This window comes from Barbatula barbatula (assembly GCF_947034865.1).
Source record: "Barbatula barbatula genome assembly, chromosome: 15".
Taxonomy (NCBI): Eukaryota; Metazoa; Chordata; class Actinopteri; order Cypriniformes; family Nemacheilidae; genus Barbatula; species Barbatula barbatula.
The window spans coordinates 4,056,096-4,170,351 of NC_136778.1; the positions used below are offsets into that span (position 1 = coordinate 4,056,096).

A 114,256-nucleotide genomic window follows, 5' to 3' on the forward strand; every position below is an offset into this window, starting at 1 on the left:
AAAATCAAGAGTACTACATTTAAAGATTAACTAAATATGCAAAGCATATTTAGCAAAGGAATGCCCTGAAGCAGCGGCCAACGTAGAATAGGAGTGTTTTAATACTACATCTCAGATGTGGCAATACATTTGTGCATTCTGCTTTTATCTACACTGCATTCATTTCAATCTATACTTTTTGTATAAATATATACTTTTTATCTGTGGGGAGCAGTGCGGGACGAGAGCCGTGAGGGAAAGGCGCGAGGCCGGTCAGGCATCTCTTACGGAGGCGCTCTGGAAGCATAAGAGAGGAGCGACAACAGGGAAGTGCGAGAGAGGACCAGGCCTGGACATTATGTCGCGTTTTATTATGTTTGTATGGCCGGGAGCTGCCGGCATTTTAAGTTAGTTTTATTGTTTGTTTATTTAATGAAAGATTGTTTTACGTTCGCCGGTTCCCGCCTCCTTCCTTCCTTTTATTGAACTCGTTACACTATACTTCAAACCCATTACCGTGCCCACGATGCAATGCCCCACCAATTGAGGTACAGGAACATCATGTCATGAGTTATAAGATTTATGTCATAACACATTGTTTTTCATTAGTTTGTTTCTCATGACAGTGTGATTGGCATTGTTTACTAAATCAGCTGTGTCCTAATGGTTAGAGCGTTGGGCTTGTGATCAGAAGGTTGCCGGTTCTAATCTCAGTGCCAGCAGGTCATGACTGAAGGGCCCTTGAGCAAGACACCTTACCCCTGATTGCTCTGCAGTAATGTGAAACTGTATAAAAAAAACTACTTGTAAGTCGCTTTGGATAAAAGCGTCTGCCAAATGAATAAATGTAAATGTAAATGTAAATCTTTATAACTTGTGACTTTATAACTAAATGTATTTGTATACTTCTTTTTACACTACAAATCCATCCAAACAATACAGCGCCTTATAAACCAAGTGACCAAATTATCCGGCACTGTTTCAATTGCTTGCAGAGAATTTTGTGAAATGCTTTTCAGCAACCTCAGGTGAATCAGCACAGACTCCAAAACCATATGAACTCCCATCTTTGGAGAAATTACACTAGCTATTGAACTAATATGTGCTTCTCAGTTCCTATTAAAAAAGGTACAGAGAGTAGCAAAGATTCTCCCCTACCTCATGTTGAGCCGCTTACCCATGATGCATTTCTCACACATTAACTCATTTCTCAGAACTCATTGTGCCACTAGTGACATGTGCTCGCTATTTTTGCTCCCCCTCGCTGAACGTGTTTGACGCTTTTGTGCAAGCATGAGCTGGTCTTTTATGTGATTAGTGCTGGTTGCAAAGGTAAGTTTCATTGTTAGTGTTGTGAGTTCGAGTTCTTCTTACTTCGAGTTTGGGATTTAAACAACCATACACTTATGATCATTAAAATCATAAAAATTATTTAGAACACAACTGCATAGCAACACTCTGGAAACACCCATGACCTTACAACCACATTAATAACCATTTAGCAACTTCATAACAAGAAACGCCTATGACAACCTTACAACAACACAGCCATACATTAATGGCAATTTAAAACGGCTTAGCAACTGCATAGCAACACTCTGGAAATACCTAAGACAACCTCACAACCACACAGCCATGCATTATTGACAATTTAAAACACCTTAGTAACTGCATAGCAACACTCTGGAAATACCTAAGACAACCTCATAACCACAATGCCATACATTGATGACAAATTAAATCACCTTAACAACTGCATAGCAACACTCTGGAAACACCTTTGACAACCTCACAACCACACAGCCATGCATTAATGACAATTTAAAACGCCTTAGCAACTGCATAGCAACACTTTGGAAACACCTATGACAACCTAACAACCACACAGCCATACATTAATGACAATTTAAAACACCTTAGCAACTGCATAGCAACACTATCTGCATAGCGACACCCTGGAAACGCCTATGACAACCTTACAACCACACAGCCATACATTAATGACAATTTAAAACACCTTAGCAACTGCATACCAACACTATCTGCATAGCGACACCCTGGAAACGCCTATGACAACCTTACAACCACACAGCCATACATTAATGACAATTTAAAACACCTTAGCAACTGCATACCAACACTATCTGCATAGCGACACCCTGGAAACACCTATGACAACCTTACAACCAAACAGCCATACATTAATGACAATTTATAACACTTTAGCAACTGCATAGCAACACTCTGGAAATGCTAATGACAACCTTACAACCACACAGCCATACATTAATGACAATTTAAAACACCTTAGCAACTGCATAGCAACACTATCTGCATAGCGACACCCTGGAAACGCCTATGACAACCTTACAACCACACAGCCATACAGTAATGACAATTTAAAACGCCTTAGCAACTGCATAGCAACACAATCTACATAGCAACACTTTGGAAACGCCTATGACAACCTTACAACCACACAGCCATACATTAATGACAATTTAAAACACCTTAGCAACTGCATAACAACACTATCTGCATAGCGACACCCTGGAAACGCCTATGACAACCTTACAACCACACAGCCATACATTAATGACAATTTAAACGCCTTAGCAACTGCATAACAACACTCTGGAAATACCTAAGACAACCTTACAACCACACAGCCATACATTAATGACAATTTAAACGCCTTAGCAACTGCATAGCAAACCTTTGTAAATACCTATGACAACCTCGCAACCACACAGCCATACATTAATGACAATTAAAAACACCTTAGCAACTGCATAGCAACACTCTTGAAATACCTATGACAACCTCACAACCACACAGCCATACATTAATGACAAATTAAATCACCTTAGCAACTGCATAGCAACACTCTTGAAATACCTATGACAACCTCACAACCACACAGCCATACATTAATGACAATTAAAAAACACCTTAGCAACTGCATAGCAACACTCTTGAAATACCTATGACAACCTCACAACCACACAGCCATACATTAATGACAATTAAAAAACACCTTAGCAACTGCATAGCAACACTCTTGAAATACCTATGACAACCTCACAACCACACAGCCATACATTAATGACAATTAAAAAACACTTTAGCAACTGCATAGCAACACTCTGGAAATACCTATGACAACCTCACAACCACACAGCCAGAAAATATGACATGTAATTAATTGTATTGTTGTATCACCACCACAAAACACCAGATCTGATCACAGCTGAGTTTAAAGCCTTAAGGAATATTTACAGATGTCTCTGATTAGTATTTAATTAAAGAAGGTTCACCACCAAATATAGAAATCCGTAGATTATACAGTGCTGTATTATTTTTGCTGTTCCATTGCCTTTTAAGACAATCCAGAGCTGAAGATTTACTTCAAAGAAAGTAAATCAAACCATATCTGATATTATCGCATCGATAAAACCCATCAGCCTGTAGTCTGATTCATTTCTTGTGACGTAGATTTAGAAATCACAAAAATAAACTTCTAAATCTAGGAACTTTAATATTTTCAGCTTTGAAACTTAGTCGGGAAGTAACTGTAAAAAAATATTATGTGCCTTAGTAGATTTTATGAAAATAAATAATTAAAATATACTTAATCGAAATATGTACTTGTTTTAAAAAAAGAATTTTAGTTTTTAAGATTTCAAACATTTTGCTTGAGTAATTTTAATAGAAAAGTTATTAAGCAAATCAAATGCAATATTATTATGTTAAACCCATTGAAAATGGTCAAATTAAGTTTACTTATTTATTTTGTGTTGGGACTACATAAATCATTTTTGTAGACATAACCTTGGCAATGAATCTGTAGTTCCCAGCATGCTTTGCATCTGACTGCATTATGAGTCATATTAATTGTTTTTCAGTAAAAAGAAAGACTTGTTCGTGTTTTGTGTTGATTCATCTTTGAGGGAGGGTTATTGGAGAGTTTTGTTATTATTTTTAAGTTCAGGTTTTTTAAGTGGTTACCATTGTTCAGAAGAGCGATGCTTGTGCCTAAAGAGTGAGGGAGGCACAAAATTAGTCATGAAGGCCCGTATTGAGCAGTAACTGTGCTAATACCGGTACAGAGACCACCAGTAACTTCTCACTCCACTATGAACTATATTGCAAACATTTTTATATTTTAATATGAAAGTAAGATGCCCGTGAAGTTTGAGTAACTTAATTGAGCAAGTTTTTATTCAACATAATGTTTTTTTATTTGTATACTTTAAGCAATATTTACTTAATATTTTAGCAAATATCAAATGTATATAATGCGTAGAATTTGACTCAAAGAATATTCGTGCAAATTGTTACGCAAATTGTCTCTTCTAAAAACGAACAAATCAGTCGAAATATCAAACAAAGTGACATCTGCACAAATCTCTATTTCAGCTATTTTTACAATGACTTTTAACCCACCTGTGCTCGAAGTTCAGTCGATGTATGAACTCTGTTCCCCTCAAGTTGACACAGGTGTAACAATGAGTGTTTATTTATTCTAAAATTCAGCAAGTGTCCCGCTGGACACACACGTTATCATTTAAAACACATGTCTTTCTGTGAAATCGTTCTCCCAAAGCACTAGTCTTTGAAATAAATGGCTCTCGGTTTGATATTCTGTTACCGAATGCAATAACATTCAGATATTTTTAAATGTGGTTTACAGTAAGTGCCCACATAATATTTGAGGCCACCGTGTTATGAGGTCTTCACTGTGCGTCTCTCTGAATCATCATATCTTAATTTAGACATCGAATCAAACCACGAAGTTCCAGAGCTGTGCCATTATTCTGTTGTGGATAACTGCAATAACCACTGAAATACATTTCTTCTCCTAAACACATCTATATATTACAATGGGATTGTGTTTTAAGTTTTGGGATATTTATTTGGAGCTTGTATTTGAACTTGTATTTGTTTCTGAGACTGAAAAACGTATAATGTGAGTCATGAATGGGTTGTGTATGTTACAATGTTTCCCAGCAGTCAGACCTTATATTCTAACTATAGCTGCTATGTAATATGTGGTCAGACAGTGCTGAATTCAGTGGCCTGTGTTAATACCATGAGTAAATGTTTACAGAGCTGGCAGTCGGTGAAACACAGACCAAATGTAGAGCATAATGTCTCGTCACAGATGCCATCATTCAGTTTCAGTAGTATTACCCAGAATGCAGCAGTGCATTACACGAAACCACATTTTCTGTATAACAGAAACTTTTAGTTATTGCATAAACTGTAGTACAGAAAATATCAACAGCCTATAATAAAACCAGAGTAAAACTACTACGTTTTACAAAACTGTTTTGCGAAATACAAACGCAATGTATCCAGAAATATTTTACTAATATCTCCATTGGCCCGGTTTCTCTATTCGCCATCATAGTCATGTGTTTTATGTCATTCAGTGACACTAGACGATCTGGGTGAGAAAAGGTGACGCAGAGGAAGGAACATTAATAAATATTTTCATCTAATGGAAGACTTTATAGACAGAGAGAAGCAGAGATGTTTACACACTTTCTTTAGGAACTAAAAGTGACACAATAAAAGAGAGAAGTTAATGCATAATCTAGTATTACATTTTCATAGTTCATTCTAGTTTTTTCAGAACGTTTTGGCAAATGCAATGGGTCTTGGATATTCCACACGCATACATGCATATCACATCTACAGTACATATGCAAGCATAGTAAGAATGGTATGTTAGACTACTACACTATTTTAAACTCTCTTTTTAAACAAACAATGTGGAGATTTTAGCGACATGTAGTGGTGACGTTGAGAATTGCAACCAACGGCTCACTCCACCCCTCTCTTCAAAGCACTATGGCAGCTGACACATTTTTGCTTCCTTGCCGAAGGAGATAACATATTTAAGAAACACGCTCTGTTTGTCCGCTTTGGGCTCCTGTAGAAACAACATGTCGAATTCCATCCAAACAGCTCATTCTAAGGTAATAAAAACGTAATGCATTATTATGCAAGGTCTTCATACACCTCTGAAGACATAGGTTTGTATATTATATTGCATTTCTGTCAATAGATCCTCAAAATTCAAATTCTATACTGACAATAATTCATTAATGTGACTCTAAATCTTGTAAACATGTACAAGATTAGTTTGTTTATTTGTTATCCAGAAATTTATTTGACACTAAGAATGGCCAATTTTTAAAGATCGTTCTCATCTTATATAGCAAAGGTTAAGCTGACACCTGCAATTTCTGTCTCACTACTATCACCAATCAGAGCTGGAATATTGCTGTTACACGAATATATTCTTTTGTGTAGTCAAGTCACTTCTTTTTATGAATCTTGCTTTGTACACAGGGGCATTGTCATGGTGGAATAGAAAAGGTTGGCCTGTCCAAACCGTTGCTATAAAATTAGAAGAAAAACGTTGTCATCATGTGCTAAAACATTAAGATTTGTGCTCACAAAAATGACTAAGGTAGCCAAACCTGCACATTAGAAGGGAGCATCCCGATATTGTTGTCCATATAGCGTGAGTATAGTGCATTTCAACTGACTATACAGTATAAAGAGGTGCTTGTAGATGTATAACTCATGTTGGGATGATAATTGGTTGTAAGACCCTGAAGAAATTGCTCTCATTTATAAACACTTCACCACCACGAGTCTCTGCTGTACATCTGGTCGTGCTCTCTTGACTTTGTTTTACAGCACATATGTTTGGCTTTTTATATTCCTTTTTAAAAGTCTATATCGCAAATCCATCTGGCAATTACTTCAAACATACCTCCAAACACAGTTTACAATGCAAACTCAAAACATGCAATACATGCACAGTAGTCCATAAAACCCAACAACATTCCCCATATCATTAATTATGCCGTGTAACTTCAGTGGTGACAGTGTTAGTCATTCTTTAGCTATCAATCATTTTATGAAAATATAGGATCAGTGCGAGTTTTCATTTGCACACAGAGGAACATGAATCTAGACCACCCCGGCCTTGTTTCATGTCAGGGCAGTCACCCAGAACTCCACAAGAGGTTCTACATTGTGGTTTCGACATACCATATTAAACAATTACCCATGATTCATAGTTGTTAACTTTCTATACATTTTAATTAAAGTAGCTCTCCGCTGTAGCGCGGCATGGTTTTGATTTACTTGAATTGTACACAAGATCCTGTTCTGGGGGATTGTCTCACATTTTCCTTATGTTGACAAACCATATTTTGATCTTTGATAACAGATAGACAGAGTTTTTTAATAAGAACATTTGGGTAGTTGACAAATATACCGCACCTTGTGTCCTGTGATGGGACGTAACAATCATTTAGAAAGAACTAACAATTAAGAAAAATCTCTTTTATGCTATTTTATATAAAAAACATTATATTAATAATACAAAATAGCATATTATTAAAAGCGTGTTTTTGTATGTCACACCAAGGACACATTGTATGGTTTATTTTTCACATACCCATATCGACGCTGTCCTTCCGAAATCTTGGATGTCCAAATTCGCTGTTCTTCAGGAAATGGAAAAACTACTGTACTCTTTTAATGAAGTTGACAAGCACGCTTTTATATTGTTTAGATATGTGAAAAACCCAGTGACAAACATAAAGGGTGACTAATAAACATGATTTATGTATTTGGAGGTTTCTGAAGGACGCTGTCACGGTATAAGACAGGAAGAACCCAAGCGCAGGCAGCAATACCGGGTAACGTAGACTTTAATAATAAATAACAAAACAAATGCCCATGATGGGGAAAACACTAAATAAACTAGAATACAAAACTGAAAACAAACACTTCCCACAAGGGGGGCAAAATAACCAAAAACACTAGGTAACTGAGAAATATACAAACAGGGTACCAGAACATGAACTTTGACTACTACGTGCAGGGCAGGGCAGGGCAGGGCAGGGCAGGGCAGGGCAGGGCAGGGCAGGGCAGGGCAGGGCAGGGCAGGGCAGGGCAGGGCAGGGCAGGGCAGGAAACATGTACAGCATACAGGTACAACGAACGAGCACAAGACAATAGACAAGAGGGCATTTTATAGGGAGACTAACAAAGGAGATAACGATGGGCAGGTGTGGGTACTGAAACACTCAGGGAAGGTTAACGAGACAAAAGGGCGGGAAACACTGACGAGACACGAGAAAGCACATGACAAGTTCAAAACAAACCCATGCCTTTCTCACACAAAACCTAAGGCTATGCCATGACTCCGCTGCAAGACCAAGAATAAACATGACATGATAGCGGAATCATGACAGACGCAATGAGTTATATGTGATTTGTAATGATAGTAAGTTTAAACACCACATTAAAATCAAAGTTTTTTGCACATATTTCTAGTTTTGTTATCAACAATTAATCTCTGCAAGTAATTTTTTTCCCATAATCTTAATAAAAATCTGAAAAATATACTTCCGCTCTGGAATGGCAGTTCTTTTCCAATGATGAAGTCACACCCACAATTTCTTTAATATTCCATTTCCCTCAGTAATGACAATAATGAGATCTAAACTTCTGGATCACAACAAAATATTATATCAAAATAGAGAGACAAACAAACCAGAACTGGTAACTTGTATTCTTGTTCTTCATCTGTTACCAATATACAAGCAAGAATGCATCAGTCGAATGTGGTTTTGAGGTGAAACCAAACTTTCCTTCATGTCATGCAATCACACAGGAGTCCTTTTTAATAGGGACCATCCAAGTACTGACCGATATTGCACAATGCTTCCATTTCTGCCCACAACTTTTCCACTGACATGCACAATATCACTATTCCTTTTCGCTGGCCTGATAACTGAATTGTTTGTTGGTCGGAAATTTAAATTGTAGACCCAACCAAAAATATGATCAAATGCTAGGTTGAGTTTGCAGCACCCCACCAAGAATCAACACAAGTTTTTGCATTCTTTTGATGCTTTGTCATGTGATCTAAAAGTCAGCTCTGGTCATGACCGTACGCTGCATCCTATGATACGCTTAAATGTGATGATATCATGACACAATAATCATCTCGGTAAACAAATTGTGCAAAAAATGTAGGCAACTTAGAAGGAAGTAACTGTTATGGTAAACTCCATCCTGCAAGACTCCCAAGAGGAGGCCGCTGTCTAATTGAGGCGGTTTTGCTTACAGGGTCGCTCTGACCACACGGGTTAGGGGAAGAGTTCTCCCCCGAGTCCCAGTTTCAGGTCATTAGTCTGGCACTCTAATCCTTGCTGATGTTGGGAATCTCTATACCGGGAGCAAAACCCAGCTCCATAGCATGAGACACTGACAGCTTAATCCCCAAGCCTTTTGTTTTGTGCGCCATGCTACCCTTTCATAGATGACTGAGTCACCCCTGCCTGGAGATTAAGTAATTTCTTTAACAACTTGAACATGTGTCAGATTTACTGCTGTCCTCGGCTGGACATGATCAAGCAGAACATGAAAGGCCCAAACAAACGCTAAAGACTTTTAAGTTGACCCGTCGGGTGACCTGATGGTCACGTCAGGGGGAATGAGTTCCAGCACGTGCACTGTATTCAACTATAAACTTTTGCCGAAATATGATTAACGAGAAACGGAAATAAAATGAAGGTGATTCCGCGTCACCCGACATTGATTCGTTTTGTGACAGGAGTGACAAAGAACAGCTAGATGTCTGTTTTAACAACATTTATGGGATTTCGGGAAGAGCTACTTAGTATTCTTACTGTACTTTCAAAGGTCCATGGGCTGAAAATGTTGTTTAATTATTTCTTGTATTATGTCTTGTTGTGAATACTTTAAAATATTGCAATTTTTCAAAAAATTATTGTCGTAAATTTATTTTATAGCCTTAATTACATTTTGGTTTTCTATTTGGGTTTTAGCAATACTTGAACTTAATTTCTATACTTTACCCTTATGTTCTCGATTTTAGTTTTCATCTTTAAAGTGAAAATGAAAATTCTGTCATCATTTACTTACTCTCTTGTGATTTCAAACCTTTATGAATTTCTTTCTTATGTAGACCACAAAAGAAAGTTGGTAAGCAAACATCCGGCACCCATTCACTTATATTGTATGGACACAAAACCAATGCAAGTGAATGGGTGCAGGTTGACAAACATTCTTCAAAATATCTTCTTTTGTGTTCTGCAGAAAAAAATTACTCATACAGGTTTGAAATGAAAAGAGTCAAAGAGTGGCAAAATGTTCATTTTCATCTCTTTAATATCTTGCACAGTTTACAAAGCTGGCTACATTTGCATTTCACAACAAGTTGTACTCCTATAACTGTGTGAATGACACATACAATCTTGAATCCTGAGATATAAGATTATGGAATATTGAGAATATTGAATTGTTCAATAGACATCCGGTAATCGGAGGGTGATTTGGTTTTTCAGAAAATAAATACTAACATAAATACTGTCACTTGCTCAGTCGGTAACGCATTGCGCCAAAAATGCAAAAGTCGAGGGTTCAATCCCAGGGAACACACAAGCTAAAAAAATGCATAGACTAAATATACTGTATGTCACTTTGGATAAAAGCATCTGCGTCATGAATGCATTAATGTAAATGTATTTCACCCTGGCCTACTAAGATGGACTCAATTCCACAATGAATCACATACTGCATACACAGTACAACTAATAAAATACATATAACACCATGCTTCAACACGCAGTGTAAATTCAAAAAAGCAGTTTAAGTTTAAGAAAAACAACACTCGACAATTAACATCCAACATCGGCCAACTAACCAGCGGGGTTAGAGTTTAGCGAAAATACATTCTTGTCCCTGGCTGTTTGTTTAAAACAAAATAAACCCGAACAAACCAGTTCCTTGGTCTTTGTGCCCATTAGCACAATGAAAACAACTAACTAACTTGTTGCCAGGATTCTTGACCTGGAAACAAGGCCATGAAAGAAGCAGTTTTGATCAACCCATTTGGCCGCATTTCAGTTGCTTCAATAATCTGGATCATTACAGTCAATAATGTGCGTTCTGGTATTACACAGTTTCCAGACAGAAGCGTGGTCATCCTAACAGGTTGTGCAAATGACTAAAACAAAAGTAGGACAGGACTTTTCGGCTGGGAAAATGTGAAGAGCACACTGAGGACTTGGGCTTCTAAATGGACTCGCCTCTATTTCTGGCATGACTGCCAAAAAAACCTGAATAAAGACTCGTTCTGCCTCTCACAAACAACAACGGAGGGCCCCTTCTGTCCTCAGAGCCCCTTTAAAGCCTGGCAAATCAAAGTATTTCGCTTTATGAAAAGGCTTTATGCTTCAATGTGAGTTTGGCTCCTGGGATGATGGTTAAAGTTATTAACCAGGCTAATGTGCTGGTAGGTAAATTCCCAAAGGGGTGCTTTGGGCGTGAATAAATGCAAGGAATTTAACACATTTTTATTAGTTGGGTCTGTGACGCCTAAAGCCTTACCTTTATGCATCTTACCGCTTGCCATATCTCTAAACACCGACTAAAAGTTAATGGACAGTTTAAATGTCCATTGACAACATATTGCATCCAAAGTTCCTAAAGAACACCAAACTCATCAAACGTATACTTCAAATGCGCCGTAAGTTGTTTTGGACGAAAGCATCTTGTTATTCATCTCATTGTGCATCTTCCATTTTCCAGAGGTGGCAGGACACAGTGGGCGGAGCCTCACCGCTTTTGGCCCTGGGGCGGGCATCTCTCTTTCCCTCACAGAACGAGGGCAGGTTGCAGGGGCGCACGACTCTCATAGGTTTAGCCGCTTGTAAAGCCCTGTCAGCCGGACATACCATTAAGACTGGCATGCTAATTGAAAACAGCACCGCTCTCTGGTTCCTAGATTTCAGCCCCCTCCAAGAGTCCCACAGCACACGCTGTTATATGGTAACAGCTTGAGAATAGCATTGTTAGGTATGCAGTAAAATCGTTCTTTAGACCCAATTTACCATTTTAATAAATAGAACCTCAGCAAATTCCCCTACCTCTCTTTATGCCAATAAAGTCTATTGTATGTGACAGCGAGAAGGACTGAATGCAGATCGCATTTGCCAGAATTCATTTAACAGTCTGATTATTTGGTGCTCTTAAATGCCTCTGACCTCTGCCAGCGTGTTGCACCTTTTGCCTATCCAAACTAAAAAATGACACCAGTTCAGTTCAGTTTGATGTGAGTCGCCAAAAATAGTGATTACGCTTCGTTCCGGCAATGCACATTTATTACAAATGCTATTAAGACAATATCATCTGGTGCCTGTGGAATAATGATGCCATATAAAAATAATCTTTGTTATTGCCCTAAAGGGCCTTCTGTGAACTTTTAAGCACTGCACTGTCTGGCATCCCCCCATCTCAAATCCTCACTCACCTTTTTGCATGTTTTATAATGATGGAGTCTATGAGTTATACGTTGTAGTTTATGAATTGACAATCGTTTGTGAGGAAATTTCGCCAGTATTTTTTAGGGAAAAGATTTATCATTTTAAGTGTTCACAGCAGACGGTTTGAAACGGGGCTTGATTTACTAGAAGCATCTGACCACGAGCAGCTCCTATAAAAAAAGAAAGATTAAAAACGATATCTACGAAATTATAACATCTCAAATGCATAACTAAGACAGCAATGAGATTGAATAAAGAGCAGACTGAGACTTGGCTTCTGAGAAAAGAAGTACCAGAAGAGATTTCAACAATGTCATTGTATTCAGACCCATTCTACAATATAAATTTCTAAATGATCAATAACGATGTGTATAATCTGTTTAACCTGTATAATCTATTTCAGCAATTGTCTCCATAGTTTGTGTCTATATATAGTGCTTGCCTTACTTTAATCTGCTTTAATCTATTCAATGCTTAAAATCATTCCACCTCCAAAATATCGCTCGGTGCATCCAGGATGATGGTGCAGGGGAGCTGTAATAGTTATGTTTGCCTATTCCTTCTAGCATATATGACGCATGGGAACCTGTTTTATAGGTGTGGAATAAATGCATTTCCTGTTCAAGGTTGTTGGGTTCATAAATGCTAAAATCAGCGCTCCTGGTGCAGTTGGAGAAATTTTCTGTGAAAGCACTATGTTGGTGTTCCTAATGTGTTGATGACATAGTCATCCAAAAATGGTCTGTTGTTATTCCAATCATGTCACCCGTTCTGAATATGAACAGTCCATATAGGGTTGGAAATCTTTAACTGTTCATGCAAACTAAATTGTTGAGTCTGCACTACTGAAAAGACCAGTTTAGAAATGCTTTTCATTCTTGCATCATTAAAGGGACAGTTCATCCAAAAATGTAAAAGAGTCATAATTTATTCACACTCATCGATAAATTACTTTGTTCCGTTGAACACAAAGAAAGATATTTGGAAGAATGTTTGTAATTTGGATGAACTATCCCTTCCATTCCATGTCATTTCAAATCTGCATGACTTACTTTCGTCTGTAGAACGCAAAAGAAGATAATTTGCAGAGCATAGGGTACATGAGTCTGTATCAGCTGTATCAGATATGGGGTACCTAACCAGTGGTGGTCTTGTTGCCAAGAGCAGAGCTTTGAATTTGATGCTAGTGACTATAGGGAGCCAATGTAACTTTATGAAGAGAGGAGTGATGTGTGCTCACTCTTGCCGCTGCATTCTGGATCATCTGTAGAGGTTTGGTTGTGCAGGCTGGAAGTCCAGCCAGTAGCGCATTGCAATAGTCCAGTCTGGTCAGGACAAGAGCCTGGACTAGGAGTTGGGTAGCATGCTTTCCTCAGACAGGAAAGGTCTCATTTTCTTAAGGTTGAAGAGGATGGATCTTTAGGAAAAGCCATGTTTCCGAATGACAGAGATGTTGTGTATACATGAAAGACCAACGGTCCAAGCACTGAGCCCCGAGGCACCCCTGTATTGAGATGTTGAGACTCAGAGACCTCACCTCTCCAGGATACTCTAAATGAAATACCTGAGAGGCAAAACTTGAACCATTGTAGCACCATTCCAGAGACACTCATAGCCCTGAGGGTCAACAGGAGGATGTGGTAGTTAATGGTGTCAAAGGCAGCAGATAGATCCAGTAGGATGAGTATAGACAAGTTAGAGGCTGCTCTTGCTCTCATGGTTTTAATGAACGAGAGCAGGGCAGTCTCGGTGGAATGACCGCTCTTGCAACCAGACTGGTTGATGTCCAGGAGATTGTTCTGCATAACAAGGAAGGAGAGAGCTAGTAAAATACAACACACTCAAGAGTTTTGGCAATAAGGGGGATGAGAGATACCAGTCTGTATTCATCTAACCTTGAAGGATTAATAACGTGGGTCAGAGAAGGAACAACCAATCGAGAGATGGGTGGGGATGGGATCTAGCAGGCAGGTAGTCGGGTAGTTAGAAGATATGACCTTGGAAACGTCATCTTCAGATAGGAGAGAGAAAGAGGGGTGCAAGCATTTGTCAGGGGTTTAGGCGTGTTCAAGAGGCGGCGGCACAGAGAACTGACTGCTGATGGTGAATGTTTTCTTTGCGAAGAAAGATGCAAAGTCATCAGCTGTTAAGTCTGATGGAGGTGAGGGGGCCGGCAGGGTAAAGAAGAGCAGAGATGGTTTCAAAGAGATTACTTGAGTGAGGCGTATTGTTTTTTTAGCATGGTGGTACTGAGTTTTCGCAGAGGAGACATAATTTAGAGATCTATCCAAATTTCTAGCTGTATTGTGTCTATTTCAGCTGTTCTAGCTGTATTGTGTCGGTTGAATTTCAACAAACTCAAACCTCAGGAGTGACATAAAGTCATCCAATCGCAATGTAAAAGAATGACAGCATGACAAGTCAGTATCCCTTGAAAACTGTGAACTAGCTCAGTGGTTAGAGCATGTTGCTAGCAATGCCAAGGTCATGGGTTCAATCCCAGGGATTGCACATACTTGGAAAACAGATGTATAAAATGATTCTATGTAAGTTGCTTTGGAGAAAAGAGTCTGGCAAATGCACAGATAAAAAAAGTATTACTGTTGTATTCCTTATAAGTGAATATGAAGTTGTTTTCTTTGCAGCATTTTCATTAGGTCTTTTATGTGACCTGTTTCTCCAGTTATAATTTTTGCAAATGAATACAAATGCAATATTTTTATTCAAAATTTTGTAGTAGTAGTTCAAAGAATAAAACTAAAATGATCATTTTCCGAAACCCATACATATAGTTAATTCAGAAAACCTGAAATGGTGCTTTAAAGTGGTCTCTAAATTATTTCCGCGGCTGTATTTGTAGTTTGGTGGCTATACAAGCTCTTCGGTCTGGGGCATGTTAGCATTGTGCATGTAGGGAACGCTCAAGTGCAATCAAATGTCTGGCCTGTGTGCAAGTTCTATTGTCACTGCAAACCCCTTCGCAGCGCTCGGCGACTCCAGCATGCTGAAAAAACACTTATAGAAGAAAATAAAGACTCAGGTCAGGCAGCTGCGGCCACTCACAGAGGAAACACTTAACCTGGTTTGCTTTTCATTCGTCCCTGGAGACAACGTTCTCCAGGAGGCAAGAGCATGGCAGGAAATCCGTGCATACTGCCACTCTCCCATGCGGCCATTTCCAGCCGTCTGGTTCTGGAAGTCGGCGAGCAGAGCTGGGGCCGTCCCTCACGCTCATGTTAAATTAATCTGTCATCAGTTCGCTGAGCTGGGAGGCAACAGCAACGCTACAATCTCTAAAGAACATCTCCTAATTGCCTGCAGACCTTAGCAGGGCAGCGTACCAAGGCAACCCCGGGCTGTTCACGTTTAGCGTGCTTTCACTACCTGGTAGATTGGATCTTAACAGGTGATTTTCTTTTCATGTTACGGAGATGATGTGATATTGCAATGCCAGGGTTATGGAGAGTTACCAAGTCACATGCGGGGGGCAGTTGGCAGGGAATACGTTTTGCCCGACCAGTGAATCGTAAACTTATGAAAACAAGCGTGGTCTGTTTTTCTATGAAGAATGGGATGAGGTAGAACGAGTGGGCAGGAGCAGGAAGAGCTTCCACAAACAGTAATCAGAAGTGGGCGTTTATTTGAAGTCTTAAATACCTGTTTGTAATGGAGTGTAGCTTCTCAAATCGTGTGCTTTGAAGGACTACAGATGCTCTGCTACTTATTGATAGAAAAACCTTGATACAAAAAATTCAGCGTTAAAGGAAACATTGTATGCTCATGTCATTCTAAGCCTGTTTGACTTTCTTTCTTATGTAGAGCGCAAACGAAGATATTTTGAAGAACGTCGGTAACCATACACCGTTGACTCCATTCTCTGGACACAAAACCAGAACATTTCTCAAAATGCCAACTTTTGTGTTCCCCTGGAAAGTTGTCCGTCCAAATCATTTGAAAACCACTGATTAACATGAACAAACTTCAAACAAAAACAGCAATCTAAAGTTAACCAAACATCAGATAAAGTTGTATAACATCTCTCTGTTTTGGCTCCATATGGAGAGATAATTATGGATACCCTGTCAGCTTGTTTAGCTATTAGCTTGAAAATACCTAGTCAGCAATTTAAAGAAAGACTCCCTCAGGCTGTCGACTTTTGGTTAGAGCCATCATGTGACATCTTGATGCCGCTGGATACCATGATCCTTCTACATTTACCTCTTTGAAAACTTCGCTGGTCTCACACATTATATTTAGGTCAAAGGTCATATGAACTACAAGAGTGTGTCAGTTTTGTCAAAACCGCTTTTGGAGAGCAGCTGTAGAATCACATAGGTTTAAACCGTTCACCTTGGCTCAGTTATCACACAATATTTAGGGTTAAGGTCACCACATAAAAGTTTGTGTTCATTTTGTCCCACCCTCTCTCTCATCTTCTGAACAGGAAGAGCGACTGACCATCCCAGACAACATAAGGGGGGCGTCTTCCTCTGAGTAAAGACACGCAGCTACCCCTCCCTTCCCTTCCAGTCTTAATTCACCAGGAAGAGTCCACTCACCAGTGTGTGGTTGTGTACACTCGGCCTGCCGTCTAAATGCGGTTACAGAATCAGAGGAAATGATCCAGAGAGGAAGAAATTGTTCATTGCTGATGTTTGATAGCGGCTCGCCGGAATCACAGGGTTACTTCAATGCTCCTGTGTACCAAATGCAAATATTTCATAATCAAAATTCATAGATGTTACACAGCTAAGACTGAAATGAGCTTAAAAAATGAAAAGCTGCAATCTATAACTTTTGCCTCTCTATCGCCATCTCTGTTTGAAACATTGATGTTGTTTACCCTTTAACTCAAATGACGTTAAACCAGCCTAGACGACACTGTGATCCTTAACTGTCACACACATAAAAATTCAGGTCTTCTTTCCATTTAAATATTTATTCATTCATTTTTTCATATTTAATGTTAACAATATAGTTACAACTAGACTTCGCATACTCGTGGCCGTTGCATCCTTTTGTACTACTAATATCTAAGCGGTAGACCATCTTTGGAATTCTCTTTTCAACATACTACGATTTGGGACATACTAATTCTATTTTCAAATATCATTTAGGACAGACAGTATGAATTGGGACGAATCAATAATCTTTACAGTATGTTGAGTGGCTCAGGCTAAATTGTGGCTTTTTGCGGATGGTGATGCAAGATGCGGTTCGGAACAAACCACGCATTTAGACAAATATTAACATCATGATGCCTCCGAAGCGCTGGAATATAATGTGTTCTGCCATGAAAAACAATCTGCTGCGCTTCATAATGAACCGACAGACTTATCAAGACCTTATCAAATTTCAAAACACAAGATGCAGATACTTCTCAGTTCTGGGACTTTTTGCTCAGCTGTTTGGAATGCCAAACACATTAAACACGTTATGGCATAACTAAATTACTTGTGTGTGTGTATGTATCTGATGGACTAGAATAGAGTATGCTAAACAATGAACGTGTAAATGGCAAATTCTCAATTCCACCTGTTTTAATCAAGATTTTTGCATTAAATATATAGAGGGAATGGGTACTTAAGTTCCAACAGCCTAAATGCATTCAGTACTGTAGGGAAGGATTGTTCATATCCGCTGTTTTTCTTGCTATGCCATCGGGGAACTGCCAGAATGCCTGTACTGGTTTTCAAGAGCAGGTTAACAACACAGGTAACACCTTGTGTATCCAAAATAGCGAAAGAAATCTTACTTGTCGTCAACTTATTTAAATTAGATGTTCAATGCATATGTTTGTAGGTTTTTGAGGGTTGAATATGAATGACTGTCCCGCATCACACTGCCCTCTACTGGCCTTTAAAGGAAAGTGTAGTGAAGTCTTGAGACAAATCTGAGGCAGTTACTTTTAAAGTGTTTCAACATCAACATTTATTTGAAAGAAATGTAAGCAACTTATGGTCAAATTGTAAAGTTATAGATCACGCAAAAAACGATTCATAATAATATATAATCATTCAAATGTTCACCCTTATGCCATTCCAAACCTATATGACTTACTTTCGTCTGCAGGACACAAAAGAAGATATTTTGATGAATGTTTGGTAACCAAACAACACTGGCCGTCATTGACTTCTATTGTATGGAGGCACAAAACTACAGGGAGAGCTCTCGCAATATTTGGTGCACAGAATAAAGTCAAACGAACGACATGAGAGTAATAAATCATGACAGTATTTTTATTTTTGGGTAAACTATTCCTTTTAACCAAACAATGTCAAGTGGTTACTCATGCACTGCTAATTTGTATACAAACAAACAGGTAACCTTCAGGCGGGCATTCTTGTGCTTATTAAAATGAGTCTGAAATGAAACAGCCACTGCTTTAGATTTTGGCTAACGTGAGATAACCGCACGGGGTTAACTATAATGTTAAAACGCACGTGGGCTCAATAACATCTTTAATTTCTTCCATTTCGTTCTGCATCACTTGTTTCAGATCAGAGGGTGTCTGTGAGGACAAGCTGAGCCCATTACGATGATCACACAGCTCATAAATCTTGTACAGTTATTAGCACCCATGTGACATAACCAGATATACATAAATATTTATCAACCTTCATTTATCAAGATGTTGTATCGAATAGCAAACTCAGGGGTGGTTTTAATGTAATAATTTCATCATCTAATGACTTAACTGAATTTACGTGCACACGAGACTGGTGTTACACGTACGGCTAAACAAATTATGCAGCTGCCACTGACACTACAACGAGAGTAATGGCATCAAATCAGTGTCATGCTTTTGTTATTTGCTCGGAGAGGTTACACGCAGACGTCCCACCCTCATAACAAAAATTATAAACTGGGAAGGATCATTTACAGGAATTGAGTTTGAAGTCTCTCTTTCTAAATCTTAGTTGAGATCTAAAGTCTGTTGGTGGTTACAGTGATTGTGTACCATGATAGCATTTTTTTGTGTGTGGGGCGGCCTAAGCAACCCAAACATTTACATCACAATCAAAATACTTTTTTATGTCAAAATAAACAACAACACTTCTTAATAGTGATGAAATCATACGGAAGACTTTGACGTCATGTTGTGGTGCCACGAACAACAAATATCTGACATGTTTTTTTCCTTTCTTTCAAAAGTGTGTACGGTTAACAGCATTTAGCATTTCCCTTCCTGTCCTATCGCAACAGACACGCATCCCATTTTTTAACGAATGAGATTCACTAGCTTAAAGAAAATGAACTGTAAATTTCTCGACTTTATTTTGAAGCTAAAAATTATACCCGTACCGTCTGAAACTTGAGTAAACTGAATGGAAAAGTACGCAGGTGTGCACAACATCTTTTGCATTTAAACAGTCTGCCAGTCTAACGAATTTGTTGATCATACATTTAAAGAACATACGCCTGAGACCAACCGACACCGACATGCTTGGGAATGTAGGCATCTAGAAAACATTTCTCAAAGACAAACATTGCGGTTGACCACAATAAATTGAATTATTAAAGGGCCATTTCTTTGTTATGGAATCTTGTCCAGTTTAGTTTCATAACATTGAATAGTTTCAGTAACCAATGCTGAATTTGCAGTTAAAAGGCAGCAATAAGACTGATTTATACTATACTTCTGCGTCAAAACAACGGCGCAGACTCTAAAAGGCTATGGCTAAAATGCCACAATCTATTCTCTAACCATCCCAAAAATGTACTGTAGCTACACAAACAGCTGTGATTGGTCCACTTTGTAAACTGAGATTGTCCTGAAAATCAGAGCATGTGCTTGGTGCAGTTTAAAATGCAATCCAATTGACATCTAAATGCAGCGATATGTGTGGAATCATGACATGTGAGACTGGACCGCAAAACCAATCATAAGCACGGGTAAATTGGTACCAACAGCCATCAACACATTGTATGGGTCAAAATTATCAATTTTTTATGCCAAAATCATTAGTTTATTAAGTAAAGATCATGTACCATGAAGATATTTAGTAAATTTTCTACTGTAATTATATAAAAACTTTATTTTTGTGAGTGGATGCGGCAAAATGTCGAGCAAAAATGGCCGACATCCCACCTACGATCTCTCGCTGATGCCCGCTCTTTGGGAATTTTACTAAAGTTTGGTATCTATGTAAAGCTTAGAGAGCTGTCAGCCAATAGAGAGCGATAAAACAAACTTGTGTCTTCTTAGCACCGGCCTGTTACATCGCCTCGGATGCTCAATCTCAAAGACAATTTTCTCAATATGTTGATTTTTGAGTTGAACACTCAGATTCCAGATTTTAAAATAGTTGTATCTCGGCCAAATATTGTCCTATCCTAAGAAACCACACATCGATGGAATATGATAAAGTGCATCATATTGTTAGAAAGTTGACAACACAACCCCACCTGTTATGATTCCCTAACATTGAGTTTGGTCTACGTTTAATGCAGAAATCTACAGTTAAAGCCATGAAATAATACTAGGGCTGTGCAATTAATCGAAAATTAATCATAATCGTCAATTTTGGCCTTTAAACAAAATAATCGAGGCAACAATTATTGTGCAGCATTCCATTTTGCAAGGATCCTCTCTTTTCTTGTAGTGTAAATCCACAGCGCACCCTTTTCTTTACAGTGGTTCAGCAGTGCTATTTCTTTACAATTATTTCAGAGTTTAAAAGCCAAGTTTTTCTATTTTCTATGTTGTTTTAAAGGTCAATGAGTAATCGTGTTAAATAATCGTGATTTCAATATTGGCCAAAATAATCGCGATTATGATTTTGTCATAATCGAGCAGCCCTAAATAATACTACATCTATACTACCTGGAAAACTGGAAAAACATTCAGATATGTGCATTTAATATATAAACTGAAGAAAAATAAAGAAACATCGATAACACTTTCCAATAATGTTGTATTTGTGACATTAGGCAATGTATACATTAAAGGGATATTTCACCCAAAAATCTTCATTTACTAACCCTCAGACTGTTCCAAACCTGCAATAAAGGAAGATATACAGAATAAGATATACGGAATAAAGATCTCATCTAACATTGACTCCCATAGTATTAATTTCCCATACTGCGGCAGTAAATGGGAGATGAGATTTCATACTTGTTATTGGTTTGATATGGATATTGTTGGTACACAAAATATGGAGCTAAAAGGTTTCAGAAGGACAGCAGCGATAAGTTGGTTGTAAAAAGAGTAATTTACATGCAATTTACGTACTGTGAAAAATGTTTTGTCAGGGTAAATGTCTCCATTTGAATGGTTGTCAATGGAGACAGATGTCATCTGGCAGCAAACGTATGTTGTTCCAGCATTTACCAGCAGCGGATAAATGGGCCCAAACCATGACCCCCTGACTACCAGTGCTTGACATCAGCTGCAAAACATTAGATTCCAAATCAGATGTACTATTGACTAAACTAACTACAATTGTACAAACAAATGTATTTTAACAAAGCAGTCGAGACATGCACTTATTTTACATGCTACTATCAATCAAATTACACCAATGGAAACAACGGTCACGCTTGATTTACCCAAGACAAATCTGTTCATCAACATAATAATCCTTTTTATGAGGATCTGTTATATCCGCGTCTAGGTCAGCCTGGACCAATTTACAGTCAAGTCACATTGCATGACAATTCAACGGCACATTAGCCTCCGTTTCATGTCGGGGTACACAGCGAGATGCAAATCAAACAAACAGCGCACATTCCTGACCCCCAATAACCACGCTGTGAAAGCGCACAGACGTCAGAGAGGCGAAACGTGTTCTATCTCGGCCCGGCAGACCTCTGATAGACCAGGCGAAAACATGGACGTTTTGTTTGTTTTCACTCGACATGAGATGAGGACAGCGAGTTCGTTCACTGCCACGCCATAAGCCAGCTGCCCAGATGTTAACACTTCCTGTTCCACACTCATTGACTTTGCTGGGACCCACTGCTAATAGACCTTTATTAGCTAAATTGTTTGGGGGAACTTGCTGCCGACATGGCTCGTTCGGTTTGCATGCAGTGCTAAAGCTGCATGCTTGAACATGATCACAAAGAGAGGAAAATACGCAACACAATGCATTACACGGCTCTTTGGAACACTTCATTCTGAATGGTTATTTTTTATTATTAAAAGCAACATTACCATGGTAACCACCAATTTACCATGGCTTCGCTACATTAACCATAGTTTAACCATAATATTTGTTATAATATGTAGAATAGATTGTACATATTGTAAGACAGCAACAATCTACACTTGTTTGGCAACACTACTAATAAAACCATGGTTAATTGTTGCAAAGGTTGCAGTATTTTGTAGTCAAAATCTTAGCTATCTTATCTGGCAGGGCATTGGGATAGCAGCCATGGGTCATGGGTTCGTTCCCAAGAGGACATACATAAAATGTATTCCTCCAAATTGTGTAAGCAGTAAACAAGTACTTTGGCTTAAAGAATTAGCCAAATGAATAAATATATATGTAAACATGTATGTATAATGAGAAAGATATCGGACAATGATACAGATATCGGACTTAACTAAATACAATATGTTTGTTAAGGTTGTCACATTTACTATAGAATACATGCAAAAATGTTAACTATAAAACTCATGCATGGTCATGTGTGACCTTGTTGAACTCAAAGCAGGTGAAAAAATATTGACAGAGGACTTTGAAGGCTGACTTTGATATTGCCCGTTTTTAAATGTTTTCATAATTATATGACAACAAAAAGTACGGATGCAGCTGCGTACCCTTACAAACACCTCTTCCTACTGTCAGGGCGTAGAGGTAATGTTTCTTTATTTATTATTTAGTCAATTCTGTTTGAAATAAAAGCTGTTCATGTCATGTTAATACATGTGATCCATTACAATCTAAAAGGGACAGTTCACCCAAAAATAACAATTCCGTTATCATTTACTTACCCTCAAAGCTGTATTCAAACCTGACTTTCTTCTGTAGAACACAAAAGATAAAGAACGTTGGTAACCAAACAACACTTGACCTGACCCCTATATTGACCTCCATTGTACGGACAAAACACCACTGGGACCTTTCTCAAAATATATTTTGCGTAGATGAGAACTTTATTTTGAACATATCACATGAAATATGAAAACAAGAGTTTATTCAGAACATCTTCCAGTGCTAAAATAACGAAAAGGATCAAATGAAAGGCACATTTGTGTAAAGAAACAGTGTTGGATGGAACTGATTCCGTTCACACATGATCTGAATTGCCCTGCCGTGAGATGAAGTCCATAAAAATATGAGTGCTTACTCATCTGGACAATGGCGTTATTAAAAAACACATGTTGCGAACGGGACGGTCCTCCAACAATCTGTCATTCCCAGCCCTGCTTGTGTCACGCAGCTCCGACCTGTGCTTTTTCCCCTTTAAACAAACAATACATCAATCAATCAATCTTTCAGTGGACTCATTTTCGCCTGAGAAGGACGACAGGGCATTTGCGGTTAGTGTTTACATCCACCCGCGTGAGATTCCGCTTCCCTCCCCGTTCGAGCTACAGTATCGTAGTCTCCCAGACGTGTGTTTCATACGGACAGATGTGAAAAGCGTGAGCCAGGGGCAGTTCTCATTGAATGGCCCCGAACATAAACGCTAGATCCTTGCTGCACAACATCGCGATTCAAATAGTTTGTCATCGCTCAGTCGAAACCCATTATTTGCCCCAACAATAAAGAGTGTTTGGGACCTCAAGTCTGAAGCAAAAAGACACGTCAACACGTTAGAGATCAAGACTGTTTGTGTGTTTTCCATGGTGATGTGTGACCCTTCTCCGGGGACGGAATCTAAGGGAGTAACAATGATTAAGAAAATGACAAATGAACCGATCTTTTCCTCTCATGCAACAGGAACATCTGTTCTCGGAGCCAGTCGGCGAGGGCCTTGAGTTCACGGAACGCCATCCGAGCAGAGGGCACCCACCCGGGTTAAGAAGCAAGTGGAGGAGCTCCAAAGCTCCAAGGAGGCGTCTGACCCGCCCCTACAGCCAAAACTGCGAGTGTAAACATTTACATATCTGTCTGTTAAAAAAACATGGCTTAGGAAATAAACAAGTCGATTGGCCTCTACAGAACATTTCACCTCGACTCTGGTGTTGATTTGTACGGGTTGCCTTCATGGTGAACTCCATTTTGTACAGGCTGTACCCGGTCAACCATAGCGAAGCGTTCTATTTTGAATCTTTTCTGAAAATTCTTGTCAGCGCCGCGTTCCTCCGGCAAGCATCTTATCCCTTTTGTTTTGAACAATTTCTAATTTCATGGCTGGAAGCCTACGCACATCATTGGAAACACAAAGGGAAGAACCGGAACAAAGCAAAGGTGCGTGTGAGAATATGTAAACTGTGCAATTTGCTAACGCAAACTGATTCGGTCCACACCATCAATAAAAGCAATGTGTTGTGTGAAGTGATTAAATATGGACATCAACCCGGGGAAAAAAAGCCATACGGATATCAGCTGTATTATTTGAGCTGAAAAAAAGTCTCGGCCCTGCAGATGAGATGAATACTGGTCGGCTGCGAGTTCTGTCTGCTTTCCTCCAACATCTGTAGCCCACATGACAATGCGAGGTATTTCAACACCTCTGACAAGGCCGCTTCTTTTAAAAGGCGAGAGAAAACACACCTCTGAAAATTTGTTCTGAAGGAGAAAAAAGAGCAAGGTGCTCCGCGTCAAGCAATTCCCAGAATATTTCGCAGTCTGGAGGGGTTGCAAAGTGCATTCCCTGCCCTTTTTGTTAACTTTAACCAGGACTCTCCGCTTACAAATAGCCAAAGACAGCTTTTGAAGGCGAGAATTTTAGTCAGATCTGATTGACAAAGACAGAATCTAAACGTAGCCCAGCTAAGTTTGCGTGAAAGATGCTTGGTGCGAAACGTGGTTGTGTGCAACGAAGAAGGTGAGACTGAAGGAACGTGCTTCGCACTATTACTATTGTGTTAATGCAGCGGGGAACTTAAAAGAACTATAAATCACTTGTTTAACCAAAACAAAACAAAAATTGTACTCATATTTTAGGCATTTAAGCCATTGCAACTTTAAATAGCACCACACAAAATATATGCATGAGTGTTGTTGCAAGTATTTTGTGGTTTAATGAAAATTGTATCCGTTTCAAATGCAAAGGGATCGTTCACCCTAAAATAACATTCAACGTTCAAAACCTGTATGAGTCTTTCTTCTCTGGAACACAAAAGAAGATATTTTGAGAAATGTCTCAGTGGTTTTGTGTCCATACAATGGAAGTCAATAGAGGCCGATGCTGTTTGGTTTCCAACATTCTTCTAAATATTTTCTTTTGTGTTCTGGAGAGAAAATGGTAATTCAGGTCTTAAATGACATGAGGCTGAATAAATTGAGAAGAAAAAATGCATTGCTTTGTGAAATACCCCTTTCACGTAATTGTTCCCCAGTTCATAAAGGATTTGTGTTAGCAGTGCAAAGGTTGTAGATTGGATTCCCACTTAGCACACATACTTATAAAACATACGATGCCAGGTGCATATTTATACATTTTCTATATCTTTTTTATCTTACAGTAACCTTTAACAGAAACAATTTGTGAGGGTTGACAGAGCATGTCTTCACTTACAGCCCTTATATCGAAAAGCAGACCCAATGTTAGTCAAAAAAGCCTAAAAATGCAAAAACAGAGAGCTCTGGTGAAAGACAGAGCATTACAGATTCCTTCACCATCCAATTATCCACTAAAGCAAACCTCGGTGTAACAGGCGAAGGGGTGTGCTTTGAAATTAATAACTGGCGTCTGGGGTTGCGTCCCTCTACTAAGCTTAAACCATAATATGAGGATGCTGAACAAAAGCGAGACACAGCACGCGGTGAGGCCTGCGTTTGTGCACACAGGCTCCATATTAAAAAGCAAGGACCAAATTATCTGATTAAAAGAGAAATGGAGCAAGGACACATGGTCCACAGGCTCAGCCGTCTGGGAGGAATTAGAGTCAGTCGGAACCACAGAGAGCTTGAAAACAGCACTGTCCTCAAATACTTGTGTGGGGACAAATATTAGCCTTGATGTTAGAACATTGAGGAGCTCACAAGCTGTTCCTCAGCTCATCAGAAAGAAGGTCATTTGTATGCACGGAGCCTGTGTTTGCAGCTAGCTATCCTGCTGTTGCTAGGGTTCTATTGGCTGGAAAGAGAGGTTTATTGAATCGGACGTGTGAAGAAAACAAAACATGTCTGGACTGACAATGTCGACTTCTTCTCTTCCTCTGCAGCATTGTAAAATAGAGACTGAAGATGCTAGAAGCAAGACTCTCTGACATGTTTTATCTGAAGTGGCACCTTAGATCTTATCAGAATCATATTATGACCTTTATATCATTTAAATGGTATGTGTGAGTAAAACTAACATTTATGAGCAGGTGCATGCCGAATATTTAAAATTGAAAGATAATGAAAATTAAAATTCCAGTTCAATGTGATGAAATTAGCTAGACAGATAAATAAGCCATTTATAGACTTGACTTTATAGTTAACATTTATAAACGTGTGTACAAAAGATAATATTGACAAAAATACCATTTACTTTACTTTTGCTAATACTTTAGCAACTAGCTAATAACACTCAATGGGCCAACCAGAACACCCTTGTAAAAACTTAGAAATCAGTCAAAACACATTAGCGAATCCTGGGAAAGTTATCATAGCAACTCCAATACCATGAGCAAATTAACGTGATGAATGTTTTTAATCTTTCATTGGTAACCCAACAACATTGAACCCTATTGACTTCCCAGAAGGTACAGAAGACAAGAAACACTCATTAAGCAAGAGCGCTGCCATGCCATCTACTATAACTGTTACTTTAGACCAAATACTATTTTACTCTAGTTCACGTTCTCCGGAGACCTTGAGACACGCCCACATTTATCTTCTGACCCATATGACACTGCATAAAAATGTTAACCCATAGACTTGCACCCCTGACAATCCATGTGATAAAGAAACTGAAGTTACAGAGGGCATGAGAAATAAGTGACAGATGTATTTTCCCCATTCATGCATATGCAGCGTCCCAAACCAATTCACTCAGACATACTGACTATATGACACATATATTTCAAAGCACCATTTGATTTTCTGAATTTACTATTTATAGGTATGTGTTTAGGCAAAATGATCAATTTGTTTCATTCTGTGAACTACTAACACAATTGTTCCCAAATGTCGAATAAAATTATTGTTTGCATTTATTTGCAGAAAGATTTGCAGGTCACAATAATGTGAAAACCTCGATTTGATATCACAGTTTTTGCACGTGTTCGTGTATATATATACTGATATATACTGTATATTATATATACAGGTGTATGAGAGAAAGAATTTGACACAGCTTCAGACAAAAGATTTGTGTGACATTTCATATGCACCATGTTCCAAACAACTTCATAGTGTAAACATTGGTTTCATGTGGTTTTACTGTTCAGACTACAAAAAAATAAACAGATTAAATTAAAAGATTATTAAATTGGCCCCCCAAAAAAACAAAGTCTAAACAAAACTATTTTGTCCATGTGATCCTTAGCCCAGTTTTATTTTTATCCCTGCCATTTCAAACCAACCAATTGTCACACAGGTGTGAAAAGAATCCAAAGCCGATTTCCCTAAAGTCGGTAAACGCTATTGAATTGTCCGTCCAGACACATCATGTGCAACAAAGCTTAAAGATAACCAAAACCACATCTCTCTCTTTTCAAATCCAGATTAACTGTGTGCATGTGTGGCAGAAAGTTTCTATCCTCTGTCATGGAAAATGTTTTAGTATTTTTTTTCTCCTTGTGTTTCAAGGTTTTCGAGTTCCTTGAATGATTTTCATATGGCCAAAATGGAGGATTTTTTTATTGCGTTCTTATAGTTACTTCTGGTTAGGGGTCAGATTCACAAGTTCCTTATAAAATGGAAAAGGGCCACCAGCACAGTTCCCATTTTGGTCTTTACTGGATGAGGGTCAGTGATGTGATGGCCATTTTTCTCATTTGGCCTATGACATTTTTGGAAATAAACTTCAGTAATGCAGTTCATAACAGATTGACTTTTTGTGGGGCATAAAGTGCAAAATGGTATAAATGTCCAGAGAAAAAACTTATTTTAAGATTGAATTTATGGGAAAGGAAGTAGTTTGGCATAATCCTTATTTATTATTTAGTGAAAAGCAGCTGTTTTACAACATTACTAACATTAGAAAAACTACAAGAAGAAGTGTATTAGAAAGTCTAGTCATTTTTCACCATTTGCCATTTTTCTCTTTTAGGAAAATACACAAAGACTTATATACCTTAAAATATACCTTTTAAAGCTGCAATCCGTAACTTTTGCCTCTAACCATCCCTGAATCACAGATTATGTATTATATATTTTACAATCTTTACACAGGTTAAAAATTCCACCCGCTTACTGTTGTGAATCAGGGTAAGAAAAAGCTTGACCCTCCTTATTTGACTCTAACGGGCCCTTTGATATATAAATGGACCGGGTGTTAGAGACCACCCGCCAAACAGCTGCATGCTGCGAAGGTCGGATGCGAGCTGCATATGCAGTGGAGTTTTACAGAGGTCGCAGAGTTGACGCTTTCATTTGGACACCAAGCCACACCGAATCACTGAGTGTTTTTTTACGCCGCCTCTAAGCAAAGCGCCAAACCTTCAGCACTCCAGCACAACTTCACCGGTGACCGCATCGATTTTATAGTATTTCTTGGCTGACTCCAGAACACCAGTCATTTGGTGATGCAGTGTACTCAAGCTTTTTCAGGCCCTATCATTGTAAAGCATCTCCACTACCCTGCACAAACAGCAGCGGGCGGCCAAACCACAGAGGGCCTCTCAAATTAAACGCTTATTTAAATCAAAGCGAAAAGTGAGTTTGGGGCTTTGTTGCTTGAGAAATGAAAAAGGGAAACTTTAGAAATATGTGATGCTGCAAAAAAGGAAAAACTGTAAAAGATTTAACAAATGCTTTGTGTGCACTTCCACACTAGCTTCCAACACTAGCTCCACGCAAATGGCAGATTTTGCATACAAACGTTCACTTAATAAATCTCAAATAGCAAAAGATCCTGTAAGATCCATAAATACTACTATGAGTGGGGTTTTCACCATTTTAATTTAGCAAAACCTTATCTGAATAGACAGACACAACAAACGTTTAATGTTACTCAAGCTACTCATAGTAAAAAATGCCGTGTTGTTTTCACCCCACCATTGGGTCAAAAAGGGGAGAACCCAACCTAGGTTTTTCCACCCAAAATGTTAAGTTGTTTTAACACATTGTTGAGTCCAATACAAACCATTTACTGGGTTGATTAAACCCAGCATTTCATAGTAGTTTTTCAGAAAATATAAAAAGCAATGTACTGTATCACATGATTCTCAGTCTTCTTAAACCAAAACACAGCATAACTTTAGTAAATCGTATTCCTCACTCTAAATGGTCTTACCAAGTATAACTTTCTTTAGAGAAGTTTACAACAACAAAGCTGTTGTTCTCTGTAAGATATTCTATGGCTATTCTTAAAAAATAGAAAAAGGGGGCCTGTAAAAGTCTTCCTATTGCTCTTAATCTGTTATTGCATATGCCTAAAAGGTCCTATTTATTTGAAGGAACCGGAACAGTATGTTGGCTCCGCAGTAAAATTTTGATTCCAGTAAGCCCAAATACAACCAGACCCTTGAGCTGTAAAATGCAGAGGGTATAATAAAGTTGATTCAATGATTAATTATTGAGCCATTCACAATTTTACAAGAGAACACCGGGTTCTTTTATTAAGCCCTTGCTTACTTCATGTAAGGCCAAAAAACGCGTTTGCACTCTGAGCGATACATAATTTCATATAAGAATTTCGTGCGGCCAATGGGAACCAGTAAAACCGTGCTATTCTTAGACCTCCATGCTTTACAACATTACCAGAAGATGTAATGTACTTCAAATGTAAATAACTTAACATTAAAGCAATAACGCAATAACGTTATTTGACTTAAAACTGTAGAGAAATGAACATATGAAAAACAGTTGAACATTTGTGCTCGGGTACTGAAAACAGAAATAAAACAGTGTGGGGAGTTATTACCCACGAGGCCTTTCATTCCAGTGTCACCTGACGTACACAATGTCATGAGGTTCAGTCAAGGATGGAATTGTGTCGGAAACTTTGCTTAGTGTTCCCAGGATGAATTTTCCATTTCATACAGAATTTGTGTTATTATTATCATTCAATTATATGCTGTATAAAACGCGAACCACCTGTTGCGATGCCTTCGGGGCGGAGAAGGCAAATGGCCGCTCTCAGGGGGCGGATTGATGCCTGTTACCAACTAAACCCAGACCATCTCCTCAGTACTGCCATGTTAATCGTTTGGAATCCACAGTAATACATGCCTGATGTTCGCTAGGGCCTGTATAAGGGTTCTGTTTGTGTGGCCTGATACAATTCCAATGATACCCTCAATAAATAGAGATAAACCTTCCCATGAGTCAATGCGTCAGTTAGAGGGAGAGATTCTGCTGCAGTTTCCTGCCTCCTCGCTGCATTAGCGGATAACATGTGGCCGAGAGTCCCAGATGAAACTCAAACAGGTTGCTCTTTCGTAGTTCGGGAGATTTTATTGAGTTGCGAGTTATGTTTTGTTTGGGAACCCATTTTGTCACAGATGTTTCTTTTAAAATTCCTAAGAAGAAACATAAATGAGACAAAGACGATACATGTATACAAACTTCGCTGCGAGAATAAGTAGTTACACGACTTAAGTGGCTAGCCAGGAGTTATTCTAGGATTGAGTCAAAGCTTGAGCCGAGTTACGTGGCATATTTACAGAAATAAGGCTATACATTTCGCGATTTCACAGAAAAACACACTTCTTCAAAAGGTATAGCAATGTCTACTGTACATGGCTAGAATATCATGAGAAATGTTTGAGTTCCAATTTTTTCTTCCACTGTTTGAGACACGGGACACTACGCTCTAGAAGCCTAAAACTCATGAAACTCTAGAATTAGATACAATAGTTGATAGTTATGGCTGGCACGATAACAATACTTCATCATATCTAATGAAACTTTATTTACAAGAAATATTCCTGATGGTACATTCAAGTTCAATTTTGTGCATCTTGTGTTTTCTCTTTTTTGGCCAAAGGTTCATACTCAACATATGAGTGTTGATAGTTCGTTACTTGAATTGAGAGAAAGTTCGTAACCTTTGTAGCTCTTAAGGCATAATTTTTAAACGGCTACCAAGTTATTTGCAATATATGTGTGGTAGGGATACTCGGTTATGAAGGTTAGGGTGCACACCTGTCGATCCTTGCAAAATAGAATGCCTCACAACATTTGTTTCACATCGATTACTTTGTTTTTGTAATCGCTGGAATAGGCAATAACATGTAATTACACAACCCTATAGTATTAACACTATCCATTGAACGAATCATAGTTTTTAATATGACGGTTATTGACCATATGTGCATATTTCTGCTGCTTAGGAGATAACTAAAGAAATCTGTAATAATTTTTCTTCCTTATGGAATTGATCAACACCGAGTACATATCAAATTCACACAGATTGTCTGGAAAAAATGAGGCCATTTAAACCGCAATTATCCTAGGTCATATCCTACATCTACTGTTTACTGTTCTGGTTTCTTGTTTCGCTGTAGTAAAGTTTAGCGTGAGACTTCTGTCTGCATTGGATATCAAAATCCCTGGAAGCCATTTGTTTTACTCGAACATGTCTAAGGCTATTACACATCATCGCTGTCTATCATCTCAAAAGGCTTAAAAAACAATTCGAGAACACAGATCAAGGGAATGAGTTATATGCCCTTACACGCTACATTTTGCAGATTATGAAACAAGGCCACGATATCTGATCAGTGAGGTTTAGCTCATTAAAGTGGGAAAACGCAGATTCCTGCGATACCTTGCCACAATTCACCTTACGTGCACCACTTCAGAATAACATTTATATTCTAGTCAGTATAGACTGGGAATCTTAACATATTGTCACAAGTCTGTTTCTTATCTAATTTTGTTTCAAAACAAGGATTCATACGTATACATATTTCTATCAAATAATCATTTATCCGTAAGGCAATGCATTCAGTCCAGAACTGCCAAAGCTTTTTGCCAACTGTTGGGAAATGCAGAGACCCTTGGACTGACTTCATAAGGATTGTTGTTGTCAGATTTTCACCACAGTAACTTGATATCTTCCTTCACAAATTCACAAGACAAAATTAAATAACTCACAAAAAAGCTTCTTTAAGACGTTGTCCCGACTCCCACAGTCCCTGTACACCCACCAGTCCAACATGAGATTCACTTAATTCTGTTGTTGACTAACTTTGCAAGCACAAATCTCTGTACGCTGTAGAAAAAGAGGTAATGGTTTAAAATAATTAAAAACATAAAACATTCCATCATTGGTGAATTAAAGGTTCGGTAAACAATGTTACCAGTTCTCGAAGCCACTGGTCAGACAAGGCCCTTTTTACAAAACTCCATCTCAAAACACTTGCACACAATGATCAGAAAGGCAGCAGAAACTCATCGTGTTAATGGTTCATGTAAGAACTATAAATAAATAAGCCTTTTTAAATACAAACAATGTTATTTCAGACCTGTATGTATATCTTTCTACTCCAAAACACAAAAGAAGATATTTTGAGAAACTTTGGTAACCAAACAACATTGATTTCCACCATATGGACACAAAACAACTGAGACTACTTCTTTTGTGTTCCACGGAAACCAAGAAAGGGATATATGTTTTGAACGAACGACATTGTAGTGTAAAATCGCTCTCACTGGATCAGTCCCACATGTTCCACATCGGTAGCCCGCTGCTTCAAGATCAACAGATTCTGGAGCAATCTTTAAGAATCGGCTGAAACCACATCTCTTCCGTCAACACCTGATCGATCAGCTTCTGACTTCTCTTTTCGACTCTTTCTATCAAAAAATTATAACAATCCTTAGCTTTCTATACTGTGGTAGGCTACATGAGACCAGTTCTATTGTGCTTTTTTGTTGTCCTTATGTTGTTCCAATTGCTTCCATTGTTTATGTTATTTATAAGTCCCTTTGGATAAAAGCGTCTGCTAAATGACTAAATGTAAATGTAATGAGGGATTTGTTTTTTTTGAGTGAACTATTCTTTAAAATGCAACAACATTTGTCCAAAAGTGATCATTAGTTTCACACTACAAAATCATTTGAACTACACAACGTGGCTCAATGTTTCCCTTGAACACTTTTTAAAAATCCTAATGCTTTCATGTGCACTTATCTCATAATATGATCATACTGATACAATTCAAGACACCTCTGCTCACATCACATGTTGGCATCACTTTTACCCAAGGACGCTCACATTGAAGATCACATGCACAGCTCACAATAAATGTGCAAGTCCACAAGGTTTGCGTGAATGCTCTCTTTGTCCCTATGACACACTGGACCATCTGTGCCAACTCAGACCACCTTGACTGAAGAGAGGGTCAAAACATTAGGGCTTGTGCCTTAAGTTTGGACCCAGCTCCCCTTTTCTGCTTCTTTATCTATGGTCAACAGAGGCTTTAGTCATCAAAACACGCAATGATGGCTTTCTAGCAACAGGCAAAATAGTCTTGGGCAGACCAGAAATACTCTCTTGCATGTTGAGAGACTCCAGAGGAGGGCCGAAAAACAGCTAGCGCATTTCTGTGCCGATGAAGGCCTGAGCTTAGCAACAGCTTTGTCCTCGGAAAAATTCTACCAGTAAGAATCTTTTCATGAATTAAACATGTGGAACACAAGGTGCTAGAGATGTCCAAACATTATTTACTGATTTTGCGTTATATAACCTGAGACAAAAAGCCACACTAATGAAGTTGAAATCCTGCCAGGGAATGTAGAAAAACAATTTTATGTACCCATGCAGACCCGAAAGATCGGACGGATCTGTTTTTCACTATATAACATGAAATCAAATAGATAAAAACAGTCAACACGACACCAAGTGAGTAATATATGAGATTACACTCGGTAGTATGGTCCATGTTCCAAAGTAATCTGTGGAGGAGGGAAAATATTGTGGCTCATCAATTGTTACCGTTTGTTTCGCGAACAGTTATGGTTTACTGCAGGGATCTGGAATATAAAAACCCTACTGTGACCACGATTTAGTCCCACAAGCACGCGCTCGGTTCATCTGCACAAAAATTTAAGACAATCAAATGCACATAAATGCATATAAAATAACTTTCCATGACGCCATATGGGCCGCGCAACCTTAGCCAACAGTGGAAGTCAATAATACATTTACTTAAAAACATCTATTACATGAAATGCCATGCGAACCTGCCCTCTGGTTTCATCATGTGTTTTTTCCTTCTTAAATGTGGCAGCTTAGATGTTTATCATCCAAGGTTACTTTGCTCTTATTGAATTTATAAGGAATCCATGCAAGGTCATGACAGGAAATTAAAAAACAGGTACCCACAGGAATCTATCGGTCAAGAATTCTGTGGAACGTCACAATTTCATGGAAGAATATCAGAATGGATCATCCACTGATGAGTTTACCTTCCAGGGTAAAGGACAACAAGATTGTTTTCCTGACAGTCCGCCAATGCTAAGCATCGAATATTGAAAAAAGAGTGGGATATATTATGAGACAAAAAAGGTAACAATATACTGGTGGGGATTCTTTTACTATGGGCAGTTTTATGTCCCAGGGGTGGATTGTTATTAAAATAAACAGTTGGTTAAGACAACATGAGACGCTTGATAAAGAAATATCAAGATAAATATCACCTGAAGAAAATATTTTGAAAGGGAGTTTAAAAACACAGAGGGTCAAAAGTGAACATCTTGTTTTGAAATGATATCGTTCGATGTAATATTGTCCAGTATTAGCAAGTAATTAATAGCTGTGCAAATACTTGTATTTATTGCATTAAATTGCAATAGCAATCGACATTCGCATCAACAAGAATATAAAAAAATTGACCTAAATTTTGATACATGATCCAGTGGATGTTGATGAAACAGGGCTGTAAACATCCTCAAGCATATGCCACTGTTGCATGATGGGAATTCTGCGTTTGTGTCTTCCATTAGCAGTGCATCTGAAACAAACACATACAAACTCAAACGCACAAAGATCTTATAAATGGCAGATGAGTAAAACATGTGTTGTGCCCTCTAACGTGGTCCACATTTGAGCGTTTTGTCCCAACACACGGTGAGCTGTCACTATTAAACTGATAATAGAAGGACCTCTACTGGAAGTTTCACAATTTTGTACTCTCCATGTCAGTCTTCAGAACAAGGAAAGAAAAAAACTGGCTTTCTTCAGAACACAAAGCTCGACTCATGGATCATTTCTAATAAAGAAACCTGTATTATATGACATAAATGGAAAACAGGTGAAAGTTTCTATCGTGATGTTTTTGCGATCTCGCGTCTTTGCAGAATAACTGCTCTCATATGCGATCAAAAAGTTAGCCGTCACAGCAAGTTTTGGAAACAAAATGGGCGAAGTGACATTCCAGTAACAGCTTAGTCCAATTTTCGAGCAGATGATATGATAGAATTATGTTCACGTTGCTGTTTTTTAGCACCGTAATATTAACACAACCTGCTTGTTCCCTCGAACGTGCTATTTTAGGCCCCATCTGTCCCTCTGGCTATCAAAGGGTGATGTTTTACTGCTGAAATCGTTCAAGATCTCGGAACGCTCCAAATGCCAGATGTCTGTGTCTCTGAGTGACATTCGAAGCAATCTTATATCAGCATTGTTTGATGTTTCATTAATCTGGAGAGTTGTTTTCTCTTTGGTTCCGTATACAAGCTATTTCGCTTTTGTCAGCATTGTGGATAATTTAAGCGACGTGTGAGAGCCCACAGTTTCCTCAAAGGCCAGCTTTGGAGATTTAACTGAGATCTCAGTTATGATTTAGCTATTTGTCCTCAGGTGTTCTCACTAAAGTCAAACAGGCAACACAAAAAGTCAAGGATTACAGGACTATAGAAATTATTTAGGATATTATAAAAACTCTGAAAATAAATTATTGAGTTCATACTGAAATGTCTAATGTGATTACGGGTTTTAGATCCCTTTAGGAAACACAAGATATTAAAGCGATACTTCAACAAAAAATACAAACTCTGTCATCATTTATTCACCCTCATGTCATTTAAAACCTTATCTGATATTATATATCACTCTTTATATCTATGTATTATGAACATTTGTGGTTTCCATACAATGGAAGTCAATGGGGTCCAATGTTCTTCAAAATATCTCGGTGTTCTGCAGAAAAAAGTAATACGGGTCTGAAATGAAATACTGTATGAGGGTACATAGAATTTTCCTTTTTCTGTGAACTATTCCTTTAAAGAAATCTCATTCTTCTTACATGAGGGTTAGAAACATGGGCCATTTTTAAAACAAATACTCTCTAAATTGTGACTGTATTTACACAAAACATCTCTGATAACCATCCGTGATCTTAATTGCACAAACAGACAATGGTCTCTCTCTGACATCGCACTAAATTACACGCTTCTCAACAGGCACTACAGTCTGGAGGTCAGAATGTCACTGGGATGCAATGCAAACGTGGAATTAAGCGTGATCCCACACAACCATGTGTGGGGTTTCTCCGCCACTCGAAATGACTAGTTAAATCCTCTCTGTCCTCTAAAGATGCAGCCAAATGCATAATTAACATTCCCAGGCTGTTTACAGTTGATTATTTAACTCAGTGGTTTTCCCTGGAAGCCGGTGATTATGTCGCTGCTGGACTACTAATAAAAAAATCCCTTTGAAAGTCAAGGCTCATATCAGGGAGATCCGGCGAAGAGGAACTGGCTCTTTAGACGAAGACAAAACTCAGCAGCAGTCTCACATTCAACATAGTGAAGAGGCATTAAATCGATGATGACCGAAGAAGACTTCATTCAAATAAATAAATAAAAAGTTGCACCAGATTAATGGAAAACTCTAACAAATCCATCTATTCTCACTGAAATCTAAAAGAATATAATAGATGTGTTTTTCAAACAGCAATGTTTACTAATACAATCAAAGCTGTGACTGTCGAAGACAGAGAAGAAAAAGTCTGCATCAAACTGTTCTCCAAAACGTTGTAAGCATCTAAACAACCTAACACCTTGTGACCCCACAAAAACACAATTTGGTTAAAGTGTCTATATGGCAAAACATTATCGCTTCCCGATACAGAAATCTCGAGTCGTACAGCTTGTATTCCCATGTCAGCGCTCCCCACAGTCCGGCCACAAGAAAATACAGGCCTGCCTGCCAGTGTTTACAATTTGATAAGTGCGCACAAGTTAAAAGCTTGTGTGCATATCTGCTGGTCGGTATAAAACAAGCAAACCACTTTCCTACCACACACAAAACTAAACAGGCACGTGGTGGTACATTTTGCCAGGAACGTACAATTACTTGTAGTTTGCAGATCCAGGCACTTCCTCTTTTTACACATTTTGTGTTCCTCTTTGAGAATCCCGTTCGGAGGCATAACTACATGTTGCATTGGATGTGTCTTAAATGTGGTGACGGGAACACAGTGGATGAAGCATTAAAATTCCACTGGGATCACGTGGTAGATATACACGATACTGCGACACTCAACTTTCTTTAACACATATACGTGTTTTGATATCTGTGAAGCTTGTATTACTGCATATACTTTCAACGTGACAAAAGCATAAAGCATTTTTTGCATGGCAGGGAATAGAGTAGATTTACGATGAAAAAGGGATTTTGTTTCTCAACCAGGGCCAACCATCTTACTATAGACCATATCTATACATCACCAACAACACTTTACAGGTATTGCGAGTCACCTTGACCTCCAAAGGATGTCTAGACTTCACCATTACTTTAAGCGCATCATTGATATTTCCAAGCTTAAACAAGCACATAGAAACAGGTTGTTATTCACAAGCTTGAGTTCAGATCCCACAATATCAAACTCATTTATGTGAAATCACAACTGGAGAACAGACCCAGGTTTCTGTGCCATCTGGCAAACCCTGTGCTTTTGATTCAACCAAGCTGAAATGCAATAGGGCTGATGAAAGCCATTGCTTAGAAGGAGTTCATCACGAACTATAGCACTTCCCACTTGCATTGGATTAAAGAATGGAGAGTGAATAACATCCTCTGAGTCTTACAGACGTTCGTTCCATGACGATTTCAAATCTCTACATCTCTACATCATTATAAATCATCATTATAAGAGGGACACTGATTCAAAGTTTGGAGGGAATAAAGTTTCAGCTAAACAGACCAATGCAGGTGTACGTGCGTCGCTTCCTTAACCAAACCTTTTTCCATGAAAGGTCATGGTTAACCAGATTTACCAGCTAAACCTTGTGGGTGAAAGACATGTTCCACCAGTTAAACCCTTTCATCATTTGCTCATAACCATGCCTTTCTTCCTTTAGCAGAACCCAAAGAAAACATCACTCTTTTGAGTCATATCCATGTTTTTGACAACATGAGAATTCATAAACTTTGATCTTTTTTGGGGGGTTAACTATAAGCTTTAGCTCAAGCTTAAGCTTTTAACTCCAGCATGAATGATAATCATAAGTAGCAGTGAGAGAGCGGCAGGGAGAAACAGCGTATTCAATTTACTATACCGCTGCGGACTTGTCAGTAAGTGCAAAATAGCGTTTCCCAAAACCTGTCACTGTTTAGACTTAAGGCATACTTCTGTAAAATGAGCCGTGTCGAGCAGTTCTTTGATCAATGGATGCACATTTTGGAGCTTCAAAAAGTCGACGCCCATTCACTGCCATTATACCGCTTGGAAGTAAAATGATATGTGGTATTATAACTTCGACTGCATTATTCTTCAAGAAGAAAGTCATATTCAGTCAGGATGCCTAGAAGGTAAATAAAACACGAAGAAATTTTGTTTTGCCTGTGAAATATCCCTTTAAGCTGCAAAAACAAACCTTACTTTTTTGTGCCTTTCTGTCAAATTTGGAGTTTGACAGCCCCTGGTTACCATTTGGTTTTAAATGGTGACCCTTTTATTTTCCTTCTCTGCTGTTCACAGAAACAGCTGTGATATCTCACCACTGCTCATATGGTTAAATTCGTCAGATAACAGTGGCATCTCATGTGCTGCATTGCAGAAACAAATCTGTTTACAGCACCTTCACCCCACACATACGCCGGTGCTAAAAACTGGCTGGTTTAATACCTTCATGTTCAGCAGTGGCTGTATTTCTTTTAAACCTAGAGGACACCCAAGTTGTTGAGAGACTCTAAAATGGTCACACTCCGTATCATATGCCAAAACAAGTCGTGGACCACGGGGGATAAAGCTGGATGTCAAATAGTCTGTATTAAAAACAGCTTTGCTTAGAAAATAAATCCAGACTGTGGGTGGAGGCCCAGACTTGCCCAGAGCAAGCGACTGCAGCTCAACTTTTCATTCCTAAACGAAAGGCATTAAACTTTCAAAGCTTGAAAAACACATGTAGTTCTTCATGCTGGAAATGATCAGGTAAACTCCAAAGGACAGAAGAGCTGCCTAGAGATCCGTTGTACGCGTTTCTACAACAGTGTTTCAGCCTCTGTGAATGGAATTTTCATCTAGCATCCAATAAGTCTGTGTTGTTTTCAATGTGAAGTTCAAACATGCAACTATTTAGTTGTTTATTTCCATATTAGGCCACCGGTTGTTGAATTCCATTTGTGTTGAACTGACGTTGGATGTTCATTCAAGTGAAACTGAATTTCATACTATGCAATTGTAAGTTTAACAAGAACCTAGCCATCCATTTTGTCTCTAAGGCAATGAAAACCAAGGCAACAAGGATGTGCTGTATGAACATTATATAACTATTAAAGCACTGACAATCATTTGAAACAGCAGGAAAATTCTAGCACTGTAATGACACATAAAAGCGATGAGTGTCTTTATTTGTTGCAGGCTGTTGTTATCGCAACGTATTATATTTTTATTCAATATTTTATTTTTGCTTTTTTTTGCTTTTTATTCCGGCCTACATTTGGCTCTGTACATATTATTTATGCCTTCTGCTATAACGCCTCTATTTCCCACTGGGCAGTGTGACCCACATTTTTGCAATGAAGTACACCTCCAAACAATAAACATTTATCTGTGTACATCCTCTCTCTCTCTCTCTCTCTCTCTCTCTCTTTTGTTTGGTTTTCCACTATTATTCATGCTAGTAAGTGCAAAATATGCATAAATTCGTTCGGCACACAAATAATTTTTTGAAGAACCGCTTACATAAATGAGACCATAGGTGCGGCAAATGTGGCAGATAATGCAAAGCGAATACAGCTCATGACACACATTGACCTTGACCGTTTTTTATTTAAACACTTTCGTAGCACCTTTTGAAAACCATTGCCCCAGGCGACAAATAAAGTGCAATCTTATTAGCTGCGGTAATACACACGTACAGTTAAATATATTTTCAGAAAGCTCAGAAATCACAACGCCCGGGGTGGAGATACTTTAAAATCGTAGTTCTCATGTAATGTAATTCTCAGCACACACATCCCTTAAACCTCATACTTTGCGGTCTGCCAGAGATATTTTAGTGGTTGCAACCCGTACGCAGTTGGCCGTTTCTCTGTATTTACAGCCTCTGTGTTTATGTGGAAGTGCTGAATATGCATATGAGACACAACAGGAGCCTTAAACCTGGCATCATCGCATCTGAATTTACTCTTTGTACCAGGTCTTTCAATGAAGAGGGATTCACGTTACTTCATAACCACAATAAGAAACACCTGGCGAGGTAAAGCCTTATAAATTGCTCTCTTGAGGGTCGTTTGCACTCCATCTATCCAACATTTACTTTATCTGGACGAAAAGCATTTAAATTGAATGCTGACTGGGAGCATTACATGCGACAATACCCTCTGCTCGCAATGGATGTCCACCAGGGTCACGTGAAACTGCATAAGCTGACCCATGTCCCATGTGGCCTAATGACATAGAGCTTAGTGTTTTCAGGGCAATAAAGCCCAAAATATGTTAATACTGAAGCATATAAATGCACATGCCAGGTGGTTCTGAGAGCTTGGCTGTATTATTTATCTCTTTACTTTTATGACAGTTGGCAAATGCTAGGATGCAAACCCCCGATGGAGTGAAAACAGGGTACACGCTGACTAAATTGTTTTATTGCTTCATTATCATGGAGGTGAATCAGGGAAGAAATTGGAAGAAAAATTAAGCTATTTAAATGGAAACAGAACTGTCAGGCATACAAAGGTAAAATTGGGGATGTCAAAGGAAGGCCTGAAATTTAGGCTTCAGCAAAGGCCAGATGTGCACAACCCTTGAACAAAGTAAGTGCATTAATGAAGCGGCAGAAAAGAAGGGAAGATGTCATTGTTGACTGTGAAGTGCATTATGACTGACGTGGGCCTGCATTGCTTTTGTCAGTGACGTACAGAACCTGTCCACCTCATTGTTTTAAACATGACATACAACTGCGAATATAAAATCACTTAAATATTCACCTTCTCACTAATAGAATTTCTTGCTTCAGAAAAAAAACAGGTGCGACAGAATAACCAGTGTTTTCAAAATGTGAACTCGCTGTGGATGACGCCAGAGATGAGAGATGAAATACAGTTAAGACACTCGACCATGCGGCCCTGTGGTCCCGTGGTTCATGGACCCCTCAATAGTTCCAAACAAATCCGTGCTGTCAACCTACTTGAATGGATTTTAGCGGGACAGATAACAGCAACTATATTTGCATTGTGTGCACATTGTTGTCAACACAATCTTAACAGGCGCAACATTCGCTCGTGTGATACACTGCTTGCCCTGTCCTTCCTCTATTATAAACCTGAAGCATGAAATGGAAAATACATAGAAATGCCCCCCACCTGTCATGGTGTAAACCACAGCATGAAGCTACGTAGAACGTCAAATGTCCAACGCAGTAACGCCACCAACATAAAAGCATTCACTATGGAGGAAGATGTTGAGTACTTCACTATTTCTTTCCACATATATATAACGTAATTCGTTATTATATGAGTAATGTTCTGGTAAACTGTTAATAGATAATGCAAACCGCAGAGATTGATTGTTTTATTTGATATGCACATAATCATTCTAACTTAAATATTCATTCATTTCTCTCTTGTTTGTATAATGGAGAAAAAAGAACTTCTTCGCCCAATTTAACCTTTCATCCTTAGACTCTGTGAGTTCATACGTGGCGACGTCTCCTTTCAAACCTAAAGACTCTTGATGCTGAAGTTAATGTGAAAACATATATTTTATTGCCTCTGGCTTGCGTGTCGTCTATAACCATTTCCAAGTCTCACCAGGCTGAAAGAAAAGAAATGGATTTTATGTTCTCTTTAAAAAGAACTTCCTCAGAGTGAAAAAAAGGTGTAGCTGACATCCAACTGGTAAGGTGTGTTTTATTGTTGCAGTTTAAAACGTTGGCTCTAAAACGCAAACTAGTTGTATGATGAGATCATTTGATTTCAATTTGTGTGGTGGAATATGGGAATATTACACCAATTAATACAGAGAAGCAAAACCATTCAGTTTCACTTGTTCAAAGATGTTTCGAACAGCAATAAAAATGGTCTCCTTGGCAGCACTGCGTGGCATAATCCAAACTTATCTATTCATTAGGTAAAAAATGAATTCGCTGAGGTTTGCACTAATATATTTTTCTCTGTTTCATTTTAGGTCTCTTAGACTTTAGGATTAATCAAATAATGAGAGCGAACAACAACTATAAAACAGGGGTCCAAGTTCTACATCCAATGGAAAATATCAATTCCTTCCAGGCGTTTTGGTCCAACTCTGTAGGGGAAAAAAACAAACGAAAATGAAAAGACAAAAAGAGAGGGCGAGAGAAAGTGAACTGCTCCACAACCGGCACCCACCTGAAGACATCAGAGTCAGGCAATGGGTTCAACGATATCATCTTTGTTGAACTGCTTTTATGTTTATGATTGATTGTGTGCACAATTACGTTTTAGATTGCTATGTATAAGACCTCTATCCCAGCTTGATATACAACTATAAGGCATCTATAATAGATTTTTAGGTTGAGTTTTCTGAACACTAATCCACAGAAGATCTCCTGTAATCCACTCAAACAGTTATTATCTATAATTGTACCTCAATTTAAGAAAATGTATAATCAGTTGACTCGCATGTTTACCTTGCCTTTTATCTGATAACCATGTGTTTCTTAGAAAAAAGATCATTACAATATAATCTGTTCGTCATCATTCATATGCTGGAAAAAACTTGCATATTACGTATATTTCCATATACCTGGCAATAGATGGTTCTTTTTTGTGCCTGTCTAATATAATTTGAAATATCTCTTAAGCTTTTTTACCGAGAATCGAAGAATGTCCTAATTACAGCTATTTGAAAGGCGCGTTTGATATGATCTTTTGATGTAATATTACTGTCTGCTCCCATTAGTCAGACTTGTCGGATTAGTTTTCTGTTTTGTCGAATATTAAGGTGTCGGTAGGCCTCTTACAGTTACTTTTGTTCAACATCAGGTCTGGTTAATTAAACACAGCCTTTTATTTCTCTCAGAAGGCAATTTGTTTTGCAGCTGGCTTAACAAATTAAATCAAGTGCTTAGCACAATAATCAGTTATTTATAACATCAGCTAAAACTGAAATTACTATCACATGTGCGTATGTGTGGGTGAGAGTTAACGGTTGGAAGACAGCAGTTTAAGACTCTTTTTGCAGCATCGTGTAGAATACTCTTCGCAACATAGGCCTACTTAAAGGCGTTGGAGAGGACAAATGTTGAAACTTTCTTCGCAAGTGATTGGATTTATTGAAGCACGCTGCCCCTTTAAACCCTCGCCTCACACGACTAAGACCAACTTACTTACATTTTTAGCAAGCACTTGTATGTTATGAAATCACCTTGCCATTGTTCGTTTTTTGTGTTTTTAGATGATGGCTATAGCATAGTATTAATGCGGTGTAACACTGATCTCTAGTGTTTGAATAAAGTAGTGACAAGATGTGTGTGTTTGAGGGGTGAAAAACCAATGTTTAGGGGCAATTTCTGTATGAGCAGTAAGCACAGCTATGGAGGCAACTTTAAAATACATTTCAAACGTATTTACCTTTTGTTTTTCTCAATGGAAACTGAAACTTGCCATTTAACTGTTTTAGTAATATAGCTCATAATGCAGTTAAAGGCAAGTTTCAAGATTTTGACAATAAAAAGATAAAAAATCATGAGAAAGATTAAAACAACACGGAACAGCAAATAGTATAAAAATGCAATGAAAATGTTTTGGTCAACAGAAGGTGTAGTCTAGAGGCGTCATGCCCATTCAAACAAAGGGGGCACGTGCCCCCTGAGATTTTTGAATAGTCAGTATTGCACGCAACCCCCAAATGACGAGTTAGACATCTACTTATCAGTTGCACGGTTCAATAGGAAGAAACGGTATCAGTTGTACCATGAACTGGGTTTTTGATTTAGAAGTTGCCCAGACCGATCCCAGTATGTCACAAACTACTGTGAGAACAGACTGCTCCAGATGCTTTCAAATGGGTCATGGTTTAGTCTGCGCAGTCAAACACACCTCTTTGCAATTGGCATACAGGCAGCATCGTTTAAAGTGAATAACTTTTATGTTACAGTTCAATTTCAGGGTGCAACGACTGACAATACTCTTAGAGAACATATATTTTCCACTAAATAATGCATCAGTATTATATTAAATAATTTAATATAGATTTGGAAATAAATAGAGTGTAGGCCTAATATTAGTTAAAATAATATATACAATATTTTAAATAATACATTAAGAATTGACACTTTTCACACATTAAGATGCACTTAAATTAATGTGTTATGTGATATATTTCATTGTATATTTTCGTTTCATAATGGAAGGAATGTATAATAAATCTGTATTATACGCAGTTTAACAAAGGGTGACCATTTTGCTTCAGTTTTATTTGCTTTTTATTCCTCATTTGTATGCAAACGATGACACTTTAACTACTTTAGCGCAAAATTGTATACAAGATATATAAACCACACCAGACTGATGCATTTACCTTAAAAATGTCAACATTTTTACTGGGAAGAAGATTCACGCATCAATCAGATGTGTTTTAAATTAAAGTCTCGCAAGGATTTGTGCGATGTTTTGAATGCTTAAGATATATTCTCTATAATATTGCTTTAAATGTATGTATTTGAACGTATATGACATGTTTCTGTGTGTTGTGCACACTGTGCCCCTTAAAATAAATGAGTGCATGACGCCCCTATGATGTAGTGAATTAATTATAATGATATATTTTCGTTTCATAATGGAAGGAATGTATAATAAATCTGTATTATACGCAGTTTAACAAAGGGTAACCATTTTGCTTTAGTTTTATTTGATTTATTCTTCATTTGTATGCTAAATGTAAATAAATGGGTGCATGGCCTCTGGCCCCTGACGTAGTGAATTAATTATAATTACATCAACAACAACAAACGTTAAAATCTATATTCATTACAGCATACTGGTTTAATTAACCCAAAAAGCTATTTTAAGAGTTATAATATTTTCTATTTAATCTTTGGAGTATGGGTTCGAAGACTAGCCAATCAGAGCCCTCGCTTCTCCGTTTTCACTGGCCGCCACCCACACAGATGAGCATACACGTGAGCAAGCTTACGCAACACAACAACGGACCAATCGGAGCTCTGAGATACGACCGGAAGTTGTGTAGTTGCGTCGTTATTTTCGCTGTGCTCTTGTGTTGCCACAGGAACCTTTTAACGGACTGCCATTATTATTCTTTACAACGTTTCATTTTTAACTTCAGCAAAATGAAACACAATTCCAATGTCCCCGCCTTTCTCACGAAGCTTTGGACCCTCGTCGAGGACACGGATAGCAATGAATTCATTTGCTGGAGTCAGGTAAAAATAACGAAATGACGTTAGCCCACCCACAGGCTAAGAAAAACGGACCTTTTAGCATTTAGCCTAGCTCAAAATGACACACTTGTTTGTGATCCGGGTCCTGTGTGGTGTCTCTGGTCTATTGTTTATTGTCAATAACTGGCTTGAGATGTACAACGGCTTTTATGGCAGTACATGCTTCCATTGTATTGTATTGTTAATCACACCAGGTTGTAATTCGATAGAAATGTGTACCTGTGCAAGTACATTCATATTTATTGAGTCTGCATTATAAGGATTTACATTACAAGTCAAATAAAGTGTTGCACATATGTTGAAGGGAGATTCGGTTCTTCTGTTATGTGTCTTTTTTAGCTGAAGACCTACTGCATTCCAAAATAAAAGTATTTTGCTATTTCTTTAAAGATGTGCACACAGCATACAGATATGAGAACAAAATCGGGGTTTATTGGAGTACATAATACGTAAACAAATCCTCTATTTCTTATAGGAAGGAAACAGTTTCCTTGTATTGGATGAACAAAGGTTTGCTAAAGAGATCCTCCCAAAGTTTTTCAAACACAACAACATGGCCAGCTTTGTTCGACAACTCAACATGTGTAAGTAGTCCCACTAAACAAAAATGTACCTCCATCCTCACTGATCTCAGAATACAGTCAAACAATGTCTCTTTCCCTTTTGTTCTGTTTCTATGTTAACAGATGGGTTTCGCAAGGTGATGCACATTGACACCGGAATAGTGAAGCAGGAGCGAGATGGACCGGTTGAATTCCAGCATCCGCACTTCAAACACGGGCAGGATGACCTGCTAGAAAATATAAAGAGAAAGGCAAGACGTTGTTTAACCGACAGTCACAAGTTTTACGTTTTGGAGAGTTGTATTCTTGTAAACAATGTCATCAAGTTTATTTTTGACAGACTTTTTATTTGAGGTTGACGATACTGATGTTATTCTTCATGTAGGTGTCAAATTCACGACCTGAAGAGAGCCAAATAAGACAGGAGGACCTTTCCAAAATTTTGACCAGTGTTCAGAGTGTCCACGAGCAGCAAGAGAATATGGATGCTAGGCTTGGCACCCTGAAAAGGTAATAAAACAGTGCTTGCTTTGGCATTCTGTTCTCTTATACATACAATTCCCTCGTCGATGTGCTTTTATCCACTATTGTGGAAAAGCAAAGCGACATTGAGATGAATTATTAGTGATGCTTGCGAAGGCAAATATCTACTTAGCAGATAACATATAGACTTGAGCCTATAAGCAACCACAGAGAACATCCTAACAACTGGCAATTTACTTAAAACACTTGGAACACCTTGGCAACAGCTTAGCAACACTTTAAAAAAAAAAGACACCCTAGCATTGTAACAGCGATTTTGTCAAACACAATCACAACCTCTATCAAGAAAATGTCAAAATCTTGTTGTCTCCCTAGAGAGAATGAAGCTCTTTGGACTGAGCTCTCAGACCTCAGACAGAAACATGTGCAACAACAGCAAGTCATAAAGCAGGTATGTTGCACTTCCATGCACCAGTTTTGCAACACATGCACAGAGAAATCCAAACATGAAACCTAATGACGCTTTTTGCATCGTTCCCTTTAGCTGGTGCAGTTCATCTTCACGTTTGTTCAGAACAATCGCTTGTTTAATTTGAAACGCAAAAGGTGAGTCTAGTTGTGTGTCTAAAAATCCTGCCACTGAATTCTGCAAGCTTTCACTGTTATTCTTCTCAATGTTCTCTTCTGATTGATTGCAGACCGCTTGCACTGAACAGTAATGGCAAGAAGGCAAAATTGATCCACCAGATTTTCGATGAAACCAAAGACCACAGCAAGGTACGTGTAGAAACATGCGATTGTGAAAACGTTCTCTACTCCGTATACTGTCCCACCTTTCCTGAAGGAAACCTGTTATTTGGTTATCATCTTGCATTTTTCTGTCTTGATGAGATCTTACGCAGGGTTCACTTTGAGTGAAAGTTTCCTGCCCCTGGAAATGCATCTTAAATTGTGCAAGTGACCGTTAGTTGGTGGGGGGCTGATTTATTTATATAATAGAATTACTATATTGCTAATTCATATAGAAGCTTGATGTTTGTTTTGTTAGAGATTCATCTTATATCGTTTCCGTTAGTCCGCAGTGAATGGTCTCAACGGAATGACGAACAGTTCCGACATTTGCGACGATGTCATCATTTGCGATGTCACAGACGAAGATTCAGAATTTATTGATGACACTTCGGGGGTGGTTGATCAGAGGTAGGAGTTAAGTATTTAATACTATTTGCAGATTGTGTTTCGTCTCTTGGGGATCTAAAATGGTTACTCTTGGTGTCTTGCAGGGACGCAGAAATTGTGGAGGTCGATTACGAAAGCAGCCCAGTCACAAGAAGCGGCAGCATAAACAGCACCGTAACAAATTCAATCGCACAAGAAACACCAGACAAGAGCTTCTCTGACATTCCACTGAACAGCAGTGCCCTGCAATTAAACAAACTCTCAGGTCTAAGTTCAGAGGATCCAGTTAAGCTAATGGACTCTATTCTCAGTGAGAATGGAGCTATTTCACAAAACATCAACCTTCTTGGCAAGTAAGTAGCTGTTACCTACGGACAGCATGAGGGAGTGGAAATATCTGTGTTTATCATAAACTTATTAGCCAAAATATGGCAAAAAAAATGCTTTTAATATGAAGGAGGTTATTTACATTTAGTCATTTAGCAGACGCTTTTATCCAAAGCGACTTACAAAATATATGGATAACCTTTTGTCTGTTAAAGCCCTGTAACTTTTTTTAAATCATTGTGAACTACATATTACAGGGTAGAGCTCATGGACTATCTGGACAGCATTGACTGCAGTCTAGAGGACTTTCAAGCCATGCTGTATGGAAAACACTTCAGCATTGACCCAGATATCGAAGAGGTATGTTGGGAAGTTGATAAACTCTTTTAACCTATCTGTCCATCCCTCTGTTCTGCGAATCCCAAACTTATATAAAATTAAACCCAGCTACCAATGTTATTGTAAGAAAGAAATGATCAACTATTTTTAAAGGGGAAATGTAAGTTTAACTTTAAACACAATGTAATTTCTTAAAGTAAAATGCCTTATTAATAACCTTTAACACGTTAAAGGGATACTTAACCCAGAAATGAAAATTCTGGCATGAATTACTCAACCCTCAAGTTGTTTCAAATGGTGTTTGTTTGAACACGTAGAAAGATATTTGGAAGAATGTTAGCAACCGACAGTTCTGGGGCATCATTGACTACCATAGTAGGAAAGATTATTGTATGTTTATCTTTCTTTGTTCTGTTTAAGTTCAACACAAAATAAGTTATTTTGAGGAATCAAGTAAAGAAACCAGTCCTGGGGCACCTTTAACAACCATTTAAATGTTCTCTACTATGGTAGTCAACGATGTTTCAGTGGCTAACATTCTTCTGAATATATTTCTTAGTGTTCAACTGAACAAAGACATTTATACAGGTTTGGAACAACTAGAGGGTAATTCATGACAGAATCTGTATTTTTTTAAAGAAAGTTTAACAAAGTAAACCCATATATAATATTTCAGACGAAACTGTAAAACTATGATCTGAAATGAGAAGGATTGTAAAAACGTTCTACTTAGCAATTTTACCATGCATGTTTCTCCCCCTGAAAATACCCAGGAAAAAAAACAATGTTGGGAAAATACTTCATGTGAATTGAGCATTAATTTCTCAAGTTTATCTGAAAATCATCCACGTCTTCATTCTTTTGAAATAAAGCCTTGTTTGGTTGTCCTGTTTACAGGAAACCATCTTGGAACCAAGAGATGGTATCAGCAAAGACATAAAAGGAAAGTTTGATCTGGATAATTCAGGTGACTTTCACGTTCCTCTACCAATCAATAATTACATTGATTATTTATTCCTGCGTTGCATTTACTAACATGCTTGTTTCCTAGATTCAGATAAGCAGTTGATTCATTACACCACCTGCCCTCTGCTGGCATTTCTGGATGGATGCACCCCTCTGGCCCCACCTACGGAACCTCAGACCGAAACCCTGAGCCAGTCTCTACTGGATCCAAGCGATGAGGAACCCGTAGACCTGCTGGAGGAATCCCTCGAGAGACAGCCCCCCCGCAGCTCGCTGATCCGTCTCGAGCCCCTTACAGAAGCAGAGGCAAATGAGGCCACGCTGTTCTACCTTTGCGAGCTGAACTCTGACCTGCCCAGTTCCGACACAGCACAGCTGGATTTCTGAATCAGCCTGCGAAATACAGACTCAATTTGTAAATATTCTAAATATTTTTTGCCGAAATGTCTTTGGAATCTTCTGTCCATGAGTTTGTCATTCCTTCACTTCAGATACGTATAATATCGTTCACTAGTAGTTAGTGTACTTCTTACTAGTAGCATCTCCATCCGGATCACGCTGCATTTATGTTGCTGGTTTACATTGCAGCTTGTTTTGTGAAGCACACGTATTCCTGTACTTATTGACCGGTTCAGTAAAGAAGTCACAGCTATTCTTTACGTGTATGGTATAAAAGGTGCCTGCCTGATGTGCTAATCTCACAAATATTTGGGCTGTGAAGAATCTGGTTTGTGGTTAGTTCCATTACATTAAGCAATATACATTGATTTGTTTTTACTCTGAGCTTGTCATTATTATACTGTACTTGGCAGTAGCAAATAAAGTATTATTAAATGTCACTCCAATGTCTTTTGATGGTTTTCGCACACCACTCAGAAAATCATCTTGGTTTTAAACCTTTAATAAGATGATGGATCATAACAATGCACTTGTCAAAAGGTAAGAAACAACAACTCAGTACATGAGCATATTTAAGAGATATCAGCATGCAAACACTAAAAGAGTAACGATAGCAGAACAAGAAATTATGGGTTTTCAGAGATTCAGTGCAAAATGTTTAACACGCACACTCATTGGCTACGAGCTTAAAAATGAAATACTCAACTGACATGTGCAGGCTGCAAAAGGGTTAGCATTGTTACAGTCATGATCTTTTTTGTGTGGAAATAATTAAGCAGCATGACAAGCTAAAATCGATCACATACTATATACTATGTTTATATTGAGCCTTTTATAGGAAACTTAGTTTGACTTAGAGAAGACCTTAAACTGCAGTGTCACTACACAAATAACTTAAGATAGGTCAAGTTTACGTTAAACAGATCATTAATCATTTTTAGAATATACCATCATGTTGAAGAATACACTCAAAAGTCTTTAGGAATATATGAACATCACAAGAACTCAAGCGGCGCCCTTCATTTCGGTCTCTACCTGTAGAAATAAACACCTACCAACATGCACGACGAAAGAAAAAGTGATGTTAGTAGAATGAATGAAGCTCTGGCAATATTTACATTTAGAACTGCTATCCTATACAGGTGGATATTCACAAAGATAATGCAGGGAAGCTTTTGCTTTCAATGGCCTTCCTAGTCGAAGTCGCGGTTGGTGAGGACCAGCGGGGCCACCAGGGTCCACACGTACAGAGAGATGCAGATCCAGCTGGAGGTGATCTTGACCCACACCGAGGGCCATTTGCTGGTCATGGTCTCATAGTTGGAGTCGGGGCTTTAAAAATAGACACAGAATTTGAGATTGAGGTCACTTTTATTAATACTATATACAGTATATGAAGTATGGAAAACTTGAGGATACACACCTGTACCAGTTGGTAAGTGTCATCATGATGTACAATGAGGCCAGGAACAGCATGAAGTGGAAGAAAGAGTAGCTGTATGTGACTCCATCCGTCTCGTTGTCAACAGCACGGTTGGAGCCATCGCTCACTTCGAAGTTCTCAGGAGCGGGGCCGTCCTCGATCAGAGCGGACTCATCGCTTGTGAGGGTCAGCTTGTTCACTTGAGCGTTGCTGGAGTTGCGGACACTAGGTCAAATAAAAAAAATTGTACGACAAACCCGACTCAGGTGTTTAAAAGTAGAGTGTCTGGCTGAATGAGAAAATCTTTTACCTGGAGTACAGGACACACAGCAGGAACAAAATCAATCCCACAACACCTTGGGCATCCCACCACTGAACAACACGATCCTGACCGGCAGGGGTGGTGCTGTTCAGACCAATGATGCCGAGCAAGCTGGGGTTGCATTTACGATCTTGGGGGGAAATATTACTTTAGAACAATTCTATTAAACTGCACATGTTCACAATAGAGTCCCAGGTTTTGACTGCATTGCATGTCCCCTAAAAATGAATGTAATCCCAGAATGCACTGCGCCAAGCACAGTGAAACAAATGTACTAGAAGCAATTTGTGTAGAATTAATGTCTAGTAAACTTTGCTTTTGAAGTTCCATAACAGTTTTGATGCCATCTGGAAACTCACAGTGCACCATGTAGGCAGCTCACTAGATTTTGGAAAAGAGCTTAGACTTTTTTTAAACAAATATCTCATGACTCTCACCTGGCTCATTGGACATGGCAGACCAAGTCAGATACATGGTGTACAAGGTCACAATAGAGGACTGCAAGAGACCAGACCTGGGCTGGGACTCCTGAAAAAAGAACAGAACGTTAACATTACTAACTAAAGTAATCGATTCTGCTTTTATGTAGATAACTTCATTTTAAGGGATCAAATTCTTTCACTCCAAACCTGTATGACTTAAAGTGGCCATATCTCAGACAGCTTCTGCACATCTCATGTTAATATTGAGTACTTGTAGAATAGTATCGCACCCTTCAAATATCCATCTTTTGTATGATCACATTTATAAAAGACAGAGACAGCTGTACGATTATTTCTAAAGATGGGAGAATTGCCCGATAAGGGTGAAAGAAAAGTTGTCTCGAAACAGATTTTCATGTTCGAAAAAAACTTTCTGCATTGAGCACAGAAATACTACGGCATACATCCAAGTTGACCTTGTCAACTATGAGAAGACAGCACGTTTTATAAAGAAGATATTTTGAAGAACGGTGATTACCAAACAAGCCCCAATTGACTTTCATTGTATGGACACAAAACCACAAGAGATTTCTCAAAATATCTTTCTTTGTGTTGCACAGAAAAAAAAACATTTAACACCACAAGTGAATAAATGATGAGCAGGTCCGGGTATATAAAAACTAAAAGATTTTAATTAAAGGTTGTATACCTGGATTTTAGGCAAGATGGACAAGACAGAAGACCCGACACACAGCAGCATGTTGATGCTTATGAAGACTTTGTTCTCGGTACAGCCATCAGAGTGAGTGTAATAGACATAGAACAGAACCAGCGACATCAGAGACAGAGCGTAATTGATGGTTGTGGCAGACAAAAGAGCTATGAGAGGTGGGAAAAAATATGTTTTTTGTTAGCTACATTTAGTTACTCCTAAACACAGGTGTTTCATTCTTATGCGAGATCAAACAAAACTCAAGTTCTTCTCTCACACACCTGCATACCAACAGCGAGAATTTCCCTCCTCCATCTTCTCCACCCAGGACTCATTCCAGGAGTGAGCGAAGTCGATCAGGAGCACCAGCTGGATGAGGATGAAACAGAACGCTCCCGACATGCCTACGTAAAACCAGACTGAAAGAGAGCCAGCAGATCATTAGATCCTTACAAATGAAATTAAAAGAACATCTACTGACTGCAGGCTAAAGATCTCCATCGCAAGCAAGATTTTACTTATTGTCTTTACAAAAAGTGAGTTTTAAAATCAATATTATTAAAAAAAGTAATTTGATCAACATAAGGGTGAAAAATGATGAAAGATTATTTTATCTTATTTTTGGATGAACTATCCCTTTAGGGTAATGTCCTTAAAGATGTTTTTTTTATTACCAGTAGTAAAGGGGCCTTCAGGAATGAAGAACGCTCCAACGGTAATAGCAGTGGCGGCTGCAAACTTGAAAAACCAAAACCTGTGGAGAACATGACCATTTTAGAAGATTTTAGTTAACCTCACACATTTCCCGAAAGAGCCAGGTGATGGGTTCGAATCCCCACACTGATAAGTTAAGAAGTGTATGACAAACTAATATAGATAATGCTGATAATGCTTTGTTAGAACTTTTAGTTTCAACACATGGAATCTAACTGTCTGCTCAAAGTCAAGAACAAGACTTCACATGTTACATAAATATACTATTTAGTTTAAACCTGTTTGCCAGTGAATGTTTTAAGGCTAGCTTATAGATGTTTTAGAGGTTTAACATTTTTATTACCAGCTCAGATCGGTAAGATACATACCCATTATGCACAGCGCCTCGCGGGTCCTTGCTGCTCTTAACCTTGACCATGATGAGAGAGAAAAGCAAGAAGAACATAGCCATTCCAAAGCACACGCGATACACCGCTTTATAGCCGACCAGCACGTCACAGTTCACCTGACCTTTGACACCGGGGATGGACGTGCCCGTTCCTCCTTCACAAAAGCCTGGAATCTGCAGTGACAACGACACAAAAATTACAACCGAACAACAACCCGTCATCAAACAAATTCAACAGTGCTTAATAATGACCTTCTTCAGATGGCCCTCCATGCCGGGCATGAGCATGATGCAGGCGATCCCCACGCCCAGCAGCATGAAGAAGGCATAGATCAGCCGAGTGACGGTGGAGTTGTTTCCACTCGGACAGCATGAGCACAGCAGGCAAGGAGCACTGCCACAAAGGCAAGGAATCTACAGAGGAAAACACACAACCACACATGTATTAAACGTGTACACCTTTCTTCAAAACGACACCCTCCTTTGGCATGTTAGTCAATACTATGTCAGGAATGCAAAATATGTCACTGAATAAGAGCATCTCTGTTTTCTGATCTGTCACTCACAGCTGTTTACGGAGTAGAGCCGTCACAGAGACAAGTTCTGAGAACAACATTTCAGTGATGTCTGTCTGGTATTAGTGACATCCCCTTTAATTTTCAAAAACATTTTGAGTGTTTATTGAATATGTATTTATCACAGGGGTACTAAATAATGATGCGTCATCCCTCCTAACAAAAACATTCAACAGACTTCACTTACAGCTAAATTTGTCCGGTCAACGGTTTAGATGCGATTACATAAAAGAGGATATTAAATTCTTCCTAAAATAGGTATCATGATCCTAACACCTTGAAATAACACTCACCTCACTAATAACATGAACAGACCTTAAAGGGATACTTCACAGAAAAAAATCTGTCATCATTTACTGTTCCAAATGTGTATACATATCTCTGCTCTGATGAACGCAGAGAAAGATATTTGGAAGAATGCTTATAACCAAACAGATCTCAACCCCCATTGACTACAGCAAACATTTCTGGGGCATTTTTGAATGCCATTGTTTTTTCCTACTAAGGTAGTCAATGGGTGTTGAGATCTGTTTGGTTAGAAGCAATATTCTACGTATCTTTCTCTGTGTTCATCAGAACAAAGAAATATATACAGATTTGGAAGGGTAAGTAAATGAAGACAGAATAAACATTTTTGGGTGAACTGTCCCTTTAAAACGGCACTGAAACTAAAGCAAAGAGTAAGCTTTAAAGGGATACATCATCCAAAAATGTTAATTCTGTCATTTATCTGTCTGGTTATAAGCATTCATCCAAATATCTTTCTCTGAGTTCATCAGAACAAATCGAAATGATGACAGAATCCTTTGTGATGCTTGACATGTTATTATAATGTAAACTTTTTCTAGAATTGATCAGTCAACAAGCTTTTAGTCATTTTATATATATATATATATGTGTGTGTGTGTGTGTACACACACATATATATACGTATGTGTGTGTGCACAAACAACTAATCTGTTTCATATTATACAATGTCTTACCTTTATTTTAACTATAGAAACCAGATTTTGTTTTATTCGTCGTAAACCAGGATATTTGTAGTAGAATGGTGGTGACAGAAAGTGTGTCAAAAACATATTTACTACACTTTTACTATAATGACACTATGGTTATATGTATTTAAAATAGTGATTATTAAGTGTTAATACGACAACATAGCTTCTCAAGCCACATGTTTTTAAGATTCCGTCTCATAAACAGACATCTGATCAGTGTTTTGGTGTCGCAACACTATATTCATAACAAACGTGACCTTCTTGAAAAACCCCATGACACCTCACGTAGATCGACTGTAAAAGGGCTTTTAATCCCCACGTTAAGGACAAAATGTCTAATCGATTGTTGACGAGAATCAAAACAAAGATTTGCTTGAAAACAGGGGAACCACCCAGCCTGACGGTGTACATTTAATACAGCAGGGAGAATCGATCGATTCATATCACAAACGATAGCACGTTAATATAAAGGAAATAGCCTAATAAATCAAAAGTGGTATTTATTTACACGATGTTTGTTTAAATGTAGGGCATCGCGGTGGGCCCAGGCACCATTTTCCCTTTCTGTTTGAGGTTGCGGATGTCATCAGCATGACATAACTCGAATAAAACAGAAACATTTATTTTAATCGCACGTATATGCGATTATGTTTTTATTTTTGTCAAGAAATATGTACATCAACTCACCCAACTGGCCATCGAACAAAGGCCGAGCACAGCCCCCATGTTTAACTCTGTTGTCTGATGTTTCTCCGTGCGGGTTTGAAAATGGACGCAGTGTGTTTACAGTTCAGCGTTGCTATCTGATGAAGCCGGACGCAACGTGACAGCCAGCTATTTAATGTTTCAGAATAAAAGTCATTGAAAAGTCCGTGGTTTGAAGCGAGCGAGCGTGAGTGCGTCCAAACTACGTGCAATAAAATACGCGAATTTACGCGAATTTTAGAGGCAAAGTTTAAATGGAAATCGCGAAGGGTGATTAACGGGTAAGTAGAAGGCCACGGATCGGGACGGATAGACAAGGGTAACGTTACTCTGGTGCACATAGGGGTCCGATGAGAAAACGTTTAAAATAGCCTACCTTAACGTAAAGCTCTTAGTCTGCATTGGGTTCCCTTTGTGACAGATTAATGCAACGTGTATGCTACATTGACCTTTTTGTGTTTCTTTTGTATTGCCCTTAAGAATGGAAACTTCCAGTTTGTTCAATTACTATCGTTTCTTGCTTCATATTTTCTGTTTTGTTAACTTACCTGAAATTTGTTTACTTTAGTGAATTTTATATTGTCCATTTAATATATTAAATAATTAATTTCATTAAAGCTCATATCAAAAGCACTTTTATTGTGTAGAAACCCAGAATCACATGAGAATGTAGTTATTAAAATAATATAATTTACAAAAATATAAGTTTGTAATATATTTACTATTTATTGTCAATTCGTTTTTTAGTTATTTTACTTATTATCTATCTATCTATATATATATTAAACAAAAATGTAACATATTTTTGGTAAATGTTTTGCAAGCCAGTGTTTCTCGGGCCTGTTCCAGGATAGTCTCAGCCTGATCGTTGGCTTTACGTCTGATCCATAAAGCCTGATTTTTACTTCTGCGTCGGACCTACGCTGCAGGCTCTGTGTCAGTTTACATTAATTCATCTGCGTCGTTGTCCGCGTGGACAGGCAATGACCACTAGGCTTAAGTGCCCACACGTGTGTTGCTTGTGTAACCAAGACAAGAGCCGAAGAAGAAGCAGCTTGTCGCCCAGTGGTCATTGCCTGTCGACTCGGAAAACCTTGCATATCTATAAATGAAAACCGACATGTAGCCTTCAGCGTAGAGCCTACGGCGTAGGTCTGTTAAAGAAGTACAAATCAGCCTTTACATTTTTGGAGAGGTGCGCGTCAGGTTGCAGCGTAGGGTACACGGCTCTGCATAGGCTACGGCACAGTTTATGTCATAGTACCTACGCACAAGCATAAACTTAATTTAAGGCACACTTTTCTGGAAACTCTTCAGCACGTTCAAAGTCGTCATCTTATTGGTTGAATTTCACAGGATTTCCGGGAGATGTGCGTGTTGCGTTCTTTAACGGTCCGCCTGGAAACAACACAAAGCGTCTGATCTACAAAGTAAGCTGTCGTGTTTACAACGGTTGCTATAAGAATTCATCACAACTGCGAAAAGTCTTCAGTACTATGAAGGTCTGAAAATGCGAGACTAGTTCCTGGAAGATGCCCAGGAGTACCCTGTAATGGATTTCTGAGGTCAGTCAGAGAGACCTTTCAAAGCCTACTGGGGCACTTCTAGAAACAGGGTAGTGCATAATGTACAGTCAGTTAATTATTATCATTTAGTCTGGGCATTGTATTTATTATATAATGATTTACTATATAGTATATCTATATATTAATACAAATCCAACTGACTGTACTTTGTTCTACATATCATAAAACAAAACAGCACTCCTATTTATGTTTAACCATTCTTTAATTTTCTATTCTAAATGATGAGACTTTCCTTAAAAATTATTCACCAGAGAAATGGAAACCAGGAAACCGGAGTTAGTTCATAGAAACAGATGTGCTGTCATGGAAATCAAGCTGTTTCTAATAAGTGGCAGTCAGGCATATGTGATTAACTAGTGCGTGGTCTAGAAAATCTTCAGTCTTCTCAGAAAGTTGTTGCTAAGGGAAGCGAGTTATCTGCCTAGTACAGCATATGAGTTGTCTGATATGAATCCTGGATGTGCATCGGCTAATTTGCATAGCGCTTTAATGTTGATAGTCCCCATCAAGTTTGTTATAGTTTGTCAAATTTGATTAATTAGGGATTCATCTAATGTATTCCTTTAATGCACTTTGAATTAAAATAATTAAAATAACATATAAATGTAATGCACTTGTAAAGACTAGAATCTGATCTAACGTCTAAGTGTCTTTCTGTATTCCAGGTAGGTTCCTAATTATATAAATCTATTTCTAAATCTTTCAGACTACCATGTGACACAGTCACATCAGAATGTTTAAATTGAGGACTGTTCTCTTAAAGAAACAGCTTAGACAAACGGAATGAACGCATGTGTTGTCGTTGGAACAGATCCAGCAGTATAACTCCGTTAGACCTCGATTATGCAACTCTTAGCAACATTAATTTTCTCCAAATGAATCCTAATAAATATAAATGCCATTAAGTAATTATAAAGGATACCTGGTCATTTGTTTAAATGCTTCGGGCTTGAAGGCATTATTTTTGTGTTTTATCTGATGTGTTAATCTATCTGACAGCAGGTGAAATTACCATATCATGCGAGACGAAGTGAAGACGGGATTATGCAAAACTCCCTCATCCACATGTAGTGCAGTCATACAGCTTTAACAGGCCAATAAACAGGTATCCTTTGGTGACTGCAAACCCTCAGCTGTTTGCTTTCTCTCCCACCGGGCTCTTCCTAAGAGACCCGTGTTTGCTATTCACACTTGTTTGCTTATTTATTTCAATAATCTTTTTCGATCAATAAACTTTCTGTCTGCAGACCTCCTCTATGACTTCATAATTGAATGCATGCCCTTTGGCCAGCCGAGCTCATTTCATTTTTGGAATTGTCAAACGCGATGAAGTCACTGCCTTTGGGGCCGTGTGGAGAGGTGATTATCTTCAGCTTGTTCTGAGTGTGACTGTTTTGTTTGCTAACCATGATTGTGTAAGGTGTTTAAAGCAGTTGTAACAGGCAGATTAAGGGGTGACCCACAGTGCGGCGGGTCACTGAGTTAGTGTAGGTAAAAATAGATATATAGCGCCTTTGCTTAGGGAGTGACTATAAGTGAAAGAGCTATTGATAAGTATTCAGGAACATACAAGGACTTCTCTGTGGCACCTGGAACATCCAGTACACGTTAACATTTACCATTGCAGAAATTACATTTACACGTTTGTCAATTTATGCACAGCATCTTTGCTTCGTGGTCCATGGGAATCGAACCGATGACCTGTGCATTGCTACCGCAATGGCAAACCGTGCTCTCACCAACGGTACTAAATTAAAACCAGCATATTTGTAGCAAAAACATTATCATCAAAAGGCAATGAGTCCTCCAAAAGTGGTTCTTTCACTTGTGCCATACAAAACCATGGTTTATTTTCCTAAGTGTAATATAAAGTTAAAGAATAAAAATTGTAAATCTACTAATTAAAAAATAAGAGACGTCTTATATGCTAAGTGAAATAATTAAATCAAGAAAAGGTCAGATCTACTCTTCAGCACAGAACAACAGAACAAACGTATGCTGTTGTTTTTCTGGATGCGTTTGGCGCTGCGCGCTCTCGTGTGATGTCAGCGACAGCGGCGCGCGGGGCAGATCTACTGCTCGCTCGCGGAGGACAGTGTCAGAGCGAAGGAGAGTCACAACGAAGATGGTCTCAATAAGCGGAGTTCCCGTAGCGGATAGCCTTTGTTGGTACTGATTCGGAGCGGACTCCTGGATAACTCGGATTCGGAGTGAGTACAGCGGCAGACGCGCGCTAGGGATGCGGCGAGGCGCTCTTTTTGCGGAGAGCATCATATGCGCTTTGAAGTTACATGCCCTGCTGTATCCAGATGCGCACGGATGCGTTACAGCTGTGCGTTTAATAATACGCGTATATGTGAATGACATGCAAAACCGTGACCAGGGAAATGGGTAAAGACACGTGTTTTGGTTGGCAGTTAACGATCTCTGTTTTAATATGGCAAATCTATTGTTCTCATTCGAGCGTAATTTACAGTTCATGTAGAAAATGGTCTACCTGTCCAATTCACTTAGCAACAGACTGTATTTTAAAATAATGTGTGTTTATATAAATTCACCTTGATGAAAGATTGTCATAAACAAGGGATAGTGGTTTCAGTCTTTTCTGAACTACAATAAGGTTTTAACTGCAATTATTTTATGTTTTAATTTATTTTTGGTGTGTGTTTGTATGTAATCTCTCTCTGGGCATAATCTGAAAATACATTTGCATATAAATGGATCATTTAATAATAAGTTTCTTATTTATCTGTTGATTATTACAGTATATGCTTATTTGGTTTAAATGCTGACTGTGATTTTTTTTGTTTAATTTCAGTAAATTTGCTTCATAGTTGTAAATTCATGCATCTTTGCTATATGCAATTGCATTGTGTGGGCAGTATTCTTTCGAGGGTTATATTGTTGCATATTATTTAGTGCATCAAATATTTCTTTGGCAAAAGGGAACAAAGTTAAAATTAAACTTTTATTAAGGCAATTTCATTAATTAATTTATTTCCTTTCTAATTTCACAAGCACCGTCTGCATGTCTCCAACATAGTGTGACATTGACAGTCGTTTGCTGTTGTTACTTGCTAAAAAATCTAACACTGATGTTAACGTAAGTTAAAATGTTAAAAGGTTAATTTCCTTATATTTCCATCTCCCAAAAGAGGCATTTATGCAAGTGGACACAGTGTCCTTTCTATTATAACTCCTACATTTACATTCTGGTGTAAGGACTCTTTGGCCATCATTACTGAAGATTCTATTTTTGTATATTTTATTTGGGTTGCGGGTAATAAATGGCTGGCGTGTTTATGCTGTGTGATAATAGAGGGGTACAGCGAGGTTAAATCACACATGGAATTACACATTGATAGGGCCAATCTTTCCTCAGAACAGCTTAATGACCCTCATGAGATTTATTGACAGAGGGCAGGATGTGGTTTCCAAAGCCTGTTATTTTATTATCAGCCCAGTCATTGATATAATGTTAACTCCGTTGTAAAAGTACCCTCAGAAAAAGCAGGATTTAAAAGAACGGTTCACCCAGAATAGAAACGTGTCAGTCGTGGTCATCGTGTATGTTCATTGAATGAAAAAGGTGGAATTTGGATATTAGCTATAAATAATTTTCTTTTTGTTTGACAGAAGATAGGAATTCATGAGGGTTTCAAATGTTATAAAGGTCAATCTTAACAGCAGAATGTTCCTCGACCACAAAAAGATGTGTGTGTTGGTACAGTAACAGCATCTCCTGCTGGGTGCCACCCATAGAGAATCTATTTTTAATTGGCCTTGTTGATGACAACAGAAACTTTCCAGCAATGTCCGCTCGCCGGTGAAGTTCATTGTGCCCATGGGACTAGAGAATATCAGTTGGCACAATTTATTTTCTCCATTAGCACTAGTGCTTCATTCGCACTCGCTTCTGTGTTTTCACGCTTGTGTCACAAGCAGCAATTAGAACAGAAAAGCAGATTTGATGCCCAGATTTATTTTGTTTCTTTAGGCTTTATGTGTACATATGTGTGCAAAGCGTTTGTTTTTACAGAATGCTGTTGGTTTAGATTATTTAGATCCTTTACAATTTAACAATTTAGCTTGTGTTGATGTGACAGAGTATGTCGATCAATAGCGTTTTGGTTTTTATAACAAAAGCATTCAATTTGAATATTAAATAAATAGTGCACCCTCACAATGAAAATTATGTGCTCATTTACTCACCCTGTTGTCATTTTAAGCCTCTGTGATTTTCTTTTTTCTGCAAAACACAAAAGATATTTTGAAACAAGTTGGTAACCAAAACCGCTGGTCCCGATTGACAAGTCAATGGGGACAAACAGTTTTCTGTGAACACGTTTTTCAAAATATCTCAATTCCGTTCTGCAGAAGAAAAAAGTCATACAGGTTTAAGAACTCTTGCGAGGCGAAACTGAGCAATGATGCAGCTTGTGATTTGTCATATTTTTGTCATTTGCAGTATTGTGCTGTCAAATATTCTTCTATATAATAACAGCTAAACCGCACAATATTTTGACCGTCGTCCCTGTCAAGCAAACGCTCACATTGCACTAGTTTAATGCCTCTTGTATTACTTTGTGATTTTTTTCTTCCAATTCATATATATGTCCTATATATGTAGAGTACAAACAAGATCCTTTGTAGTTTTTTATATTGGGTACTTCAGAAGATTAGACGACATGCAACAGATCACAATGTAGCCTTGAGGAACTGTGTTCTCTCTCTCTCTCTCTCTCTCTCTCTCTCTCTCTCAACAGCTGATATTTATTCTGTTCAGCACCTTAGAGTATCAACAAGGCTATAGTGAAACCCATGACAGCTTCTGTTCTAGTGTTTCACTGGCAAAATCTCAAGCTCAACGCTCCATTCATTTCTTCCTGTGGACCGTTACAAACATTCAGGATATGTAATTAGTGAAATGAATGGTTTGCACAAAAACAAAAATTCAGTCATCCTAAATATGCCTTTTTCTGTTGAAGTACACAAAAGAAGATATTTTGAGAAATCACCATTGAAAGTCAATGGTGGCCAATGTTGTCTGGTTACCAAATTTTTCACCTGGATTCTGCAGAGGAAGAAAGGTGATGCAATTTGGAAATGAGATAAGTGTAAGGGACAAAAGAATAATGAAAAATTGGAAGAATAAGAATCCCTTTAAACTGTTGCCTACACAGTGCAACCTGCATTATAGCTATTTAGAGATATAAAAAAAGCAAATATATTTATAGTTTACGGTTAGGTCCCTTGCTTATGATGTATTATTGCTTTGTGATGTAAATGTAAAACTTTAGACACCTATGGATAGGATAATGCAATGTAAGTCGCTTTGGACAAATGCATAAATGTAAATGTAGACAGATTCCCAGCATGGATTTGTTGGTTCAACCAATGGTGTGAGAATACTGGAGGTGACGTTGATGGATCAGAGGTGGTTTGCACAGGCACGTTTCACTAATGACATGTGGGCTTTTGTGCATTTTGCCATATGTGATCCATCATGGTGTTTCTCTTCAGGTGTGAGGTCTTAAAGACAACACTGCGTCCTGGAGATATGGCTTAATCTGTACTTTAGCAACGCTTGTAATGTCTAAAAGCAGAGGGTTATAAAGTGCACAAGGTCCGGCTGTTATCTGTCATCTTAAATATGCGGATTTGAGACAGTCATCGTCGGAGCTAAAAATAAACTGCATCAATCCGGGGAGCGAGGTATCCCGGCTTACTTGCCTGTGTTCTCTGCTACCTGACAAAACGTCTTGAAAAAGAACAGCACCCTCTTTTTATTGTCTGCACTTAGCCGTCTGTACCATATGTCAGATAAATAAAACAGATTGTGACATGTTGTGAAGCTTTACAACTCGCCTAAAACCTTTGCTTGCACTGACTCAGTTGTCTGTGATGGGAAAATAAGGCATCGCTTTCATAATGCCTCGCTATTGATCTTACACTGAAACCCTCACAGATGTGAATTATTTATGAATGGGATCTTCATGCATCGTACGAAATGTGTGCCGTAAACCTACATTATGTGGATTCGTGTAAGGAGAAGTGTAGTTAAAGTCAGATCAATGCTGCCTTAAGAAAGGCCTGTCCCGCGTTTGACATTAAGTTTTGGAAGAAAACACTGCAGATCGTATTGGAAATGCGTGGCATTTAGAAAGTTCTTCACAAGTTTGCATTTGACTAATTTGATTTTGCTATTCAGCTTTGACAAATGTGGCTACAGAAATGTGGTAATGGTGTTGATAGGGTTCACAAACTCACATTTACTCATTTAGCAGGTGATTTTGTTCAAATGAGAAACATCACAAGCCATTTATTATGTGAAAGTCAACAATGTTCAGACTAAAGCAAGGCTGAGATTCAAAAGCTTGGAGGAACTAATGTGATAATGCATGAAAGTGTCTTTAGTAGTTTATTAAGAAGTGTTTCTGTTTATGGGAGTGGTACAGAAAATTATTTGCCGAAGACATGTTCAGCTAGTTCTTGAATGTTGTGATGGTGTCAGTAGAAAAATTGGAGGTTGGAACCACAAAGGAACATCACAGAGGAGCCAGCAAAAGGCAGACAAAGATTTTAATAATGTGGGCTGTGTTCTGGTTTTTAACTGCTGTATTGCTTTATAAGTTTAGGATTTAGTAGCTGTTGCACTTATAATTGTGCATCTTGGGAGTCATCTGCTTTTATTTCACCTCTATCGGGGCAGTTTTAGAGCTTTAAATCACAGGGAGAGGTTGTGTAGATGTCACTTCCTTATGGCGGCTTGTTATTGATCAGTTTTAGTTTCTCTCCACCCGTTCCCTTCTGCCCTGCATTATACAGCCTGTCATGAATCATAAAAAGGTTTAGTCACAGCCTCAGAAACACCGTTTCCAACCAATAATAAGGCAAACAGAAAAACTCTTATCCTGATAAGATAGAAAATGAAAAACTCACTTGGACTCAGTTGGGTACTTGAGAGAATTTGTTAAGCTAAGCATACAGTATATTGATTGGCTAAATAGAGCTTTAGGTAAATGCACTCGAATTGATTTAATTTTGTTGAAGGGCTCGTTGCTTCGATGTAAATCTGTTTTGAAAGCAAAGAGTGTACATCACTTTATTGCTATATATATAGTTTATTTTGGAGTAACCAAGTTTGGTTGAACTTGGAAAGATTGTATAAAGAAAATGAGATGGCTCTTTCTGTTTAAATTGGCAGTTCAAAATCATTGACAAGGTTTCTTGAGCGTTTTCAGGAAACCAGGAAAACATACGGTCGCTGTCCTTACAAAACTGTCCAAATTCAGGAAATCTTTTTTCAGGAAATGATTTTTTTTTTAATGATTCAAAAGTTTGTTGTCAAAATTTATCGTATTTATGACTTTCTAATGGTTAGATATTTCCAACAAAAAAAACTTTGATAAACATAAACGGTGACTAATGATAATGATTTATGAGATCAAGATAAATAAATATGGAGATACGAGGTTTCAGAAGGACAGCAACAATATGCTAGGTTGTTTCAGCCCATGGTTATGGACTATGGGTTTCTCTGTATTTTGCCCAACCGTGGGTTAAAATGACAGCATTTTTATAGTGGGAATGGGATTGCTAAGGTGTACTGAGTATTTTTTTCATTTACATATACCTTTATTTTTACATAGGAGATAAGTTACAATTGTGGAACACACTGTCTCCGTATTATGTTTGTCTTTGGAAGCCTCACAAAAAACATCTGATAAAAAAATCTGATAAATGCCCCTTTGCCCTTCTTTGGTATTTCAGCAGCATCCAGCGCACGTTGATGGTGCGTCACTGAGGGGGATATTTGTTTGAGGAGGCACACAGCCAATGGGAAAAGCATTCTCTGGGGAGTCACAGTGCAGGGAACCAGGGGTTTGCCTTTTAAACATGAGAAGATGAATCGCATGTAATCTGTGCTTTGTTCTTCCATCCCACACATATGGGCTTTGCCCCCAGCTGTCGGCATCCGTTATAAATAGGAATAGATTGAAACCTTTCTCCCGTTCATCTTCAAATCACTGCTGCTGAGTATGTATCTGATCCTCTCTGCGGGATTGGATGTGACTTGGCTGATGTTATTTTTGGCCACACATGATTCGATGCAGTAAACAGCCCTGACGGCTAGGGGAGTAGCTGGATACATCTTTACAATGCTGCACTAATTGGCTTTGTTCTCCAAACACAGATGTGTCGTTAAGGCGTAGTATCGAATGAGTGTTGGTTTAAATGAATTGGATCAGACCTCATGTAAACCTTTTTTAAGGTGTTTAATTGCAATGTACAAAGAAATTTGGTGCATTCCAGGTCCACACATGGGCAATTTTCTGTCAAAACTTGAAATATAAATTCTCAGGGAATGTATTTATCATCAATATTTAGAACTATCTGTTTATGTTTTACCAAACCCCTTAGTATGGAATCCAGACATCGGAAAAATATCAGTCTATGCCCTTTATAAAGGAAGGTGCTTAAAATGTTCTTCACAGCGATGCCAAGAACCATTTTTGTTTCCAAAAAGAACCAAAGGTTCTTTAACCGTCTCTTTCTTACTTTTTTATAATCTAAAGAAGCTTTTTCACTACAAAGAACCCTTTGTGAAACAGAAAGGTATTTCAGATGTTAAAGGTTCTTAATGGATCCAAAAGGTTCTTCTATGGCATCAAAGAACCTTTTGAATCTATCAAAAAATAGATTCATATGACAAAAAGTTCTTAAAACACATACTTTGTAGAATTTCTGTGCATTTAAATGTGCAAACCAAAACCAATAGTACCCAACAAATGGAGAATGCATGGTTTTTCATAGAACATATAATAGATATTTATTTTACTGTGAGAGACTACCAAATATTGACTTTTGACTCATCAGTATGGTGAAAACCTTTCGTAAAAACTTTCTTCTAAAATATTTAGGGGACAGTTTACCCAAAAATAAACATTCTATCATCATTTACTCACCCTTCTGATGAACATTTCTTGGTCACCATTGACTTTAATAGTAGGGGGGAAAATGTTAGTCTCAAAGGTGCCCCAGAACTGTTTGCTTTCTTACTTTCTTCAAAATATCTTTTTTTGTGTTCAACAGAGTAAAGAATTTATAAAGCAATTTATAAAAAGACAAGATTTTTAGGTGAACTGTTCCTTTAAGAACATTTCCGTGGAATTGCCATCATGCTGCTATAGAGTCCATATTCCTGCAGTCGGTCATTGTGCAGGATCCGGCTATGTGAGACAACGTCTGGCACAACTGGAGATATTTAATAGTTTAGGACTAATACAGTACAGAACATGCAGCAATAAAATCCTCTCTCTTCTGCAGAAATGTGTATTGTGGGTAACATATTTCAATTGAACTCTGCATCCCTCATGGCAGGATTAGTTCTTGCCGAAGATGAAAATTTATAATAACTCTCTTCCGATGTCCCATGTTCCCAGAGTTGCAATTCTAAAACCGAACAAACAAACAACTGAGAACTAGAGCTTCACTTCAGCCAATGACACAGGAGGCCCAATGCCCAGATTAACACAATGCATCAAACACTCAAAAAATTGTGTTCTCAAGATTTGTGCTGCTGTTATTCTTAAAGAATGAAGTGTTTTGAACCGCAGGCATTTATGTATATTCAGTGTGAAAACATTTGAATTAGTCACGACAGCCAGCGGTTCCACACCACATTATTTCACACTGTGTGAATCATGTCTATTTTTATGGCCACTCCCCTGGTATGTGTACAGATGGAACAAATCAGTAAGCTTTCCAATAACGTGGCGATAAAGTCGCAGCTTTGTTCTAAAGCTTAGTGAGCTGTCTACTTTATTCGACAACACTTCAGGCATCGCTGGCGGTTCCCAAAACGAGGACCGTTCCAAAAGGTAGGCAATCATTTTACACTGCCGTCTAAACTTCCTCATTTTGGCCAAACTTAAAAAGATATGTTTACAGAGACGCAATCCCAGAATGCATTGCAAACAGCATTCACCCAATATGATGGTGATGAAAGTTGATTAAAAATGCAGTGCATTCATTATTGATACTTATTGATATAAAATATTTACAAATAGGGTTACCAAAAGAAAAAAAGACTATACTTGTTCATAAGGCATATAGGCAATGGACCTGAGAAATGACATATTGGCTTCCAAACCAGATTCTAAACAGGGAGTAGCTGTCAAAGCTTTATTGTATCTGTTTCTAAAAATGCACAAATTAACAGTGTGATCATGGTGTTTCTAAACCAGTACTGTATCCTGGACAGTAATAACAAAAAGGAGACAAATCTTTTTTATTTGTATAAGACCACACAAACTCAACTTGAGAAAATTGTTTTCGTGCTTCAGAACTAGTTTAAAGGATTCTGACCAATATTGTCTGCAAACAGGAATAACACTGTGTGCATTTTAAAGAGCCATTATTTACCCACGGCTGTCATATTTTTACAGCTGTATGATGGTGACTGCAAAGAAATGTGGAGATAGAATATACTCCGCTGAATTTTTTGCGCACATTCCCCACAAAGTTATTAAGGTTGGGACCTTAAAGTCCCCCTGAACCAGAAGTTGCGATCGTGTTTACTTCCGTATTTCGACGCATTTCCAAGTGAAATGGAGTTTTGAATGAGAAAAAGAGTGGGCGTGGCTTTCGTCTTTCTCTGCGATTTGATTGGATGTATAAATACAGCTGTTGCAATTTGAAACGGGACTGCCAGCAGACTGACAGTTAAAGGGGATGAGTTAGCGGAGTTAACACCCTTTGAAACAAGGGTGGGCGCCGGTATGAGTAAAAACATATATTATGTTATTGTAAGATAATTAGACAATCTAGGTAGAAAGTTGACGAGTCTAGTCGATGGAACATTCAGAAGATCCGGATCCGGGGACCAAGAATGACACAGACACAGAAGTGCAGTTCACTGACAGTCAAAGGTTTATTAGAGATAGGACCAAAATATACATGGATAAATGAGGAAGTGAGGTAATGCTCAGATCTAGACACTTCTGTACATGGAAAATCACAAGACCCAATGTTAGTAATTCTTCTTAGGTTAGCAATACATTAGTTCCTTGTTCTTGACATCTGGAACATGCTGATACAGCCACTTCAAGTCGTAAATCTCAATGACATTTATACTAAACAGAATATAGTGCATAAAACAATGGGGAGTACTACATGTGGAACACAGGTAAACCCCAAATCTCACAGTTTTGTACACAGTAATTAAGAAGCTGCTTGGGTTTTATCTGTTTTACAGCAGGATTGTTACCCGAATCAATGTTCTATTAGCTCGGCTGTTCTAGGTCATTGATGGTTATGTCCAATGCAATGGGGGTTTATGGTCCTGCAAGGCCTGTGCCGTCTAAGATAAGTTATTTACATATATACACATCTGCAAAGAATAGAGTCCCTGTAGATTATTTCTGATAACAAGCAAGAAGCAAAAGAAATAACAAGTAAATGACTTTTGGGTTACCAGTAGAAGAACGGTTACTTGGCTAAACTTAAATTCGACAAAGTTACAGGACCCATTCAGTAAATTGTTTATCTAATAAAAATGAACACACAATAAAATTCAAACAAATCTTTTATTTAATGCAATTTTTATACAATAATTTAATATGACTATAAGTGGATTCAAATACAAATAGCCACTAGCCAGACCAATCAACAAACACTGACCGGAAGTTAACTGTAAACACCTATAAAGTGTTTTTGATCATTTTATCAATCTCTGTATTGATTTAAAAACCGAATAATGGACTATGAACATTAGCTGACAAACACAAACATGAACACCATAGAAGGGAAATTTTCATTTGATGCTAGTTCCTTTTTAAGTGGAACTTGACTGACGCAAACCAAAAGATAAAATCATTTGTACGAGCGAATTATAAATCTGGAATGGGCGTAAATATATCCGTGGCCTTCGTTCTGCTATATTAAAATGATATGAGCCGTTGCTTGGTAACAGAAGACAACTTATCTCTGTTGACACAGGTGTAAGATAAAGCAGTCAAGCTAGCTGTGTGGTTCAAAAGTCCAAGACCATTTTACTTAAAATATATTTTCTAGTGAAAAGTAAAAAATGTGCATGTGATGCCATGTCCCCCTTTTGCTTTAATGACATGATACACTCCAGCTGCCGAGGACTCCATGTGAAAACCTGATGATCCATGACATCCCAGCATCCTTTAAGAATGACCCAAAGCTTGTCTTGAGTGTTTCTGTGGGATGAAGGAAATCTGACCTTTTGTTCAAAGGAACTAAAGGTAAAAACCATCATAACCACCCAGGCCTATAAGACGCTTAGTGTATGATGCACAGTGGAATGTGTCTTTAAGGCAGAAATATGAAGTCTCGATAATGACTATACTCTTTCAGATCTACTACGCCCACGTCATCCACTTATCTGTGTCAATATAAGCCTCCTGAGAACGGAAATGCCTGAGTCCTGAGACCCGTAGGAAGCTTGTTCAGAGGTCAGCATCCATGCTTGAGAAGCTGCTTGGGTTTTATCTGTTCCACAGCAGGATTGGCACTGTTACCCGAATCAATGTTCTATTAGCTCGGCTGTTCTAGGTCGTTGATGGTTATGTCCAATGCAGTGGTGGTTTATGGTCCTGTGAGTCCTCAGGACAGCATCCTCTTGACAACCCAACCCTCATCTGTCTCCTCTGCGTTTCACCCGTGCCCTCCAAAGGAATTACAGCAGGTATCTTTATCGAAACAACTCCCTGCACTTGGCATCCTTTCTGTTAGTTTATGTCGCCCCTTTTGCTCCCTGAACTCTCTGTGAGTCGCATTGGATAAAAGCGTCTGCTAAATGACTTGTCAGTCATACTGTATGGCCCCCGTTTATAATCTATCCTTGGTCCCATGTTAGATGTCAGAACAATAGATATATTTTATATTTTCAGCTGCTTCATGCTTTGCGGATTCAATAATCACGATATATGATGATTGCGTTTGTCTCGAAGCTGTTTGACGTATATTGATAGCTTCCATTAGTAGTTTAAAGCGGCAGGACACTTCAGAAATAATGCCTTTGTGTTCTCATTTTGGGATGTGAATACAGTGTTTTTATTGGGCTGTCATTCTGTCTTTGGCTTCTACGGGGGGTTGGCCTAAAAATGAACTTAAAATGAGTGATGCATTTGTGCTCTCCATGCAAATATTGACAATCCTCCCAAACCCGGTGATACAGTCCCTTCATTCTGTATTGTCAGCCTCAGGTCATTATTCTTGATAAATGGCTTGCTATTGTGTGACCTCGCAGAATCCCAGAAAGGACGAAATGCATGAAAATAAACGCGTCGGCACGCTTTCAGCGCCATCGTGTTGCTTCCTCAAAAGGCTTATCGCAGTAGCGCACGCAGCTGTAGGTCATCTGCCACGTTGTTCTGGGCTGTATTGATTGGCAGATAGTGTGCCATTAACGTCATTAGACAGGCTGAACAGATGAGTGAGTAAATAGAGAAGACCTTTAAATGCGAGGAGCCGGGAGACCGGTGCATAGCACGCCTCAGCATCTCTTTCTCTCTACGAGTCTGACGGCTTTTCTGACTTTGTGATTTCGTTCGGTTTCCAAGACCGCTGGAATTTGCCATTAAAAGCAATGCTTTTAAAGTGTTTCTTACAGAATTCAGTTTTTACAGCAGAGGAACGACCCACCTCTAATGTCCAGCAATACAGGGCTTTAAAAAAGATCCAAAGGTTTTTTTTGCACTAGAAAATATCATTTCGGAATAGCTGCCATAAACGTTAATCAATTGAATGTTCATTTTATTTATTTGAATGTACAAGCCTTTATTGTAGTCACCCACTGAAAAACTGAAATGCATTCAACAAGCAATGGCAGTGGAAAAGTGTACTTCATTATGCAAATCAGGAGATTTGATGTCGAGTGCACTTGATTCTAATTTAAAATGCTTTGATCTGCCTGCACTTATGTGAAGTACACTGCTAAACAGGAGTTTTGTTTGGTTAAAGGATGTAACATTAACAGTCTGCAAAATATCCATTAAAACATTTTTGATAATTTTTTTGTTTATTACAGTCATGTTTGCAAATAGTGGAAATCCATCTCTGCCATAACAGCGTCCTAAAAATAGACATTGAATTTAATTGCGAATGTTAACATTTACATTTTTGGTTCCTTTTAATCTTTTCGTCGATGAGACGGAAGAACATTATATTTTCTCGAATTGAATTGAATGACAATTAGCTGTTACCGAAGAGAAAGGACAATTGGTTTGCTCTTCTTTAAAGCTTGTTACTGAGCTGTACATGGATTAAGACTGGATTAACCTTGTTTGCGCTGACATTTACAGGAACGCTGTTTATATTTAGCACAGTTCTGTTTGAACTTGGTGAATGGAAGCATTTCTTTTTTGCTTGGTCCTGCAATTATGACATTGTTTCCTGTCACACTAGACCTCTGTTATATCAATCTGACTTATTCATATATATAATGTATGTATGTATGTATGTATATACAGAAAATTAGACCATTTCAAATTCAATATGCATTTAGCTAAGACGATCATTTTTGTTTAATTCTGTGAACTACTAACAATACTTTTCCCAAATGTCAAATAAAAATAAAGTTTCTATTTGCATATATTTGCAGAAAATGAAAACTGGAGAAACAGGTGAAAACAACAGAAAAGATGCCGTGTATTTTTTCAGATCTCACATACTGCAAAGAAAACCAGTTCATATTCACTTTTAAGCAATACAGCAGTTATATTTACACATGTGTTTAAAAAAAGTTCAAAATGTTTTATGATTTATGAAAATGATGTCTGTCATGCTGTCGGATGATTTTATGTCACTCCTAAAGGTTTAATTTTGTTGGATTTTAACAGACACTGAACTGGAATGACCACAATACATATAGAATGCTGAATAAAATAACATTTTGAAGTCTCTGAATTTTTGGGATGTATTTGGTGCTTCACCGCTCTGTATTGTTACTTTAATTTACTCAGGTAGTTGTGCTTCTCTAGTACATGAGTCATGACTCAAGAGATATTTTAGACTGTTTGACCAGACGGCTCTGAGAAACCATGCTGTGACTGGTGAACATGTTAAATGGCGACTGAGATGGGCACAGGTATGCTGCTGTTGCTGAGATCAGTCAAGGGCACGACCTTGGAGAATATTTGGCTTCCCCTGTGATCCTTTTTATCACCGAGCACAATTGCATTGGCTCAGGTGGTAAACCATTCCTCAATTGAGAAAACTGCCTCGAAGCAGAGTATCTTTTGCCCAGGGTTGGATCTTGCCGTTCGCTCTGTTGTCGGGGAGCCTTGCATAATGGATTCAAGAGGGCTCAAGCAACCAATGAAAACAGTGCATCTCCCCATGCACACGACATCTCACCCAAAACCCATCAACAGCATGCTGAGATGTTGTCATGTGGTGGTTTCTTTCGGGGCGGTTAGACCAGACAGCTGGCATCTTCTGCAAGGAAAAAAACATCAATTATCAGTGCCGGTGGCCCGCTGGCGGGTGATGTCATTTCCAGCCGTAGGGTCTCAGTGTGTCATCGCTTGGCTTTGTGCAAAGAGCGGACTTAGACATTGTAGAAGAGATTGTAGTGTCATTCGTTGTCAGGATGAGCATCGATTTTAGTCCCAAACTGTCCCTTTAAGGTTTTGGGTTCAGTGGTCAAGTGTGTAATATTGTCCAAGTTAAAAGTATTCTTGTCACTTGTCTTTGATCTTTACACTCAGGAGAGTAAAAATTGAAAAGAGCTGAGATACAGTTTGATTCGTGTAACATTAATCAATCATGACAGCGTGTTTAAGGGAGCGAAAACACGAACCTGGCAACAGTTGCTATGGATGGGAAATCTAAAGTCCCCCGGACTCAAATTCACTAATACACAACAGATCTATAATTTTCAATATCAATAGCAAAACAAACACATTGTTACATACTGTGTGTGGAAAAATCTGAGAGATGCTCTCTACTGGTCATAATGTGTAACGATATGTCAGCTTAAATCCATCTGAATGGATTTCATTAGCAAAAGTGATGTTTGATTCTGTTAGAGGAGGCGAGATGGAGAAATTGATGGGAAAATTTAATGATTAAACTGCAGTAGAGCCATCTAATTTATAATAATGGATTCGGTTGGGCAGGCTTTATGGATTTTCTGTGGGAGAATAGGAAGGTATTTACTCTGGAATAAATGCTTTTTTGTTTACTGTATGTATGTATGTGCGTACATACATGTATATAAATTATGTGTATATTGTAGAATCGCTTTATTGGTTTTCATATATGACACTGCATATAAACTGCCACAGATAATACCAAAAGCTAAATCAGTTTTTGAGTAGATGACAAATAAATGTGTAAATGTATGATTTACATTTATGCATTTGGCAGATGCTTTTATCCAGAGCGACTTATATTGCATTATCCTATACATTTGTTTCTAAATATGTGCAAACCCACGACCTTGGCTTGGTTTGACTGCAAATATTAAGAAAAGAAAACTAACAATGAAGATAAATCTCTCTTATGCTATTTTATATTACAAATATTAATAATATAAAAAGAACATATTAACAGTTTGTTTTCTACATTTTGCTACACAGTATGTCACACCATAGGACACATGTTTGGTATATTTGTCAACTACCCTTTTGTAAGTTTGCATTTTTATCTGATAAGCAAATACATCTGTTTTACAGGCTTAGAAGCATGAAAGACCCATTGGTTGTGCTATTTGTCAGTCAAATCTGCAACCATATTTACATGCACTTTCTGATGGTACAGACGTCTTACAGTAAATGCACAGTCAGGACTGATTCAACGAATGTCACTCCAAACACTCGAAATAAAGGCCAGCCAAGTGGGTCTGCTGTTTTAAGGCTATGCCAAGCCTCATGTGCTGCCAACACAATGAATATTATTCGCAATCCACATTGACACAGTGCATATCTCCGTAGGGATGCTGGCCAGATTTCTCAGAATCAATCCATCATGTAAGGCGTGGTGGAAGGAATGTGGTGCAGAGCTGATGGGACTTTAAATAAAAGTGCAAAGGGAAATTAGAAGAAGCTGAAAGGGCTGTTTTTGTGCGAGCTTGGGTGTCGTGGGGGGCGAGCAGGTACAAGAACCTTGAACGATATGTTGTGATTAAAGATCTCCACTCCACAGATTCAATCACTCCCTGCTTGCTCACTCAGAAGGCATACGGTCATTGCCTAGGGTGATGCTATCTCACGCCTACATAGTATGCCATGATGACTGTTGGTTTTAAGTTGATGGACAAAGTATTTAATCATTTTAAAGATGTTCATTGTAGGGGAACTTAATCGATATCTAGAAGTGTGTTTTAATCCGGCTATCTTTCTTTTTTCAGATGATGTTATGAAGACCGCCAGAGATGACTGATGTGGAACCTGTCGTCTCTGACTTTGCAGCCACGGGCAGGACCGGCCGGAGGAATGCATTGCCAGACATTTTAGGTTCCACAGCTGGTCCTGGAGCCGATGATCTGCCAAATAAACTAGCCGAGCTTTCGGTTGGAGGTACGTCATGTGCTGGTCATTGTATTCTGTTCAGACAGGTTTAAATAGGAAATATAAAAATGTAATGTACAGACTTGAATGGCATTATATAATTTGGTGTGCTTTCCCTTAAAGGGGAATTGACCTCATATCCTAAAATGACCTTGGAACCAGTTTGTTAAAACAACAGCAAAAATCTGTGATTGACAAAAGCTGTTCTCTTAAAGGGCACCTCAAACTCTGAAGTGCTTCCGTGTGATCGAGCCGTCATAAGAAGGATCGCTGTATATTAGTCCTTTTAGTGTAGTCAAAGACGGTATACATGTGATTTTACAGACCAATATTCACAGATGTTTAATTCAACAAAATGTATCAATATAAATGGGTCAAAGATGAAAAAGGCTTTAAGCATAAAAACAAAAAGTGCAATACTGCTTTAAATTGTTGTTGTTAAAATATTAAAAAGTTTTAATTTAATTGCGTTTTTGTTTTTCTGAGCAAAACATTATACATTTATCCCTGATTTAGTGTCATTTAGTTCAACAATCTTGTCAGGCATATTTATAACAAAAATCTATTTATGACAATATTTTTTTATTTGCCACTATCCTAGATTTTGACTGTTTGCCAATAAGATTCTTTTACACACTTAAAGCACAATAAAATGTAATATGTAATATATTTTATTATGATTTGAATTATATCAGATTTCTATGATGATGTTGAAGATTCTCAACAGTTCTGAAAGAAGTATGATGTGTGTACTATTTCACATCATCCATTATTAATACATGTGTAAACAATAACTGAGGATGATCATCGGCACCCTGTTTACCTGTGTACAACAACAACACTGTAGCTTGGTCCTGTTTAGGGGTGAACTGGTCCTTCTGCCCTCTAGTGGTCATTCTTATGTGACCACTACAAAAGGTACAAAATGAACTAGGTTCAAGGTTTGAGAGCTTCCTCTCATTTTGTGTTCTTTTAAACTTTAGGTAGCATTCAAATATGAGGTGTATGGTAAAAAATGAAGGTAACGCACCGTTGCTATTTATTTGAATAAATTATTTTATTCTAATATAACCAAAAATGCACAGTAGAATAAAAATCTCTTAACAAATGAGAGGAATACATTGCAGATATGAATAACTTGTCAAATTGTAGTCAGAGTTTATTTGCAAAAACAGATAACTCTTGTTTTAAACATTCTCAAAAGTGATATTTTTTATGATATATATATTGTCATGTTTTTATTGTGTTAGTTTGCTGTTTTGGAAATGGAATGCACAGTAAAAACATGATTTTTGAAAATGTTAAAAACATTTGTTTCTCTCTTGTTTAATATGATGTCATTCTCATTGTGCTTGACTTAAAATGCTTTGTGTATGGATGAATTTTTTTGCCAAGCCTACTTAAATTCTTCCCCTAGCTTCAGTTTACACTCCAAACACAACAACATGCATGCAAAATGTTATAATAAATCTCTTTTTTATTTTTGAGTAAAGGATGAAGTCATCAATTTGACCATTGCATTTGTGTTCCTTATGTTTTGGAAAAGTGTGTATAAAGGACTTTTCACATAGAAATGTAGGTTTTAATAACAGGTTTTCATGTAAAACTATTTCTATAACATATAAAAACAATATATAGCATTTGAACACATTACAAACATTGCTGGTCTCCAAACAGATGATGGAGAACAGGGAGGAGAGAGCTCATCCTCATCGGATCCACCTAAAGAGACCACAGAGGAACAGAAGGGAGAGGAGTCATAACTCATCGTGGACACAGCCGTGATCAGACCACATTCGAGGCTCTCACGTGATCTGCCTCCACTCTTGCCCCATTGACCAAACAACTGTTACACTCTGTGCTATGCAACATCAAGACCTATGATTGGCAGTCGGATATGGACCAGTGAGAAACAACGGTTTCCTAGGAGAACAATTCATATGAAGTTTTATTTTCAATTATTTACAAAGTTAATTTCATACTTTGTTCAATTTGACTTTCCCCCACTTTTCAGTTTTCGTAAACGCCGGCTGTTTTGAGTGTCATGAAAACACTTGGTTTCCTATTTTAAAACTATATGTTTTACATCGTAGCGTTTTTCTCTGAATGTTGATGCGTTGTGGCAAAATGTCTTTTATTGCACAAAAAGTAAACACATTCCATTTGGTGATATAAGTGAAGTTTTTTCTTATCTTACAAAACTGGTCAGTCCTTGTACAGTACATTCGACTTAAATTGCATTACACACATTTTGTTTCTAAGTATGTGCAGAACAACACCACATCGTCTGTGTTGTTTTATCGTAAAGATGTGCATTGGTAACATTTTCGCCAGAGGAGATGATTCAGTGCTTAATAACATGAGATATATTTTCTTCTTGTAAATACAGAATTGTACATTATATTTGCTAGTTTTGTTTAAAAGCCTTCCATCGTGTGTATGTGTTACTTGCTGTTCGATGTTGCCGTACGCTGAATCGGAATGGTTAGTCGTCTGATGTATTACTGCAAACGTTTGTGGTCTCATTCGTTCATCATATTAAACAGGTCCGTAGCCAGCCAGTTGAAAGGGGAGGTTCTTTTTTTTTTAAAGTGGACCTTTTTTGCAGTTTTTCTCCTCCTTTTGTATTTAATTATGAGGTTCAAATACCTTTATGCACTAATTTCTGCTGGATTAGTTTGTCTGCTGGTATCTTAACCAGCACGCTTTTTGATGTACCTAAAATATTTATTGCATTGTTGTCAAATTGCTTCCTCAAGTAACACTTTTGTCAGTCCATACACAGTTCATAAGTTTAAAAACCACACTAACAACAGAACAGATTTAATGAACTTTACTGAAATATTAATAATAATTCCACTCATCATAATTTCTTGACTCTCTGTCAATGCCTCTTTGTTATGTTTTATTATTATAATTACGCTAAGTTTATATGGCTATTATATTGTAGACCAGGGGTCCCCAAACTTTTTTCTGCAAGGGCCACATAATTCTCCCTGTCTTTAATGGGGGGCCGGGTCGGTTTGTAACAGAAAATTACATGGGCCGGAGGTACTACTTGAATTATTGTGGAGATTTAATTATGATTTGAAATGTATTTATTATGCCTCCTAATGGTAGAATAGTTTATTAATAGTATATAGTTTAGTGCTACTCAAATTCAAAACATTTTCTTTTGCATATTAATTAACCTTTCTCTTTCCCAACCGCTTGGCCATTTTGTCGTCTCTTTGAAATTTTCCGATGGTTCGCGCGTCAGTTCTATCGCATTGGTATGTTATGAATTTAACAAATTATTAGGCTATGTGAGTAATTTAGAGAAATTTGGGTCTGAAAGCCAATATTCTGACGCTCGCTCACGGCCCTACTAGCGCAATCTCCTGACTGGTTAACGCTGCGCAAATTTTCACCAAAGTTCAGATTTTAAACTCGCGCGAATCACGCGAACGCTCAATGCGCGTCATTCGCGTGAATCGCGCCGCAAGTAGGTCATCGCATCTTTGCATTGACTTAGATCACTCGCGCTATAAGGCATTGTTCAGAGGGCCGGTCCAAATCTGTGGGCGGACCACATTCATATATACCCCTCCCCTCGCATCATTCAGAGGCGATGCTTCTTCACGTTGCTTTGAAAAGTGTATGCGAGAACTCTCTCTGTCTGTGCACGCACATACACGCGTCCTGCAATAATAATCGTATTAATTTGAAACAGCAACCCAGAAATTTGTCACAAGCATTGATTAAAACAATGATGACAATAATCACATGAAAAAAACGACTTAAATTCTGGACCTTTGGCAGTGAGGGGGGGTTCGTTCGAACCACCCGAACCCCCCCTGCCTACGGGCTTGTTAAAGTGCTTGTCACAGGTATTTCTTTAAGGTTGTTCATGGCGAAGGAAAATATAATCGTTGAGAAGTGTCATTCCTTTTTTATCATTTTGAAAGCTCTCGTGGTTCCATCAGATGCTGTGATTTATTCAGGGATAACTTTGGTCATGATGCCTATGTCATTATTGTATGATGTAAGCCACAAATGAAATGCAGTTATGCTTAATGACAATAAATCCTGTGCTTAGTTTATGTAGTATTAGTTTTTATTCGCCCAGCAGAGGGCACTAAAGGCATCTTTTACCACGTTAAAGCTCACACACAAAACAATGTTAAATTCATGTAGATGCTCGATTTGATAAAACGGGATTTGTGAATATTGTATTCCATGACATATTATTATGTGTCTAATATATAACTGGTTGTTATTAATTAAATTTATTTTATTTATAATTCTGTGACTTTAAAGCAAAAATGTATACACTCCTTTCAACAATACAATTGTATGTTTACATTAGTTTATCTAATATTTACCAATCTGTCACTGAGCACACTTTACAAACTCAAAAGCCAGTCAAATATAGCTTTCACAAACAGCCAATGGGAATTCTGACTCCTCCCACTCTTGTTTTATCATTTTAAGCAGTTGAAAAAAACGATTTAAGATTCATTGCTGACAGAAAATGCAGTTGATTTATGAGAGAAATACAATAGATTTGTTTACTGGACTTAAAGACGTTTAGTTTTCTCAAAATGGTTGATGCATTCTGTGGCACATGGAAACTAGTCAGCAGTGACAACTTTGATGAGTACCTGAAAGCCATAGGTAAGATTATTATTGTAAAATATTAAAAGCGTTAAACAGTAATCATTATTAGCATTGCAAATTATGTCATCAGCAATAACAAGAAAAGGAAAAGAGGAATGCTTTTTTATTGTTATTCACATGATGCATGCTTCTTTCCAAGGTGTTGGGTTTGCAATAAGACAAGCTGCAGGTGTGCTTAAACCCACACTCATCATCTCAAAACAAGGGGACAAAGTGATCTGTAAAACACAGAGTACTTTCAAGAACTCTGAGATCTCCTTTAGTCTGGGTGAAGAGTTTGATGAGACCACTCCTGATGGAAGGCAATGTAAGGTAAGGTTTACGGGGATCTGTTGGGAACGGTGCGTTCCCATTTCACATACATAACGATAAAGAGATGCGCTCTGTGTGAAGCTCTCATAACGTGTGGCGTCTATTTATCAGTCCACTGTGGTTATGGATGGTGACCGGCTTGTGCAAGTGCAGAAGTGGAATGGTAAAGAAACCACCTATGCCTGGGAGATTAAGGATGGAAAGATGGTTGCAGTGAGTGTCTACCATTTTTGACAGTGCATAGTTGTTTTAAGTGATGTAAAACGTTTTATCTGACCCCTGTTATTATATATTTTTTCACTTTCTCTAGAAACTCACCACCGAGGGCGTGGTAGCTGTGAGAAGCTATGAGAGAGCATGAGTCTGAACATCTTGACAGGGTGTGTTCCTTTTCACTGGCCAGCAACAGATGAGAAGTGCTTTAATAATTCATGTAAGACGAATCTTGCACTCCATTATACCCAAATCAAAGCACGGACATATTTGGATCGTTTTTTAAATGGCTTGTCATTAAGGCTCCTTTGTGAGCGTGTAAATCTGTTTAATAAACAACCAAGCAAAAAAACGCACTGTGTGTTCAGTTAATAGATGAAGGGAAGAATTTTCAAGATGAACTCACAGTAACATCTATCGTGTGTTTCACGAATAGAGGTGAGATTTGTAATGGTTTCGTTGTTTCATTTAATGGCTGGTTCCATTGGGACCACATATGCCGTGACCACCTATATTTCGATCAATATGTGGCAGTACAAAATAAACCCCCAAACACATAAATAAATAAACCCACTCTAAGAAATACCTTACAACAACAGAACCACATCATAGAAATATTATGTAATGGTTGTTGTGGGAATTGTACTGGGTCTCTACTGCTACTGTGTTGAGTTATTTTAATGGGACATTTGTTGCAGATGTGAAGCAATAGAACACTATATAATCCCACTGAAATAAGACCCAAAACACACAACAGTAATGGTTGAATTGGTTTTCCTGGTAAATGACACTAGATTCATGAAGGTAATATATATTTGTACTTAACGTTTTTTCAAGCAGTCTGTTCACTTCCTGATGTAAATAAATGGCACAATGTTTGCTAGATATACAAGTATGTATTAAAATCTTGCATTGATGAGACTGTAGATTTGCACAATATCCTTTAGGCTACGTGCGCGTGATTGCAGAAGGTCACGTGAGCGCGGCTGTTTTTCCTGTTTTAGTTTATACGGGTGAGGTTCAATAACACAAACAGAAAGCCGCGAAGCTTTCAACATGGTTTTACTCGTTACGTGGGGTTTGTTCGGTGTGTTGTACCTGCAGGTTTCGGCGGCGCCGGTGAGTGAGATCAAACACCTGCGACAATGTAAGTGTTACAGATCAGCCGGCACAGGTGGAGCGTTTGTCGGCTTGTGCACCATGACGCTTTGTTTGCATTTGCATTTGCATTTGCATTTTCTGTTGCTGTTTTTGTGGTTGTTCGTTTTAAGTTGCGTAGCTCACGGAGTTTCTTATTTACAATAAATCAGCGTCCATTGTAAACTTAGCCTAATGTAAATATGTTGTGTTTGGAAACACCCTTTTATTTAAAGTAGGCGCTATTCATGAATATCCCTCATTTTCATCTTGACGAAATCCAGTTTCATAATTCACTTTGTGTAAGCGAGGAGCTCTATGAAAGGCACAGTACACCTAAAAATGATAATTCATCATTTATTCATCCATGTAGATCAGTGGTCTCCAACGTGGTGCCCCCTAAACACAGGGCTCAACAATAATGCTCGAGACAGTTGACAAATCTGTGACTATACCGATCAGCCAGTCGTCATGAACGTTTATTATTAGCAAGTGTTATAAGCTTTAATATATTCCAAATATATCTGAAAGAAAACTGACTTTGGTTCCGTCAGCGTAAAAATAAGGCATCACATGTTTAAAGTTTGAAAGTATGTTATCAACAAGTAGCCCTCTAGAGTACTTTAGGCTAGATATTTTGGTAGCCCTCGCTTACAAAACTTGTATTGCTTTTTTACATTCTCTGTCTTAATACCTGCATATGACCCTTTTGCAAAACACAAAGGATATTTTAATGATAATTGGTATCCCACATGTTTGGCAATGCATTGACATACATTGTATGCAATCCTAAAATATTCTCATAATATTCTTTTGGTATAAAGAAATTTTTTGGGGCGGACTGTCCCTTGAATACACGTACCTTGTCTTGTCTCGACGACTTGTTTCCACTATGAATAATGTTGCAGTACTTCTGTTACTTTGGTTTATGGGATATTTTATAGCTCTGTTGATTTCTCACCATTGTAAATCCCAGGTAAATTCTGGCATATCTCCGACTTGCACTTGGATCCGACCTATCATGTCACAGAAGACCGTACCAAGGTGTGCTTTTCTTCCAAGGGCGTTCCTGCATTGGACCCTGGAGAGTTTGGAGATTTCTTGTGTGATTCCCCTTACCAACTTATTCTTTCGGCATTAGATTATATGAAACACGCGGATATTCAACCCGAGTTCATTATCTGGACAGGGTAGGATAATACAACACAATACAAATGCCTTATAGGTTTATTTTCTGTGCATTCACATGATTTTTGTTTGGCATTTTAGTATTTAAATGCAAAATGTGTTATTTCTGCAACACTAGTGCTGTTAACGTCAATAATAAACATTTAATATAGAATTGGGTGAGTAACATAAAGGTCATGGGTCCGAGGGAGCGGACGTACTGAAAAAAGCCACTTCGGATACAGCATCTGCCAAATGTATAAATGGATATATTATGTTCTCTTCTGCAGAGACAGCCCTCCACATGTCCCCAAAGAGAAGCTGTCTACCGATATAGTCATCAATGTTATTGCTAATATGACTCACACAATACGACAATACTTCCCCAACCTGCCGGTGTACCCTGCCCTGGGCAACCACGACTACTGGCCACAGGTATAAAAAACCACAGGATACCAACCAGATGTCTTTTAAGCCTTCTTGTCATTTCTTTTCCCTAAAAGCATCAATTATGTTCAGGATCAGTTACCAACATCTGAAAATGAGATTTATGATGCAGTAGCCAAGCTCTGGTACCCTTGGTTAAGCCCAGCAGCTGTACCTACTTTGCTAAGAGGTAAGTACTAAAAAAAACACAATGCTTACTAATTCATACTGTACTTTATATAGACATTTAAAGGTTATGTTATTACGTAGAGATCAAAACTAAGTTTGCTTGTCTCATAAACTGGTCAGGCAGGTCTTTTAAAGAGTTGTTTTGGACTTTTTTTCAAAACTGAAAGGGTAAGCATGAGCTTGCGCAGGCTTGTGTACAGGGATTTTCAATAAAAAAAGTCTTATTTTGCGTTCTGCACAAAAGAGTCTTGTACAGATTTTACACAACATGAGGGTGAAAAAAATTATGAACTATCCCTTTAAGAATTTTTAAGCGGGTTAGAATATTTTTTTTTCTTTTTATATCACTTGTGTGTGTTAAGGTGGCTTTTACTCCCATGTGATCAAACCCGGTCTACGTCTGGTGAGTCTGAACACAAACCTGTACTACAGTCCTAATAAAGTGACCGTGAATGTGAGTGACCCCGCCGGGCAGTTTCAATGGCTTCAGGAAACGCTGGAGTTGTCGAGGCAGAACCTTGAGAAAGTGAGACCCGAGAGGAATTTAAATGCATCACATTTAATATCAGAATGTAAATTCACAAGTGCATAGTAGTACGGCCGTGTAAGTGATGTCGGCGTTTATGTGAGGTGACATGGGAGTGTAATTTATCTCTCTTCTCTTTCTCTGAGGTCTATGTAATTGCTCACGTCCCGATTGGTTACCTTCCTTTCGCCACAAATACGACAGCCGTCCGAGAATACCACAACGAACGACTGGTGAAGATATTTCGCAGCTACAGTGACGTCATTCAGGGTCAGTTTTACGGCCACACGCATCGAGACAGCATAATGGTTCTGCTGGATCAGCAAGGTAACAACTGTTCAACCCTAGTACATTTTTAGGAGAATATTCTTAAAGGTGCAGTGTGTAATTTTTTGCAGGATCTACTGACACAAATGCAATATAATACATGTCTTCAGAGGTGTATAAAGACCTTACATAATGAAGCATTATGTTTTTATTACCTAAGTATTTCTATCTACATACACCCCTTACATGGAAGTCGTCATGTAGCTCTAACTTTCTACAGTAGCTCTAAACGGACAAACCGCTCTACAGGGCGCGTTTCATTATTAAGTTATCTCCTTCAAGAAGAAGCAAAAACGTGACGACACCTTAGTCATGTGTCAGCGCCCGTAGTGCTTCGAAAGGGAAGAGGGTGGATTGAGCCGTTGGTTGCAATTCGCAACCTTACCACTAGATGCCACTAAATTTCATACACTGGTCTTTAACCAAGAATATCGCATGTCATAATGAATGTAAAAGTTAATTCATATATTATTCGTTTATTCAAGGTGAACCTGTGAACTCCATATTCGTCACATCGGCTGTTACACCTATTAAAAGTCTATTAGAGCCGTATTCAAACAACCCTGCTGTCCGCGCATATCTGTACAACCCACAGGATTATGGTTTACTGGTAAGTGTACACTTTGTTTTACTGCCAGCATATTTATTAAAGAATCATTAGTACTTATAATATTCAGCGTATGTCTTCTGAATAAACACTGAATTGAGGCCATTGAGGTTTGAAGCTAAATGTTTTGGCTTTATTCTAATAGATGAGAAAACAGTCTTTCGTTTAAAAGGTCACTACTACACCACTTCTCTTTCTCTTCCTGTTCCTCAATCTTTCTGAAAATTATTGATGCTGGTGTCAGTTCTTATTAAAGGGTGTGTTCAAGCAAAGGTGTCATCTCGCATCACCTTTAATAAAACCCCTCTCTCTTTTCATCTAAAGGATATTTGGCAGTATTATTTAAATCTCACAGAAGCCAACATGGAGAAAAGGTCAGAATGGAAGCTGGAATACATCATGACCGAAGCATTTGATATCGAGGACATTCAGCCCCGCAGCTTGCATGAACTTGCCCTTAGGTTAGCGCAGCCACAGAGCAAGGCCTTTGTGAAGTATTTTAACCATTTCATGGTGAGTTATGACCTAAGAATCAAATGTGAGGGGTACTGCCAGACGGCTCAGATTTGTTCCGTGCAGTTTTTGGATAAGGAGTCGTACTCAAAGTGTATTGTGAAAGCAGGCGGACAAAATGCGTAAGTGGATTGAACTTTAGAAGAAAGATTCTCATTATTGTACTACACACAGTATTTAGTTACGTTAAAAATTACGTTTTTATTTACTTTTTGGAAGGTGACAAACAACATTACATAATAAAGCAGGTTTGCAGATTTCTACCGGTTTTCACTATAAAAGAAAAATACAGTACAACATAAAACAATTGAAATATTTTTTCAGCATAAATAATTTAAATTTTCTACTTTTATCATTGCATTACTTTAAAAGTGTATTAGCTTTTTCTTGATTTTTTTCGGTGATGTATGATCTGTTCTTGACGGGTTTTAATCCGATTTATTCATGAAGTAATGATAAAAGTGCACTTTACAAATCTCGCTGTCTTTAAATGATTGTAAAACATTTTTATTTAAGTAACGTTTTAAATCTGTAGATGCTTAAATAATAGATTTTTTTAAATAATTTTAGAGACCTGTTTAACAATTATAAGTCTGCTGCTAAATATTAAAAAAAGATAAAAGTCCTTTGATTTAACTGGACTGTGTAGTTGCAACCTTCTGTGTTAAAAATAAAATATTAAAAGTTTACTATGTCGTTCATTATGTAACAGAATATTTCACTATATTATTTACTTATTACTTTTTTATGTTAAAAAGTATATTTACACTAACAAATTAAGTAAATCCTACTAGTTTTTTTGTTTTGTTTTAAGCAGGCCACCTGCTAAAAACACCAAGCAAAAACTACTCCAAACTGCATCCTTTAAGATGTGCAGGGGGGTCCGCTATCCTCCGTCTCTGTACCCCACTCTGAGGCCCCGACCCCTCACAGGTCTACCGTCTGTCCGGTGCCTCCACTGAGAGGTTATGAAAAGTTCCCTCTTTCATTTGTCTGGACTTCTAGCCTATGTGGTCATTAGCTTTTAAGGGCTACACTGTCTTTAATGACTCACAATAGTTTGTGGGAAGGATTGTGGAGGCAGAAATATCATCGACAAAAGGGGCGCCGAGGTAACTCTTCAACGACAGGCTTTGATGCTCTAATGAACGTGAATCAGTGCGTTACCAATCATGTTCCCCTTAGAGACTCGTCTGCAATTGGGACGAGTCAATATTTGCCCGCCGCTTAAGGAAGGATGGTTTGTCCAACATGGGCCAGGCGGGCGGTGATGAGGTGGGCCAACGTGTGACAGACGCATAAATCTGGAAGAGTTTTGTGTCCCTTTTTAGGTTGGCGAATGAAGATGTTGGTCTTGCTTGCAAAGAGCCGTCTTAAATGAAAACAAAAAAACCCAGCTGAAATTAAAATATTGGAATAGAATAAATATGTTTCTTATTCGTGGATGTAATACATTAATTTATGTTAACTTATAAAATGTACAGTTATAAATGTATAAAGTTATACATTTACCAATGGAAACCATTACAGAATTCGCTGCGAGGCTCAAACATCCATTTCTGTAAATATGTGAAAGCTCATAATCGTATCAAATTATCCGTTGGCCGATGAGCTAGTTATTGCTGTCACATACATTCAACGGGGCTGGCAGTCCGATGTCTACTTTAAGAGTTAAAGAGCTGTAACAGGGAAGGTCAATGTTAGAATCGGGCACGGGTCAGCTCAGAACTGATTACAGGGCCTCGTTACGCCCGAGTAAACCATCATCAGAGTCAAAGCATTGCTTTGATGAACCTGTTTAACCAACTGCACTATTTAAGCTGTGGATTACTGTGATGACTGCATAACCATGGCAGCCCCCGGGGATTCAGCATTTGTGGAATATGCTGGTTAATTTTATGAGCGGCATGAACTTTCTTTGAAAAGCGAGGATTACTACTGCTCCATTAGGTTTAGAAATTGTGTGAGGACCTAATTTTTAAATAGCAGTTTTTTTCTAGCCAGAATATAAATATTTTTGTAAAAATACAGTATTTTAAAATGAAAAGGAATTAGATCACTAGGCTACTGTCTCAATTATTTCTCCTAGACATCAATGAGATTAAATAGAGAAGAAATAGAAACATTTACTTCAGTTACTTCTGCAAATCAGATATTTCTGAGGAGTTTAAGAAAAGATCTCAACAAACTGTCACAAACTGAGCTGAAATCAATGAAAAGTGAATATTATTGATGATATTATGAACGGAAACATTTCTTAAACAATCAAATTCAACCAAATCCAGATTGTTTCCCTTTGCAATCCACATTCATTTGACATCTCTGTAATCTTAATGGATTTTAACAATGTTTTATTTCTCCTATAATACCATCATTTTGTGCAACTATTAGAATATGCATCTAAGCATTAACATGGAGCTTCTTTACACTTCATTATCCTCTTTAATTACATTTGAGTTTAATTAATAGCGTGACACATTTATTAGCCTATTACTACACTTTTAGGCTTCATTTAAAGACCGCTGTGTCAGCTTTAAACTGTATTCCGTGGCGTTTTTTCATGAAACGTCTAATGTGACTTTTGCCCAAGGGGGTTGTGATCCATTTAAGCTGAACACACTGAAAATGCAATGTCATCTGGGAACCTTTGGCAGCCTTTTTATGTGTTTACAAACCAATACCAATATTTATTTTGCATGCAGGGCAGAATGTAAATAGTGATGCACCCGTACAGAACTTTCAGCATTGGCGTTGAGAAGAAACTTATTAACTATAAGCAAAAGGCACTCACTCAAAGGTTACCCAGACAGATGTACATGGCATTTAACATCATTTTTCCATTTCATTCCAATTTTTATTTTGTTAGAATTTAATCCAACAACTTTCCACACATATAAGTTCTCTCTACAGCGATTTACAAATGATTTGCTTATTAAGTCGACAAATGATGAATGAAAACCCAGTGCAAAACAGTTATTCATTTCGAGATCACTACTCATTCGCAATTAAAATCTTAAAATACCTTTCCAAGGCCATTGTCTTGTTCTTTCCCTAAACTGTGTTCTGTTAGAAGCAATTGTTCTAATGGATGCAATTTGATTTCAATGCCATCATACTGCACAGTACATTAACATTAGGACAGGGAGGGATAGTTCTTTTAGATCATCTACTGAAAGTCCCGCAGCATTTATTTATGGGAGCCATCTGTTTTCATATATTTCATCAATGTTGAAAGTGTAAAAAAGAAGAACATTTTCTGAGAGTTAGCATGGGCGTGTTAATATCATGCTTAAATTCTCGTCTGCAGTATTCAATGAGAATTTCACACTATACGTTCAGTGAAATGCAAATGTCCCGGGCTGCCCTTTAAACATCCCTATGTGACGGATTCACTACTGCAGTATGCATAGAAGTATTTACAAACAATATTCTTATACGCTTTAGAATGAACATAAAAACTCAAATGTGCAATAAATGGAAAGTGGCTGTCAAAGCAAAATGCTGTACACTAAAGCTTCAATGCTCACCATGGGTGTGATGACATGAATCAACTGGATTAAGAAATCACAAATATCCTATCAACACATTCAGATCTGATTTTGCATGTACAATACTGGGAAAATGCTTTGACGGTTGTCTTTCAAGGTTGGGTAACAAAGCACTGCATGATTTCTCTTGTGGCGTCAAAATGTGACTTGTGGCGTTTTGGGTTATGTAAACCCTGCAAAGTATGACATAAATCACTTCCTCTTCTTTTTCCAGTTCTTTGCTGCTTTGTCGGATGCAATGCAGAGGTTTGTCTTATCGGTCAACATATGCTTACCCCAGATCAGTGACTGAAAAAATTTATGTTGGGAGCTTTGCATCCGACAAAGCAGCAAAGAACTGGAAAAAGAAGAGGAAGTGATTAAATGTAAATATGTCCAGGGAAAAGTTTAATCTAAGAAATGAGGAACAGTTCTCTTTTGGGAAGTTTTATAGCATCTCTTTGTGTGACGTTTCATCTATGCCTTACATGCTTTGTTGGGAGCTTTGTGTTATTTTGGAGTGACACTATGGTTTTAATGTATCCAGAACTGGGGTTGGGCTAGAGTCCATTAAGATAACAAATGCAAACGATTGGAGACAACAGGCAAGAGACATAATGCAGTTAGGCAAAGTTCAGAACTCATAGAAGCAGGCAATAAGCAAACAAATCCAAACAGGAACAAATAAATAAATAGGCAAAAGGTCCACGCACAAGAAAACAGACAATGGCTATAAAAACACTTAACAAGGCAGTGAAAACTGGCAATACTTGTTCCCTTAAGCACATGGCTTAGAAAGCTACAAACGGGAAGTTCCATTTAAACTCAGGTGACAGCTTCACCTGGTGGAGGGATAAACTGTTTTATCAGCTGAGGGGTTAAAGTGTTTCAATAATCTTATTACATATACATATAATATGTCTGTTACACTATTAATACACACCCTCACTTTAATCTTGATATCAGGGTGAGATGATGCTCGTGACAGACTCATTTCTAGCATTAAAAACTAAAGTCTTTCAAATGACTGAGTACAGAACTGAACATTTTATAAGACCTTGGGTTTCTGCCTGCACAACTCAATACAATGCGTTACAAAGAAAGGCTGAAAAAAGTGAACTGATAAATCATTGAGTGGTTGACCTAGAATCTCCAAAGGGAAGAAGTGCTTTATAGTAGGCGTAGACTAAAGAAATGTTATGAATTTCAAGTGCTCACCAAAATTCAGCTTGTGTTAAGTGTGCCACAACTTTTTAATGCCCAATATTGAGACATACGGAATCGATAAATTAAAAAGTCATGAGGTTATATAATACAGTATGAGTATTTTCGGCCTATTGGTTTCTAATAGACTCGCACAGTGCAGAGTGTTTCTATACTGCCACCTTCCGGTGAAAGACACTTATTACAAGCTTTTCCAGTCAATTATTTTGCATAGTAGATAACCAAAAGCCCTGACGCATAATTTAGCTCATGCAAACCATCACACGGTTAATAAATATAGCAAGATATTGTAATTCTATCGCTGGTTACTGAGTTTCTTATGGTAAATGTTCAACGCACAGTATAATGTATGTATCAGGTGTGTTTGCCTGTTTCAGAACTGTATTAAGAATTCCTTTTTCATTCTATTATTTAATTTTATAACAATTGAGATAACATTTTTTAAACTAAAATTTCAGTTTACAAATTATAAATGAGGCAGTTAACATTCTAATAAATGTTGGGTTATTGGATCATTTAGTCAAAACCAACCCTGTTGGGATAAAAAAATGTACCTACTAGCTGTTTTAACCCATTGTTTGGTCAAAACTTTTGAGTTTGTCAATATTTGACCCAACTATGGGTTGAAATAATCATAGTGTGTATTGCTGCTTTAGGTGAACTCTTAAATAAATTTGATCCAAATTTAAGGCAATCCTTTAATTCAGAATTTTGTTGAACATTCACAGTAAAAATAATAAACATAAGTTTTTGAAGTGCAATCAATCAGTCATTTCATCTCATTATTTTAAATTTTTCTAATCTTTTAACATAATATCAACTTTTCAATATGCGTCCATTCATGCGTGCAATAATTAGATGTGACATTACTTGTCAACAAATAATAAGCATTTTGTGTACAGACCAGCTTTTTACACTCTATTTATCGCAAGTATGTAATTGAACCCATTTCACTATACAACACTGCAAGTCTGCCCAGATGTCACTATTGGGAGACATGGTTGATGTTACTGCTAAAAGGCAAGTATCCATCTGGCGTGTAATTTATCATAGATTATGTAAAGTCTCACTCAGAAAATAACACAGCAAATATATTAGCCGATGCTGCCAGTGCAGCGCAGGTCATCTGAATTTTGGGCAAAATATCCCAAGGCTTCTTGAACCTCATCCACTAATGTTAATTTATAGCTGGTGTAGTCACACCAGTGGCATGTTAACTGTTCATTAAAAAAGGTTTCTAATGATTGTTAGGGAGAGAAATTGTGGAGTTTTGTTTGTTTGTTACAGAGAGTTTGGTTGGCCGGGGGCATGCCAGCATCCGCCAATCTGGTCTGCATCGATAAGCTCTTGGACATTGCCTTGATGTGTAACATTTAATCGCACCAGTGGTTTTCATTTCATCCAAGAATATCACATCAAAATCTCATCTCGCGAAGTAGTTCTTGTTTCTAAACATGCAAACGATTGAGTTCTGTGTACTTGAATTTCAAATTATGTTTCACATTTAGTGAACTGTATTGACCTTCCATGTTATAGTGATTACTTGGGAATTAAATTACATTGAACAAATGGGATGGGATTATATAAAATCAATGAGGCTGTTAGAGGCTTATTTGAATGATACACTGATGTAAATATGTGTACAAGTATGGTTTATGTCAGGATTGACAGAATGCAGAATTTATTTCAATAGATAATTTAAACAAGAATACTTGAACAAGAATGAAAAATAAAGGTAGAAGGCACTTCAAAGAAATGCAAATATGTATACATATCATATGTGTCCACACAAGAGTTCACCAAATGCTACTGTAAAGGTGAAAGAAATATAAAAATATCAGAAATATAAAAACATTCATAATATGACATTGTTTATTTTAAATATTGTACATTTCCTCTTTTTCATGAAGAATTATGTCAGGTAATTGTATTTTTATTTAAGTTTTAGATATTATTACTAAAAACAAGACAAACATGTTTAGTAAGAATGTCGTTTTTTGCAGTGTACAAATTCTGCAGGGTAAAAGGGCGCTGTCCACGTATTCCAGTGCTAAAAGTTTGAAAGAAACGTAAGCCACGATTGAGTCGCTTTGAGGAAGTGTGTGCAATTGTTTTGTTGCTAATTTTTTATTAGAATCATTTCTCCTCCCTAATGGAGTAGTTCACCTTCAAAATAATTTACACACCCTCTTGCAGTGGAGGCGGGGGTGGTGGCGTGCTGGGGCTATAGCCCCGTCAGAAAACTGCTTAGCCCCGGGTAAGCACCTCCAAGGATTTCCTAACATCTTTTACAGAGTGTCTACTTACACCGATTGCAAAAAGCCGTCTTGTAAGCAGAGGGCTGTATACACTGACTCTACCTACCAGTTCTGACTCTGGCAAATTCGCATCTCCAGTGGCGTAGAGAGTCAAAAATATGCCGACTGTATCCTGTATGTTCATTGCTGTTTTATGCATCATTTGCTTTTCTGTTTTTTAGTTACTTAACACATTGCTTAATGTTTTCAACAAATAAGGTACAGAATATACTGTAAGCTTGTTCTAAAATGTTCACAAAATCTTAATAAATTAACTATAACTTTGTGCACCCATGGGAGAAGTGCAGGCTAATGCACTAAAACAATATTTTTAAGAAGCTGTTCTGTATTTAAACGCCACATGTTGTCTAGCTATGGTATTTATTAATTTAATAATTGTACTAGCCCCCCCTTAGCACCCCCAAGAAAAACATCCTGGCGCCGCCCCTGCCCTCAAAACTGTATGTCTTTCATTTTTCTGCAGAACACAAAAGAAGATTTAAAAAAAGTTTGGTAACAGAACATTCACTTCTATTGTATCCAGTGCAAGTGAATGGGGGGCTGTTAACAACATTCTTCAAAATGTCTTCTTTTGTGTTCTGCGGAGGAAAGAAAGTAATGCTGGTTTGAAAGGACAAGAGGGTAAGTAAATGATGACAGAACTACTCCTTTAAGACAAACACTGCATTGAACTGAAACCTTAAATCATCTTTCAAGGTTTTTGAGGTATTACACTACAATAAAGCCTAAATCATTTCTTTTGACTACTTGTAAGATTAGATAACCCTTATCTATACAGAAAACGCCATCAATTCAGAAAAAGGCCGCAGACCCATTTCAAGTGACAGCTGCTCTTCTGCAACAAAGGTAATTTCGAATGCAAGCAGGTCCTTGCATTTGGTTTTTTGAACATCTCCCCGAGTGCTGAATGTAATTATCATCCCTCCATCTAGAGTCCCCTGGGAGCCCTTCCCCCTCCACGCTCAGCTGTGACCGGCTCTCGGCCCTCCCCCTGCCTGAACATGTGACATTATCCTCACTGTCCCGTCATGTGTCCGCACCCACCACCAGCACCTAGCCAGCTGTACCACTTCCATAATCTCCACACAATGTCTGATCCAGGGTCTCTGACACTCCAAACAAAAGTAATATAACATTTCAATGTTATAATGTTCAATGTCATTAACCATCAGGAAAGCCTTGTTACTGTGATTGCCATTTTGAAATTATAGCCACAGGATAGACAGAAGTAATAAACCACAGATGGTCTTTGAATGTCTGTAAGTGCGTGTGCATGCTGTTGTGTGAGACGTGATGCGTTTGTATTTACAGGTTTCAGTCTGACCGGCTTCTTTACAAAGCCTGTTGTGAATACGCATTTTACCTCCTATAGGGAAAACACATCTGTGTCACTTTTTTGGGAATAGTTAGTGTAATCCGTGCACATGACATCATTTATTCATCATATGGCAGAATGCATCACCAACCTGTGAATACACAGCCCTGCCTTGTGCCTGAGGGTCAGACCAGAGGACCCTCAGACCACACCTCTTAAGCACAGTGCCCACCTATTACAAAAACGAGTTCAACCTTAAGAAAATATGCTTTTCCTTAAACAAAAGTCCAATAAATTCACAAAATTTACAATGACTGGAACATCAACGTGATTATGACATTGTCATAATGCCCAAAAAGGTATTTGTGACAAAATGTAGAATACAAATGGTCACATTCTTTAAAAGCAACGTTGAATTTTCTTATAACATATTTTCTTCAAAACTCTCATCAGAAAGTAGTATATATAATTTAGTTCCACGTCTATAAAGTAAGCTTTGGGTTATTGCATTTTACAAACATAACATATATTATATTATATATAATTTATTATTAACCATGCCATAGGGTAACCATAGCAATAACTCTATGTAAAACATTAACTAATTCCCACTAAAATACAAAAATTGTACGTTTATTCGGGAAGCATATTGAGACGCGACGCTTCTCCCTCCTCCGCCATGTGATGACGGAAGGCTCGTATCACCGGAGCGATGGCTTGAAGTCACTCTCATCAGCAACAAAGCAAAGGCAACAGCAGCGGCACTGACGTACACCATCCAGCACATCACCGGAACCATACGGACGCGTACCGACACCACACCGCCTCCTGCGAACGACAAACGGAATGGAAATCTGGCGCTGAGAGACACTGGGATCCGACGATGCTCGGACTTCAATTCGTGTCAACGTTTGAAATGCGCGTTAAATGGATACTTATGACAAGAGATGCTGCAGGGTGCCGCATTGCCTTGCCGTTTGATGAGGATGATATGATAGAGTAGTGCTTTTATCGGACATGGTTTTTGGGGTGGGCTGGAATGAACGAACGGATTTTAGGTTTCGAATTAATGGAGAGACGTCATTGAATTCAATGCATCCGATTTTTTCCCACAAACACACGATTTAAGCCTGCTAAAGCCATACATCCATGCAATCGATGATCACCACCGGATGAATGTATGTGATATCAGTAATAAACCTATACGATACAGGTATGGACTTGGTATATGAGGTACCCTATCAGTTTCAAAGCTTATACTCAGGACCATCCAAAAGTCAGGTTTGACGTGAAAGGACTGCGGTGAGCGTGATCTTTTTGATCGGCATCCATCATCATTTCTACTCTATATAGTAAAGAGTATTGTACAGTATAGTTAGTCTTGGTCCAGAGCAAGGACAATGACTCATTTACAGGCAGGCCTATCTCCAGAAACCCTGGAGAAAGCCAAGGTGGAGTTAAAGGAGAACCCCGACACTTTGCATCAGGACATACAGGAGGTGAGGGACATGATCATCACTCGTCCAGACATTGGCTTTCTCAGGACAGACGATGCTTTCATCCTGCGCTTTCTGAGAGCACGGAAATTTAACCATTTCGAGGCCTTCCGTCTCCTGGCCCAGTACTTTGAGTATCGCCAACAGAATTTAGATATGTTCAAGAACTTAAAAGCGACCGATCCGGGGATCAAACAGGCTCTAAAGGATGGATTTCCGGGGGTGCTGTCGAATTTGGATAGATACGGGAGGAAGATTCTGGTTCTGTTCGCAGCGAACTGGGATCAGAGCAGGTGAGGAGCAATCGGATTTTGGCTAATGGTGCGCAATGACGCGCAGTCTTGGTGCTGTCTTCATCTGTCATTCCCTGTTCTCTAGAGCATGACGGTTACTCGTTATAGACCTGTAGTTAACGTTAAATGTAGTACTGTACATAACACAGTCTGTACATTGTAAATACATTTAGTTAACTTTGAACCTAATTTATTTAATGCGTGTGCGAGTGAGTGTCTTCGTCCATCTGTCTGTTAATAGATCGCAAAGGTCATGGGTCTGAGTCCCTAGATACTGATAAAAAAAAACGTAGGCTGAATGATCTTTAAATTTGAATAAAAGTGCCTGCAATATGCTGAAATGTTAAGATGTAGGTCTGTGTAGAATGATAGTTAATAAAGGCTACAATATTGTCCCCAGTATCCACATGTGATCAGTTTACTAACAGTGTCCTTCAAAGGACTTTTATTCAGGTGGACACATATGCTACCCTTAAAATGAGTGTAATTGTACGTCACAAAATAATCAAAATGCAATGTGGCATTTGTATAAAAAATCAAGCAATGTATTTGTTGTTTAAAATACAGTAACTCAAATTTAGCAATACAAGTTCATAGTTGTTATGATAAACTGCACTACAAAGCACCGTGCAAAATGTACAACAATTGGCAAAAACAGCTCAGAAACGTAAGTCAGTTTTGAGAAAATTACTCTTGTGTTATGTGTTTGGGTAGGGCAGTGAAATGCATTTTTAAAAGACCTTGGAGGGCGAACTGTACATTCGTAAATGTATGTTTTGTGAGAAGCGCAAAAACTCAACCTTCTTTATGCTTGTAATACATTTACATTTATTCATTTGGCAGACGCTTTTATCCAAAGCGACTTACAAGTAGTTTTATACAGTGGCACATTACTGCAGAGCAATCAGGGGTAAGGTGCCTTGTCAAGGGCCCTTCATTCATGACCTGCTGGCACTGAGATTAGAACCAGCAACCTTCTGATCACAAGACCAACGCTCTAACCCCCAGGCCACAACAGACCCCTGTTATAGTTGAAGAACCACTAGACAATACTTGAGTCCATACCAAATGGTCCTTTTGAATCCATGCCAGTCGCACGGCAGCGGATGGCAGGGCTCTTCTTGAAGGAACAAAAAGTGACGAGCACATGGGTCAAAGGGGGCACCTGATTTGCTTGCTTTATTCATTGTGGGAAATGTTTCAGAGCTCTTTATCCAAACGTTTGGTATTTGACAATGTTTGTCTTCAGCGAGTGGCGAATGCGTACCTACAACCTTTTTAAACACAAACGATGTCGAGTATTATGTGTATTAGTATTTCATAATTGTAGGATCATCCCTAAAGGCTTAATTGTGCTTATCTGCAGGTACACGTTTGTGGATATTCTGCGTGCCATCTTACTTTCTCTGGAGGCGATGATAGAGGACCCTGAGCTACAAGTAAATGGATTTGTCCTGATCATTGACTGGAGTAATTTCACTTTCAAGCAAGCTTCCAAGCTGACGCCAAGCATGCTGAGATTGGCAATTGAAGGCCTGCAGGTAACGCAACATTTTTTCAATCTGTTAACTCGGTTTGAGAAATTGACAAGGTTTGCATTGCACTGCAATCTTTGAATTATCACATTGTCTCCGAATCAGTTTGTTGAGAACGTCATGATCATGCAGTCTAAATTCTTAAATCCTTGGGAACTGCGTATGCAGTTGTGATGTCACAAAGCCTATATCTGACAAGTATTTGAAATTGCAGAGGGAAATTCTCACACCTGCCTGCATAGAGCTGAACAGATGCTTGCGGAAATCCCTCTCCCATCAAACATTTGATATTCTCTTTGTGGGTTGCATGAACCGTAGCTGACCTCACTATCTAGCGCAAGGGGACACGCTATGCATATGAATCAAGATTTAATATTATGCATATACTTTAAAGTTAACTCAACTGCAAGGTGATGTTTAGTCTTTTGCCTGGTTATGCAACAGGAGGCATTGCATTTTATCAATGAAAAAATGTTGTGGAGGCCTGTGTAGTTTGGTTATTAATGTTCTTCAAAATATCTTCTTTTTGTCATACAGGTTTGGAATGACACAAGGGCGAGTAAATGATGACAGCATTTATATTTTTAGTGAATTATGCCTTTTAAAAAAAGCCTGTATAGTAAGCAATTAACCGACTTTTCCACCATCACAACCTGTCCTTGTTACTGTTACTGTAACATCAATATGACACATAGCTAAGCAACAATCGGGCATTGTGGCATAAAATGGCCACTGTCCATATAAAAAGAACAAATCTCCACCCAGGCATTGTCCGTTCTCAGAAGCGCCTGTTTGAAAGCTCTCATCTAGACGTTGTTCTCTTGTGGAGAGTCTGAGTCTGACATGTAGGCAGTTGGGATTGAGTCCTGTTGACTGAATATGAATGCGGCCTCATGATGAGCCTATTCCACATTCCAGTGCCTCTTCAGACAGATTAGCCGGTGAATAATTGATCGCTGCCATTAGCATCTTGCATCCACAATGTGCTGTTCACATCGAGTGGGACATTGTAACCGCTTGAAAAAGGAAACAATAGCGTGGATTGAGAGAAAAGGGCCGCGGCTAATTAGTCACAGTTCAAAAGAGTCTTCGACGGCTAGCTTGTCGTCAAAAGTCACCATTTACATGTGTAAATATTTACACTAAATGGAAATAGTCTTTTCAATCAATTCCTTTTAGAAGTTTCCAATAGGAAATTCTTGACTTTCAAAAGTTTCGGGTCAACAGAAGAACGTCAGAAAGTGTTCTGTTTAGACACTGACAGAAAGCAGAACTTTGAATTTAGTCATTAAACATGACGTCAACCCCGAGGGGAATTGCGCTGCTCTGTGACCCAGAAGTGTTGGGTTGTGCGAGAGGCATGACATTAATCAGAAGACGACGTCGCCCATATGGGCATCTGTCATTTGTCATTTTGATGATGGTTCTTAGTAAGCTCTTTGGCATTAAGCTTGCAAAACGCAAATAAAAAAGTCCATTATAAGTTTATTTGATTGCCTAAAATATTGTTTATATGATGTTGTTAACAAGTAAACATGACCTCCTCAGGTATGCAGACAACAAAAAATTTTTGTTCGTTTCATTGGAAGTTTAGAGTAAAGCCATAAAATGTATAACTGACTAGCAAATGGTGGCTTTAAAACAGCACTTGATGCATAGAAAATGGCTGTTCTTTGCTAAATCAGTAGACGGCATCATACTCGCGAGTCAAAAAGAACTGAGAGAAGGTGGGCCTGGTTTTCCAGTGCTTTGTAGTTTCAGCCTCCGTTGTTGCTTTGGACATGCCTTTTGTCTCTCTTAGTCTTGAGAAATAATCCACGCCTGGCAGCCAATCACAACGGGCTGATCTTCCCCATCCCACCCCATGCCGAGTTTCCCTGGCAACCTGTCCAACCGCCGTGCTATGCACCCTCCAGATGGGCTGAGCTCACAGAGAGAAACATACTCGTGTCACTCAGCCGCCGTGACCGTATGTGTGTTCTATGTAGGGTGCTTAGAGCGCATCTTTCTTGAGACGCAGGAAGTTCATTTTCTCGACATGCATCACGTTGTTGCATTCCAATGAAAAAAAGCGATGTCATTTTTATCGCACTGAAATGGGTTTGTGGAAATGAGATGGTACGTTTTTGATAGGGATGGTTTTAGTTTCTTCATGTAGAGTATTAGGAATTACAGAATCAAGCTCGGTTTTAAATATAAACAGAGCTAACATTTCAATTCTGTCATTATTTATTCACCTTCACATCATTCCCTGTTTGCTGGTTTTCTGTTGAATAAAGTACATCTGTTCACTATTACAGGTCACAGGAGGAGGTGAATGATGCTTGTAACAACAGACTGATTTAAGGCTCTTTCAGAGAAGCGCCAGTATTACTCCTTTGCCACGATCTTTCTATTTTATAGTTGAATTATACAACTAAAATCTTTATTTATTTTAATGGCCACAGACTGTTTCCAATTTCACTTCCATATCCATTCATTAGATTCAAGATAATTTCCCCATTATCACACAAACATACAAGTGATATACTTATATCCTTTGTCTGTGTGTCTACCTAATTATCTGCCTGTCTGTCTGTCTATCAGTCTATGTGTCTTTATATCATCTGTCTATCCGTATGCCTGTATGTCTATCTGTTTGTCTATCCGTCTGTCTGTCTGTCTATCCATCTATGTGTCTATCTGTCATTTGTCTATCTGTTTTTCTCTCCATCTGTCTATCTGCCCTGTTTGTCTACCTTTAAATGTGTCTATCTATCATCTGCTCATCTGTACGTCTCTCTGCATATCCGACTGCCTGTTTATCTATATATGTGTAAATCTGTCATCTGTCTATCTGCTCATTTGTCTGTCTGTCTGTCTGTCTGTCTGTCTGTCTATCTTTCTATCTATCAATCATGTGTCTACCTGTTTGTTAGTTTGTTTGTTTGTCTGTCTGTCTACCCTGTCTGTCTGTCTGTAGCACAGTGATGTTCAAGACACTTATGATTACTTTACAAATATATGTATATAGATGTATAAATATGTACTTATGGGTCTGTACAAACATCCATACAAATGCACGTATCTATGTATGAAAACAGTATATATTTATAAGGAATAAATATAATCCACAGCTAGCTATTAAAGGATTTGAATGCACAAATTTCATGCAAGATTTTGTCAGTTGCACTGTTTCTACACCGTACACGATTGGCACGATGCGACACCACAAAAGACATCAAAAACGTATTAGAACCCATTATCATTTCAAATTTTGTCCACACTGGATGCAGCGTGGTGCGATGCGGCAAACCCATTAAGAACAAGCAGATTGTCATGTTGCATCGCGCAGGTCATGTCCGTTGTTGACATTGTGTTGGTCTCAACTCTTGATCCAACTGACTGGAACTACTTGAGCATTACTCGGTTTTAATGCACACCTTCCAGCCAATCAGAATCGAGTATTCAAACAGACCGTGGTATAAATGTTAATATACCAAATGTTTTACGTTTCTTAAAACAAACAATGAAACATTAATAAAATGTTAAAAGTAATGTCTTAAATTGGAAAACATGAAGTATTCACAAGAAATGAAATTTGTGCATTAGGTATGTGCAATATTTATGTAGCCAGTCAGCAAACGCAGTAAAGTGAGATCCATGAGAGGGCAGAGCCCTTTTCAGAGAGAGGTCATGGATTATGCCGAGCCACGTGCACACAGGGTGAGTTTAAATCTCCCTTTGTCAATTGGTTTGACTGGCCCATCTGCACGTCGCGGTCCTCTGTTTCCCAGAGAGCAGAGAGTTTCTATGCTTCCTGCTCAGTTGAGTCAACAGCACTGGACATATCTGTGCCTTTAGGAAAGCAGTCAGACTAATTGTTTTGCTTGGTGCAAAGTGGCACAGTTATGGTCGCGCTCTGTTTAACGCTCCATAGCAGGGATGTTCTGATGTGCAGCAGAGCTGACAGCTAGCGAGTCGAGCTTCGTTCTGTGTTATTGGGCATGCGTTGCTAAGCTCAGTGGGCTGGATCTGGCAGGTGTAGATAAAATCTCTCCTGCAGAGCATCAATTCCAGATGTGTTGAACGGTATGTGTCAGCGTGAATCTTCGACTACTAGTATACTGTATTGAGGATTGTTACGAGAATTCTAATGTGCAAAAGTCTTAGGCAAGTTTGATTGTTTTAAGATATTTATTCATATATTTGCTTTAGTGTATATAAATAATATAGATTTAATCCGTTCACCCTCTCTCCTCGCACGCAAGAAGATATTTTGAGAAATCTTTCAGTTGTTTTGTGTCCATACAGAAAGTCATAGAGGGATTGGTTTGAGTGACATAAGGGTGGATAAATGATGAAATCATTTTTATATTTTGGAATAAATTGTCCATTTAAGTGTAAACGTCAACTAAGACACCAGACCGTATGACCTGCACAGAGATCTGATCTCATCCAATCGATCTTGGATTACATGAAAAAGTCAGAATCCATAAATGCTGGCAAATCTCCAAGATGCATCCCGAGTGGCAGTTTTGGTCGAATGTGGATCAAATTTGATGTTCGAAATCCAAAGTCTGGATAAGCAAGGTTATTTGTATGTCTGAGTCAAAGAAATGCTGCGTCGCTCTCAGAAATCAGGTTTCATATCTAGGCCTCCCTTCACAGTAGTGTTTTCATGAAACAGGACAGCTCAATGACTCTGATGTGCATTATGTGTTAAAAGAACCGTGATAAAATACTAGCCTGTCCTCAGGGTACGTCTTTCAAAGACTCCAGTGAATATATTTTGCCAATTTCCTTTCTGAAGTCCGGCATGACATCAGCAGCTCCTAACAAAAGATGATGTTTCACGTCAAGACACCGTAACAAACACGGGCAGATAGAATCGCGCTTACACAGAGTTCATCAGCCTACACAGACTAAAACAACCCCATAAAGCTCTGAGAAATGCGATATGCTTTGGTAAACTGTCATTTGGTAGAGCTGTTTAAAGCCGGTAATTATATAACATTGCAGATTGATGTTTGAAATGGTCCCTGATTCGCACTCTTAAGAGCAATTATCTGGTGGCGCTGGATTTTTCTAGTCGGTCTGACCCGCTGCCACAGTTTATGGTAGCTGCTCGATGTCTTTGTATTCATACTAATAGGTTCCGCTACAAGCCGACTGTGAAGTCTTTTTTCAATATTGCATATCTGCTTTTAAGAATCAATTGGGTGCATGAGGAGCGTTTCCAAATACAATAAACATTTTTATAATGTTTAATTTGACGAGCCGACCATCTGTATTCCTCTTAGAGATTCATTTCCAGACACACATCCCAACCAGCCCAACACTGGCTAAACCAACACAATCTTATGGCAATTCGTTACTATTTTACAAACTATTTAAGGTTTGTAAAGTTTTTATTCTATAGTAACATATTATATGGCATTTAACACATATTACATGTCAATTCAACAGAATCTCTCAGGAAGTTTGTTTATTGGTGAACGGTCTTATTTGTATGATTTAGTTTGATGTAAGGTTTGGAGGTGGGCTTAAGGGAGGGGCTTCATTATTGTGTTTTCTCTTTTACAAAAATTTTTGGTTTTTGTACAATTCACATCAAACTCATTAATTAGCCACCCATAAGATCAGGCCTGCCCAGCCAATGGCATGAGAGTGTGGGCGGGGCTACCCCTTTGTCCAAGTTAATGCCAGTGGCACACAAATTACACGCATCACTTCTAAAACCTTGACATGCAAGTCTGTTATCGATCTGTTTTATTTTTTATACTTTTTTGCTTGTCTTTGGCTTGAATTTGCTATGCATGCTTCGGTTAAACAACGTAATGGTGCACATAGAGCGTTTATGTAAAGTCACATTATATTAAAGTCGCATTATATTAAAGTCCTCATAGAATGCGTCAACAGTAACTGTATTTGTATGATAATAGATGCAAACAGCATTATCCAAATGTGATAATGCAAATGACTGTTTTCACATTAAGATCTTTTAAAGTAAACAAAGTCAGGAATTGGTTAATACATCCTGGCAGAGGCAGCCGTAACCACTGTAAACATGAAAAAATAACAAGATTAGGTATTTCAATTAAATTCGTACACATTTGTACTCTCACGGGCTTGCTACCAAAATGTAGTACAGTATGCTGCCTACGTAGGCACCAATTTAAGGCATGAAATTGTGAAGGAGCACTATTTGAACGATCTGTTCAATGTTATGGTGGCTGTTCCAAATAGGTCACTTACTGTACGAGCATCACTTACGTGTTAGTCCATGAGACCTGTTCTGTAAATATATAAATATATTACGTTAAATAAAATAGTTGCATTTCAAAATACACGCTTGATGTTTAACATACATGAGGAGTATATATTTTATATGTAGAATATTTCTAATCTAAGTACATTTGTTTACAAAAGGGTTTTGGAGGCGGTTGCTGTCATATGTTGCACACATCAAGGTTTTAGAACCGAGCCCAAACATAACAACGGAAGTTCATCTTTATTTCTGTAAAAATGTGATACTGCTTTTTTTGTTACGCAGCTCTAGATCGTAAAGTAAAAAGAACATTTCCCACTTGTCTTAGCCCACCGTCTCACTGCAAGGACACAGATCAATCGGGCTACAGCATCTCACGCTAGAGGTAGTGCAGGTATTCATATTTAATTCAGAGAGACCTTTATCTCTGTCAAAACAGTGGGGTCCCAGAGCTGGCATATCAACCCCCCTTGGGCGAGATCTACCCAATCATCCCGCACTCCCTACATCAGATCCACAGCCAGATCTGATGCTCACTGTTGGCCTGAGAGATCACGGGCCACAGACTCGCAGATGTCCACCGGTCTCGCCAAAAACACTGTTCTGTTAGCAGATCAGTGTCACGAAGAGCAAGCTTTAGACATGATGTGATGCAGTTTAAAGCACTGAGAAAGGAGAGTTAAATTCAGAACAAATCGTTGATATGTGGGAAAAAACATAAGTAAAAGTTTTGATCTTCCTACAACTCATTACTTAAGACTAAGAATTGTCTGAACTATGACTGAAGACATCATACTGTAACACGGTATCATAATGAAGCTTCACTGGATTTACAGTAAGCTTTATGAATATGGATTACTGTACAGAAAGATAAGCACTCAGGGCAAGGTATTCATAAAAATCAGCAGGGGATGACATGCGCCTTTTGGTTGAATCCTTTGTGGAATCATCAGAATCTATCGTGATCGGAATCTAAATGTTATTGGAAATGTGATGATGTCTTATGTTGTGAAACTACTATAATGTAATATACGTATTGATTAAAAAATACATTATATTATATATGTTTTATCCATGTGACATTATTTTATTATGAAATAGAGGAGTCTGTGGAATGTAGTAACATGAGATGAGTTGTAAACAATTTGATATTATTTACAAGGGTGACATCACTATCTTACATCACCACCGCCCTCAAGTTTTTTGTCTCTGTGTATAAATATTAAGGATTTATAGGACAGACACCGTTATTTGGTGCGATTGTTGGATTACACTCTTGAATGTAAAATAACTTATATTTTATTTTAATTGTATACAAACTGTATCAGCGGTTTGGAATTAAAATGTAAAAAAACATTTTGTCATTTTAAATTAACATGAAATAGGGTGGTGCTTGTAATTTGGTGATGGCTTGGCAAATGTTTTTTATTATGTCAATGTCAATTTAAAAAGTCAATTCAAATTCAATAATAAATCATACATTATTCACAATATGAATAATATACCTGTATTACGTATCAAGCTTTGTGATACTGTACTGTTCACACTTTTACTATAAACACACTTTTTGAACTTGACACAATTTACCAATTTATTTAGGCATAAATGAAGCAGATAATAAATATGGAATATAGTGCAACAAACATGAAACTATGTGTTACAAGACACCATAACCTCACTATTCATGCACATAGGTATTCATCTGCATCTGCTTTCTTGAAAAGAAAAATACAATATTTGATATTTCCTTTTCTACTATTTACAGGACAGTTTTCCAGCCCGGTTTGGAGGAATCCATTTTGTTAACCAACCTTGGTACATCCACGCTCTATATACAGTCATCCGGCCCTTCCTGAAGGACAAAACAAGAAAACGGGTAAGATAGTTTATACTTTATGGATCTTGGCCACATATACTGTAAATGTGTGATGTAAATTTTATATTTTCTACGTTTAGATCTTCATGCATGGAAACAATCTGAACAGCTTACACCAGCTGATTCTGCCCGAGATTTTGCCATCTGAACTGGGTGGCATGCTGCCTCCCTACGACATGGGCACCTGGGCCAGGACGTTGCTCGACCACGCGTACGATGAGGAGACTGACTACTGCCCCGAGTCCTACACCCTGTCCGTCAAAGACCTGGAGAAAGATCTTTCCCCTAAATCCATGAAGAGGTTCGTATTTTTCGAACACTACAGTATAGATGCCTTCATTCCAGCAGAATCATCAAGAGAATTGCTCTGGATAAGAAACATTTGCTGCTTTGCCAGAGGCGTAAAGAAACCATGGTGCAGTGTTTGTTAGAAGAATCACATTTTGGGTACATATGTTTTCTCTTGGCTACAGCGTTTAGCAACCGACTCCCTAGCCGGGTGTTTAAACATCAGATTAGGTGCATTTTTGTTGGTACCTCTTTGATCCAAGTTGTTCTGGGAGAACATCGTCTCAGATCTTCTCCAGGTGTCTTGAGTTACTGGTGCATGAAATCAGCATCAGGCAAGAGTCACTGGCATGTACTGCACGTACGCACAAGCATCTGGAGCATGAGGACATGTGATGGAGATTTACCTGTGGCAAACATCTCCATTCCTTCCATGGTTACAGTAGCAAAGCTCTCAGACTGTAACTACGCAGATACGTGACCTTCTAAATATATTGCAATGTCCAGTGGTGCATCCACAGCTCCGTCAGGACATGCGTGCATGCAAGAACTGACTTGGCACTTTCAATAAAGGGGCAAATAAACAGCGGTTAAACTTCAATTGTTTTATATTTTTCAGTATTTTTTCAAATACATTTTTACATAAATATAACATTTATAATATATTTTATAAACAATTTTTTTAAAATATGTTAAAATAAAAAAATAATAAAGGTATTTTAAAATATAAATTAATAAGTCAACTCGCTTTCGACTCAACTATTTTAATATAAATGTAGTGTATATTTATAATAATATCATATCATATAATGAAGGTATTTAAAAATATATAGCATAAATATTCAATATTTTTACAGTTTTAAGTGCACACGCATATTACTGTATTATTATTATTATTATTTTATTTCCATGCGCCTTGCTAGACACTCAAGGACACCATACAATGAATAGAACAACAATCCATACAACCATTAATACAACATATGATCTAACCGACATAAATCAATAACCATGGCAAACATAAATAAATAATACAAAACATAATCATTAAGACCATAAATAACCCTAAACAAGTCTGCCTAAGCAGGTGAGTTTTAAGACGAGATCTAAAAGTGGAAAGATTTGTAATTTCCCAAAACGTCTTGGGGTAACTATTCCACAGGTTAGGAGCGGCATAACTAAAGGATCTGGACTCAAAAGGAGTTGTGCGAACTGGAAGAGGGACAAGAGTGTTTGCAGTAGATGATCTTAAAGTAAGAGTCGGGGTGTAGTTATAGAGCAAATCTGACAAGTAAGGAGGAGCAAGATTATGAAGTGTTTTGAATTTTAAAATCAATGCGGAATTTGACAGGGAGCCAATGCAGTTGTTAGAAACAGAAGAAGGCGATTAATATTGCGCAAATACAAATATGCAGTTCGAACGATACTGTTTACATGTGCCTCAAATGATAAGGTAGAGTCGAAGATGACACCCAGCTTTTTTAACCTGAGAAGACATGGAAATCTTCAGAAATTGTATGTATATTTTCAGTCTGTAATGTTTCGACCGTTATAATTGAGATGCAAATGTGCCTAGAACTGTCTGATCTTAAAAACTAACACCTCCTACACTCTTCAAAAGGGTAAAATATTCAAAGCAATTAAAACCACACTTCTCCATTTGTCAGGTCAGAAAAGGTCACACAGGCATCTTTTTTTTCTTGAATTTGTGTTGTGGACGTTTTTTGCTGGAATTGCACCACCTCTTGGTGTGCAGTTATCTTTATAATTGTCATTTCTGTTTGAAAGATTCTATTTGAACTATATATATATATATATATACTAAATTATAATGAATCAGCTGACGTTGAGGCACTAAAACAATCAGTCAAAACTAAACTAAAGCTAAAGTAAAAAAAATAAAAAGACCAACACACATTGCATACGTTTTTGAATGAATTTATATCACTTTAAATGTAACATTCTGCTTTATTATTACATAGAGGAATTATAGTCCGTATAATATTTGACCTGCATTATTCTCTGTGTCCGTGTTTTATGCATGTGGGTGTGTATGAACCTATGCGTGCGTGTCTGTATTCTGTGCGTGTTCACTTTTTTTTTCACTTGTATAACTTAAATGTTTTGTTATAGTCAATATGTCTCATGTACACCTGCTTTGTAACAATGAATATGGTAAAAGTGCTATATAAATAAAATAATTGCTGTAAAATGAACACTTAAATAAACCTAAAACTATTAAAATAAAATCAAATTCAGTTTATTAATAGAACTACAGTAAAACTGAAAATGAAAATATATAACTGATATGAATAGAGTCAGTTGTGCTTTTGTTGGTATTTTTTCATATAATATAAAGAATATTTAGTGTCAATAGTCTTATTGTCCATGTGTCAGTATATCAGAATAATGCAAATGCTTTCATACTCTTTTATTCTTTCGCTGAAAGTCTAGTACATTCCCCACAATCTCCCGCCCTACTATTATGTTACAAACAATAACATCACATTAGGTTAAATGCTTTATATTTTGTTTTATTTTGTCACTAGGTCATATCAAGTTGTAGTCCCATAACAAACTGATGTTTTTGTTGAATTGCTCGATTACATTCATACTGTAGTTTATAAACAAATGTGTCTGTCAGAGCGAAGTGCCCTAGATCTCTGCATGATGAACGATAACACCCTGTCCCCAAAGCTTCTTATGCCACTACAAGAGAGCTCCATAAAAAGTAGGCCAACACGTGTAAAGATGCCATATTCCGTCACACACACTTCCCTTTAAATCACTGTGACATGCACAACACTTACTGTGCAGTGCATGCATGTTTCATTTCTAGATATTGCTGCCCAGATTTTCATCACAGTCTTCCGGTGCCCACTTTACACAGAAAGCACATTTTCGGTCTTCGAAATCTAGTTCTTGGGCTGGCACTCATATTTTATTTATTCCCGCAGGTCCCAGTCCGTGGTGGAGCCAGGTGTCCTTAAACGACCAGAGAAAGTGAAGAGCGAGGAAGAGAACATGCAGCCCTTGCTTTCACTGGACTAAAGGCTCTTAATTCCCAGGCGGCGCTGGAGACGAGCGCACCCTGTTCCTATAATACGAGAAAACAAAATGTACAAAGAAAGGTAACGTTAAGGAGAGGAAGAGCAGAGAAACACACGAACAGCCTCCGGGAAGACTGCTGTTTAAAGTGATATTTTTTAAGAAAAGAGCTTGAGGCAGACGTCCGTATGTAATCGTCAAGTGCCAATTCAATTCTGTAAATACACTAGACGTGATTAGACGTGAGATCGAGCGAGTAATTGTCACACAAACCTGTAAAGACTGCTGTGAATATCCTGTATGTGCTTCTCGTGATTATTATGTAGAACATGGTACTGTGGGATGGGTAAATCACGCTTATCAAGATTCACAAGCTTTGGGGTTTCTGACATTTTTAATCCCAGAGTCAAGAGTTGCTCAGGCGTATTAGGATAGTGTAGATCTGATAGTGTCCCAAAGGAGTATTTTGCGTCCATTAGAAATAAAAATACTATCGTTTGATCAGGTTCAGTGTTTCAAAGCATATACCCCTTTACTCAGTGAAATAATTTTACTATTGTGCATTATTTTACCACTGTGTTATTGGTTAGGGTTCTTATATTCCCGTTGGGTCGAGTCACAAAGGCTACATTTTGTTTTACCTATATGGTCTTGATGTTTTCCCTCTGAGGAATATTGCTTTTTGGCTTGATCGTATCTGCGTTTGTTTCAAGACATTTATATTCATACCAATGACCAAACCTTCGCTGTAAAAGTGTTAATGGCAAAGTAATGTCTAATCCAATGGCCTTCCATTTTAAAGTCTATTTTCAGGTCCTTTATGAAGTTCACTTACATGAAAATTCTGTCATTATCAACTCACCTTTTTCCATACAGTTCACAGTGACCGCTTCTGGAAGACTTAAAACAAACAAACTTCTTGTCGGTTAAATGGAAAAGCTGTCTCGCACAGAACGCATCTTTGTGTTTAAAGATTCAGCGGTCAGTGGCTTTAATAATAAAATTGCCATGCCAACTTGCTTCTATAAACAAAAGCTTGCAATACTTGTACCACCTTCGGGGTCTTCTGATTGGTCCACTGATGCTTAAATATGACACGAATTCTATCGTTTGTTTTAGATGTAATTCAATGTTTATACACGATTAAAGGTTAAAAACGCTGTATGTTCCACATACCGTGCATGTTTGTATCTCTTTGCCCCGCCTCTCTGAAACGCATGGATGTTTTACAAAGCTCATCGCTCTGAAAAGCGAGGTGTGCTATGATTGGCCAGTTAACCAGTGCGTAGTGATTGGCCGGATACTGCAATACTGACAGAAATGTAACGCCTCTTAACATATTTGGAACATCGGGTTCCAAAGCAATTGTACTGACAGGTACGCCCACCTTGCGTTTACATTTGGGCGGTCTTAGTAATACCACGAACTGACGTAGGTTTGTGGGGGTGTGGTTACACGAGGCTTTTCAGGCAGGTCTAGATGAGCATTCGCTTTTATATAGAATGCATCTTTTGTTCCGATACTTAAATTTTTGCAATTTTACGTGTCTAATACATGCATGGGCAACACACCAGACATAGAAAAACACGTATTCGGTCATTCGCATGGACCAGCACGTGTTAGCGTCATTGACTTTGTGTGTCATTTACTAGCGCAAATCGCTTAATGCGCGTTTGGTGGTCAAATAAGTCCGTCTAGGGCGTGGTTACACAGAAAAAAAGTGAAAGGCGCAGCGAAAAAAACGTGTCCGCATCACAAATCGTTTGGAAAGCCATTCGGGTGAATAGATAATGACAGAATCGTTTTACGTGAAGCATTCCTTTAAAGTATTATTTCAATTCTTTTAGTATTAAAAAAACACGTCAAACAAACAGGTTTACACAACGCAATATGCAAATAAGGGGTTGTATCATGCTATTGCTTGCTTTCATAGTATCTTGGTCAGTTTATGGGTTAGATTGTATACAAATAATTTACTCAAAATTACTCTGTTTCATTGAACATTGTTGTGTTATTTGTCTCTTTGCCAGAATGTTTTTACAGTAGTTTAGTTTTAAGCCCACCATTTGATTTTAGGGATTTTTTGTGTGTGTGTAACACTCAAGGACAATATGTATTTTCACATTTTCACCCATACTATTGTTGTTACATGAAGAAAACACATTATGGAGTTATAAGAGAATATAAATATTCATCATTTAGTAATAATTACATGACTTAATCTGGGGCAAATGTACATCACAGGCAACTTTATCTTCACTAAAGATTTTCTTAGAACCTCTATTGTGTAAATCTCTTTGAGGACAAATGAAGTTAGGAGTGGTTATGTTTATGCGTGTGGTTATGTCTCTATTTTGTATTATATAAGAAGTTTAAAATCTTTGAGCTCAGCTTCTTTATAGTGGCCCTGTTTTATTTGTATTTATTGAGTTTTTCTATATTTGCCATGTTTATACCCTTCATTTGTCTCCTCAGTATCTCAGTCAATTTCCAATGTAGATTATGATTTCCTAAAGTCTAAAATCTAAAAAAGAAGCGAAACCTGTTGCAAAACAAGGAAAAAAATCTTTATTGTTCCTTAATTCAAATTAGGCTTTTTTAAATCTGAATGTATTCGCCCGGAGAGTAATGTTTTACTGCTTTGAGTTAGAAGAATGGCAATTATGTAAAGCTATTTATAACATCCACTCTCATTGAATGACGATCAGACGTATAACCAAAAAAGCATTCTGTAAACGGTTATCCTCAGATAACGGTGTAAATTAGTCTGTTTCAGTATATATTTAATAGATCTGTCTTGTTGTCATGACCAGTATTTTAATACAGCTCTTTATTTGTACTCCTTTGTATGTTTTTGGCCATGCTGCATTATAAACAGCCTTTTTTTGTATTTTAAGCAATCGGAATGTGACTCATAGCGTCTCCATTTTTCTAGCCTTGCTTTCTATGGTATGTATTGCCGTCACAACCAAAGCATCCCAGGTTACGGAAACCAACAGTTATTCCCTGCTTTTCTACAGACTCCTTGGTACAGAAATAGTTCGGTATGATTACATTTAGTATTCACGCGGTTTTTGATTGTCTGCTTATCTTTTCCATATCACTTTGATTGTATAATAGGGTGTTAGTGCTGGGAAGCCCATGCAGTATAGAGATATTATACAGAACACTACATGTGGTTTAAAGGAACATGTTGAACGGAAGTAAATATGTGTATATGTCCTTTCAAAATGCTGAAATAAATTATGTAACTGAAACTAAACTGCGAAAGGAAAAATGCAGCCAATAAATATTGATATACATAGTTTAAACCTTATTGTTCTGTGTACATTATTGAACTAGTTTTGTCTTTTTTTTGTTATTTCGTCAGTGTGGTTCTGAAACATTGAATGTCCAAATTCACTTTTCACGATACAAAAACACTGTACCTTTGAGAAGATTTAATACTGTTGACAAGCACTTTTTTAACATGTTTTATTAGTTAGATTCTTGCAAAACCCAGTGACAAACATAAAGAGTAATATTGATTTATGGCAAAAATAAAACAATACGAGTAGTTTCTTAAGAAAACATGACTGATCGCTTAGAAAAGTAAAAGCACTTAAAGGGAACGTAAAACCGTGTGACTTTTGTTGAACACAAAAGAAAACATTTCTGTAGGGCACAACATTCTTCAAAATATCTTCTGCAGAAAAAACATGGTACATTTTAGGGTGAACTATCCCTTTAACAAGCTCAATGATTTGAGGAATAATTGTGGCACAAGGTTTGCATATTAAGTTTTGTAATATAAATTACCAACCCTATGTATGAACGATAATAAAATACCACCGTTAAGTATCACAGCTAATAAAAACAATACATTGTAATATAGATGAACAATATAAAATACAATACCCACAAGTTTAGCGAATACAATATCAAATAAAGTCATCGAACAAAACTCTATGCTGTTTTGTTTAAGGGACGGTTTGTTTGCTGAGTGCGCACAAAGCCGATGCCAAAATCTTCCTCGTTTCCTGGTCTCATTCTGTGCCGCCCACTCGAGCCGTCTGCTGAGTTTGCTCTGGACACACCCTGAACCCTTGTGTACAAATGCAGCACAAACCACTGGCCTCTTGCATTATTTAGCGCAGGAGTCATCATAACAGCTCACGCCACCGGCTGTAAAGTGTGCAATCAGACTGCTGCTCTCAGCACATGTAATAAACTCTAACTGCGGTGGGCAGTCGTATTAAAACACATTTTTCATATTTAAGACAATGTCATATGTTCACAGGACCATTATGGACCATTAATGTCACTTGTAGCATCCACCGCCTCTTTATTTCCACTCCTCAATAAGACCGCGTGTACTGCAGACCTATTTTCTCTTAAGGGCTTTTAATGTCCATGGGATGCCAGCGCTAATATGAGATTCACAATCACGCTGTCTATTCAAGACAGCAGTTTCCGTATTGTAGAGTTTGCCCTCGTCTAAGCTGGGTTATTTTAAATGGAGATGATTCACCGAACCTGCCCCGAGGAACCTTCGCCGGTGCGGAGAAAGTAGGACTGCTTGCTTTCATAGAGCAGCAGGATGATGTAGGAATTCAACTAGATGTTGAATCAATGTTACTGAACATGATATTTTACAGTATGATTTATATTGTCATTGCTTAACAGAGAGCATGAACTACAGACGTTTGTGCGTAATCCCATCTAAAAATTCATCATTAAAACCTAATGGAAGTGTAAAAAAAAGATTGCAATTTATTATTTGCATTTCCGATATTTTTACGCTATTTTGTATGTGAACTCATCAAACCTGTGACCCACTTTACGTCACAGCTCACCAGTTAAGATACTGTGTATAAAGTCGCACTTCTTTCTGTTTTATTCACACTTATGTAGCGCTGTACAGCGCACTATGAAGTTCTCCGTCTGACCCAGATATCTTC

General features: G+C 38.1%; 6 protein-coding genes across 6 annotated transcripts; 5 read left to right on the forward strand and 1 right to left on the reverse strand.

The window, feature by feature from the left end:
* Positions 1-46,140: 46,140 nt before the first annotated feature.
* Positions 46,141-51,211, forward strand: hsf2 (heat shock transcription factor 2). The gene is made up of 12 exons (XM_079475352.1): positions 46,141-46,405; positions 46,899-47,007; positions 47,110-47,237; positions 47,372-47,496; positions 47,845-47,920; positions 48,014-48,075; positions 48,168-48,246; positions 48,545-48,669; positions 48,753-49,001; positions 49,233-49,335; positions 50,212-50,281; positions 50,366-51,211. Exons 1-12 carry the CDS (start codon positions 46,313-46,315, stop codon positions 50,665-50,667), a joined length of 1,521 nt encoding a protein of 506 aa, XP_079331478.1. The 5' UTR covers positions 46,141-46,312; the 3' UTR covers positions 50,668-51,211.
* serinc1 (serine incorporator 1) lies at positions 51,082-57,127 on the reverse strand. Its single transcript, XM_079475353.1, has 11 exons — positions 56,921-57,127; positions 54,913-55,074; positions 54,641-54,834; positions 54,233-54,312; positions 53,840-53,977; positions 53,556-53,725; positions 52,862-52,952; positions 52,413-52,554; positions 52,103-52,327; positions 51,834-52,011; positions 51,082-51,730 (listed from the first exon to the last, which is right to left on the reverse strand). Exons 1-10 carry the CDS (start codon positions 56,957-56,959, stop codon positions 51,873-51,875), a joined length of 1,380 nt encoding a protein of 459 aa, XP_079331479.1. The 5' UTR covers positions 56,960-57,127; the 3' UTR covers positions 51,082-51,730; positions 51,834-51,872.
* A 3,494-nt stretch (positions 57,128-60,621) lies between these two features.
* On the forward strand, positions 60,622-80,144 carry pkib (protein kinase (cAMP-dependent, catalytic) inhibitor beta). The gene is made up of 3 exons (XM_079475354.1): positions 60,622-60,734; positions 75,911-76,079; positions 77,748-80,144. Exons 2-3 carry the CDS (start codon positions 75,935-75,937, stop codon positions 77,831-77,833), a joined length of 231 nt encoding a protein of 76 aa, XP_079331480.1. The 5' UTR covers positions 60,622-60,734; positions 75,911-75,934; the 3' UTR covers positions 77,834-80,144.
* Positions 80,145-80,563: 419 nt separating this feature from the next.
* Positions 80,564-82,401, forward strand: fabp7b (fatty acid binding protein 7, brain, b). Its single transcript, XM_079475356.1, has 4 exons — positions 80,564-80,726; positions 80,869-81,041; positions 81,153-81,254; positions 81,352-82,401. Exons 1-4 carry the CDS (start codon positions 80,654-80,656, stop codon positions 81,400-81,402), a joined length of 399 nt encoding a protein of 132 aa, XP_079331482.1. The 5' UTR covers positions 80,564-80,653; the 3' UTR covers positions 81,403-82,401.
* On the forward strand, positions 82,172-86,858 carry smpdl3a (sphingomyelin phosphodiesterase acid like 3A). The gene is made up of 8 exons (XM_079475355.1): positions 82,172-82,401; positions 83,368-83,581; positions 83,849-83,993; positions 84,078-84,174; positions 84,536-84,699; positions 84,846-85,026; positions 85,512-85,636; positions 85,958-86,858. Exons 1-8 carry the CDS (start codon positions 82,311-82,313, stop codon positions 86,270-86,272), a joined length of 1,332 nt encoding a protein of 443 aa, XP_079331481.1. The 5' UTR covers positions 82,172-82,310; the 3' UTR covers positions 86,273-86,858.
* Positions 86,859-95,255: 8,397 nt separating this feature from the next.
* clvs2 (clavesin 2) lies at positions 95,256-112,630 on the forward strand. The gene is made up of 5 exons (XM_079474255.1): positions 95,256-96,319; positions 97,686-97,860; positions 105,870-105,980; positions 106,061-106,281; positions 109,226-112,630. Exons 1-5 carry the CDS (start codon positions 95,931-95,933, stop codon positions 109,317-109,319), a joined length of 990 nt encoding a protein of 329 aa, XP_079330381.1. The 5' UTR covers positions 95,256-95,930; the 3' UTR covers positions 109,320-112,630.
* The last annotated feature ends 1,626 nt before the right edge of the window (positions 112,631-114,256 follow it).

Bases quoted from the DNA above. Each gene is read 5' to 3' on its own strand.
- hsf2 (XM_079475352.1), top strand. From the start codon at position 46,313: ATGAAACACAATTCCAATGTCCCCGCCTTTCTCACGAAGCTTTGGACC. The intron at 48,247-48,544 runs GTACGTGTAGAA...CGTTTCCGTTAG, and splicing joins AAACCAAAGACCACAGCAAG to TCCGCAGTGAATGGTCTCAA. The intron at 48,670-48,752 runs GTAGGAGTTAAG...GGTGTCTTGCAG, and splicing joins TCGGGGGTGGTTGATCAGAG to GGACGCAGAAATTGTGGAGG.
- serinc1 (XM_079475353.1), bottom strand. From the start codon at position 56,959: ATGGGGGCTGTGCTCGGCCTTTGTTCGATGGCCAGTTGG. The intron at 55,075-56,920 runs GTGAGTTGATGT...TTTCCTCTGTAG, and splicing joins TTTGTTCGATGGCCAGTTGG to ATTCCTTGCCTTTGTGGCAG. The intron at 54,835-54,912 runs GTCATTATTAAG...TTGTCACTGCAG, and splicing joins TGGAGGGCCATCTGAAGAAG to ATTCCAGGCTTTTGTGAAGG.
- pkib (XM_079475354.1), top strand. From the start codon at position 75,935: ATGACTGATGTGGAACCTGTCGTCTCTGACTTTGCAGCCACGGGCAGG. The intron at 76,080-77,747 runs GTACGTCATGTG...GTCTCCAAACAG, and splicing joins AGCCGAGCTTTCGGTTGGAG to ATGATGGAGAACAGGGAGGA.
- fabp7b (XM_079475356.1), top strand. From the start codon at position 80,654: ATGGTTGATGCATTCTGTGGCACATGGAAACTAGTCAGCAGTGACAAC. The intron at 80,727-80,868 runs GTAAGATTATTA...CTTCTTTCCAAG, and splicing joins TGAGTACCTGAAAGCCATAG to GTGTTGGGTTTGCAATAAGA. The intron at 81,255-81,351 runs GTGAGTGTCTAC...CACTTTCTCTAG, and splicing joins AGGATGGAAAGATGGTTGCA to AAACTCACCACCGAGGGCGT.
- smpdl3a (XM_079475355.1), top strand. From the start codon at position 82,311: ATGGTTTTACTCGTTACGTGGGGTTTGTTCGGTGTGTTGTACCTGCAG. The intron at 83,582-83,848 runs GTAGGATAATAC...TCTCTTCTGCAG, and splicing joins GAGTTCATTATCTGGACAGG to AGACAGCCCTCCACATGTCC. The intron at 84,700-84,845 runs GTGAGACCCGAG...TCTTTCTCTGAG, and splicing joins CGAGGCAGAACCTTGAGAAA to GTCTATGTAATTGCTCACGT.
- clvs2 (XM_079474255.1), top strand. From the start codon at position 95,931: ATGACTCATTTACAGGCAGGCCTATCTCCAGAAACCCTGGAGAAAGCC. The intron at 97,861-105,869 runs GTAACGCAACAT...TACTATTTACAG, and splicing joins TGGCAATTGAAGGCCTGCAG to GACAGTTTTCCAGCCCGGTT. The intron at 105,981-106,060 runs GTAAGATAGTTT...TTCTACGTTTAG, and splicing joins AGGACAAAACAAGAAAACGG to ATCTTCATGCATGGAAACAA.